The sequence below is a fragment of the Oreochromis aureus genome, linkage group 4 (genome assembly GCF_013358895.1).
Source record: "Oreochromis aureus strain Israel breed Guangdong linkage group 4, ZZ_aureus, whole genome shotgun sequence".
NCBI lineage: Eukaryota > Metazoa > Chordata > Actinopteri > Cichliformes > Cichlidae > Oreochromis > Oreochromis aureus.
In genome coordinates, this window is record NC_052945.1 from 12,914,560 (window position 1) to 13,021,522 (window position 106,963).

Genomic DNA, 106,963 nt, shown 5'->3' on the forward strand with positions numbered 1-106,963 from the left:
TATTTTCTCCCACGACTTGATTATTTTACGAGAAAGTATTTTGAGGTTTAAACAGTATGCATATTCCATCCAGTCAGTGCTGGTAATACGTAGCACTGGTTAATATATTTTTTCATTATCTTCAGTAGCGTCTAATTAGTAAACAGTTAGCATCCCACTGGTTAGCAGGAAAAAGTCGTTTAGCTCTACATGAGGGGGATAACAGTCATGGGGAAAAATATGTACACCCAATGCAATCTGTCAGACGCTTTCCCTACAGATAAACATTTTATACTTGAACACAGGGGAAATTCGCTTCTTCAAATCCATGTATTAATTTAAAAAATGTATAGGTGTAATTTTCTTCTGTGGAGTTCCCCCATATCCCCTCATATGTGTTTTGGATAACTGCCCACCAATATGTGACATAGTCTTTGCGTAAAATGCAAGAACATGTCATTTCAGTCTTGCCTTTGACTTAACTTTCCACTTCATTTCTTCTTTTTGCGTGATTAAGTCATTCCTTGGTGTCTCTTAAAAGTCCACACAGCTTTGGCACAGATGGCCTCATGTTAAGCAGAATGCAGAATGAATTCAAAGCTGAATGGCAATGGCAGAGAGCCTTTATCCCCCAGGAATTCAAGCAACCACAAGAATAAAGTTTGCATCAGTATATTGCAAAGCTGTCTTTGGTTGGTCTGCTGTTAGTGCTGCTGAACAACTCTCTCCAGAGCACAATATTCCTAACGACCTGTAAGGTCATTGCAAACTGCTGCTTTGCTCTAAACAGCTGCAACGGTTTTGCAATGTAGGTCAAATGTGCAATCTCTGGTTGATTCTAGATGCATGCACTCTAACCCTCACACCTGACCTCCAGTTCCTGTAATGGCACTTTAGGGTTCTTGCATCAAACACTTTGTTCTTGGGATAATGTGGTGGACTAGTTTTTGAAAAATTGGCATCACTTTTTAAAGATAATAATAATAATAAATTTATTTATAAAGCACCTTTCAAGACACCCAAGGACAATGTACAATAGGATAAAACACATAATAGAACAATGACACAATGAAGAGCAATAAAACAAAAGCACAAGATAAAATTAACAAACAGTGGGTTCACAGTGAATATGCAGACTTGAACAGATGGGTTTTGAGTTGAGATTTAAACTGGGGGAGGGAACCAATGTTTCTTATATCTGGGGGTAGAGAGTTCCACAGCCTGGGAGCAGAGCAGCTAAAAGCTCTGCTTCCCATGGTGCTGAGGCGGAAGGAAGGCACAGAAAGCTGGACAGAAGAAGATCGAAGTGAGCGGGCAGAAAAGGTAGTGCTTAACAGGTCAGAAAGGTAAGGAGGTGCGAGGTTATGGATGGCCTTGAAGGTGAGCGGAAGAAGTTTGTATATTATCCGGATTTTCACTGGGAGCCAGTGAAGTTCCTGAAGAACAGGGGTGATGTGCTGGTAGGAAGGGGTTCTGGTGATAATGCGAGCAGCAGAGTTCTGAACCAGTTGAAGCTTATGGAGGGATTTATGGGGGAGACCATGCAAAAGAGAATTGCAGTAGTCAATACGGGAGGTAACAAGACTGTGGACAAGAATGGACGTAGACTGGGTGGAAAGAGAAGGACGTAATCTGTTAATGTTGCGTAGATGGAAATAGGCAGAACGGGTGAGATTATTGATGTGAGATTTATAGGAAAGTGAACTGTCTAGGATGACACCAAGGCTCTTAACCTGTGGAGAAGGGAAAACTGGAGTTATCGATAGTGAGTGAGAAATGGTTCGCCTTCAAAAGGTTGGATTTGGTGCCAATAAGGAGGATTTCAGTTTTATCCTCGTTGAGCTTTAGAAAATTAGAGCTACACCAGGATTTTAATTCGGATAGACATTCTGTAAGGGAAGAGTGTGGGAGGGAGGAATCAGGTCTGCAGGATAGATATAACTGGGTGTCTATACTTATTTTACCTAAAATAATTTAGGGATTCTTTACATTCTTGCCAGTCTCATAGGTACAAACAACTATTTTTTCTGAAGGCCACACAAAGCTTTTTTTTTAAAGAAAAAAAAAAGAAAAGATGTGGATTTAATAGTGGGATTTCTTTCAGTTATTTACCTACTTCAATTTTTGTTAAAGGTCATTAGAAGCACCCACTCCACCCTCCCACTCCACCACCCACCCTTAGGGGGTGGAGTGGGTGTAGATGAGTGTCAGGGAGGATTCTTGACAATGGAAGGGAAGGTTTACAAGATGGTAGTGAGACCTGCTATGACAGCGTTAGAGAGGCAGGGCTGAGATGGTTTGGACATGTGGAGAGAAGGGATAGTGGATTTAGTGGATAAAGGGCATTGAAAGTGGAACAGAGGAAGGCCACAGAGAAGCTCCATGGATGGAATGAACTGAGCACATTAAATGTATCAATATGAACCATTTAGAAAATCCAAGAAGGTTAAAACTCAGTTTTAATGAGATGTACTTTGTCACTGAGGCTTCAGTAGGTGAGTGGCTGGCCGATTTCACATTCTGATGAGAAAAAATGTGATGGACATGCGGGGAAAGACATTTTACCAGCTGAGTGCTGAAAAGGATTCCCGACCTTTGACCTTGTAGTGGACTATACTCGTAAATATAACAAAGTATAAGATTACTGTTAAATACTGTCACTAATACAATTCCAGCATGTCCTACAACCCAACAAATACCATCACCATCATAAAATACATCCTCAATTAGATTTAACAACATTTCTTGTAAGAAAATGGCAGATGGAATAAGCATAGAGCCGAGGCGACTGTTTGGAGAAGCCATCAGAGATGACTGATGGAGGCTCCCTGATCAGGCAGATCCCCATAAATTAATGAGAAGCCTGAGAAATGAGAAATGAGAAAGGGGAAGGAAGCGTGGGGTACATACTTTCAATAAAACTTCTGTTTAAGCATGTTCCAGTGATCTACCAGCTACTTGGATTGTATTAGCATATTAGTGTATGAGCTTATCACATCCTTTTAATGTAATGCATGTGAAGTGGTTCTGAAATATGCTAATAATGGACAATATGATGACGTGGTTTCCATTTGATCTTTCTAAACACCTGCTTAGGAATACATGATTAATGATGATTTAATGTGTACATGATGCAATGAAAGTGAGAGACTAACTATGCAAGGTGAGTCATAGGATGAAAATATATATATGATGACAAAAGTATGACAAACAGAAACAAAATATAGCACAGAGCACTATAGAGGAAGAGAACATTAATTTGAACTTCTTTTAGTGCTGTTTGTCTGCTGACTCAAGGGGACCTAAGGCAGTTTAATTAATTCCTAATAGCAGTGGTAAATTTCCTTTATTTGTCATATCTTTTTCACATCTTCACTTTGAGTGTTTCTTGAGAGAGACTGGCAGGGGGAACAAGCACAGATCTAGGCCTGAGACTGTGGTTTAGGGAAGGCCTCGGTGAGGACTGGTGGCAGATCCCCATCTACTAATGAGAGGCATGAGAACTAAGAAAGAAGAGGGAAGGTTGGACAAGAAAATGAGAAAATGAGCCTGTAGTGCGAGAAAGCATATATAGCCATGGAACCGGGAGGGATATCGGTGTGATGTGGTCCCTTTCCTGAAGTTCAGTAATTCAGTAATTACTGATTAATTACTAAAGTATCAACAGGTAGTGATGGCTTATAGGCGAGAAGATTACCCAAGTCGGAAAATAATGAGCATTTCATACTAAGATTTAATTACTCACTCTGAAAATAGAGAAGTTAACGTTCTCACATAAACATGGAACTGTTTTTTAGTCACATTCACAACAGTATTACATAATTTTCCTTTCCTTATCTCTTTATTAAATTGTGAGAAGTGTCTGTTCAGTCTGTAGGCCTCCAGTGATTTGTAAACTGGCACTTGCTCTGTGGTTTTGGGTTTCATTGATTTGTTTTGGGGTTTTCTTCTTCTATATATCAAGAATAAAATACTAAAGTGACAGAGAAATCACATCACATGGTCTCTAGCCTGTAAATAAATGGTCTTCCATTGAAACACCATTCAATGGAAATCACTCAGCAACATTTTCTGTGAACACTGAGCTCAGCAATCATGAACCCAGTCTCCACAAACTCAAGGCTTTATGATACAACGTATATTTATTTATTCATGAAGTGATCATAAATCATGTTTGTTGTGTTTTTTAATATCAAGCCTGGTTTCTATTCTTTTTTTTATCTTATCAACAGCTCCACCTAAAGGAAAATGTCAGGTAGTTCGCCTACAACGTTAGTGATCTTACGCGTGTACAAACCAGAAAATTAAGAGAAAGGGGAAATGAAATATGCGAAACATAGCACTTTTGTCTTCGAAGAAATTTTGTAGAATTTTTTAGTTTTTTTTACCTTTTGATTTTTTTTTACCAATTACTTCATGTCAGCTTTGTCAGCTCTGCTGTTCAGACCGCAAAGCGCCATTGGTCGCAACGGTGGCTCCACTCATTGAGCTTTTAAGGAAACCGGTGCTATCTATTGGCTATTCTCCAACTGTCAGAGTGCGAGTAAGCAATTAGAGATATGCAGAAAACTGTGTAGCAAATGTGTAACAAGTGGCTCTTAGTTGGTGAAAGTAGAATAAATGGACTATGCACTGCCACCAAAGCATGATGACTGCGTCTGCACAGCTCTGTTTGCTGGCATATTTAACTCTGACTTTGGGGTTGACTTTGGGTTTGGGCCCAAACAAAAACATGGGGTTTACGTTCCTCTTACCAGCTGGAAGCACAGAGTGTTTTTACCAAAAGACGGCAATGAACGACAGCATGGAAGTTGAATACCAGGTGAGTGGAAACTTCTCTCTTGTGCGTCTCTTTGGTGTTTGTCTGTACACGTACAGAGTTTATTCTGATGTTTGCTTTAGCCGGAAAAAGTTGGTGTATAATATGTAACTCAAAAACAAGAAAACGTGTTGGACTTTGGCACTGCATAGAGAGAGATAACAAAACCACTGGTGCTGCAGAAGCCATAACACAGAGGGGGGGGGGGGCAAAATAACCCACAAAATGATTCATCTACCTCTATGCATTACCTCCCCACCACACACACACACACACACACACACACACACACACACACAACAATGCATAAATCCAAAGGAACTTTCATTTCAAAAGTTCAACATAACCTTGCTTAACTTCCTATAATCAGACCACAGTTAGTATCGCGGTCACTCTGTTATGGCAATCTCTTCGCAGCTGCGGGGCTGTGGTGGTGTGCTGGTTCTGAGTCATGACTCTTTATGTCTCCGTGTAGCATTGGAAACCTAAGCCACAATTATTAGACATCATAACTACACCTTCAGTATCCTTACGTTCCACTCCTGCTTCAGAAGTAAAAATCTGACAAAATCCTTTTTTTCTTCTTCTTTTTTTCAGTCAGTCACTGATAAAAATTCATCAATTTCCTACCTTGGGTGTTAAACTTGTCTGACCCTGTGCTTTTCATTAACTAGTGGTTTATTTAGGTGTTGAAATAAAGACTTTTAACTGCTGAGAACTGTGTGGCTAGAACTCAGACAGTGGGATTGCACGTGAGCTAGGTTGTCGCTCAGGCTACTATCAGGGTTCTAATTTGAATTTCAGGCAGCTGTTGCAAATGAACCTGTAAAGTAGTAGAGAAGCTTTACATGTAAGCTGCATGTCTGGGATGAAAAGAAAGGAGCTGTGTTAGTGAATTCTGTGTGATTGTGACTTCAAACCTTTGCAATTACTGACTTCAATCCCTGTTTTTGTTACAGGTGATAGCAGGGTCAGGTCTGGATGTTGGGTTTATCCTCCTCTCACCCACCGGACATCGGCTAGTCTCCGACTTCAGGAGGTCTGATGGTATCCACACGTGGGTATCTGTTCAGTCTGAGATCACCTGTCTCTCTTGCTCTTTAGTATTTGCATTAAAAAGTAGTTAAACAGATGTACCTAAAGAATGACTCACCAGCTACTTCATTAGATGCACCTGTTCAAGTTCTTTTTAATGCAAATATTTAATCAACTAATAACAGGGCAGTAAATGAATGTATTTAGGCATGTAGGTATGCTCAAGGTGACCTGCTGAAGTTCAAAGTAAGCATCAAAATGGAGTAGAAAAGCAATTCAAGTGACCTTGAATGCAACACTGTTGTTGTTCCCAGATGGGCTGGTCTGAGTATTTCAAAAACAGCTGATCTGCTGTGATTTTTGCTTCATTTCAATTCAGTTCTGTTTATATAAGCCCTCCACAACCACTGTCATGTCAAGGTGCTTTATATTGTAGGCTACAAACCCTAAAATAATAAACAAACAAAAAAAAAAGCATGAAAAAAACCCCATAAACATAAAACCATCTTTAGGGTTTACAGAACATAATGTAGCCTTCTTCTGATGGCTGCTTCTAGCAGGATAATGTGCCATGTCACAAAGCTCTCGAACTGGTTTCTTGAATATGAAAATCAGGTCATGGTTCTCAAATAGCCTCCATAGTCACTAGATCTCAGTCTAATAGAGCACCTTTGGGATGTGGTGAAACACAAGATTCACATCTTGACAAATGACAAATCTGCTGCAACTGTGTGATGCTATCATTTTAATATGGACCAAAATCTCAGAGGATTGTTTACAGCGTCTTGTTGAGTCTGTGCCTTAAAGGTCAATCATTCTGAAGGCGCCTGTTGTGATTTTTGCTATATAAAACTGAACTGAATTAAAGGGAAGAAGGGGTTATAAAGTCTACCTAATAACGTACATTTTAGTGGACGTTGCGTTTTCAGTAGGAGAAATGTTTCATCACAGTTTTTCCCACTGAAGATGCAACGTCCAGGTAAACTCTTTCTTACCTGGATGATTGAACGTGTATCAAGACATATACAATGTGGGAGATTCATATCAATCGGCCACCTGTATTCATAATGTTCTTTTTCCTGTAGGGTGGATCCCACAGTTGATGGAGACTACAGGTTATGTTTTGACAACAACTTCAGTAAAATGTCAGAGAAGATGGTGTTTTTTGAGGTGGTCATTAATAGTCTGAACAGCAAAAACGGAGGCCAAGATGACTGGTTAGACACTGTAACGTCAGACAGCATGGTGGACTACAAAATGGAAGACATCAGGGTGAGAGCACAAAATAAAATTATACATCTCCTGGATCTAAATTTACTCTCCAACTGGTTATCATATCAGCGCCATTCTTTTAAATCCACTTAATGTCTTTTTTGTCCCCCTCCAGGCGAGAATGGACTCTGTGCACCGGCACCTGGAGAAAAGCCATCAAGTCCAGGCCATGCTGAGGGCATTTGAGGCAAGGGACCGCTACCTTCTGGAGGACAACTTGTGGCGAGTGTCCTTTTGGTCCTGCGTAAACCTGTCGGTCATGCTCACTGTTGCTGTCGTTCAAATTTACACCCTCCGACGCCTCTTTGTCAACACCAAGCAGGTCCGAACATAACAAAACCATCCTTACCTCCATCGACGAAAGACTAGCAGAAAACACTCAACTGACATGGCCTCGGGAGCTGAATTTAAAGGAATAGTTTACATCATTTTAAAAAGCTGGTTTTTGCACTGGATTTTTTCTGTAATTGTCAAAAACTGTTCCCTTTGATGCATTGTGGAAACCACTTCCTGCTTTTGCGTCATCCCTGAAATCACATTTATAGCACAATAGTGGATGCCTGTGGCACCGGTATTTTTTAAAAGTTTCATTAGGGAAGCTACAAAGTCAGCTCTTCTCTCTTGAAAGTTTATTGAATTACAAATGCTACATTTGGCACGGACATTTAAAAACTAAGATTATCAAACCACCAAAAAACTAATTATCAGATACCTCACCTCATGAAAGCGCATGATGAAGCTTTTTCAAAGCTTTAAAAAAAAAAAAAAAACAGATGCAAAATAGTAACTGTAATAAAAAAAAATATTTACAATCACAAAAAGTCCCTGATTAGATTTAGTATACGACAGTTAAATATTACACAAAACAATAACAGTCAGGTGGCTGGGAAAAAGGCATCAGAGTCACTTGTTTCATTCAATTGCACTTTGTGGTACTAAAGGTAGAGAAGTCAGTAAAGCCAGGTGTATATTTCTATAACTGTGAGCAGTTAAAGACTCTGCCATGAATTATTTTATTGTGGTAATGCCCCACCACGTGAAAGGCATTTTCTCTTTTTCATCACCGAGCAGATGCATGAAAAATTATAATACAATTCTCCTGCTGCACTTTGCCTTTGTGAGTTGGCACCATGTCTGGTAATCTAGAACTGAAATGATACAAAACAAATGCTCTAAGGTCTTCTGGGGGATTGGGAACAGAGAACTGAAAGTACATCATGAGATTTCAAACCATTTCAGCTTTTTGTGCCCACAATCATTAGCGTAATTTATCCCAAAGAAAGAAAGAAAACCCTGAACCATGCCTCTGTTTGAATTCTTCAGTTAGGCTGACTGTCAGATATCAAATGCAGGACTGTAACAGCTTTATTGGGAGTGCCTCTTTGTTTTGATGAAGTGAAATTAAAATGTGCTCTTCTGTTCCCATCGTCGTCATTGATTGGAGTCATTTCACATCCACTGCGGAGCGGTCAAGGTCACTGCTGGTTTCGACGAGGGGCCGGGCGCCTGTTCAGGAACAACTGACATTAATCTCTTGGTGACACGCAGTAAAGAATTGCCGTTGACATGTTAACCCTTCAGGATCCAGTTATCAGAACAGCGAGGACATTTGTACTGTGGCAGGCGCCAGCTGAGGGATAGACGGACCTTTTGTTTAAGCAAAGGGAAATACTAGGGAAGTGCATTTTACATTTGAATTTTAAATACTGCCCGGAAAAATCTAAATACTAAAAACAACTTTCAATCTTTCATTGGTGTAAAAAATGTATGATTATATTTCAATTTAGTGTTGCAAGAGAAAATCTGAGAAGCTGTTATTGGAAGGTGATTTGGCCCACAGAGAAACAATGATTAAAGGCTAATGTTGCGACGATGTAGTGTGTTCCTGCTCATCACCACAGGATTTGTCAAGATGCATCTCTGCAGGCTGCTAAGTAGAAGGTTGCCATAGGAATATGGGCTTGTTTTAGCCTGAGAGAGAGAGAGCGAAAGCAAAGGGAAAGGAGAGGACCACCAGGAAATGCTCTACATATTATCTGAGAGAAAGAGAGAAGACCACACAAGACACAAAGAGACACCAACCACCAGAGCCAGTCCCTTTATTGTACACAACACCTCTTTATTTACTCGCCTTTCTAAATCAGTTCATATTGTTTATTCAAATCAATTAATTGCTACAGAGGCACTTGACAAGGTTTGAAGAAAAAAAAAAATGTTTGCAGGTTGTTTTCCAACCCCCGTCTTCCAGATCCGAGAGGAGTTGGGTTCGAAGAAAGATGGGTACGTCCGTTAGGGAGAAAGGCAGTTTGCTCACAGCCTACTATGTGACAAGCCATTTACAGGTTAGCCTTTTCAAGGGCAGGTCTAAGTGACAAGCACAGAGATTTATACAAACTCTAGACCAATGAATATCTGTTTTGGTTGTTTAAAATTTGTGTACCATGGGGAGTGTGGAAGATCCATTATTAAAGATCTTCAGTATAAATACCGGATAGGAATATTTTATTCTTCCCGGTGCTGTCACTGAAAGCCAGACCTTGAGAAAGGAAGAAAAGGCACATTTTGTCTCAAGAGCCAGTGGTTTGGGATCTTGCTGCATTTTTTTTTTTTTTTTTTTTAAACAGCTTTTTTGATTTGTCAGTCTGGCTAAATTAATTATCTTTCCTCGATGCAGACTACCATCTTAGGGAGCTTCTCTTGACAGGATGTGCCTTTGTAAACCACAAATCCCAGCACCTGCTCACCACTACTGATCAAACCAAAAAACAGAAAACGAGTGCCCAATGTAACTCCCAATTTCCCCTTAAAGACTTAAAAATATATATATATATTTTATTATGGTCAAATACGTTCAAAGAGCAATCAAAAGATCATCAGCAAATAATCACAGCTGAACCAAGTGCACGTCCAAGTTTAGACAATAATCCCTGTAGCAAAACCCTAAATAACAGTCCAGGCGAAGCTGGGGGGCTCAGTTGAACATACCTGTACAGAGATGATACAATTGCTACCAAAGCAGCAAAAGAAATGGGAAAAAAAAAAAAATGCCCAGATTTTAAATAAAGCACAATGAAATAATCTCCTTTTCCGCCTTTATTGAAGTCTAATCTATGAAATAAGCGTTTTAATTTGATGACTACCGTTGTATTTTGACATTTTGGGCTTGGATTATGATCGATAGCATGCTTTGTCATATACCCTATAATAAAATGAGAGATAAGCTAACTCCCCAGTATAGGCCAGCTATATACAAGATGGTTTTATGCATGGAAGCATAAGTGAGAGAAAATTTCCTTGAAAATTAAGCCCAGACAGAGAGGTGACATCTGATCTATGCTTAATACCACCTTTACACTCTGAATCACAGACCTGTCCACACACCCCTCAGCTTCATCAAGCTTTATCCTCTCTGAGAGAAAACTGTACCATGTGCGCCGTTCTATTTGAATCAGCTAATCCAGGAATTAACTCTCCTCCAAGGCTGTAGGCCTCACTGAGGTATGACTGAGACTAGAAGGATTAAAATTCAAGACGTGATCATCTCCAAATTAGTGGAGAAAGCTTCCCAGAAAGTGCAGACAGCATCCATCCCACCCACCCCCTCCCCCCGCCAGGACTTTTGTGCATAGTGTTATGGTAACAAGCTACAGCATCCCTGCTATGAGTGGCTTAATGTAAGGCTAGGTGGTTAGAAGTGCTTGGATTATAACGGTCAATGAATAACATCATTTCATTGAGGAAAATAATAGTTGACACAGGAACCGAAGCTATTTCTCTCAGTCTCAAACAACCCTGCTCTGTATCTTTTTTTTTTTCTTTTTTTTTACACTCCGTTGAGATTAAGATTTCATTTTAAAGCTACATGTATAACTGTCATTTAAAAAGGACAAATTCACTCAAATAAAACAACACAAGGGAAGGAAAAAAAAAACAACAAAAAACAGTGATAATAAGCCATTGTTTTTCCAATATGAAATCAGGAGACCCGAGAGAACAGCTGGTTATGGGTGTATATTACAAAGTCAAACCTAGACTTGAACGTCCGGGCTTATTTTGAAGGAAAAAAAAAAGTGGGGAGAGGGGAGAGAAAAACCCAGCCTGTACCAGTTAATAACTTAATAAATGTACTTCTGCTGAGAACCTTGCCAGGAAATAAACTGTAGAGGAAATTAACCAGTTATTACATTTAAAAAATATTGAATCTGACACATCATCTCCTAATGACAGAAGCTGAATGCATCTCACAGATGAGCCGTTTTTTTCTTTCCTCTTTTAGAGCAGTCAAATGCAATATTCAAGTGGTTAAGGGCTTGCTTTCTTTCCTGCGCACTTATAAACACATTATTAGCAGCTTATTAACATTGCTTGAACAGACATCAATGCGGCTGGATGATGCATGTTATGCACTACTATCAGTCAGCCCCTCCCCTTGAGCCCCCGCCCCTGCCTATAGTGTGCAGATACACACATCCACACACAAATACACACACACTTAGGTGGACTTGGCCACAGGTCTAGTCTAGCAGGGAGGGCTCAGCAGGGCGAATAATGGTGGGCCGGTGAGAAGGAGCACCAGGGGGTCTTCGGCTGTAACGAGGAGAGAAAAACCAGGACAAGAAGTGAGATGTGCTCTCAAAGAGGCAGTGAAGAAACCAAACTTCCCAAACAGAAGTAGAAGAGAGAGAAGAACGGAAGAAGAGTGACAAAGAGAAAACTGAGACTCAGGAAAGAATGACGCATACAGAAATAATAGGTATGTATACAGACGACAGACAAACCACAAACCATGCCTGGAACTCTCGAAAGAAAGACGATGATGTGACGTCAAAGACAAACTGTTACAGAGTCTGTGAGACAAAAATCACAGTAAACACCTTCAACACATTGCTGGTTACATCATAAAACGTACCTGGGAATATTGGGAGGGACACGAGCGGGCCGGGAGGGGATCTGCGGGGGTGCACTGAAGGGATCCTGACTGCTATTGAAGGCATTGATGGGTGGGCCTGGGCGGGAGGGGATTGGGGGTGCACCAAAGGCTGGAGAGGGATTGAGTGGTGCTCCAAAGGCAGGGGAAGGGTTCAAGGGAGGTCCTGGTGTTGGTCCCCTCACAGCAGGTGGACGGCTGGGGGGTTGGGATGACGTAGGAGGTGGCCTGCGCTGAGCGGTGGGACTGAGAAAAGAAAGTTTAGTGCATGAGAAAAGGAAAGGAAAATGAAAACCAACACAAAGATCACATGAATTCTCCAGTGTGATTAGAGAAAGTGTGTTTCAACTATTACATTCACAGCCCGTTAACCCTCACCTGGCTTCCTGCATCCAGCCGTCATTTACAGGTGGTGGTACTGGGGTGGAGATTGTGTTGGCACTGATATCGCCAATAATGACCAGTGCTTCCTTGAGTGCATGATACATGCGCAGCATTTCGTCTCTACGCTGGGCCTGGTCAGCCGACTCCTCCATGAGGCTGTTCTGATCCCCAGATGAATAGAGGTAGGCCAGAAGCTCTGAGTGGATGAAGTCCTTCGCCTATAAACAAGACATATTAATCAAGATAGATTTTTAGATATGGAGCAGGAAAATGGCGGTAGTATGTGGTTCCAATTAATAAGATATTATGGGGTTAATACTTACTCATAAAAGAAAAATACGCATAGATCTGTGACCAAAAATATTTTAAAGTCTTGGCAAAGGAGCTGTTTACTAGACAGTCGTGTAGGAGTTTGTTATAATTGTGTGTATGTGTAGTTGCTGGACTGCTAGAAAATGCCAAAGTAGGCTCACTAAAATAATAAATCAGAATAAATGGACAGTGGGCAAGTTACTGTGAGGATGCCTCATAAATTCTCTTAATTGCTTCAGGTTTAGGAACTTGTGTCAAAATAAAATGCACGACTAATGCTAATAACAAAAAACAAGAAAACTAAAAACTGTTCTCCATAGTTCTACAGTAAATACACTATCTTGGTACTGTAAGTACAATTAAAAGCTTGTTTTAAGAAAGATAACGATCAACAGAACTAGTAAAAAACATGCTACATCCTCCCACAGTTCACAGAAACACACCTTGCATACGTAGGAGGGATACTGTGTAGAAGTGCAATATTTTAGGACATGCAGAGTGCTGCAATAGTACATGCTCTTATTTAAAGTTTAGGTTGAGATACAGCTACTGTTGGCATTTTTCACAGGACATATCCTCACAATTAGGATCCGCTTTGACCAGCAACTGTGCTTGAATGTATTCTGCACTGTATGAAGTGGCTGTCATAGAGAATCTGCAGAAAAGAAGCCAATTAAGCTCTAAGTGAAATACAGTGCAGTGTTGCAGTAATAGACCCAGAACATGCAGACACTGTCGGGATATATATTCTTCTCATATTGTATTTCTGATGGTTGAATAGTGCTGGAAAACGCCACACCATACGCCATACAGAGTATGGGTGTGAGTAGGGATGGGTATCGAAAACCGGTTCTTGTTGAGAACCGGTTCCCACTGTTTCAATTCCTTGGAATCGTTTGCCATTTTTGCAAACGATTCCCTTATCGATTCCAGTCGCCCGAATGACGCCACCACGTTGCGGAGCGCCGGAGCGTACCTGGCAGGAAACACGGCGCCTAAGCGGCTCAAACGCTCAAAAGTTTGGTTATACTTTACCACAACGGATGACAACAGGGCAACTTGCAATACTTGCAAAGTAGATATTTCATTTAAGGGAGGAAACACTACGAATATGCAAAAGCATTTGCTCACAAAACACGCGATAACCTTAAATGAATGTCGTGTCTTTAATTCCGCTCTGGACTCGTGAATCTCAACCCAGCAGCAGCGGTAACGTTTGCACGCCCTCTCCCACGCGGCAGGTAAATAATCAACTAACAGTGCATATTATGTTAGCGCGATCTGCCTTATTACAAAACCTGCATTACTGTGCGCTGCATTTAGGTGACCGTGATGAGAGAGACAGACAGTCTGGCTGGCGCCGCTGGCAGTTGTCGCTGCAGTCCACCGGTAGCGTCTCTTTTCAGGCCCGAATGTCACCGAGCAGTGACTAGTTTGTGGTAAAAACCTTGCAGCCATTTGCCACAGCAGATGGTAAGTGAATGTGTTTAATTGTAGGCAGGGACATTACTGGATATTCTTGTGTAATTGCTACAGAATAATTTATGTTATACTTTGTTATTGCTACAGAACAATATTTATTTTATTATTTTACATTTACAATTTTCCCCGGGGACCCTGTGACACCCCATTGAAGAGCCATAGGCTGGATCTCTTAAGATCTCACTGTTGGGTTTATAAGGCCATGTTACTCCTAAATTTCTATCTTGTTCAAAGAGAAGATATAAAACAAAATTCTAAGCTAATCGACCTTAGTGTTCTCCTTTTTAAAAATATGAATCGATAAGAGAATCGATAAAGAATCGAATCGTTAAACAGAATCGAAAATGGAATCGGAATCGTTAAAATCTTATCAATACCCATCCCTAGGTGTGAGCATCAACTGTTTTCTGCAACTATCAATTGATTGAACCCATTTCATGGTGCAACTGCATAACTTTGTAACTTAAATATGCATGTCACTTCACACAGTATGGCCCACCGCAACATGATCACTGCTCCGTCAGAGAAATTGCACACTGCTATGCCCAACTTATAAACACAAGCCCCTCCCCCCAAAAGAAATTTTCCAATGTGATTGGATAACTATACTCTACTTCTAGCATATTTCGAGTCTAGTCAATTACTTTGGTCTGGTGATGAGAACTGCTGAACTTACGCTGTTGATCATGAGATGCATGATGGTCTTGGGCACAAGATCTCTAATAGATTTGTTTATGATGCCGATGTACGAGTCCACCAGGTTGCGGATGGTTTCCACCTGCCGTTCCAACTGAGGATCCATGGAGAATGTGTCTGCAGGGCAAGGCTCTTCATTCTCCTCCTTAACCACAACATCAAAACACAAAACAGCAAAGATGAAGAATTATAGCCTACACGCATCTACACATTTGCTTCCTGTAATAGGAGCAAATATGAAAATTCTCCTAAAAATGTAAAGAGAGAAAAAGCCCTATAGAGTGTTTATAGTTGCACAGTAAGTCCAAACTCTGAGCTTGATTATGAATGCTTTCTGGTTCTCTAATGGAAAACAGATCCCAGTGAAAATACCAGCTTACGTCATGTTTATAATAATGTAATATTTCCAAATTTAGGGTTTTTAGTCAAACAGAAAGACCCTGTTACATACCTGGTCCTTTTCTGGATAAACTCCAGCCCTGAGGAAAGACGCTTTCCAGCTGTCCACATCGTCCTGAGAATCACATGCCAGTTCTATTTGGCGAAGATCCTTGTACACGTTCCTGTAGAGATAAACAAGTGGCTGTGTGTAGCTTCACTCCAATACACAAATTCATGCATGCACACAAAGTGACAAGGAAAAGATAGGCCTGCAGGAATACCGGTCAACAAGTGTGGGTTTTATTATTAACACGACTGACCTCTGTTCAGTGTTGAAGATTGCAAAGATGTGCTTTGTGGACATAAAGCCTTTCTCAACATCTCTGAGCTTCAGGTTATCCAAGGGAAGCATATACTTCTTTTCTTTTTCCTAGCATGAGAAAAAAAATGTTTTTACACACGACAGAAAGTAACAATAACAGGCAAACCTTGAACATATAACAGAGAACAAGTAAGGACTTCTACACAGTGCTGCAGTGAAATTTTGAAACCTCCCAATAGTCAAGATATTTCTCACGATGTAAATAACATTTACTGAAATTTACAAAAGCATTGAAAAACAAATAAAATTCAAAAATAAATTTCAGAGTCACGTTTTTAGAAAATGACCGATGGTACTAAAACATATGAAGCTTTCCTCCAACAGACTAGTAGAAAAATTATTCAGCAAGTCGGGATTTTATAGAGAGCCTCCTTTGTCCTTAATGGCATCAAATTTTTCTGGTATTCCCCCCCAAAAATTTGGAGGCCTTTTCAAATTCTAATTTCTCTGTGGGGAAAAAAAACCCTTACTCTTTTTCAGTTCATTTGCTTTCTTTAAATACCACAGAAAGATGTTCTCTGTTTGAATATTTCACTTAAGTCACAAATGTTACTTATAGAACTTCTAAATGATTTGATGTGTAAACTCCTCCATACTATGTAGGGTTGAAGAGCTCCGATTTCAACTGTAGGCTGTAGATGAAAATCACAGGGCATTGCTCTGATACTTCGTCACCAATGAGCAGACATGATGGAATGCATTTCCTCTGGGTGGACGACCACCAGGCTGGTGGGATGAAGAAATTTATGATGAGTGTGAGGAGGAGGAGCATGAGGGAGCTCTAGGGGGATGGGGTGCCAGCTTTCGCTGTTGAGCAAAGACATCTGGAAGCATTTATGTCTGCACAACCACAGAGAGCGGGGTGCAGGCCCAAGAGTTACATCACTCGGTTCCTCATGATCCCCCGCCCTCACGACACATACACACTCGCAAAAAAAAAAAAAAAAAAAAAAAAAAAAAAAACAGGGGCTAAGTCTTTAACTGCACGTGCAAAGACAAACAAACAGACAAGCCTGACTAAAGCGAACAAATACATAAAACTGAACTTTGGGCGTGTGCATAACGACGCACTTGCACAGATACACCCAATTCCTAAAACATTTAGGCTGACTCATGTAAACAAGTGCCTACACACATGCACACTTGTACACACAATCACCCCCCTCCCTCTGCTCTGGCCCCCGTAACCCAGTACGATTTCCTGCAAATTCCAAAGTCAGATCCCGGCTGGAACATTTCAGCCCGCCTGCCACGTCAGTTTGCCTCCACCATCGTACCGCTCCTTTCTCTTCGACTTTTCACAAAAGGCTACCAACGTGAGGACGCCCTTTCAGTTAACGTTTGTGTGTGTGTGTGTGTGTGTGTATACATATTTTAAATGATGACTTCTTGCGGCAGTCTTTAGGTGGGCTTTTCCCCCGCTTTTTAAAACAAAATCTTGGTGGAAGAATGGATACAACTGAGGACTAAGGGCGATCAAGTGGGTGAGCAATGTGATGATTTTTTTATGAATTTCATGTTATTAAAAATATTCAGAGACAAACTTTCATTTTAGTTAAATCAGTTAAGTGTGATCATTTTAAGTTTATCCATCAGGGCACTCATGCTTCTTGGAGTGAACGTTTGTCTCATTTCCTTGAATTCGAGACTCAGTAAACATCTTTTCTACAAAACATATTTAGACACTGCTGTTTAGCCAAGAGGGACTGGCACGAGTCACTTGCCTGAGTCACTTTAAACATTGTTGTAATGGTTAAAATGTTTCATTTAATGCTGCATTTTCACACAAAAAACTTAAAATTTAAGTTTTCTGTTGTTTTAGTAATAAGCAGTTCCCATATGCGTGGCTTTTTCTTCATATGTATGATTACTGAGATAATATTTACTCTTTGTGTCCTCTGTCCTACAGTTGGAGCCTGCAGACGTAATGACCTCTGGGTCCTTCCTCCCATCGGAGTCCTTCTCACCCCTCAACCCCCACCTCGCCTGCCCAGTGTTCAGACTACCTGTTCATCAGGCTGCAGCTGAACAGTAGTCTGCACATTGGTTAGGCTAGGCTGGGAAATGACACCAAATCCTCATTTGGGATAGTTTATATTAGCAGCAGTTTCTTAACTGCTGCAACTCTTCTCACCTCCTCATTTTTGTACCAGGACAGGGACTCAGCAGTCAGGACAAACCAGTATTCCTTGGAGCCTCCTTTCATGATGCTGATGTTGATGGTTAGCCAGCCTTTCCTGATCACCTATATAGTCAGGAGAATATGACGGAGAAGGGTTGTAGGGAGAGAGGGGTACCAGGAGGATGGAGGGAAAGCTTTAACAATGAGGTTCATGCACTGGTGAAATGTGGACCCCATAAAGTGCCATTAATTATGGGATTTAACAACAATAAAACCTTACCCACTTACCTGTTGGGCCTTGGTATGTTTGTGTTTTTTCTTTTTATGTACATATTAAACATTTTACCTAAACAAATCTAATTTACTTAACTAGGCATCACAAGAGAATCTGAAAATGCTAAACTATGACAAAATGGAGTGACTAAAGAACAGAAAAACATGCACATTTATCTAGTATATACACATGTAATATGATGACTATATACAAAAGCATTACAAGGTTGAAAAGAGGGATGTAGGCCTCATTGTTTATAGTCCACAGTAAGGAAATCATTAAACCAAATGGGTCCAGATGGTACCCAGAGCATGGCTCTGGTCAAAAAACCAAAGGTCGGCGGTGGTATGTTAATGTCAGCGGGTCAGTAAAGCCTAGCCTATGCACTGGAAGTTATAGAGAAGCATTGTTAATGGTTTTAGCTGGACTTTGAGAAAAGAGAATTAATTACTTGATTTTAAAAGAAAGAGGTAAAGAAGGAAAAGTGATTTGTAGCAAAGGAGATTAAACACAGAGCCAAGCAGATGGACGGAGTTAGCAGAGATCACAAGCGGGACAAAAATTTAAAAGCAAAGAAAAATCTGAAGTGGAGAGCTGGAGAGGGAATCAATTTAGGAAAAGAGTCCATGCATTATGGAGAAACCAGTGTAACCACGGTCTCTCCATTTTCTCACACAGAGTTTCATGCATTTCAAGTGCAGTATGTGAAACTATCTTTGAAAAGTGTGCTTTTTTGCAGACTGCATCTAAGTGGAAATGTCCATTTCAAAACCTGCTTTAGACCTCTCTCCTGCACTCCTTTTCCACCCAGGAGAGGACTGGAGTGAGCGATGGGAAATAAAGGTTAATTGGTTCAAAAGTGCCAACATAAACATGGGAGAGGAGGCAAGAATGCAGAAGCTAGAAGTGGTAGTTTGCCTTGGCATGAACATAACGTAACTTTTCAGAGCAATAAAATGACTTAAATCCAGAGGATTAAAGTCAGGTAGAAATACTGCTTCCTGTTTTAATGTAAGCTTGCATAAGCGATGTGAGGATTTCACAGGTGAGATGTTCTTGTTTCTGTAGTTAGTTAAATCAAATTTTTTGTGATACAATGGTTAATTAAAGGTATTAGATTACATCAGAGTCAAAGGAAAGAAATTCATAGGATTGGTGTTAAAAAAAAATAAAAAACAAAAAAGATATTTTGAGGTTGTCTTGTCAAATAGTAAAAAAAGAAAATAAAAATGACCAAAAACCCCAAAACATTTCATTCAATTAAAGAAATCCCAAAGCCATAATCATAGTACAAATACAGCTTTGATTAGTAAGAAAGTATCTTTTAGAATGGAATGAATTTAATCTAACAACCAATCCATAAAGGAAATGAGTAATTATTATTATTATTATTTGTTCCACTCTCAATACCCGTTTTGTCCCCAGTGACACTTAGGATGATTTCCACAAGGCAAACTTTTGAGTCACCATGCGTGAGGCAGCAGCAGAGGTAAAAACCCAAAGACAGGAGAACTGACGCCTCCACGGTCACTGGTGGAAGAGTTCCTTGTTATCTTTCTCTGGTCCTTAACAGAGAGAATAAAGCACTGCGAAGTGCCAAAACCCTATATGGGCACAAAATAATTCATATCTTTTTCATATCATTCAATAGAGAAAATGTTAGTAGCAACCACAATGTAGAATTAATGACAATTACTGTCATATTAAAGTGACGAATTACGGAAGTCAATATGCCGAGTGTTACTCTAAAGACAGTCCAAATTACTGGACTGCGTGCTGATGTCAGAATTGTTATTGATATCACTTTAAGTCAGTCCGGAGACTCTACCTTTTCCTCGTAGACCTCTCCTAGTGCGTCAAGCTGAAGAGAGGTACAACAATTCATTACAATGAAAGTATAAAGTGCTATTTGCTAGAGCTAGCTGTTTAAACAGTTATTTCCTAGCAGCCTGTTTTTGAACCCTAACTATACCAGCTGACCTGTCTGTGATGGCCTCAGTTCTTCTGCATGAGTTACCCCTACTGCCCCGGGCAGGGTGTGGGTTTGAGGGGTACTTACCAGAATCTCACCCTGCAGTAACAGAGGGGGGGAGGGGGGAGATTAAAGCAAAAAAGGGGGGAGTAGTATAAAATCAAAGCCAAAATAAATAAGGTAAGGAAGCAAAGAAATAAAGATGATGGACAAGATGTAGGAGGAAAGAGGAGAAGAAGAGGAGTGAAGCAGTAATGAAGAGTAGAAAATTAAAGTTTAACAAAAGGTTGAAAAGAAGATGGTAAAATGGTAAGAATGACAGTTTGAAGGAAGCGCACACACACAGGAGGAAAACAGAGGAAATCCATTTGGCAACCAGAGAAAGGAAGATGAAGAGAGAGGAGAAAGAGGTATAGAGAGAAAGAGAGAGCAAGAGAATTACATGCAATTAGAATTACTTCAAGTATACCACAATTTGGTTATGTCATATTTGTTGCTCAGTTGATAGGTGCAGGATCCATGCACATTCTGTATTCTGTAGCAAAGGATGCTTGTGAGTTAATGGGAAGGCAAAACAATCAATATAATTTGGGGATCAATGGCTACTTTGCTTCACACCATCATGCCTAGGTCACATGCAAACAGCAATTAATAACAGCCAGAGACAAATGCTCGTTAAAAAAAAAAATAAAGCAGTGAAGCAGGGTCTTCTGTAAGTTCACTAAGGCAACTCTCCCCTTACTGAAAATGCCATTGAGGCTAATTAGCAGGAATACAATCATATTAAAAATTGCCTTAAATATACTTTACAATTCAACAAACTTTTCAACAAAACACTGAATAAAATTGAAAAGGAGAGGTACCAGCTTTGTAACAATGTTGGCAAAGACCAGCCAGTTGAACATGAGGATTAGAAAAGATTGGGACTGGATACAGTCAGTGTCATTAACAGTTAGGTAGGTCGAGACAGATTAATGGCCATGGGTCTTTATCACTGCTAAGTTATGTCAGGTATGCTCACTAGGTTGATTAACAGGTTGATAATGGGAGGCGTCAGTAAAGGAAGATTAAATCTGGGATTGGTGAAAAGCTGACTGATCAAACATACCTGGTTCGGTATGGCCCTCTTCTTGTTTGCAGCCGTGCTCCTCTGCTGAGCACTGTCATCACATAAAGAGATCACAACACACCTTATACCACATCTCTAAAATACACAAGTATTCACAAGTCACTTGTGTGGGTTTAGCTAAGATGTTCATGGCGTCATTATTATTGAACCAATACATACACACATGGATGTGGAAGTGGGCTGTGGAAGAATTTGCACTACATGGGGACGATAATGGTCTTATAAATGCTATAAGACAAAACCCTCAATCTTTTCTGTTTGCCCACCTGTTGTTGCCGTACACTGGGGAGCTACCATCATCCAGCCTTCTGTAGTCAAGACTGAAAGTGATGTCATGAGAACCGTTAAACAGCCCTTGCTTACCGCCGACAAGTTTCATCAATCCACTTGCCATGCAGAGGATAAACCTTCACACACGCACACACTCTGGGGCTTGCTTTGTTATTGGTCAATGAAACAACCCACACAGAGCAGGGAAGCGTCACTCAACTACATGCTACTGTAACTACTATGCTAAAAAGAACACGAATTCAACCACAAACTGCTTAGGGATATACCACAAACGCAGTGAACGCTTTGCAATGTGCAAATTAGTTTCTAGTGCACAAAAGCGTCTAAAATGAATGCAGTAAAACGTCAGCACTTTCTCTGTTCATTGCCAACATAAGTAGTGTTTACAGCAGCGAACAGTTTCCAGGAAAGAGGATAATGTACCTGTCAAGCAACCAAGCATGCTTGACTTTGTTTGGAGGCTCAGTAAGTAATGCTGCATGCAGCGGGGAGAAGGCGGCATCTAAAGTGACCTTGATCAATGCGACATCCACTTCACTGAGAGGGAGACATATGTGCTAAATGACTAATTGGCATGCTGCACACTGAGGCACAGTAGTTTACAACATGTATGTAATTATAAGCTGGAGCTCTGCACTCAATAGTCCAAATCATCCTACTGCAACCCTGTAAGCTTGCTAACATCTAATACCATCAGCGGAAGGTAACACGGATGTTCAGTTTGGCTTAAGTCGCCTACTTTGATTTGACAGAAACTAACACTTCTTGCGAAGCCTTTACCCACTCATCGACTTGCTGTTGACTCCAGTAATCTTTACCCCATCTATCGCTCCTCTGCTTTTCATTGGGACTTCTCCACAACCATGTGACTAGAAACTAGAGAGCAGAAACTAGCTTCTCTAAAAATGCATAATTACCTCACTCTCCAATTTCCAACCAAACCAACGGGTGGAAATATTCTCCCTTTGCTCTCTCATATGACACATGCACATTCTACTGAAAGTGTGCAGCGCTGTGAGCCAGACTGCTGTGTGCGTGTCGCTTATATGACAGATGCGAACGGGTAACTATGGAAGGGAAAACAAGCTACATAGTGCCTTGGCTACCATTTTCAGACAATCATCTATGGGCGCAAACTTATTATAGGAAACACCTGGAATCAGGAGCAGTGAAGTGATTGTGAAAGGTCTAAAGTGAGAGCTGGGTTGCATGCGTATTGATTGCTGAAAGTTATCGTATTACATGTCTTTTCTTTAAAAAAAAAAAAAAAAAAAAAAAAAAAAAAAAAATCAATGGAACCACACGTTCGGACAAAAGGCAATTTAAAGTTCATCAAACTTGCCCTCGGTGAGACACTTGTCACAGACAGCAGGCTGTAAATTGGGCTGGAGAAGGTGGAGGTGGGAGGGGTACTTACTTAGCAAAGCCTATGAAATCCTCATGGTTGGTGTTGATGTAGGACAGCTCAATGTCAATCAGCAGCAGAACCTTAGAGGCAGAAAATTATGATTAAGAGGGAGAGGTCGCAATTAAACACCAATTACAGCGAGCACAAAATAGCAAGTGTCTCTTGTGATATTACACACTGAACAAAAGGAAACCCTGAAATTTAGAACTAAATTCACACAGTCATTGTGATACAGCCCATCAGTGCTGCATTAATGATGCAGTGGAGTTTAGAATCTGAATTTCAGCTCAACTTGTTTTGATTTCTGGTTAAAAGTGTTGCTACCAGGACTGAAACTCTAGCGTGGACAATTTAAACCTGAAACTAAATAAATACATTTTTCCTTCTCTCTCACAATCCAGATTTCTGTGAAAATTTAGCAGAAATGAGTCAAATTAACACGAAATTGGAATATATTTAAAGCATATGTGGCCAATTAAACTTTTCCCCTGAAGATTAAGGAGATTAGAATCTATGTTGACTAATTTGGTCAAACTATCAGTTACAAAACACTTGCAGCACTAAATACCAATGATGACTAGGACTTGTCACACACACACACACACACACACACACACACACACACACTTAAAGGCTTATTCACAGTTGCAAACCTTATGGAAAAAAAAAAAAAAACTCTGATAATGCATTCAGTGTTCTAATATACAGGATATAACAGGCAGCAGCTCTGATAACCACAAATATGAATAGACTTGAGACAAAACATTTTATAGTGCGTCACTGGTAAGAATGCATGCAGACACCTATACGGCAACTAGCATAGCATGACCTTAAATTACTGATAAAGAATTGCAGGGAGATTAAGGGTGTTTTTAAAAGGAAAAATGTGCTTTTTCGTGTTTCAGATGGAAGATTATCAGATGTAGAAACTGAAAATGCTTGATGAGTCATTGACACGGTTAATGCTAGGTGTTAAAATGTTAACTATGAACTTCTTCACATTACAAACTATAACATTTATTAATTATATTTATATCATAACTTCATGTGTCACTCCCCCCCCCCTCACCTCCTCGTGCGCTTGGTGGCTCTGGGGTGTGTGACTGGGCATTTTGGTGTGGTTGCTGGCCTGCCCCCTTGGGGGGTCTCTCTCTCTCTCCCTGTCTGTCTCTCTCCCTCTCTCTCTGTCAGCAAAATGGTATATCCGTTTGTGTACCTCCCTCTGTTTTGTCTTTTTGGTGCCATGTATCATCCGTGTGTGCTTTGTTACAGAAACAGCAGTTGGAGACCCAGTGTGTCTGTTTACTTCACTCTCAACCCCCCTCCCGATCCCATTCTTTTCTATTTTTTCCCCCTCTCCCTTTCCTTTTTCTAGTTCTCTGCTTTCATGTCTCATCTTTCACCAATCTGGCCTTTACCCCCTGTCTGCTCCAGCGTAACAACCACAGGACATTAACATGAATAATAAAGTAAATAAATAATACAAAAACATTAGCAAGAGGAGCCTACACAGTCTACTGTGCTCTACTTGGGAAAGCAAAAATATGTTTGGCACAACAAAAAAAAAAAAAAAAAAAAAAAAAAGTTGGACAGGACAGGTTTAAAAAACAAAAAAACAAAAACCCCAAAACATACAACTATTGGATAGGGGTGGGTTTTAATAATCGATTCATCGATTAAAATCGATTCTGGCTTGGATAACGTGAAATCGATTCATTAAAATCCTGAATCGATTTTTTAATATAAATTTATTTTGCCCGAAACGCAAGAATCTCAGGTGAAACCTCACAAAATTTCAACAACCACCAAACAGCTAAGACAGTAAATGAGAGCAGGTACACGGATTCTGCACAAGAACGTAAACACACAGCGCGGACCCGCGGATCAGAATCAGTGAGATGTCGCCTTTCTCACCCGACGGGCGCTGCAGCTTTAAGCGGCTGCGCGCGCTCCCGCGGACGGCAATCACTTTCTGGCAGACAATCACTTTTTGGCACAACAACTGCACGGACACGGTCGGGGCTGAAAGCCGACAGCTCGCTGATTCTGAGCTGTCGGCGGGTCTGCGCTTTGTGTTCACGCCCTTTTTGCGCTGATTCTAAAGCTGTTAGTTTGATCTCTCTCCAAACAATATTGACTGAACCAGCAGCAAAAGAAGATCCAAACTACGCTTCACATAAACATCGTCATGAAATCACTGACTTTTACTGTTTTGCTTCCACCACGATAAAATCACACTTCATGCACAGCTCTCTCTCTCTCTGTGTACTTCAAGAACAGTTTCCCGTCTAAAAATCTGTTTTCTGCATTATTCGCTTGCTTGTTCCGCACAAGTCTACTGTTGTTGACAGCGCTGTCGGACGCAGTTTTTTTTTTTTTTTTCGTTTTACATACTTCCGAAAAGAAAACCTAATTTCTGCCGTTCAATACTGAACAAATTTAAACTTTTTAAAATTATGCAAAATGCAAAACGCTTAGCCGTGTCTCTAATAAAACCGCTGTAATGTCAGAGGTAACGTTCATATGTTGATTAATGGTTTTCTTTCGTTTTTGATGTACTGCAGAATATTTTTATAAAATCCCAGGCCAGGAAAACCACCTTCATGTTTTTCTGTGTTTTATCTTCAGCTACTTTGACACAAAGGCATCTGCTGTGACGCTCACACCTTTGATAAAGTCTTGCGTGTGTCAGCTTCCTTTTTATAGATACAAAAATATGTAAATGTACTGATCTGAATTATAATATTTCTGACTGTCAAAATTTCCCAGATTCAAATCAAATTTAATTGAATCGAATCGATTCGGGACCTTGTCAATCGGAAACGAATCGATTCTAGAAATCAGTGACGATACCCAGCCCTACTATTGGACTGAGGTTACACAGGAACTGTAGATGCATTTTTTGCACATGAAAAATGATAACTCATGTTTAATCAGCATGCCAGCATCTCACCTGGTCCTTGGTCTTCCCTTCTCTTTCTCTGACATGAGTTGTGACAATTCTCTCAGTCTCCTCTCTCAGTCTGGGGTAGGAGTTGAGCTGAAAGGCAACAAAAACACATAACTGCGGCCTTGAACTGAGACACATGCACACTTACATGTGAGCTTGAGCTTAATAAGACTTACCAATAAGTATCAGAGAGAAACAGGAGTGAGAAGTGAAAATAAGTAGGAAACAAAGAAAAGGGAAAGAGATAGTCAAGTGACATTGCAGTGTCACACATATCCAGGCAATCACAATCCAGCACACACACATAAACAGACTTTAAAGCCACAATGACCGTCTGTTATATAAAGGTGGCAGAATCAGCCAGAGATGACTTAACAAAAGATCCAATTTTGTCGCACTCAATATTTGTTGTTGGCATAATGTATTTTTGTGTGTGTGTGTGTAAAACAGTCGTCTCTAGCTGACTGTAGTAGTTATATTAATGAAGACTGGATGAGAAATAGCAGGGTGGGTGAGGCAGAGAAAAAGACAGGGACTATGGATGCCTGGGTAACAGAGCAGATTTTTTTAAAATCAGGTCTTTAGATGCAGAGCCTTCGTCTGTCCACAAGATGGTAGTGTAGAGTTGTTGCTATGGAAACGCTTCATTCAAGCTGTCACAGCACCCACAGAGCCCTTAGGGCTCTGAATATCATCTCAGCCCCCCCATCCTGACTCACATTGTTCCCTTTCCATCCGGTTCAGCAGATAACAGAATGTCAGTCTGTCATGTGGGTCAGAAAGGGAGCAGCGGTGGGCTCGCCTCTGCTTAGACAGACCAGAAGCAATGTGGAGGTGGGGGAAAAAATGCTCTAATGAGCTGATGCTTAGGTCCAGCAACACGTGAGAGACAGCTGGTGGAAATTTTAAGTTGTGTTTAATATTTCAAATGTGAGCAAATCTGACACGCCAAGAAGTTGCCAAATGGCATGGGAACTTCTAAAAATATGAAGACGGCAGGAATGGGAGGATGCACACATTCAATGCAGTGGACACAGATGGTGTAGTGGCAAAGAGTCGTTTGGAGCGGATTTCATTGGGGTGGAAACTCGATGACGGTGATACACATTTACAAAGAAAAGGAATCCTTTTTTTTATTTTTAATGCCATCTTCCTGGCTGGTGTGTCCCTGGTTACCTTAACGGCACACTTCATGACGAGTGCGGTGAGCTCAGAAACCACCAGGTCCACACATTTGAGGCTGGGCTCTTTGAGTTTGAGGATCTGCTTTTTGACAATCGCCTCGAAAGCCAGGTCAGGGGTGAAGAGCCCCGTTCTGAGAGGTCATTGGATTGATTGAATTTGGTTAAGGAGGTAGAGAGACGGCAGGAATTGAAGAAAGAAAAATTGAAAAGAGAGGAAAGGGAAAAAAAGAGGAAATAAAAAGAGAAGAAGTTGTTGTTCAGTTAGTCACTTCTAGGCACAGACAGACAAAACCAAGCAGTGGTGAAAGACAAGCTGCAGGTACTTCACATCTCTTCCTTCACTAGCTAGCCCCTCTTAAATGAGGTGAATATGGTGATGACTAATGCCAAAGTTGCACCTTACAGACCACCCTATATTTCACTGGCATTCTGCATCAAGTTGTGAGACGTGCAGCTTGTCCAGGAGAGACTTGAGATGTTCAGTCCAGAAAACATCTCTTATCCACAACAACACGTTACCCGTCACAACACTCCAAAACATGACAGCGCTGCCTGCACACAGAGCTCATGGGGCTGGGTGAAGCCGGGGCAAACTGCACAGAACTTTTCTCCTTATAAACACTGGTAGCTTAGCCGAGGCTTCTCTACATCTTCTAAGAAGATGCTAATGTCATGTGTCAGTTCACCCTCTGGCACACCCATGCTTTCCCCCCGCCCTATGTCTCTGGGTCGGGAGATGCTGGACCACCTGCAGTACCTTGTTGGTGCACTGCCTGACTGTGTTGATGAGCTCCTGAATGACCAGATCGATACATTTGAGACAGGGCGTTTTCAGCTTAACGATCTGCTTTTTCACGATGGCCTCAAACGCCAGGTCTGGAGTGAACAGTCCCGTTCTGAGGATGCACAGAGAGACATAGGCACAGCGGCAGACAGATGGGACAGTTAACAGAGATGTTGGTAAAAAATAAATAAAATAAAATATATATATCTACAGACAGGTGATGAGACCACAAAAAAAAAAACAACAAATAAACAAACAAACAAACCCCCCCACAAAAAAAAAAGTAAATACTAAGTAAACACTGACAAACATGACAGGAGAAGTGGAGATGAAGTGCCAAAGATGGCCGAATGTGCGTATAATTAAAAACACACAAGGACAAATGAGATAAGACAGAAGATTTTCATTAAGGAATACACAACAACACAAATGCAGCTAATACAGATACATGTAACACAAAATCGCATTATAACCGAATACTTTGGCAGGCAGAAACAAAAAAAAGGAGTGGGTGGCTTTGCAGTGAGGAGATAAAGGGATTGAAAGAACACTGAGGAAAAGTAGAAAATTTTAAAATCTCATACAACACTTTCTGAATACACCAATTTTAATTGGTACTTTTAGTCTATGATTCCAAGGCTTGATTATGGAAATTTGAATTGCAGTAAAATAAAAGCTCTGATGAAGGGAGAAAATCATGTGTGTGGCTACAGCAGTATTTAAGGTTGAAGCAGAAAAGAGGCTATTATTGAGGAGTTTCTTTTTCGGAGGGAGGGGGGTGTTTTTTGTCCCATTCCACTTGCCTGACACCGTGGACATTCTTGATTGCATGGCTGATTTCTCGCCGTAGCTCCTTCTCATCAAAAACAATCTGGATAAAAGAAAAGATATAAAGTTGTTTGGTTTTTTTTGTATGTAAATCAAACCTAGGAGCCAAACTTTCCAAGTACATCTTGCTCTAAATATGATTGATTCCCTGTGTCCGACTGCTTGTTTTATGCATGTTATGCCACAGTACTAACCTTGACTAGTTCAAAGGGGAAGCGCTCGTGGAAGAGGCGGTTGATCTTGGCACCACCTGAAAGCTCATTGGTGTCCACCTGGTCCCCGGAGCCTTCAATGCACTTCTCAAAGTCCACACCAAACTGCTGCACCATCCTGATGAAGGACATGTGGTTTTGTGAATACCCTGCTTGCTGTTCATTAAAACAAATTTATCTGTAATAATGGCACTTAACATCAATGGTCCAAAAAAAAAAGTGGTATTTATTTTAAGTCAGTGGTTCTTAACCTTTTTGGAGGTACCGAACCCCACCAGTTTCATATGCGCATTTACTGAACGCCTCTTTAGTGAAAAATAAAATACGATTTTTTTTCAAATTCAAGACACACATGTTTTTTACTGGTGCACAAAATGAGCCGTGCATGTCACGGCAGAGGCTATGCCGAACCCCTGAGACCGACTCACCGAACCCCTAGGGTTCGATCGAACCCAGGTTAAGAACCACTGTTTTAAGTAGAACAGGCCTTTTACCAAAGCCTTTCTACTTTTCTTTCAGCACAAGATAATTAATGATGCCGTTTGTGTTTCTCTCAGGAGAAATATTAATTTGCACGTACTGCAACAAAGCCTTGGTCTTCCGTGTCGGGTCATCTGGACGGAAGTTCTTGTACTCCTCAACCTCCTTCTCCAGGGAGAGAAGCTGACTCTGCAACTTACTGCGCAGACCAGGCAGGGTATCCCTGATGTGATTGGTCAATTGCTATAGAAAAAAAGTAGCCTTTTATTTTTAGGATATCAGTGGCATGGCAGGGATAACATTTTTTTTTTTTTAAACAAAATTTAAAAAGACTACAAACCTGGTTAAGTGCTTTCTGTAGATGTGGTGTACCCATGCGTTCTGCCATGTGTCTATAGGCTGGGTGAGACAGGAAGAACTTTCTCTCAGCAGCCAGAGCAGCACGAATGTCTTTCCTCCCATCAATGTCTTTCTGACTGCGGTTCACCACACCTATGTAACCTAAAAACACACACACACACACACACACACACACACACACACACACACAGAGTCATTCCAGGTGTAAAATTAAAGCCAAGTAAATGCATATTCCTGTAAGTATGTGCATGATCCTCACCCCTTCGCAGTGGCAGAAGTTTATTTTCAAGAATATCCTTGGCATCTGTCCCTTCGTCCATCAGGTCCAGTTTTGTTATAACACCAATGGTACGCAGACCTGCACATAATTAAGTGTAGTTATACAAACGTTCAGAAATGTAATATTTGTAACTAACATTGAAATAAATTAAACGATTTACAAATCTCAGAGTGATATTTTATTCAGATTAGACTATAAAAACATGTTATGTGTCTAACTGGGAAAAGGTACCAATTTAAGGAAAATAAATAAATAAAATGAATTTGATGGCAGCAAATGTCCCAAAAAAAACAAAACAAAACCAAAACCTGAGACCGGGCCATGTTTACCACAGTGTAGGATCCCATCTACTTGTAACTTTTAGGAATTCAGCTGCTCATAAGTCCTGGGTCCTCTTTTTTATTTAATGATACAGCAAATGTTTTTAATTGATTTGCCTGATCTCAGAACAGTTTTTCATTTTCCCTCAGTCCATTTTAAATGATCTTTGTTTTGTGTTCAATTGTAAATAAAATATAGGTTTATGAGATTTAAAAATCATCTCATTTTTTTAGTTACATTTTACACAGTGTCCCAACACTTTTTGGAATTGGGTTTGTAACCATAGTTCACTTTACATTTCAAACAATTAGTCAATGTGTTCTCTAATTACGTGAAAATTAAGGGGATTTTTGTGTTATTAGTTTAGTCAGGTGATGTTTGTGTATAACTATGTAATGATGCTCAAATCACATGTTATGTGTAATTAAATCACAAATCCTGGTAACTCCAAACAGTTGACAACAATAGATATTACATCAATGTCTTTCATCACTGGCAGAGGCCTTTGGCGAAAAAATAAGATGTGGAGAGTTGCTCCACACTAAACTGCAGATGAAACGGGAGTAGCAGATTAAAGGTAAGGTAATAGGCATCATAACATGCAATGTTAAAGTGTATTTTTTTAATTAAAACTTTGGGTTTGGAGGCCTGCTCTTTGAATGTTAGACTACTACAAAGATGCACGCTTACCCTGCGGGTCCACCTCCTTTGCAATCTTCAAAGCATCCGAGTTGGCCAGATCAGTGTTGGCAGGAGTGACTGCCAGGATCAGACAGCTTTCCTTGGTAATGAATTGCAACAGCATATCCCTGATCTGGTGCTCTATGTCTGGTGGCTGATCTCCTACAGCAACCTTAGTCATTCCCGGGAGGTCAATCAGCGTCAGGTTCAGCACTGAGTCATACAAGGACAGAAGTTAAAATAAATCATAAATACATATTTTTTTTTTCAGATGGATTAAAGTAGATAATCAGGTTTCTTGAATGGAAAATAGGAAACACCCATGCATATCATTGTTTGCTCAAGTAAGGTGTTATTTTCATTAGGACTGAGCACTGAGACTGGGGACGCCCTATTGGGTCAGTTCTATTTATTAATACTAGCTAGGCCTGTGACACTTTTTAAAAATTCTTAATTCTGTATTATTTTAAGGGTTTGGTACACACATGTCACACCTTAAGAAGTACAGATAAAACTGTAGGCAAGTCCTAAACCAAAAAGGAAATCCACCATTTTGAAGTCAAGAGTAAATTTTAGTGCCATTTAGTAACCAACTCAAATGCACACTGTCCAGTCTGCTCCACACTTGGCATTCTTGATAAGACTCCACGCATAAATACATCTAAATGCCAATGCCGAGCCACAGTCGGCGCATCATGTACTGGTAACAGGAACAGACATTATGCGCAAAAGACCATTCAACGTACATGATATTTTCATTGTGGGTTCTACACATGATAAAGGGCAACATGACATAATTGGTGTGTTGTCCGTTACCAACTAGAGGCACAAGAAGTGATCTGTAACTTGACAGCCCTCAAAACATCTACATGCATGCAGGAAATTGCTGCAGCATTCCCTGATTATAGCACACCATCTCAGCATGCAAAGCTGAAACGGTCCTGCAGCTTTACTTTACATTTTGTTATTTACATTAATATGGCTCATCATTCACATGGATGCAACAGTGAATTTTATTTCTTTCTACAGCTGACCCAAAGGGTTTTATTATAAGAACCATCCAGCAATAAGAGAATGACCTTTGGCTTTGTAAAGAACAGATTTTTATTTTCTGAAATATTTTCCAAGGATCTCTGGAAAGCTAATTTGTAAAGTTCAAAAATGCTGACTATATGGCAGATTTATAAAACTTGCAGAATGGACGGAAACATTCTATAAGCCTCACAGGGGTTCTAATATGTTATAAATGTATTCGTATAAAATTAAAAGAATATTAAATGACAATATCAATATCTTACATATAGTAATTATTTTTATTGATAGCATGCCAAAACGTGCCTGTCCAATTTCCTGATTTAGTGTGCTGTATGAATAAATTAACCTATCAGACAGTACTGTCCTAAAACAATGATCAGTTTTAAAGAGAAACAGAGGATGAACATTCACATTCACACCCATTGCTGCTAGTATGAGCAAAATGCACCCTAAAATAGAATTTATAGTCGTATCTGCAATGGCTTAAAAAAAAAGAAAAAAAAAAAAAAGGGTGTGTTGGGTAATGGTCTTAATATGTACATGAGAGCAAAGAGTTTTAAAAAAATGATTTTCTGGACTTTGTGATTAAAGTCTCAAAAAGACTTGTGTCCATTACCATGTGGGGAGTACACCCTCAGGTTAATTGGGATAGGAGAGATGCCTTTGTTGGAGCCTGTTATCCTGTCGGTCTCTGCCTCAATTTCTGCCCGTACTTCATCAAAATCCACAAACTTCTTTCCTTTGCAGTGCAGGAATTCAGCATATTCTACACACAGTGACAGGGTGATGTTCACAAGGGGAGATCGGGAGAGAAGGGGAGACAGAGGACAAAGGGAACAAAAAGGAAAGGGAGAGCGAGAGAGAAAATATTAAATTAAATGGATGAATGCAGCAAATAGAAGACAGTGTGCCTAGCTTGAGGCATTGTGACTGAGAGGCCATATGCAGGGCAGCTACAAAAGGAGATTGGGATGTGGCTGTGTACAGGGCTGACATACTCACCTGCTTTATTGTTGATCAGCTGCAAAATGAGAGGTCTGCGGGTCACAATACCTGATCCACGTGGAAGGAAGTCCCTGAGTGAAAGAGACGGAGAGAAAAAATAAAAAAAATAAACACCAGATATGTTGTAAAGGTGACACAAAAGACATAATACAAGTAATCAAGATGAAAAGAAAGAGACAGGAAGAAAGAAAAAGTTACATCAATTCTTTACTGCACTCAGTGTCCATTTCCCCACCGTTTGGCCTCTGGTAAATTGATGTGCACAGGAGAATTTCACGCCTCCAACTTCACTCACAACAAATTAAATGTGACAAAGTCATTTTCTCTCATCATTACAGCAAGACAGACCAATACAGGCACACCCACTGCTGCTAGTATGAGCAAAATGCACCCTAAAATAGAATTTATGGTCATATCTGCAATGGCTTACACCAACTTCATTTTTAATTTACGGATCTCCTTTCATAATGAACCAAACAGGGTGTAATTATAATGCCATCTAAGAACAGATCCTCCGGGAGGTCCACAGACAGTGATCCTTAGAACACAATGACAACTCTTAGAACACAATGAAGGCACCTGTGCTAATCTTATCGCTTTAAATGCATTTGCAATTCACAGTTCAATGGTTTGCAAACAGTTCAACTAATATTTGATGCAATATCTTAAAAAACAAAAACAGAAAAAAAAAAAAACTAGACAAAGAAGAAGCACACATTTCAAAAGCTTTGAGTCACTATGTAGCAATTAGGCTAAGAACACAACTTTAAGTCCCCAACTTTCTTTGTAATAATTTTAAATGCCAGTATCGACCAATAACCAGCTAAGCTTTTATTGTAACATAGGAAACAATGTTTTACCACTGCAGCACAACAGCTTTGGAGAAATTACTAATTAGATTGTAGAGTTCATGGGCTACAATTTAAAATTTGTTGTCTGACAAGAGAAAAATACGACTACAGTTTCAGTCAGAATTATTCAACCTCTATAACCTGGAAAAACACTCTAGTGATGCGATTCATATTTTATGAAAAGATTAACTAAAACCTTGATGTTGCACTTTAGAAACAGCACCGATTCGGAAGATAAAACTTGAATAGAGCATGGCAGTGTACAAAACGGACAAACAGACTGGATTAAGAGAAGATACCATTACTTGACTTGTCAAAAACAAATTACCCTGAAGTAAGTGCATTAAAAGCTTCACGACGAGCATTAATCTGTTTAAAACCAAAGGTGGACAAGCGCCACTCTAAATGTCTGAAAGTGTGATGGCAGGGAAGCCAGTCTTGACAAGAGCACCAGCAGGTCTCCTGCTGAGATATCACACAAGGCTGAAGAACAAGCACAGATGGACAGGCTTTATAGCAAAATCTTTAATTTTCATGGAGTTGGTAACTGTGGAACCTTGATCCCTCTCAAAGCAGACAAGTAGGCTGAAAGACTGAGTTTAAAAATAAATAATAAATGAATAAATAATAAAAATAAATATGAATCGACTAGCTCAGCCCTATGACACCGACCATGCCAGATACCTACAGAGAGTTGTGTGGTTTACTGAATGCAGCTGTAGGTTCAATAAAATTATGCAACTTATAATCTGTATCGATAGTTCAGCAATTTTGGACTACATTTTTTCCTTCTCCTCACCAAATAGTTTAGCCTTTTCTTCAACATCGAGAAAAGTTTCCCCCTGTAACATTTAAACTTGCGTATAATGCTTCCAGCCGTGTGTCTTGAAACTTTTTGGTGTAACAAGAAAATCTTTTCACTTCTGTTGTATGTTTCTTTTATGTTTGCAGCTCAGCTTGAAGACGTGCATAGGCGGTGCATTTATCTGTATTACAGCTAAAGCAAATTCAGTGTTGTTATGATTATCCAAAAGCTTACTTCAATTCCAGGGGAGAAGGTGTGGCAGCAAAGCTGAGGAGGCAACTTTCACAGTTTTGACTTTTTTCCTCTGTAATGATGTCTTCTATTATTCTGTCTTGTGTTTTTCTCTTTTGGTGTGCTACATAGCTTTGTAAGCTTTAGACATGTAAAATGTCTGGAGTTTGGGTTTTGTAACATAGCAAAACACCTAGTCTGGAGTCAATCCCTTTCTTCTGCTGGTTTATCTACAAGAATATAACACATTTACATAAGGCTGCCTTTAAGTCCACCATTACCTCTTTCTACAACCGCTTGGATAACTCCACAAAGTGTCAGTGATGTTCAAAGCAGGCCAAATGGCTTGTCTTTTGGTTGTCTTTATGCACTTTGGGGCTTTCTTTGAAAGTGGGCCTTAAAGAGATGAGAGCCATTTTATTTTTGTTTTGTTTTTAACATTAAATCATGTAAATCTGTTATGGTAGATGCCAAACACAAAACTATCAACAAATAATTCATCTTTGCATGGGTTTCCTAAACATGAACACAGCAAGGGACCACAACTGCAGACGTTAAACTTCATTGTATTGATTTTAACTGAACATCACCACAAGTTGCAACCATGAAATAATTTTTGTTTGTTAGGGTCTTACAAATGCTGGCTTTGGATGTGCAGTTTTTTTGACAAATGAAGAAAAGCACATCTCACACTATGGAACAGAACATCCTGTTCAAAATTTAGACTGAGTAACATAAATGTAGTTTCACTATCTATAAACCACTTGAAAAACAAGCCATTATCAGATTCAGATCTCCGGCCTACAGTTTCAGCTAGCAGCTGTTAGCTTTTGTGTCAATGCCAGCAACATGTAATGCTTTTCCCACACTAGGCCCCAGGTCGGAGAATAGGTTGAATAGGTGCACCTACAACTGGCTTTCATCATGCCAACTGCAAAATGTAATGCAGTGCATAAGCTTTAAATGACAGCAAACAAACAACGGGTGCAACAGTGCACAACTGAGACACCAAGCTTATAGGAAACAATGAGAAGTTACTCACAGTTACCTTGTTTGTTCCTCTTAAAGTGACAGAGTACCTATGGAATTTTTAACCACATGGATAAGCCTGCTTAGTCAGCCTTCAGATAAACGCCTCCACCCAGTTTTCTGCAGACCCGTATAAATTTTGAATGTCAAGTCTGCTGCCCTACAAAAATACTACATCTGGTGGTAATCAGTACTCCTAGGCCAGGAATACTGCTAGAAGTGATGAGTGCGTCACTAACCCACATCCTCTTTTTCTTCTCATTACCAGACCTACATGTCTAAGGGCACTGTGGCACTGCTCAGCCTGCCGGCTGACTTCAGATGAAAGCAATGTGTCACCCACAGGATAAAAGTGGGGAGCTTCCATACTACACACTGCTTGTTAGGCCTAGACTGTGATCAAACAGAGGGGAATATCCCGAACCTTCTCACCAGTTGACCAGGGGTCAGCAAAAATCCACAGGTCAGTGGTTCAGCACTGGTGCTGTGTAAGGCAGAAAGCTGTGGATCAGATTTAGAAAGAAAAAAAAAAAGGAGGAGAGAGAAAAAGAAGAAAGCCACTTTGTGTGTGTCAGGTGTGACAAGATTAGATCAGATGTGGAAAATGGTACGAAGAAGCTGTCTAGGGAAGCCAGCAAGCATTGGTGGTAAAGGATACTCTCCACTTACAAGTAACTCTCACTGACTTCTCAGTAGTGAAATCCCATCTTACAAGTGGTCACTGGTGAAAGATCCACAGCAATAAAATAAAGTGCCCATAATGTTTGGTTCAAAGTGCTCTTTTGAGGAGACATACAGCAAGGACAGAATTCAGCCAGTCAGTCTGCGCAGACAGAATTGGATAAACTGCGGTGACATATTGAAAAGAAGCAAGAGGCCAGGGTTCCATTATTGATGCGCTGTAAATGATAGAAGAGGCTGAGCAGCTTGTGTATCATTTGATGCATTATGCATTGCCAAGCAAAGAGCATCAATCCATGCGCTGCCCTCCCTTCATTTGAACACAAGAGAAAGCAAAATCAAGAGAGACTAGGGAAGGGAGAGAATGAGAGCCAACTCCCCTCCCCCTGCCTGCCAGCCCCTATAGCCTCTGCCTCTTACAAACAGGCAGAGCAACCCTGTCCTCCTTCTCCTCATGCCTATACAGGGCTACAAAGTCTCCTTTTCAAGCATACAAACCAAAATGAAAAATGCTAAAGTCACAGCAGGTCCTCCCAGGAGGGCATAGCGCGCGCACACACACACACACACACACACACACACACACACACACACACACACACACACACACACACACACACACACACACACACACACACACACACACACACACACACACACACACACACACACACACACACACACACACACACACACACACACACACACACACACACACACACACACAAAAGTGTTTGTGGTTTGGTGGGACTTCAGGAGGTCTCTGGAGTGGCTATGAACATATAATTATGGCAATCTGCATTCCCGCTCCACAGTTTGTCAATGAGAGCACGAAGAGCCATTGCTAGGCAGCTAAGTCTCCTGAAGCACTACCAAAATCCAACTGCTTAGTGGAAAATCCCTTCACTCTCTGCCACTCAACTGAGTGTGCTCCTTCTTCTCTGACGGCACTACACAAAAGCATCCACACTTCTGCTTGAATTCCTCCATATATTCCCACCATCATGCCAGGGTACTTGCAGAAAGGACAGCAAAGCTTGACCATCAACCTTGAGTGAATAGGTTTTATGTCAACATGGTCATATTTTGATAAATGTGCCATGAAATCAAAGCAGAGCAATGTTTAAAATATTTTAGCAGATCAAGACAAGGTTCTAAGCTTCAGAGAGTTTCTGACCGTTTCACCTATTCTTGGGTGTTTGTGACGTGTACTGGATATCCTTAATATAGTTGCTTGGTGCCCAAATTTGCTATTTGTGAAGGGTAGCTAATCAGAAGAAAGTCAGTTCAAAGGAAGGAAGTCCTTGAAGATAGAGCTAAAATAGCTTGTTTCAGACAGCGGCTGAATTGAAGAGCTGCACAAAAGGAGATAACAACAAAGCCACTCTATTCCAGTGAGCATAATAGGTCCCCTTTAAACTTAACTGATCAAACACTTCAAAAAAAATGTCTGCTTTTGCAGTGTAGTTGCCACAGATCTGATAATAACCTCCACCCAGGCCAGCTTGCACTACAAGATATGACGTCTTTGCTCCCAACTGACACAATGAAATTACAACACACCAAAGCCAAAACAGAGACATGGGTGTGATCAGCATCTCTGAACTGAAAATACTTGCACTGGTCCATAAATATTTCAGTAGAGTAACACACACAGAAAGAAAATTTGCTTATTATTCAAGATAGTTCTTAACTACAGATATTACTTTTTTCTTTGTAATATCTTAGTATATCTTCTGGTAAGGACCAGTAAGTTAACTCAAAGCAATACAGACTATTATAAATATTTATTTAGTCGATCAAGTCAGTGTTCAGTGTTGCAGTAAAACCTGAGGTCACTCATTAAGTTGGCTGGGTGGATAATGTAATAAGATTAGATGCGTACCAACAGACTGAAACACAAACTAATTTATTAAACTAACTTCTGCCCAGCAAGAATGTGGATCAACCACGCAAAACATATTTGTCTTCCACACTAACGCTGTTGAAAGCAGAGGCCAAAAGAATAGCAAGTTAGGTCACATGATCCCAAAACCACCCCAACTTTTCCCCTCTCCAATGAAACCAGGAAATCTGAAGCAGAAACCAAGCCGCATCCGACATGCTTTTTGTGGCAGTCAAACATTTGCCAAATTAACAGTGAGGCGGTGAGGTCACTTGGCACCTGTGGATCATGACATCAGCATGAAGTCCAGGTGAGAGAGAGAAAGCGAGCAGCTTTTACTGTCTGTGGCAGAATCATCACTCCATTGTCCCAGTTGTTTTCCCAGCAATAAGTGACACTGTTTCTATTGTTGCTGGTACGTCAAAAGGGGAAAAAAAAGAAAACAGAGGGATTATTTTCATCCCATAGGACACAGAGATGAAGCCAGCCTTTTACACACAACATGCACCTCACCAAAGAAAAGACCTCAGTCACTGGGGAAATTACAGAGCAGCCATTACCGAGTGTAACAGAAGCTCAGTACTCATGGTGAAAAGAAAAAAGAACAACAACAAAAAATGGCGTAACCACAGAGAATTGCAAATGAAGTTTTCCACAACATCATAACACGCACCATTTTCATCTGCTTTGAATAAAAAAATAAAAAAAAATTGAGCAGAACACATGGTACAAAGTTTAGGTATCGGTTCAAACAAACCTTTTAGTCAACAATGACTCATGAGTTTGCCTATCGCTTTAGCAGTGTACAGCAACTCCTAAAGTGTGCCTAGCCTGACTTATTTTACTACTCTAAATGATCTGCACAGCAGAAGGAAATTAAATTTTTCCCCAAATCAATCACTGGAGACCACTGATCTGTCTGAATCTCAGGACACCTATACGTAGCTTTGCCAACATACAGGTTTAGCAAGGGTTTTACAAGTGAAGTTAAAAAACAATTCAACATGTTCCTCCATTTGTTTCCAGTAGCCATGCCTCACAGGTGCCAAAAACAACCCAGCGTTAGCATCCCAATTGTGGTGTGTGGCTCACAGTGGCACTAATCCTGTACATAGCACTAATTGGATAATCATTAGTCCTCACATGGTTGTGTTTTTAGGTGTCATTTTAAAAATCAAGAAACAGCTGTTACATGTCAAAATGCCCAATGGAGGGAACAAATTCCAAGATCCATGCTTCAAGGTTGAAGTAAGACTGTTTCACCTTGTCAGCCCTCATTAAATTCACCCGCACAGCATCAACATGCAAACAGAGTAAATGCTGTTCTTTTCTATATTAAACACACCTTATGAAAGGTACATGAAAGTGAACAGCCTACAATGCTAAAATAATTTGTCAGCACGTGGATTTATGTTTGCCCTGTAAACACGCATAAAGTGGAAAACCAGCACGATAGCAAATCAAGGTCACCATGAAATGTCTCAAGTTAATTGCTGCCGATTTGTGTCGAGTGCTCTCCCAGCACAAAGTCCCACTCATCCGAATTACTGCACACTGAGTGGAAGTCTAATCTGCATGCATGTTCTTGCCCGAGAGTAGTTACAACATGCTCTTGTTTCCGTCTTTATAACCAAAAGCCTATGTGCATGTCATCTTGATAGCCAATGTGCCTTCTCCAGTCTGCCGACCAGCCTGCATATGTGTGTGGGTTGGGCTACACACTGATTGTCTCTCAAAGGAGGTGGAATCCTGTTAAACAAGCTACTACAGAGCAAACTTGTTATGTTTCTTTTTACTTCAGGGTGATCTCACTCATTGCTGTTGCAGGAGACAACAACAAGACCAGCCTGATGACAATGATAGAGCCAGTCTGGTAAGGAGGACGGTAGATTATAAGCAATGCATCTCAAAAAACAGTGATGTCAAGTCTGTTTCCGTAATTTCTAAACGTTGGCCAAAAACAGAAACAAAAGAGGAAGATGGTAAAGGAAGTTATGTCTGCTACAGAAACATGTTGAGGAAATGTCAGTACTGTAAAGAGAGACAGTCTGCTTTGAGGTCAAAGTTTTGTGTCAAAATGCAATAAGCAGCTGTAAAAATACAAGTAGGTGACTTTCTGTCTACACTGCGATACCCCCTTACCCCATACACCTTGCCAGTTACCACCCAATAAAACTCCCTCCCTTGTAAAACAAACAGTCATCCCTCCAGCTTTTAAAATTGTTGGTAATGTAAATTCTGTAGGACTCTCAGGGTGTGGCCTGTAGTTATCAATATGAGAACAAAAGGGGGGAAAGCCCATTAAGCTAGATTGTAGGAAAGATTACGTGCACTAAGGTCTATTGAAAAAACGGCAACCCAGAACAAGCCTTTAATCATATTAAAAAAAATACTAGGCAGGACAAACGAACTTATCAGCAAATGTAAGACAAGAGTTGGTGATCCAATCGAGTTGAAAAAAAAATTGTAAGAAGTAAAGAAAAGAGAGAAAAAGCCCAAGTAAGCTTCTTTTTAAGCTCGTAACACAAATATCACACTACATAAATACACAAGAACACTGTATCTTAAATTGCTGAAGCTACAGCGCAAGTGCGTAAATCAATATTGACGTTACGTACTGGGAAAGTGACGTTAGCTTAGCTTTATGCGACTGGCATTTCCAAAAGTACCGTACCTCCCAGACCAAAAAAAGGGCTGTTTGACAACGTACGACCAAGCATGGCCTATTAGAAGGGCGTAACACTTCACTAGCTCATTTAACTATTATCACTTACCTGCCAACGAAATTCTCCAAGACCGAGCTTTTTCCAGCGCTCTGTCCACCGACCACCGCGATTTGAGGAAGGTCTAAATTACAACTCTGGCCAATGGAGCTGAATGCGTCTTGAAGCTTGTTGATGAGGGGAATCAGGTCTTCCATGCCCCGGTTCCCCATGGCTTCGTGAGCTTGAAGAGCCCCTTCAATTCAACACAGACCGGAGGCTAATGCTAGCCGCGCTAGCGAGCTCAGTAACGTTAGCTTAGCAGCAAGGTGCTCTCGGGTTACTCTGAAGTGCTAAAACCCCGCCTCTTCAGCTCGGGCTTTTATTCACTTTTTGAATACTTGTGCGCTTCCCAGTAATGCAGTTCACACCAATATCATATCATATAATAACAAAACCCCTCAACTAAATACCCAGACAGTCGAAACGGACGGAAAACTCGCAAGCAAAACTTCCTCTACACAAACACCATCCGGTCACAGAAGATGACATCCTATCGGTGCCGGTTACTATAGCCCCGCCTCTTTTGCACAAATAAAAGCGGTTTGTTGGCTAATGTTGCTGCCGCTTCACCAAAATTCGTTTTTGATTGGACGTCTTAAGGCTCAAATCACATAATTAATTTTTAATTGGTCGTCACGATTGTCAGTTGGAGGTCCGTTCATGTCACGTGATCAGTAAAACATGGCTGCCCCCATAGAGTGTGGAGCTAATACAGAAACTATAGAGAACAACATGTCCCTAAAGAAAGCTTTGTCTCCTCTCTCTCTGCGAATTGTTGCTGAATGCCCAGTAACTAAAGCGAGAGCCTGTGATTTAATACTGCCTCATAGCACCGTCAGCACCCCGGTTTTCATGCCCGTCGGGACTCAGGGGACCCTGAAGGGAATCACTGTGGATCAGCTGGAAGATCTGGGATGTCAGATTTGCCTTGGAAACACATACCACCTTGGAATGAGACCGGTATGCAGGTTTGCTATAACGCAAATTTAATTTTTATCTCGTGTTTTACTGGGCATAAACCATTTGTTGACGATTTCATGTCAGTTTTCCTGTGTAAATGTCTTTTCTGCTGCCTAAAGGGTCCTGATTTGATTGAGAAAGCCAATGGTTTGCATGGCTTCATGAACTGGAAGAGAAATCTTTTAACTGTGAGTTTAACTTCACATTTTATTTGTCATACGTGGGTGACAAATAAAAGTACAACACGTGGCTGGAAATCTTTGTCTTAAAAACCACTCGTTTCTTTTTCTTTGCTCACAGGACAGTGGGGGGTTTCAGATGGTGTCTCTCGTCGAGCTCTCCGAAGTTACGGAGGAAGGAGTCAAGTTCAGGTCCCCCTACGACGGCAAAGAAATCTTACTAAGTCCTGAGAAGTCTATCAGCATACAGAACAGTCTGGGTCAGCAAGGAGTAAAATAACTGACTCAGCGTTAACCATCGGATACTCTGAGCTTTTGTCAGTATTTCTGTGGCTGACGGACAGCACCTTCATGTTTCTTTGTGTTCTTCCAGGGTCAGACATCATGATGCAGCTGGATGACGTGGTCAGCAGTACTGTGACAGGACCACGGGTAGAAGAGGCCATGCATAGATCCGTTCGCTGGCTGGACCGCTGCATAGCAGCCAATAAAAATCGAGACAAACAAAACCTCTTTGCCATCATTCAGGGAGGATTGAATGCAGAGCTGCGCAAGGCCTGTCTAGATGGTAAAAAACAAACGGAGGCTGATGCTGACACTGAGATTCCTTTAATGATAAATATATTTTGGCTGATGTGCTTTACAAACACACATTGATAATAAAGGCTGAAATTTGACTGTTAAGTCCTTAAAGATCCCCCATTTGGGATCAGATTGATCTAAAATTGGCAGGCATGCTGGAAGAAAAGCACACAGGGAAATGTTCTTGCTTTTTGATGGTACTATCTTATATATTCAGACAGTATGTTAGTTAGGTTAAAGTGGGGGAATTATTAGTTTTGTTTATCACAAACTATCAGTGAAATGTGAAGATGCTGATGTATCCTCACCACTGTCTGCTCAGCTGATGTGCCCTCTGCTACATGTGCTGCAGAGGATATGTGCTGAGTAACAGCTTCTCGAATAAAAAAAAAAAAAGCCATATTAGACATATGTGGGGTGAGCTAAAATTTGGCACTTTTTGTGGCACTATTCACTGTATTTTTCCAGCATTTTAGAGCTGAAATAACTTAAATGCAGAATATAGTCACATTAAATTCTCCGGGCTGAAAAAACACACTTGGGCTGTGTTTTAAAAAAATCAATTTTACACCCATTCAAATGTCAGAAGTCAAAATCAAATCTCGTCTTTTTTCAGCTTGTTTTTTTGTTTTTTTATAACCTGCTTTTGAGCATCAATATCAGAGAGACATAACAGTTTCAACACCACAGTGTCCCCAGTTTACAAGTTAATCTTGGTACCCTGGGTTTTTTATGTGTTTTCTAATAATTCACTGGAGAAAACATCAAAAAGCACATTTTTGTAAACTGCACAGGGTTATATTATTACATGAGATGGGTGTCTGGTCAAAACAAGTTACAGTAAATACATTTACCTACATTTTGATACCATTTTATAGCCGTGATTTATTCTTTGTCAAATTTTCTAACGTCTTAAAAAATCTGTGTATCCACCAATATTTACTTTAAGAGCCTAAAAACTGGGAAAACATTTTTTTTGGAATAGCTTCATAACACATACCAAGTTTTTTTTTTTTTTTTTTACAAGGAAATTTGTTGCTTCTAAGGAGCTCAGGTGGGAGGCACTTACTGGATTTTCTTTCTTTTTTTTCCATGGACTTACATGACTGTATGCTGATGACCACTAGATCTATTATGTGCTGATACTGGTCAAAATTAACAGGCAATTAACATGAGTGGGTCTCCAGTAACTAATCTTGCTTTTTCTTTTTCTTCATGTACCGATATTGAAAATCAAGCTGAATAATTTCATCATTTTTCCATCTTATTTATGGAGGCTGAAAACATGCTAAAATGCCTTGATCCCTTTTTCCTTTTACACTTATTTCAGTAAGTGGAAAAGTGGCAGCATTAACTAGAAAGTTTACATGGTTCAGTCTATTGAGGAAGCATATGTGAATCAAAGATATCAGGGCGTGGTGAGGAACTAATCCGAGTTATTTAAAGGGCCATGCAGTTTGGAAAGGACATCAGAATTCAAGATAAAGGATCAGACTTTCACTTAAGATATTGTTTTGTCTTCCTGTAGAAATGACTAAGCGTGACGTTCCTGGTTTTGCCATTGGTGGACTGAGTGGAGGAGAAGAGAAGGATGACTTCTGGCGGATGGTGACACTAAGCACTGATCACCTGCCTCGGGAAAAGCCCCGCTATCTCATGGGTGTAGGGTATGTTTACTGGTTTCACTGAAATCCATCATGGTAACCTGGTTGTTTACCTCCTGAGCCTGGTTCTGCTGGAGGTTTCTTCCTGTTAAAAGGGAGTTTTTCCTTCCCACTGTCTCCAAAGTGCTTACTCATAGGGGGTCATATGATTGTTAGGTTTTTCTCTGTATGTAATATTGTAGGGTCTACCTTACAATATAAAGCGCCTTGAGGCAACAGTTGTTGTGATATGGCGCTGTATAAATAAAATTGAATTGAATATTGGCTGTGGTACATTTAACCATGTAATAAATTCACATGGTCATGTGTTGTAGGTATGCTGTGGATCTGGTGGTATGCGTCGCCCTGGGATGTGATATGTTTGACTGCGTTTTCCCAACACGCACTGCGGTAATCCGTCTTTACCTTCTGAGAAATCGCATTACGATCCACGACTGACTTCAGATGTATTTCATTCTGTTCTGACAGTCATGGTTCTTTTCTCTCAGAGGTTTGGCTCAGCCTTGGTGCCCTGGGGAACTCTCCAAGTGAAACATAAGCAGTATGCCAAAGACTTCAAGCCCATAGACCCAGACTGCCAGTGTCCTACCTGCAAGAAGTAAGTCAGTTTGCCAAAGCATTTGCTTTACTGTGACAGAAATTGAAGCCTAGGAAGTTCTTTTTAGTGCCTTAGAACATCCCATTTAGCCAGCTGGCTCTTATTCTACCTATCTGTTTCATTTTATATTTATTTGTTTTGAGAAAATTAAATCTAGATAATAACATATCTTTGAAGACTATCAAAAATAAGTCCTTTGGCATCACTTGGTCTAAAATGTTCTGCAGACAAAAGCAGAGTGTTGTGTGAAAGGAGGAAGCTCAAAATCTGGGTAGGTGGGGGGTTTATTCAGCACTTCGGTGTAAATAATATTTGCATTTCCTCTTTCAGGCACAGTCGAGCTTACCTGCATGCTCTGTTTAAGAGTGACACTGCAGCCATGCATCACATCACCATCCACAACATTGCCTACCAGGTCAGTTTAAGCAAAATCTTCTATGACTGACAAAGTACAGGTTTCTTTATTTTATTCTGACCGTTTTCTCATGATTCAAAGCAGGCAACATACTAAAAAGGCACATGCATGGAATAAATCTGACAATGAATCAGTTTACTATTCTCCTGTATCTGCCATCGTCACTCAATAAGCCTGAGGTGCGACATATTTTTCACAGTATATTTCAAAGTTGAAATTCTCTGGGAGAAATATGAGGAAAAACGTCTATCTTTTCAAATTTATGTGACATGACGATACCCTCTCTCAGTGATGGCTATTAAATCCTTCAGTATGGTTTGTATGGCAGGGGCACAACTCGTTTTGTTGCTTTGACATAATCAGAAGCACAAAAAGCCGCATATTCTGACAGATGTGTCGCCAAAGTGGGTGTTAGGAAATTGTAACCAGTATAATCCAATCGATTATGCATCCTATTTGTTTGCTGGTTCTTCTTTTCCTTTTAAGCCAGTTGTATGGTGGTTCTGGAGTGTCCAGGAGTGATGGTTGACCATCGGACGGTCACTCTATGTTTGATCCAGAGTTTAATGCCTCATTAACTTTTTAATGGATTGCTGCAAAACATTAACATACTACCTCAGAGGACACTGACCTGTAGCTGACCTTGTGCACAGCAAAAGATCATTTCCCACTGCAGATCAATAATAATCGCATTATTTTTCCTCAGTTCATCAATCATTTGTCTTTGCAGCTCACGCTGATGCGCTCTGTGAGAGAGAGCATTGTGGAAGGCCGCTTCCCTGAGTTCATACGGACGTTCATGAAGCGACTGTTTCCTTCTGGTGACCAGTACCCCAGCTGGGCTGTGGATGCTTTAGCTTCTGTTAACGTGACTTTGGACTAGAAGCTGGGAGATGACTGTTTGCTATTCATCTCAACTGACAGATTTTATATTGTTTTAAATGACTTTTTTTATGGCTGATTGTTTTCTACTCTTTGTCTGTATTTGTATATGAATTGCTTGTTTTGTTGGCGGTGAGGAGAATGACTTTTGATCTACAGGAATAAAGCCCGATTGTCTCTTGCAACAGGCTGCTTTACGCAGCCTCTGCAGATTGTCCTCAGAGTACACATTATGGTAATGTTAGACTGAATGCAGTTTAAATGAGGTTTGAAACACATGAACTATTTCCTCTGATATCCGCAGACAGTTTTGTGTTGTTACCATGGCTACACAGCCAGGCTCACCCACTTGAAATTAAATATTTTGCCTTCCTGTCAACCTCTTTAATGTTTTAATGGCTAAGTGTATTACAGAGGTACCTTCTTTTTTCCTTTTTACCAAAGGCAGAGTAATAGTCGATGTGTATATATTCTCAGCTTTTAACTTTAATCTTAACAGACAAATTGTTGTCAGCTGTTTGCAAAGATGAAGATTGCTTCCTGATTGGCCACCAGAGGGCGAAATGGATGCAACTACAGCAGGCTTACGACAAACCTGAATATGTTTGTGCAAGTTTCCTAATTGGGGATAAAGTTAATCTGTGTGGATACGCAAAATAACAAACATTTACATTTAGATGACTCATTTGAATGGACAAACGCACTGACGCCAACATGCTTACGATCCAAGCCCAACATCGATCAAATCAACCTCAGCTGGCAGTAAACCTTTTGACGTTTTGGTTTTGTGTGGAGCCCACGGAGGGGCTGCTTTATCAATATTAATCCACGAAAGTTAATTTGAATAACACCTGTTGTCTGCGGCTTTGGGTCAACAGGCCTCTTAAGGACCGCATTTGAATTTCATCACCTCTTCTGTTGTGACCAAGAGCTTCTACAAGATTAAACCCCTGAGAGGTGAAGTGTGAAAGTAAAATATAGCACAGATGTTTGAGTACTGATTGAAACTGTAAAACGGTCATTTGCAAGTTTTTATTCCCTTAATTGCACATGTGTATTGATTATGTACATTAAGGGAGGATGCAGAATTCAAATTGTGGCCTGGATTTTCATTTTTATTTATTTATTTTTTTTAAAGTCTGTGATTAATTGTGTGGGGGTTTTTTTCGTTTTGTATCTTCTGCTTTGATTGGGTATTTTGAATACACTTAGCATATGTATACATAGTAAGAGAGCAGCAGCACTCAGAGCTCATTTGGCAAGCCGTGCAGAATCGTGTTAAGTGTCTGGAAATGAATATGCACGACCAAAGCCTTGCGCTAAATAAATTGGACGCGCTCTCATGTATTTTTAAAGCAAAGCAATTCCTAACATGACAAACACGTCTCCTGATTGAAAACCACCAACAGCTGATATTTATGAAAAGAATAATACTGAAGAAAAATGTGGAAAACTATAGCGCCGAAATAGACTCACGACTGAGATCCGCGCTGGTCTCCACAGTGCAGTAGATATTTCTAGGCATCACGTGTGCGTATGTGTAACAGTTTTCTTATTATTATCGTGGGTTACAGAGATCATTATCGTTCACAGTGTAGAGCAGATGTGGACGGAGAGAGAGCTTATTGCTAATTGAAAATCATATTAAGATCACAGTTTTTGTCGATGTTTATTTTTGGTTAGACTGAGGGGAGGGGAAAAAAGTGGCAACAGCGCACTTCTCCCCGACGTTTCTTTACACATTTGCAGTCAGTGCGTCCATGTGGAGCTCAGGCAGGGAGGATGCTGGTGTTAAAGAGAGACAACCAGTTGCTCTCCAGCTGTCACAGAAAAGTGGAGCCACCCCTACCCACTGACGGATGAACATCTTCGACCTGTTGCCTCAGTGTGAAGAAAAGTAGAGCTGCATTGTGACGGGTGGCAGAAAAGAGATTTTTATTTATTTTTTTTTCTGAAGAAGGACGAATACGGTACCATGAGGTGTATCAATGTGTTCGTTGCTGATTTATGTTCTGAATAGCAGAAGGAAGAGGAACGGAGTTGGCTTTGGAGGAGACCACCTCCTCGCTGTGGAGGTGCGGTTTGCGGTGGTATTTGTCTCTGTCTCTGGGTTTTGAGGAGGGGGACCATGGTCGAACTGGAGAAGGAGGTGCTCCCGCTGCCCCCTCGGTACCGGTTCCGAGACCTGTTGCTCGGGGACTGGCAGAGCGACGACAGGTATGAATGCAGCTGCTTGTAGCGTTTACGCACGGCGCACCGAATCCGTTGCGCATCAGTACAACATCAGAACATTATATCACTGCGTCTAGAAAGTACTCATTTCTTTTGCACCGCCATCAAATCACTCTGATCTCAACGGATCAGGCGCATGAATGTGTCGGAGAATTTTATGGTCAGCTTTGCAGTTCTGTTTAAAGGGCGCTGCTGCAACAGGTTTTCTCGTCTCCCTGTGTGCGCAGAGGCGACCGTTGATAATACTGTTAAGACAATACAGGCAATATGAAAGCATAAAAGAAAACATATTTTAAAAGACACCGTAATCTTAAGTTGTTTTTTTCTTTTCATACAAGAGGCGCGTTTGTGCAAATCTACACATATAAATTGTTACAAAAAAATCATTTGATGGAATTCAAATGAGAAGAAATAAAGAAATAAAGAACAGTTGCAGCAAGGGATGCCTACATTGGGCTATTCCCTTTTTATGCATCTCCTAAAGCCCTCGTTTCTGAGATTTACAGTGAAACATCTTCCACCTGGGTAAGCAGTTTCAAATGGTCTCCCTCAGTAACTAGCAATTAACCTTTGCTTACTCTCCAGTAGATTTGATGTGCTATATATGATATGCATTGCTTAATTCTACAATTTCATTACGCTGGCTAATGGAAAAGCTTAACCTCAATCGTGCCTGTATTTCTTGTTGCTATGTGGAATTGAGGCCCAAAAACCCTTACGTGTGGGCTTGTGTGGGTGTTTCGAATCACATTATTGGGGAAAGTTGTTATTAAAATCACGGAAGACACGATCAGTCCATACTTAAGCATTGCCTGGATTTATAACTTATGTTTGGTCTTCTGTGGCCCTGACCTCTTAGGGGCTCTTATTCTGAACAGCTGGAGTCTAAATAGGCCTGTTCTCTCTGGTCCCAGCCTTCTGTAATTTGTCAGCCATTGCCCTAGGACAAATGTTTCAGTGCAGTGTGACCTCAGTCACCAGATTAGAGAGGTTATGATGCTTGTTTCTTAGAAGTCCATGAGACATGAGAGGACCCTTTTATAGGTCAGATACCTCACCTTCTATAGGAGAAGGGGGGAAAAACAAAACAGCCAATGACAATGCAGTAGATAATTTAACCAAAATGAATCTTTCAAAAGCCAAATTAGTATACAGCTGAAGTGTGGATGTGAATAATTTGGTTGGAAGGGCTGCTGAGACAGTTGGAGAGGACTGTGTGTATGCTGGTGCCACAGATGTGCTGTAATAACTCGCGAACACATGATGTTGATTAGTGTTTCAGGGATATCCTTTAAGTGCCTTGGAAGACACACAGGTACTGATTAATGGTGTGTGTACTGTGCATGTTATTTTGTCATTTGTCAGAGCTCTAGTGTCTGGCACACACACAAGCACTAGCTGTTTACCCACTGCCTAGATAATGAGCTTTTGTAAACAAAAAATACCTCCAATGTCTGTTTTTGCCACGCTTCATAGATTTCTCTTAGCATCCGCACAGATGAGGCCGTCTTACACAGACGTTCAGAAACAAAAGAGCAGTCGAGTGGAGGGTCAGCATGCTGATCTCAGTTCCTCGTTGGGAGCAAAGCGAGTCATATGATTGATAGTGACATCAAGTTTAATTACAGCTACATCACACAGAGTTTTCCTGCTGTAGGCCATAAATCTATAGAAGTAGCCTTAGTCTGCACAAATACCCCAAATAAATAAACAGACACTTCCCTTGGGCTCAGGTGCACAGATGGGGGATGTGGTCATACTGTACAGAGCTAACTCCAACATATTTTCTCACATCAAAATGTCAGTGTGTGTATGCATAACTTATCTCCTTGACACATATGGTACAGTGTGCTCTGGAAAAACGTGCATTACTGAGCCCTTTATTCCCTCTTCTGTCACCCTCCACTGGCCTTTCCCCGTCCTCCTCTCTTCTGTTTGCATCGCTCTAAGTGTGTGTTTGCATGTGTGCATTTGTGTGTGTCCATACATCTCCCTCATTTCACATTTCTCCCATCCCTCTCAGTTCTGATTGAAGTGCCTTCAATACCATGTAGCCCCCGCCCCCCTCCCCAGACTGCTCCTGTAACTCAGTCGAATAGATTTTGCCGTAGCCACCGAAAGGTCCTTAAGTTAAGAATTTCTAGCAGGCTTTTAAAGATGGGAATCGATTTAATAATTTATTTCACGCACAGGGATCTGATCTTTCGACTATACATTTATCGGTGTGGTGCACGACTCCTTTTTTGTCTACCCCTGCTGGTCCTTCAGTTCGCTTCATGTTCGGCTTAAACTGCAAACATACCAGATTTTGTCTTGACAATTCAGCAGTGGCTGCATTTTCTTTTTCTCAAATTGGAACAAGCAGTTATTAAAACTGGCTCAGAATTAAGTCCAAGACAGAATTTGAATAGGGGGTCGGCTGTTGAAATTTTAGTCGCAGCAGCCAATTATTGTTAGCTCTGTCGCTCCCATAACTCCAAACTTAAATCAAGATTGTTTCTGGTGACTGATCAATACTTACATGTGGGTCATTTTGTCGTTTGTGTCAGGAGCGAAGACGTAAAACCATTTTATTGCCACTCTTCTGTTTATATGGTTACCATTTATATTTTTTGGCAGTGAGTCAGAGGCTTCTGTTTAGAGGAAATGCCAGATGACTAAACAATTAAATACAGATCTTTTGCAGGCTGGTAAGGATTTTGCCAGAGTAAGGAGCTGTCTGGTTTTTGCTTGAAATTAATTTGATATCGAGTCCTGTAACTGATTAATTCATGACATGGTTATTAGCACTAATCAAAGATTTACAAAAGGCTATGATTCTTTCACCCAAAATAATATGCATTATTATTCTAACATTTATTATACATTTTGAAAATACATTTTGCTGCATTGCAGAGCAATACTTTTTTTCCTCAAAGTTGCTAAAATGGCCAGCATAGAAGCACACATAACTATTACACTTCTCCACTTCTATAATTAATTTGTTAAAGGTGAATTAAATACAACAGTCTCCTCTCTCCCCACAATAGAATTCCTCAGTGGGAGCTTATGTCTGAGTCCAGGATTACCATACAAATGACAGGCTTTTGTCCTTAAAACAATTTCTTATTGGCTGTCGCCTCCACATCTTCTCTTGCTTAATCTCCGTCTCAGTCTGCTCTCCTTTCTCCCCGTGTCCCTATTCCCTTTTCTTCTCTCTTAATTCTTCCTGTCAAGTCTTAATCTAGTAAGGCCAACGTGGCGCATGATCCATCAATACTGTCAATATTCATGTTCCAGTTAATTTTACTGTCCTTTGATTTGGCACTAAGGTGGATTCCAGAGTCCTTTAGTGTGTCTTTCAGAACCCCTGTAAGATTCATTCATATCTTTCATAACTCAGATTATAAAGCTGATGACTATCTCTGTCCAGAACTGTGGAATCACAGATGTATTGTGCATCATGGGTATCTCGCAGAGCCAGAACTGACATAAAGCAGGTTCTTGGCAATAGATGGCTTTTATGATAAACAGTCACTTGAAAAAGTGATATCTATCAAATTTATGCCTGGATGAGAGAAAAGAGGTGAAGAGGGAGCAGGCACAACTCATCACCTCATTTAGGAATCCTGTACGTGTCTGCACATTTATTTCTGGAAAATATGTAAAGTGAACTTAGAAACACTTTGTTAATGGAAAGTAATTGGCGGGGGGAGTGGGGAGGGGGGGGTCTGAATTGTTAATGGAAAGCTTGGAACATAAAGTGAAGTGAGCTAATAAAACTAAAGCATCGGGGCTCATGAATGCCTCTTCCTATTAATTAAAAAGGTGTTCCGTAAATGACACTCTAATTAATATAGGAGAACAGGATGGGTTGCATGTGGTACGAACACAGAACTATTTCAGAACAAATGACGGGGTATGGTTGGGGAAACGCAGGGTGTATATGCAGTCTGAGCATAATTCTGCTGGAAACAATATTTTGAACATGAGCCACTGCTCTCTTTGTGACAAGGCTGTCTACACAACAGGGAAGATGTTACCTAAGGCAGAGTGAGAGACATGAGAGACATTTCATTTTGGTTGCAGTGTCATAGTTTATCACAGTCACATTTTAGTTTCTTTTTCTTTTTTGTTACTGTAGCAACCCCACATATATATGTGTGTGCATATATGTATGTATATATACAGAACCTGTCAGCATGGATTCTGGTACAGTGGTCAGTTAGTGTCAGCTTCAAGCCGGTGTTCCTCAACACCAAGTTGCAACTTTACTGATAAAACACTGAGTGGGATTTATTAGAAACTACCTCTAGAATTTGGAGTGGAGAGGATGGAATGGCCTCCCTGCAGGTCTGACCTCAACCCCTCTGAACACTTGTGGGATCAGCTTGGGCATGCTGTTCATGCCAGAATGACCAACACACCCACACTGGCTGACTTGGAACAATGCACTTTAAAGAATGGGATGCCATCCCACATCAGTGTGTGACCAAGCTGGTGAGCAGCATGAGAAGGCGGTGCCAGGCTGTTGTGGCAGTGTATGGTTCGTCCACATGCTACTGAGGCCCCTGTTTCTTAAATGAAGAAACTGTTAAATTACCAATATGCCGTGTTTCTCCAGACTTCAAACATCCAATCCAATAAATGACACAAAACAAGAGATAATAGTATAATAAGCTGTTTGCCATTGGCAGAGAAGATTTGGCAAGTTTTTTGCAAAATTTGGAAACAGACTTTCCAATGATATGATGGGTATATACATATATATACATAATATGCATCGCGTAGCAGCAAAGTCAAAGCACTTGTGAATGTAAATATGGTCAAGATGACCTGCTGATGTTCAAAGTGAACCTAAAAATGGGTAAGAAAGGTGATTTGGTCACTTTGTCACTTTGAATGTGGTATTATTGTTGGTGCCTATTGGCCTGGTCTGAGTATTTCAAAAACAGCTGAACTTCTGGGAATCTTCAGCAGAAGAGCATCTCTGGATTAAACCTTAAATGGGCTAAAGCAGCAGAAGACCACACTGGATGGCACTTATGACAGCTGAGAACAAGAAATGAATGACCCAATTCCAACTGGCTCACCAAAGTTGTCAACAGAAAATGGAAAATACGTTACCTGTTCTGATGAGTCTTGGTGCAAAGAACATTAAAAAAAATGGATGTATGTTGCCTTCTATCAACAGTTTCAGGCTGTTGGTTCCCTTTTCTGATTACAGTCTGTCCTTCATCTAATGGCTGCTTCAAGCAGGGTAAGGTGTCATGTCGCTAAACCATCAAACTGGTTTCTTGAACGTGACATTGAGGTCACTGTACTTAAATGGCTTCCACAGTCACCAGAGCTCAGTCTAACAGAGCACCTCTGGGATGTGGTGAAACACGACATTCACATCATGGATGTGCAGCCAACAAATCTGCAGCAGCTGTGTGAGGCTATTGAGCCAATATAGACCAAAATCTCAGAGCAACATTTCCAGCACCTTGTTGAATGTGTGCCATGAAGAATTAAGGCAGCTCTGAAGGCGAAAGGAGGTTCAAGATCTGCCTATTAGTGGTTAATTTCAAATTAATTTCTAATCCTTATTCTCCTTTAAAAATCCCCTCTCACACCTTCAAATATTACACTGTCATAATAAAATGAAAGCAGTTTTGGATCTATAGATGCTTATAAACAGAGCTAGACCTCAAAACCACTTTTTTGATTTCTTCCTAGATGTAAAAGGAATATAGTAACATAGTAATCATATAGTAATTAAAGAGGCAGTTTCTGCTCTGGCTTATTGTATTTGATATGCATTTTTTAACACTATAGAAATAAAGTGATGGCAGTTTCTCTTATGGTCATCTAGATTCATGGTTATTTGTTTTTATTTGATTTTATTTTTTCCCCACCGCTGGGGCTTAATAACCACGAGATTGAATTCCCTAACCAGCCTTTCAGTTTTAGATGAGCGCTGTCAACACTTAAGTGCCTTCCTGCTGTGGATGCTAACACAGCCATAGAGCTGACTAGCATGTGCCTGACCGCTTCTGGGCTCTTGCCGTGTTTGGATGTTGCTGGAAGGTCCCATGGCATCAGAGTGGGGGCATCGAGCTGCTGTGCTACACTGTTGTGGGAGATCACAAACGCAGTTGTCCACTGATTGAAGCTCCCCTATTCCCAAACTGTGTTAGCTTAATACACCTCAGGAGTTATCTTTCAAATCCAAGAAGCCCCAGGGACACCAGGGACAGTAAAGAGAGATGATTCCTCTCATGTTTCACTCTTCTTTGCATCTCACGTCATCTTCAAAGTGGTTATTTGGCAATAAAAAAGATGAATATCTTATGTTGACATAATCAAATGCTAAATGTCTGAGCATATCTGAAACTAAAGTAATCTTAAGAGACTTGGGAGATCGGATGGCATTGCGTGATTTTTAATGACTTGCATCAATTCAGCCTATATTTTGTTTCATGATAAGAGAAATTAATGTCTCTCTTTTTTTTTTTTCTTTTTTTTAGTGAGGAAATAGTGCCAAGGCAGAGGAGGTGCATTTCTCTAAATTCAACCTTTAAAATGAACCATCATGTTCTGTTCTTCCTTCAGGTGAACAAAACAGACTGCATCTATGTGTCAGCAGATCCTTCTTTAAGCAATAAGCAGCAGATGATAATTTCAGGAAAGGGTGAGGTAAGATGAGAACACTAGGAAGCAGCGGTGGACGATGGCTGAATCATGCATACAGATAAAATGTGGCAAATTTTAATCAGTGGGAAACCAGAGTTTGCTCAGGGAATGATTAAGACCAAAGACTCCAGTACCCATTTTCTTATTGTCAGTATGCTTTAAAATACCTTGCACATTTCTTGTAAACGATGGCCCCTTTGCTCCTGCTGTTCTTTGTCCAGGCAAATGTCTACTGGCAGAATCAGCCATGGCACTGAAATGTGTGGATTCTTTTTCCCTCAGTTCCAGAGTGAAAAACAAACAATAAAAAAGGCAACACTTTTAAACCTCGGTCATAATTGAGTGATAATTAAAGCGTAGCTTTTTGTTCATTGGAGTGGTAAAATCAATTTCACAACAGCTATGATTGGTATTTAAAAAGGGGGGCAAAAAGGAAACGGCTGCATCTTTCATGTCACTCCTAAGTCGGTGCCATCTCTTGCATTGAGGTCTTAGAGGAAAAAATATACCTTTAACCACAAGAAATGGATTTTCATTTAGCAAGGATATGGACACATATTCTCATTCCGCTCTCTTCTGTATTCTTTTTCACCTCACTTCAAAATTGTCAAACACATGTAATGGCTGCGTATCTGGGTCAGGGACAGGCTGTCCCGCCAGCCATTGGTTGGAGCAGAAGCAGAGTACACCTCGCCTCTTTTAAAATGTTACAGCAAACGAAAGACGATGTGCAATCTATTTGTTTCTTGTTGTCTTCTCATTCATCGTCTGTGTGCTTTATGATTACAAAATCGCCCCTGTTTAGCCATTAACCCATTCAAGAAACCAAATAATAAACATCAAATATGTTTAAGCATGTTTCTTTCAATCAATGAGAACACCTTCCTTAAAAACATTTACGCTGTATGTGTGCGCTGCTCTCCTCCTTTTAGAGATTAAAAGCATTTTATTGATTGTAGCACGACTTCTGCACGTCTTAGAGGTTTCGGGAATGAATGCCATGACAGTTTTAAACCTCTTCAATTATATGAAATTTCTTTTTTTGTCAAATCAGAAATGCTCTGTTCTTTTGATAGACAGTGCAGGGTTATTTTCCAGCATGTTCTGGATTAGTGATACATAAGAAAGACTTAGTGAGCTTGTGTAAACACAGTCCTCTAGTTTTACTGCTGTTGCTGATAGCAAGAGACAAACAAGGCTTCTGAATAAAAGTGTATGGGATAATAAATGTGAAATGATGGCTGTTATGGCCCGCACTTGCCCCCAAAAAGCTGCATAACAGCCAAGCCTGTAAATATCAAGCCAATTGTGTTGCTGCGCTATGAAACACAAGCACAGTCTGGAGGATCTGCTGCCAGCGTTTCGGTGCCAGACACCACGGGACACCCCCAGAGGTTCCTCATCTATTGCCCAACAGGTCAGAGCTTTTTTGGAGGCTTTGATGTTTTGGCTGATCTGTGTAAATGTCACCTGCGTTTGGAAGTGCTTCAGGACTATTAATTGTCTGCCAGGACGATCATTTGCTCTTTGCTTAGCAGTGTAGTTTTATCTGATGGACTCAATTTGGACTGATCAAAGTAAATCAACTGTATTTATTAAATACCTCATGGGGAAAAAAAGTGTAATTAAAGGATGCATTTGTGGCCTGAATGGATGCACAAGCTATAACCTTTGTAAAGCTAAGTGTTTTTAGTAAGAGTCGTTCAGGTAAAATAATCAGCAGGTGGCACCTGTAGTTTAGCAGCTTACTTGGTTTTTTAGCCATAATGTGTCTGAATTATGCTTATGCCAGTAAAGCTAAATTGAATTGGACTGGATTGAAAAACCCAGTTCCAAAAAAGAAGGGGGAAAAAAAACCCATCGCTGACCTTTTACCCAGCAGACATCTTGGCTTATCACTGTAGGGAAAGCACAGGTGGAATTAACAATGGCTCAGTTCACTTTAGCGTCCCACTAACTACGGCAGCACGCATAAAAGCAGCACCTCCACTAAGTAGAATGGAGCCATCAATAACACACCCGAGCATCCCTGCTGTGACACGAGGACGGAGCAGCCGAAGCTGCCAAATAAGAAATCCTGCTTCCACAGAGTCGATCTTAAGCAACGTCAGGTGCTTGTAATGTGCCGCAAAGCTGGATTAACTCAAGCTGACTGGCACAAATGTCCATGGGCTCTGTCCTCATACAGGCCTGTAAAATACAAAAGGTTTTTATTCATTCGTGTACATAAAAAGTATTAACTTAGCAGGAGTATTATCACTGCCATTGAAAGTGATCATTATTTACTCGTTTAATTCATGCAGAGATCGGAGTCTGCTGTGAAAAGGTGTGACTCACAGTCTCTCGTGTGTGCTGGTGGCCATAGTCCTGGGAGAAAAAATGTGGTATAATAAGAATGATTATAATCACTGGAACATTAACTTAACAATTTGAGGAAAAATTTGACTGTGGGGAAAAAAAAAAGTCTGTGAACTACGAATATCTAGTTTCCACCCTTCCACCCATTGCTTTAATGACAGCTTGTTCTCAGTCTGGTGGGACTCCACGACATGAGATAACCCATGTTATCCCAGCATGAGCTCTCATTGTTCTGGAAAGCTCTTTCCTTTTTATACTTATTTAACCTTTTTTCAAGCAGGAAAATGGGACTCTTGAGGTTTCAAATCTCTTCTGCAAAACTCAGCAGCTCAGCTCAGCTTGTTGAGATGCTGGGATGTTTGGCTTTTTAAATATTTAGGTGCAGCTTTAGCCCTCATCCTACCGACATATCTAAGATTCACGGGCTACTGGCTGGAGCCTCTCTGGGGATTTCTTAAAGCTTTATTATTACAAAACTGAAATCTATACTTTCTTTTTTAATCCAAAGCACAATCCACTGTATTACTTATCATCCTGGTGTCACTTAGCTTTCAGTCATTTTAAGTAAACATTATTTGCTTACTTATTTGAAATTCTGTCAATAAAGGTTATGAGCACAATCTCTGACAAAGGGCAGTCCTGGATGAAACTAGCAATTAGTCTGACTGTTTTTCATTGTGCAGAGACTGAACAAACAACTGAAATTAGCCAAAGCTGAACATACACTACAGGCAGCTCTAGCACACAGTTGCCTCATGCAATGCTCAGGGCATGTTGGCATGTGACAAGAGGAGCAAATAGTTGCAGTCGTCCTGTCTGAGTTTTCAAACAGATTTTCCAGTCGAGCGTTGGTCGGTCACTTTAGCAGGTGGATGTTTCCTCACTGCTGCTCGGTTTGGGGCTTGCAATGTAGCAGCATCAGCTCGTCTATTCTCTGACTGTTTCAGGTAGCCTTGGTGATGTCTCCAATATTCTAATAACTTCCAGTCTGGGAGATTCCCCATCCAGATAATAAATGCAGCAATGGAGTTTTTCTTCTTTAAAATGACTGGCAGAGTACTCCAATCCTTGATACTGTCCAATGTTTTACTTTAAGATTAACTTTATATAAGGTAGATGTGCATTCTATACACACTATATAATTAGCCAATCACATGACAACATCTTAATCTACTGAGGCCTATAGACATGCTCAAGACAGCCTGCTAATATTCAAACAAAGTCAATTTAAGTAACTTTGAATGCAGCACGTTTTTTGGTGCCAGGTGAACTGTTATAAAGATTTCAGAAACTGCTGATTTATGGGGAAGTTCCTACACAACCATCTCTAGGATTTACAGAGAATGAGTCTAAAATAGAGATAATATAAAGTATATATAATAAAGTATACAGAACAGCATCTCTGAATGCACAACACACTGAAACATATGGGCTACAACAGCATAAGACCACACCCAGTGCCAGTCTTTCAGCTAAGAACAGGAAACTGAAGCTCCAATTCACAAAAGTGGTCATCAAAATTGGAAAAACGTTGTCAGGTCTGAATGAATTATGACCACATCATGACATGTTATTCCAACAGAATAACATGAAATCATCTCTAATTGGTGATGGCCTTTACAGTCACCAGAGCTCAATCCAGCAGACCACCTTTGGGATGTGTTGCAATGGGTAAATGCACAATGTATGGTAGTAGAACGGGAGATTCTAATCATGGATGTGCAGCAGTTGTGTGGTGCTACATGTCAATATGGGGAAAAAATATCTGATGAATGTTTCCAGCATCTTGCTGAATCTGTGCTAAGAGAAAAGGAGGTTCAAACGGTTACTATCATGGTGTACCTAATAAAGTGTCGGGCGAGTGTATAAATGTCATTATATGTTATTGACTTTCATTGCAGGCAGCTAGTGTAATTTTTTTATGTGTATTCCAATGAAGAACTCCCCCTCTCGTGTATTAAAGCACATTTTAATATTTTCTTTGGATTTAATTTTCCAAAGTCATCCTCTTTTCATTCATTAAACATAACAAGCTTTGATTTCCCTGATAGAATCTTTGCCTTGATTACTTTATTTTCCTGCCTCTTCTCTGTCACTGGTATGACTATTATTTCAGAGTTTTAGTGTGGAGGTCGTAATGAGCCGATGTTGTGCTGCTTTGTGCGCATAGATTTGGGTTTCTTTAGTCACTTCCACTGTGTCATTAGACGGCCAATGCTGTGTCATTATGGAGCTCAGGCATGGGTGGAAGCAGCAGGAGAACGAGGTTCAGCTCTCTTTCTCTCTCTCTCTCTCTGTTTCTCAGAGATCCTCCTCCGCATGTCCCCTTCTGTCTGTCTGTCCATCTGTCTGCGTCTGTTTAACTACATTTATCTGTCTGTATTTTAGTCCTCCCTCTCTCCCTCTGCCTCCCTGTCACACACGTCCATGCAAATGTGAAATCTCTCCAGGCTCGTTTTTGTTATGCATATTTATTCACGTGCTCTTGTTTCCAGCTGTTAAAGCTGTTAGTTTTACTTTGCTAAACTCCAAAAGATAATCTTCGCTGGTTGTAAATAATTAGCTTGATCAATCAACGTTACTGAATGAGCGTCAGAGCAGAGAGTGAGAGGAGAGGACCTCTATGGGAGTTTCTCCCTCGTGGTGAATCTCGCTGTTCCCCAGTTCAGTGACATATGTTATTTTCTGTACAACATGAGCCAAACCAGTTTTTCCTCCACAATTATCTAATCGTTTATTTTCATTTCACTTTTTTAGAAGGCCTTGGGGCGGGAAGGAGGCTATTGCCCAGGGGTATCATCGTGATGTGATTGCTTGTCTTTTGTTTTGAAATAATGCTCTTTATGAGTTTTTAATGTGTTTTTCTCCTCCACCTTCCCCTTAGATTAAAGTTCCCGACTTTCAATCTATCCTACGGCTCAAGTCTTTATTGGGCTATATTTCCACTTTACTTTTCATCCTCTATTGTACACTCAAGTGGAAAAGCTTCTGCTTAGAGAAATACATCAAGGCTAGAATGACCTCTGAAATTATCCTCTTCTCGTCTCACAAAATATGAAGAGGCTTTGAGGACTTTCTGGAATGAATAAATACTCAGATGGCAGGATTTAAGAACGTATGTCACCTAAATTGTCCTAAGACAAGAACAAACAGGCGATAAAAATGTTTTGGCGCAGGAGAGCAAAACACTGTCACCATCAGATCTTAAAGTGCAGCCTGAGATGTATGTGGTTGTAAAAGGCCAGATAAGTTCAAGGGAAAGTAAACATTTAAGTGTTTACCTTTTTTGTTATGAGGATGATAACCAGGAACTTGGCACAGTGGAGCTTTTCAGAAGAAGCCCCACTCAAGAGTGTAAGAGGAGCCGATGTTTACTAGAATATAGTACATCTTTAGCTGTAGTCAGAAAGGCTACTTTTGAAACATGAAAGTAATTCAAAAAGTATCTTAGATGCTGTTTGACCAAATAAAACTCTTTCAATGACTTCACACACACACATTGACACTACACGTGTGGTTTTCGGGACTATACCGATTCCGTGTACCTTTGTCCACATTCAGTCCTCCTTCTACATGGCCTGTTGTATGTCTGCAGAAACCATCTGTAGCTTGTCACGCTTTGTCCCAGCTGCATATGGTGGTGGGACAATAAATAAATAGCTTTGCCTGAGTTGTTACTTATCCTTCAGTATTTATCATTTATTCATTGTTGGGACTGATGTGTAATATGGCATGAACTTGATTCACTTCTAATTAATTTCAAAGAAATAAACTTCAGTAGTGTTGAGAACCCTTCCTTTAATTATACTTGCTCAAGAACGGATTTTTTTCCTACCTGTCAGGATGGTTAGGTTAGGATTATTTTTTCATTTTCTAATACATTTTATAAAAAAAAAAAAAAAAAAAAGAAAAGAAAAAAAGAACAGCACTTTTATTCATAAATGTTATCTAACTGAGGCAAATTGCAAATATTAACCACTAATAAAATAAACATCTGTTAGGTTTTTTTGTTTTGTTTTTTTTGTTAACATAAATTGTTGTTAATGGGTGTATTGATTTAATAACACGATAATGCAGTGGGTCCACCAGACCTGCCAACACTAGCTGAGTAACAGTAACATGAACGCCACACAGTTGAAGAAAAAACTGTTGGGGAAATACTAAAAGTGACCCTTAAAAAACGGCAAAGTGCCGATATAAAACTTTAACCACAAATAATGTTATAATAGAATAGAATGCCTTTTATTGTCACTAAACACATGTACAGCTGAATTATCCAGTCCAACACTTTATAGTAGCCATTGTTAATAATGTGGAATGTGTTATGTTAATTACACTTTAATTACACTTTATAATAGATTTGTAAATATAAATTTGCATTTCTTAACTAATTATTAGTTACTTGCTGACCTTTGGATTGTTTTTCCAGTCACTGCCAGTCAGGGGAAAAAAAATAATATACTCTGAAAACTGGTTACATATTTTTATCCAGATTGGTTCTTTCATTTTTGTCGTAAATATGGAGTTAGGGTACTTTTTTCATGATGACACGCGCCTCCCAGAGTTTTAAAGAGAGTGTAAGTTGGCTGATGGTTGTAGCGGCGGTGTACATCATAAAATTCTAGATAGCAGTTAATGTACTTTTTTTTACATACTAATTAGTTTCATTTTCACTCACCATTTAGATTTACAAACTAAAACAACTTGTCTGGGGTTTAGGAAAAAGACTGTGATGCTCAAGTGGACCCAGTAGATTGAAATATGATGCCAACAGTGTCGTGCCCAAGTGTCCACCTTTGAGGAGTTGGACAGGATACTTTTATAATATAGTAAAACCTTTACTAGAAAACTACAAGAGCATTGTAATCATTAACAAATACACAGTGTTGAACTCTCACTACATAATATTGTAAATTGTAACATTACTAATGAAGAGTAAACATGTTATAATTTGTAAAACTAACTGTTAATTAACTAACTACACTGAGTTTGACTCTACTGGGGGGAGACAGTATCCATATTGCAAACAATAAGGTGCCGTTGCACATCTCTGGGCTTTCGCGAGCCCGTGCTCATCTGGATTTTTATTATTTTCGTGTGTTTTTCATCATGTGTGTGAAAGCATTATTGTCAGCAATCTGCTCAGAGCGCAGGGAGCCGTCGACAAGTTGCAGCGGGGCCATCAGCTCCGGTGGCTGAACACTTTCCACAAGTGTGTGTTTGCTCACATGTGCTCATAAGAGAGGCAAGGAAAAAGACACTGAATTCTGCGTTGCCATAGTAACAGAGACGACAATTACTAACCCCCCCCAACCCCAACAAGCCTCCTCTCCCCCTCCTTGCTTGGAAGGTGTGTAGTTTCATCTTGATTTGTGTGCACCTCATGGTGGTATAACGTCACTCTGGAACCCCGGGAAGGCTCCCCCACCACCTCTTCAACCACCGCCACCAATGCCGTCACCTCTTCCTGCAGACAGGAGAATAGACTGCAGTTGTTCTGCCTCTCTTTCATCTGCCTGTGTTGTGTGAGACCACCGGCGTGCCGGGCCTGGTGTTTTTTTTTATCTTCGACCTGAGTCATCCACTCTTCCCTCCATAGGATGAAAGGGGAGCTACTGAGAATTCTCCCCCGAGGTGGTCAGACAGGAAATACAGTCTATGTGTGACGGTGCCTGATTATGTGTCTGTACACATGTAAGAGCTGTCTGAAGAGTGGCTCTTCATCATATCTCTCCACAAGAATCCATGTCAGATGGCCACATGAATGGTCTAATAATACTAATGACCGAGTTGCAGGTGTGTGTTTCAGGTCCATGTGTGTACAGTAATGTGTGTGCGTGCGGGCCCCTCTAACAGGAGGGTGCCAGAATGAAAAGGGAGAAAGAGCAGTAATTATGGCCTCCCATGTTCAGCAGAAACATCAGAGGGAAGTAATTTGTTGCTCTATATTTAATCAGTGGAGATAACGAGAGTGACTGCAGCTGTCTGGGCCTATGGGCAGGCAGACAAGCACGAACACCATTTCCTCCAAAACCCATTAGTCTTTAATGCAGCAGTCCACAGCATCTTATTTACATACTTTTCCGTGGTCACATAATCATTATCACCCTTTCAATGTCGAATTTGTTCAATTGTGTCGTTTTTCTTCATCACCTTTACCCTCTTTTATCTCGCAGCACTTCACTCACTTCCTCTCTTCTGTCTCATGGCTTGACTCCAGCTATTTTATTTCCTCAGTCACCTGAAGCAGTTTCCTAGTACTTTTCCTCTGGGTTCTCTTGAACCATCATTATCTCCATTTGCCTATTACTGACTCTGCCCATCTCTCCATCACCTCTCTTAGGGTGCAGGTGGAGTTTTATGTGAACGAGAACACTTTTAAGGAGCGCCTCAAGCTGTTCTTCATCAAAAACCAAAGATCCAGTAAGTTGCCCGTGTTCGGGATCGCGCTTTCCCTGGTTGAGTGAATTTCTTGTCTACTGTCTTCATTTCTGAACCAGTTGTTCAGCTGAATACGTGTTTCGTTTTAATGTGTAGTGTGCTGCCATTCTTGCTCTGCATTTCATCACCAGTTATTCAACTTGTCCACTCTCTGTGCCTGCTTAAATGTCTGTGTAGCGGGTTTGATTATCAATGTGTTCATTTGCAAGGATGGTGTACAGTAATATTAATATTTCTACTGAATGCACAAGTTGCTTTTTGGGGGGGAGGTAATTGGCTTATTGTGAATTATCAATGGGTTATATACTAGTTAGACACGCATGCACTTCAGCTACATTAGGCCAAGCACTGTTAGTTAGCCATGGCCAGAAATGGACATTGAAAAGATGAGATGAATCAACTTTCAGAAGGGCTTGCAAGCTTTCTGGTAGTGATAATTAGTGGTATATGAAATACTCCTAGTTGCCCAGAGGATTTATTCCTTAAGAATTTGTGTCATGTCTTCATTGAAGCTTTAATCATAACAGATTCAAAGAGCACTGCACTGCTTAAAAGAATCCCGCAGAGCTTTATTCGGTGTCACATTTTTAAATCATGCATTAAGGTTATGGATAGCATTGAATAAATTCTATCTCCATAAATTCTGCCATATTGGTGCTGTCTTTGACTCGCTGGCTATTTCTTTTTCGAACTGCAGGTCTGCGAGTGCGAATGTTCAACTTTTCTCTAAAAGTGCTGAGCTGCCTCCTCTACATCGTCCGAGTCCTGCTGGACAACCCGCAAGAGCAAAGACAGGACTGGTGAGCAAAATGGCGTCAACGATGGCTCAATTGGGTAAAACAAGGCTCTCTGATAGCAGGAGCAAAAGCAACAAGTCAATAGAGGGGACAGCAGTGTGTGTGTGTGTGTGTGTGTGTAAAGTATCCCGTAACTTTATGGAGGGAGAGAAAAACAAGTCTGGAAACTGAACCTTTTAGTGGCTCAGTCCAGTTTTGATGAAAGCTGCTGGGATGAAGATGTCTTATTCATTGCTGTTCATGTGGTTTTACCCCCTGCAGTGTGAGCGGAGTTAACTGCACCAAACAAAACACGTCATCCCGTCCATGGAGTGAGTTTGACTGGTAAGCATGCAAGGCTTTAATTAGGAGTGATGGCTTTAGCCTGCAGACAAGAACCATGAAACCATCCTGGGATACTGTGATCCACGACACCAGCTCTCCGGCCGGAAATGTTGTATAATGCAATCAATGCGACTTCACTTAACTGATGCAATCCACAATGTTGATATTAAACATTACTGATCCACCTTCGTTTATCACCATTCAGCTGTATGGATTACCTGCCAACATAATATGCATGCAGTGCCTGTGCAGCCTAATCAACAGTGATCTAGTGAAGACAGAGTATCTAATATACAGCAGCAAAGAGAGAGAGAAACCAGGAGGTGTGTTTGGACCTGGGGCCTTGCCCTGTCTCCTGCTCAGGGACCTATTGATCTAATTGGTGGCTGATGACATTGGCTAAGCTCTGGCTCCAAATGAATAAGGAGCCTGACTCAGTGAGCTCAGGAAAGGGATGGGCCACCTCCTGTTCCAGGCAGTAGACTTGTAGCATCGTGCCAAGCAGCCTTAAGCTCCAGGTTCTTTTTTTTTCCTCCGAGGGGAGTGGGGGGTTACTTTCCTTTAACCTCTTACAATATGATAATTATCCAGTTATGATGATTATACAGTATTATCAGCACAGTTAGATTAGTCTAGTTTAATTTTAACAAGGTCTGCCTGTTTTTTTCCCCTTTCTTTGTGGCATCTGTCTCCTCCACTTTGCATTCTTCCCTTTTTTTTTCCACCTCTGCAGGAAGCTAATCATCTGGGTTGACAGACCTCTACCGCTGTGGGCATTGCAGGTTAGATACATCCGTAACATTCCCATGTAAACAAGGCCTCCATTTTTATGTCTGATCACTTCTGCATGCACGAATGCACAGAAGTCAAAATATCTGCGTTCGCTTTATCGGTTTATTGCCAATTAAATTTAGGTCACATTATTTCAGCTCATTCTTACTTGACATATATTTACAGTTACAATGCGGTTACCCACACATACATATAAATGTACATCAGACACCAGGCTGTCTCTTGCTTCACTTAAACCTGTTCCTTCTGAAGCTCAAACATCAGCACACCCACTGATTCCACCCACGCTCCCCATCTCTGCGACTCCTAATTTCTGTGTCTGCTCTCCCTCTGTCTGTTTCTCCACATTACTCTCTCTCTCTCTCGCTCTCTGTTTTTGCAGGTGCTTGTGGCTTTCATCAGCTTTTCGGAAACTATGTTACTCGTGTATCTCAGCTACAAGGTGAGCCACTCACATGACCCCATTGGCCAGCCTGTTTGTGGTGGTGTATGTGGGGGATTTGCATGGATTTATGATGCTTGATGGTGGTGACTGTCCACCAGGCACTTCTGCTGTGCTATTAAAGTTGAAGTGATGGCATTCTGTCTTTCAGCCATAGATCATTTTTACATTAATGCTCCTCATGACCTCATTTAGTAAAAACAACAATATTATGTGCTGTGAGCTTTGACACCATGTGATGTGTAATCGATCAGGTTAGAGTTTTCTTACCACGCTGCTGCATTTAATTTTTTAAAAATGAAGCTGAAGCTTACAAACTGTGACCTTCGGTGGCATCTAAAATCTCTTTAGTGGATTAAACAAGATTATCTCAATTGATAAAATGTTCTCAAAAGAAGATTATTTACACCTGCAGTCATTTATATTTGGGTGCCACAGCTCTGCTTTGGGAGCATTCCTGCTGCCCCTGAAAGCTAAGGTGGGGGCAAAAAACTCCATGTAGTCAATGTCCATTTGCTAAAAGTCACAGTCACTCAGTCACAGTCAGAACCAACATGAAAGGAGGATCTGTGATTGGAGGTGGGTTGCAAAGTGGCTTTCAGATGAACAGCAACTATGGCGTAGCACCCTATATGAGATATTCCCCGGATGTAGAAAATAATATGGTAAATGAACTGTTTTCTGTGCTGCTACTACTACTACTACTTGAACACTCAAAACACTTTATACAACGTGTCTCACTGACCCATTTATACAAACGTTTATGCAAAGACTCTTGCACATTTAAGTTAGATAGCCAGCCTCTCTACTTTGAAGACTTGGCTTAAAACTTTTCTTTTGCATAAAGGTTATAGTTAGGGCTGGATCATGACTCTCAACCCTCCCTTAGTTATGCTTCAACAGCCCTAGGCTGCTGAGGACTTCCCATGATGCACTGAGTGTTTCTTCTTCACTCATCTCCTTTAAGTAAGTTTGTGCACCACTCTGCATTTAATCGTTAGTTATTATTAACCTCTGGCTGTCCTCCACAGTGTTTCTCCCTCCCCTCAACCCCAATCATTTGCTGCCCCTCCCTGAGCCTGGCTCTGCTGGAGGTTTCTTCCTGTTTAATGGGAGTTTTTCTTTCCCACTGTTGCCAAGTGCTTCCTCATAGTGGGCCTTCTGATTGTTGGGGTTTTCTTTCTGGTATTTTAGAGTCTTTACCTTACAGTATAAAGTGCCTTGAGGTAACTGTTGTTGTGATTTGGCACTATATAAATAAAACTAATTTGAATTCTATTGAAGTAAATTCACACTCTTATGAATGCATTGTGAGCAGATCAAACCACCAACCTTCCAATTAGTAGACTACCTGATCTACCTCCTCAGTCACTGCCACCCTAATATAGCTACCTGGTATCAGCTGAGCCATAAGCTTATGTGGCCTGGGGCTTGACTTCATACCCTGCTTGAACTAATGCTATACCTGTTTTGCTGGTAGATTGTGTAGTTTCCATTTCTGGTATAATTGAGCAATGAGTAATTAATTAAATTACTGCTGTTGTGCAACATGCATTAATTGGCACAACTCTCACCTTGGAAACGTGCACGGATGTACCCTGCTGCTGTGTGACATCTGCAGGTATAAAACAAACCAAGAATTACCAGCTGGAAGCAGCAAACCTCATCTCCTGCTCCTGCTTTTTTCTTTTCTTTTTCAAATTCTGGGTTGTAGTCATTTCTGGTGAGTTAATGTGACCTATCGAAGGAAAGTCTTTTTCACCACCACTCTAGTTTTTTTTATTTAGTTTTTTTATGTCATTGCTGTTTAGGGCACTCCCTGAAACAGGAATCTCTTTTAGAGAACCAAAAGCAGATTTTCTAGGTACACTCTAATAAATTGACATTTTTTGTTCTCCTTTGATGCTGCTCCTTTGCTCTTGCATTTGGAAAGAACATCAGAGCTCCTTGAGGCTTCCTCAGCATTGTCCTGTTATGGACACATTTGAAACACTTTTGGGGAGGACCGCCCTTCTCCAGGCAGAGGGAAGGCAATTCATCACTGTGTGTCTGGATCTGAAACTATAAGCTTATAAGGCGCTCTCTCTGCAGATTGCTCTGGAGGCTAGAGACCTTAGCATTTAGAGCTGACTGATTCCTGTGGACATAGCCTGTGCCTGTCCACCTACACTAGTCAGATTCAGGTCAGCCATATGCAGGCGGGAGAGACATAAAAACAGCTATGGCTGACATCTTAATTGAGCAGAAAGGCTTAGTGGAAACTGAGTAATGCTGCTTCCTTCCTCAAAAGACACAAGGGAGTCAGACAACCCTAACACACACCCCGATTTATTGTATGGTGCAAAAGCTCATCAATTTGTTCCCCTGCACTTTGTGGTAACTGGGCCTGTTATGTGTTAATCTCCTAAGGTCGCCAAGACAATGGAGTTTCCTGACCCCTGTGTGTGGTTTGTGTTTCCAGGGCAACGTTTGGGAGCAGGTACTACGTGTCCCTTTCATTCTGGAGATGATCAGCGCTGTTCCCTTCATGATCACTGTAAGTGGAAGGATACGCATTACTGAGCACTGACGACACGGGGAGTCTCTGCAGGCAGCCATTTGTTTTGGGCTTCAACCACTGTAGTCCCACCCACCTATGAAAAACAAAATCACACATCACTATCCAATACCTGAAACTGTGAGGATATCACAAGATGCACAGAACCCCCTTTACTGCCAGAGACCATGACTGTGCAACATATGAAAACAGAGCGATAAAAGCTAAGTAGGCCTAAGCATTTCTTTTTCTCTCGACAGGTGATTTTGCCATCCTTCAGAAATCTCTTCATCCCTGTCTTTTTAAATTGCTGGCTGGCCAAGCATGCTTTGGAGAACATGATAGTAAGTGGAGCACAATGTCCCTGTCCATTTTTTTTCATCTCAGCATCTCTGTTATGCTATTTTGTTGGCATGCAATTGCCCCTCTCGGTTTCCCATTTCAGCTCACCAGTTTTATCTTAAACACTCTCCCACAAAGGTAAATCAGTCAGAAAACCTTTATAATAATAACATGGATTTTATTTCTTGGGGCACTTAACATTCCCTCCCTCAGTCAGTCCAATGACATCCAGCTAAGGCTGCTTCACATTATTTGGTAACCTCCCTCTCCTGCTGCTTTTTATATTCCAGTAATTGGCAATGCTTATCTCATTTTAGTGCATTTCAATATTCCTGCATGGTTTTTTTTTTTCATTTAAGGTTGTCCTGCTGTCCATCAGCTACATTTTATCCTCATTTTACACTTGCACAATGCAGCACTTAGCTTGTTGTCATTTACATACATTGACTCCTATCTGCCTCACCATCTCTCTGCAGAACGATCTCCACAGGGCGATCCAGCGGACGCACTCAGCCATGTTTAACCAGGTGGTGATACTTATCAGCACACTGGTCTGTCTCATGTTTACGTGGTGCGTACCCTTACTGCTGACATTACACTGAGAGCCGGGGGCAAAAAAGCGCAGGCAAAAAAAGGACATTAGATAGAGGTTGAGTGGGAAGTGAAAGGTGTCGCGGCCATGGATGGAGTGAGAAAGGAAAAGAGGGCGAGATGGACGACCATTAGTGTGATACATGCAAAGGCAAAAAAAGAGAGAGAGAGAGGAGAATGAAAAATGCAGCCACTGGAGCTAAGAGAGCGAAAGGCAGAGAGCAGAAAGGTAATTGGTAACTGTAAGAGTGAGATAGAGTGTTGAGATGACAACTGGCAATTTCTTCAGTGCAGTGGAGGATGTGGCAGCTTGCTGGTGTGAAAGCCTGAGCTAATCCAGAAGTTCATTCACACAGTATCTCCGACCATTTCAGGGTTTGACATTTGCCTGTTGACTCATCTGTCCCTTAAAAATTATGATATTATGCACAGCCTGCAGTCGCACACCTATTCATTTTAAAGTATACCATGTTCGACAAAGGCACTCGGGCGTGCATTCACTCCCATTTCCACACATTCAAAGTCACACATATAGGCACAGGCGTGAAAAACAGTTCTCCGTGGATATTGCCCCCCCACGAGCACCCATACCTCGCCGAGCGAAGTAGGTGCCTATGGCCTAGGTGTGAAGTCTCTATCTCAACGATGCCTGCTCCTTTTTCTTATTCTCTCATCAGCATTTGCGGCATTCAACACCTCGAGCGAGCGGGCAACAACCTGACCCTGTTCGACTCTCTCTATTTCTGCGTGGTCACCTTCTCCACAGTGGGGTTCGGCGATGTCACCCCACAGATCTGGCCCTCGCAGCTCCTGGTGGTCATCATGATCTTTGTGGCACTCATTGTGCTCCCCATCCAGGTGAGAAGTGAAAGCGATGAAGTTTGAATGCAGTGCAAGTTTAAACAGCACTCAGATGAATTTAAATAAAAGCAGTGGCAGCAAAAATCATTTCGTCCATCCCCATCAATTTTTTTTCAAGCGACCAACAGGTTCGAGCTCTCCTTCAGTTTGTAGTGAGGGAAAAAATAAGAGATAAACTAGCCACAGATGTGTCTAAAACTCATCAGAAATAAGTTAACATTTTTCTTGGTACACAACACATAAAGTCTTCCTACTTAACACTAATAATTTTTGTGTTTCCCCCCATCACACAATAATGTGATGACTCACTGCAGCCTACATAGATTTGCAAGACTATTTTTATTCTGAGAGCAACAAGAGTGTCTTCCATACTCACTCAATTCCCCAAATCCCTCTCCTGTCATTTAACTGCTCCACTGAGGGAACCTCATGACAGAGAATTGGAGCGACCGTTTACCCACACACACTCACACAAACACACTATTTGTACAGCGACTGATAAAAACACCCTGACAAATGCACTAGTCCCTCTGTATCCTAACAGTTGTCTCTCATATTTGTGTAAAGCTTTTATCCCTGAGGTAGCTGCACTAGCTGTTTGTCTCCCGAAAGACTCGAAAGTGAAAATAGGATACATTTCCACTGTGTATATACTGTACCTGCAGTTAGGAGGTTTTTGTGGGCAGGAATTCTCACGCTCTCACTACTGCTACACAAGTGATGACGCTACAAATTGTTGCTAACTTTTTTCTCTGTTTTTGGTGGCATCAAATACACAGACACACACTGTACTGTAGGTGTAGGACTGCATCCTACACAAGCATGATCTCACTATTTTTATTATTTATCTGTTTTGTTTTGTTTCCACGAGTGAGGGCTCCATGGTTGCAAATAACTTCACAAATCATGACCATAAAGACAACTTTTCTTAAATTTGCACTTGCATGCTGTTGATTACTGACGTGGTTATCATGTCATCCTCTTCGGCCCCTCACTCTATCTTTCATCCATAAATACCTTTGACATTTAGAAACTGGCCCACCCCTTTGCCCTCTCTCCACAAACGCAACTCCACCCCCACTCACTCTGCGAGTGTGAGTGTGTCCTTCTGTCTGACTCTGATCCTGCCATGACCAGACTCCAGGTTGCACAGGAGAGCCGCAGAGCACATCAGGATTCAGCCATTGCTCTGGTTCTTATTGCTTCCTCTGCTGATTTTTCCTGTAACTGTCCCCAACACACTGCAGGAAATCCACCTCTCTTGCCAAGACATTTTGTGCAATTTTGAGCCTCAAAAGGATCATTATTGTAAATACCATTTAAAAAAAAAAAAGAAGAAGTCAGAAATTTAAGCCAATTCTCTTGTTTAAGATTCAAATTGCCCAGTGTGGGGAAAAATCTCTATACTTTTATAATAGAGTCTTGATTGTTGTTTCATCAAAAGAGGACAGAATAAAACACCCTTTTACCCTTTAATAAGCCGACATTATCTCAACATAAAGGTGATCACATTTATCTGAGCCAAAATGATTAGTTCATAGAGAAAAACTGCACACGAATGAAATGTGCCCATTGAATTCTGATAGATGTAGGTGTATGGCCAGAAACATCGGCTAATAAACTTAAAAATCATGAAAATATATGTGTTCAGACCAACAACAGCATCAACCATGATTCTGTGGAGAACTGCTTACACGGAGTGAGACAAAATTGCATCATGATAGTTCTTTCTGGACCTGCTGGGATCACCGGGGGAACAAACAGGATAATAAATGCTCCTTTTTTCCCCTCAGACTGAATGAAGTGACAGGTGTAAAATAGCTTGTTATTTTGCTGTGGAAATCTGCAAGAAATTAGATTACTCTTACATCTGTTAAAACCTCAAACTACCCATTTATTCGCACAACTTTCCAGAGCTCAGACAAAAGAAAATCTCTCTGTGGAGCTCTCTTTAAGCCTACTGTTCCATGCCCTGCCTTCCCATGCTAATATCCGCTATCATGTTCCATTCATTCGCTATGCTGAACTAACTTCCACTTATCTTAATTCCTCTCAAACACTCTCCCTGATCAAATGGAAACACTATATAGTACAGGGCGTTGTTTTCTTTTCATATACCACCTGGCTCCACCTTGTATCCAGGCTAACTTAATCCAGTTTCCATCTGTTGAATGTGATGGATGTTTTTCTCAATGCAGTTTGAGCAGCTGGCCTTTCTGTGGATGGAACGACAGAAGTCTGGAGGAAACTACAGCCGCTACAGGGCACAGACGGAGAAACACGTGGTTCTGTGTGTCAGCTGTCTCAAGATCGACCTCCTCATGGACTTCCTCAATGAGTTCTTCGCTCACCCCCGGCTACAGGTGTCTCCAAATGGTTTTAAGTAGGACAAGAGGGAGGTTGGGGGCCCTTGTGTGTGCACATTTGTTGTCTGTAATGATCCTCTCCAGGTGCCAGGTCGACTGAGTTTAAGGCAGAGAATGAACTTTGCAGTAGGAAGAATTAAACCGCTATCTTATTCATTTGAATGAATGTGTGCATATTTATTTGTTTCTTTGGGGGTTATTTTGATTGGTCTGCTCCACAGGTGGGGTTTAAAGGGAATAAAATATCTATCTAACTATCATTTATAGTTTTGGGGCTAAATCTAGGACTCTACCAGGGTGGCTTTGCGTTATTCGCACTTCCATTGTTTGAGATAAGCAGTTTTAGCACCTGTCCACTTTATTCTTAATGGCTTTTTCTGCCCTGGAAGCAGTGCTTCTAGCTCACCTCACCTCCTCATGCCATGCTGAGGTACCAAAAAGTATTCACAGGCCCGCTAGTTCGGCAGTTTCTCTCGATCTTCTTTGCTAAACCTCTCAAGATCCACCAGGTTGGTTAGGGTATAAAATAGGGAGCAAGTGAAGCTCTGTGAATACTCTCTAGATGCACTATATAAGGAAATCTGAGCAGCTCAGCACAAAAGTAGGAAAAACAGTTCCATATCCCTAAAAGCTGATTCTGTTCATCTGGACATAGTGTTTTCAGTTGGAGAAACAACCTCACAGCCCATTGTTCCTTCAGTGGTGCTAGTTTCAGTCATTTTCAATCATTATGCAAATGTACCGTTTATAAGGTTGGTGAAACCTGCAGCCAGCTGAGACTGAAGAAGTCACTTGAATGAGTGACGAAACGTTTCTCCCACTGAAAACGCTACGTCCAGATGAACAGAATCAACTTTTAGGGATTTAGTTACCTGGATGATTGAGCATGCATCAAGATGCTTATTCCATAGTTTTAAATAGGCTAACTTCATTAATTTGCCTCCTTTGATAAGAGGATCCAATAATGTAACACTATACATATTATGCAGTGGTTAGTGTAGCTATGATCTAATTAATTTGATGTATTTTCATTTTTTTGTGTACTTGGAAATTTGGATTTCATTCATTAAAACATTTATAACTAATTAAATTCCAATTCAATGGCAAGCTTGACAGCATTTCCTCAGTGTTACCTAAATATAGGTTATAATGTAGGTTAACACCCGTTCCCGTGTGTTTGTGTGTGTAGGACTACTATGTGGTGATCCTTTGCCCCGCGGAGATGGATGTCCAAGTTAGGAGGGTCCTTCATGTCCCCCTGTGGGCCCAGAGAGTCATCTACCTGCAAGGATCTGCCCTCAAAGATCAAGACCTGATGAGGGCCAAGTGAGTCGCTGAGTCAGAAGTAACCTATTATTACCATCACATCAATCCAGCCTCGAAAAACAAAAATCCACAACAGACCCGAATTTAGACACCTCGAAATGAAAGGCTGTCGCGTCTGCAAGCTCGAACTCGCAATTAATACCTGTAGCACCTTCAGGCCTGTAAGTAACAGCTGTGATTGCGGTTTGAGTCATATTGCATATTGTTTGGCCCCTGGCTTTTGATAATACAGACGCGGCACCCTAGGCTAGCTTCACAGAGAAAGAAAAGGAAAAGGAGCACAAGCCTGTTTGTTTAATCTCCCCGTCTCCTCGCCTCCTGCTATCTCATCTTTAAATGGCGTGGGCTTGAAAGACACATTGGTACATTTGTTGTTCTATTGTCCCACTTTTTTCCTCTTTTATCCTCTCGCTCAATAACATGACAACACCCTCCTTCCTGTGTTTCATGGCTTCCCCAATTCTCTCTCTCCCCCTCTCTCCCTCTCTCTCTCTCTCTCTGGCACTCCCAATGCTACATGCTGTACTAACTCCCTCCAGGATGGACGATGCTGAGGCCTGCTTTATCCTCAGTAACCGGTTTGAAGTGGACCGCATTGCTGCTGTACGTGCCTCCCCGCTTTCCTGTATTGCCACAACTCCTCACACTGCAAAACATCAGTATATTCAGACTTAGCAAAATAGCAGTTTTCTTTGGTATAACTTGGCATTCATTTCTAGCTCGATTATTTCCCCTAACATATTAATTGCAGAGCAAAACAACTAAAACTGGGAGTAAGAGAAAAACGTGCTTGACATTACTGAGCAACTCTTTAATATTCATATCTTGTAAGCTGGTGTATTACTAGAATAATATCACTATCTCATTTTTAAAATATCAACGTTCAGGCAATCTCTCTCATTTGGACTTTTCAAGGTCCGCTAATTGTTAGCACACCTTTTCATTCATCACGAGGCTGACATTTTTAAATTTCAGTGAAAAACATCAACAAGTTTTTACTGGAGAGCCACGAGATTTGACACGGAAGTTATTCTTCCATTAACATGTAGCGACGATGCCCTTATTTTTCACCCAACTGATCCGTGAAGTTGAAATGTCAATTTAGCCATTTCTTTGGTTTGTTGTTAGTACCCACAAACTACTTTGTTTTTTTCCTTGTTAGTAAATGCTAGCAAGATAACCTTTTAGGTCAGAGCGCCGCTGTGTCAGAGTGCAGCCTTGCGCAGCTTTAAACTCCTGTTTTTCCTTTGACTGACTTTTCAAAATTTCTCTCAGGGCTAGTCTTCCTGAGCTCACTCTCTCCATGCTCTTGCCACAGCCTGTCATAAAATGTCAGAATTTTATTACTCTGAGATGTTGCACGGACCATTCAGTTGCTGCATGCAATCAGTGCTTTAAGGGGATTATTATAGCCGAGCTAATGATGGGTTTCTTTCTGTTTTTCTCCCTCTGCTGCACTCTCACGCTCTCTCTCTGCCACTCCATTTATCTCACTACTCTCTGTTTCTAATTTTCTCAGGATCACCAGACCATCCTCCGAGCATGGGCGGTGAAAGACTTCGCTCCAAACTGCCCCCTTTACGTCCAGATTCTCAAGCCTGAGAACAAGTTCCATGTCAAATTCGCAGGTGGGCAGTGAGTGTGAAATCAAATTATTGGGGATGCCATTGAATGAGGCATTTGAATGCAGCTACTATTATTTGATCACACCAGGATGCAGGAAATAATGAAATGGTGCCTGATGGCATTGACTCTACAAGTCTCTAGAGCTCTAGTGGATGAAAGAGCATTCTTCCAAAACGGTATTCCCTCATTTAGTGGACGTCTGAAACCTCTCCCACAGGTTGAGGTCTGGTAAAGGCAAATGGACTGCTTCTGATAAAGAGCTTTTCTTACTCTAATTGAGTACTCAAAGCACTTTATACAACATGTCTCAGTCACACAACCACTGTTTTTTATAGCTAAGTGCTTTCTATCTCACATCCACACTCCAACAAACACATCAAGATCATCTCAGGTTTCAAGGATACTTTGGCTTGCAGACTGGAGCAGTTAGGCGTTAAACCACCGGCCTTCCAATTAGCAGACGACCTGCTTTACTTCCTGAGCCACCGTCACCCCGAGGTCATAGCATATGGTAGCTATTCAGAGACCCCTCACGCTCTGTGGATGGTGCCACTGTCATTCCGCTCACCACTTCACACCCTCTCGCTGTGGGGTTCAAGTATTCAGGGGTTTTTTTATTCATCGTCTGTCTGTGTGTTCTCCTGCTCCAATTTGACAGTTGATTTTGCCCAATAATGTGACTGGAATTGCGTTGTCACCGGTGATGATGCATAGCTGTCTAAAAAGACAGGCGATTAGGTAAGCATTTTTACTTTGCTTCCGCAGAGAACATTATGCTCATTTTGGAAATTTCACCACAATTTTCGAGTGTGCGTCAACAACTGTCGTGCTAAACCTGGATCCTTTTTCCATCAGCGGGCTGCTGCAGCAGCAGAGCTCTCTGTCCTTTCCTGCTCTAAAGAAGTGCCGGACAGATTGGCACAGCTTGGCTGTAAGCCTTCTGAGGGTTTCTGTGAGTTTTTACATTGCCTTTTGGAGAGCTTCCCTTCTTCTCCGGCTCAACAGAAGACGCCAGTCAATCATCTGTGAGTGAAAGAAGAGGACCCAAACTCTCTCTCTCTCTCTCTCTCATTCTCTCTCTCTTACTGTCTCTATCTCACTCGGTCGCTATCTCACCCTTTCCTCTCTCACACATCTCTCTGCCTACAGCCCTGGAGAAAGTCAGACTCAATTCTAGCTTACCGCCCTCATCCCAGCTGTCTCTATCAATGATTAATGTTTTACTTTGCTACCTTGGCAAAGAAAATCCCCTTCATTTGATGAGGTCTGCTGTTACGCTAACCTGGCAGAAGAGCTCTTAACACAGGCAATCCTCCTGCAGCGCAGGTTCAACTCCACACTGGCACAGTCAGACCTTTGTTGGCCTTTGTTATAAGCAAAAAAGATAAATTCATGAGCTAACCAGTTGGATGAATCTCCCGTTCCCGTGCTGAGAGTTTAGCTGCTGTAAAATCTATGACTTGCTTTGAAGTGTTATCTCACATAAATCTAGTTTAAAAATCCTCCTTAATCATTTCAAAGTATTGATTTAGCACTGAGTGACGTGAGTATTGTTTCTTATCAAATATTTACTGCTGAATACAAAATATGTGAGTTCTGAGTAGGACTTTAGCAGTATACAAGGTACGGCTCTTCATAATAAACCGAGTTTAATGTCCCCGAATCCTCAAGGCCTGGTAGGTAGACTCAGAGAGCAAATAGCATGCAGTCACATGTGCACTACTGTAAGTACAGATGCTCTGTTTTGACACTACTTAGAATAGACTCACTAAGCAATAGTGTGGGAGGCATTAATGAGCAAGAGATACAAGATTTAATTTGATTTGCAAAAGTGGCTTAAAAACAGCTCAAGGTTCATTATAGATCTGTGGGTATGATGCTGGAGCAGGCCAGGAAACCCCTGAGGTGTCTGAATAATAATAAAAAAATTTGGATCCAGACTGTCCAGGTTTTTGTTTTTAATGACAATAACCAGTTTCCCTGATGAGCACAACTTATTGTAGCCGCATGGTGTTGATAGCAGCTGACTTGTACAAGCAATAAAGGCCCACTGATTTAATTAGCTTCGCCGGCCGACCTGTGGTCAGGTTGTAATTGCACTCTTGCACAAAGAGCCAATAGCCACATTTACATACAGATATGCACATTTGCACAAACAGGATTACGCCTTTAATGCCTCACCGTAAGAGAAAACCAAGACCTTCAAAGTCAGCATGACAGGAAGCAAAAAGCGTGTGTGTGTGTGTGTGTGTGTGTGTGTGCGCGCGCGTGCGTGTGCGTGTGCGTGCGTGCGTGCGTGCGTGTGTGTGTGTGCATGCGGTGTTCTGGTGTTAGTAATTGGTTTCACTTCTGGTCTGGGTCTAGGCACCTGAAGGAAAGAGGGCAGGAAGGAGGGCTGTGCTTGAGGGTAGAAAACTGGAAGCGAAGGGGCGGTGTTGAGGAAAGGTGCTAGAAGGACACTGGAAATTAAATATTGGAAAAATAAGATTCAGTTTGATGCATGGCTTCCACGTCCGTGCACTGGGAGCTGGGGAAATGTGTGTGTATGTGTGTGTGAGAGACTGAGAGAGAGAAAGAGGGAGGAATGCGTGTCTAACAATAATGAATACTGTTCCTCTGTAGAAACAACATCAGTGTTTTTGTCTTTTCCTCGGCAGGCTTCAGATGCCCGTTGCTCTATAAAAGCTTCTGCTTTGAAAGGACTTCACAGGCAGAATAGCAAGATGCTACAGCGTGTTTGTTTGTGAGCTGCATCATGATGTGTTGAGCCGAAAGAACATTACTTCTCTAGCAGAATATTCACAGTCAGCAGTTTTAATTGTCCTGTCTCTCACCTGCTCAGCCTCTGACACACACACACACAAAGCCTGCTACTTTATCACAAGCTGCATTTACATCATAGCTGGCCTCCTGTTTCTCACCGTAGCGGCTGAGTTGAGTCGGGATCTGACATTTCTCACCGGTTATTCAATGATACAGTGCACAAATTGTACTTTCAGACCTTAATATGCCCGTGTGCTCGTCACTGTCGATAATGCAATCAAGAATTACACAGCAGGAGAAATGGATGCTCTGATTGGCTTACAAAAAACATTAATCGCTCTATTGGTTTTTCTTTCAAAGAGGATGCTGAGCAGCAACAGGTAAACGAGGCACCGTCATCTGCGTTTGCTCAGTTTGGCTCGCTTGGCACGCGGGCAGCGCTACGTTAAGTGCTCAATGATGTGAGTGGAAGGTGGCTCAGTGGGGTTGACACTGAATTGCCAGGTCTCACCCCCACCCAAAAAAAAAAAACCCGAGCAGCGACATAAAATTGATCCCATCTGAGTCAACGGGGACGGTGACAAACGTCAGGCGACATTTAGACATATTCCAATGTGAGATAGTGACATTTGATTGTGCGTTTGTGTCCTTTAATGTTAAGGATAGAGCCACAATAACAGTCTAATATGTACGCACGCTACATTTTGTGTGTTTAAAAGAGAGGTAAAGTAAATTAGACCAACAGTTTTCTTTGGGAATATTTATTTAGCACAAAGTCTCAGTGAAACTCCTGAGTAGCTTGCATATTTATTACAGAGGCTTTTTTTAAAAAATGTTGTTTTTTAGTGTTTTGAGCAGATAATTAAATGAACATCAAACTAAACTATTTCTGGTTAGCAGAAAATGAATAATAATTTGAATGAATGTGTTGCATGCAAAGAAAAAATGCCACAAAGTTGCTGCTTGCAGCTTCTTAAATTACTAAATGTGTTGTTTGTTTTTCATGTAATTGTCTATTGAGTATCATTGAGTTTTGAAGCATTAGTTGGATAAACAAAATGTATTTTCCCAGCTCTGGGTTTGGACTGTGAGCACATGTGGTGGGAAAAAGGCTAATTTTTAAAAAAAAAAAAAAAAAAAGCATAATTCAAATGAAAATATTGCTATTTAATACATTGGTCTGATTATTAATCTTTGACCCGGATTCATCGATTTATAGACATTTGACCAATTAAAGGAAAAAGTTAAACCTTTGACTCCTGAGGTGAGAGTTTGTGCTGTTGTGGCCCACATTTGGAGGTAAGGGTCACTGCAAATCAATAAAAGAAGCTGTTGTGAGCGATCACTTTTATCTTCCAGGCAGATAATACCCTTGTCCACCGGGCATGACGGGTCACCGAGTGTTTTGCTGCTATGTTACATGAAGGAAATCAAGTGTTGTAACCTAAATCCAAATGAGAATCAACACCTGAAACCTGTTTTCTTTCATTCATTTCCCACCCATCAGTAGGTAACACCTGTACATAATGATGTGACATCACAACTTTTAAAAAGAACCCAGCCATAAAGAAAGAGGCAAAACTCAGTGTATTCCAAGCGCCGGTCACGAGCACAGATAAATGGGGAGGGCTGCATCAGGAAGGGCATCCGACATAAAACATTAGCCAAATCAAATATGCGGATCGACAAGAATGAGATTTCCATACTGGATTGGTCCAGCCTTGGATTAACGACCACCACCACAGGTGCTATTGACCAGCAGGGTGCCGGTAGAAGATAGAGGAGAAGATGGTTTGAGCCTGTGCAGAGGAGGATAGATGACACACTGAACAGATGACGATGAATGTGAAGCTGCCAAGCTGGAGGAAAAGAGGAAGACCACAAAGGAGATGACAGAAGACAGGGATGGGGTCAGATGGAGCAGGCAAAAGACGAAGATCAACTTTTAAAAATAACAATGCAATTTGCAGATGCATCCTTTGTCCCTGTTCTCTTTTTTGTGTTTGCAGACCATGTGGTATGTGAAGAAGAGTTTAAGTATGCCATGCTGGCTTTAAACTGTGTGTGCCCTGGTACCTCAACTCTCATCACTCTATTGATCCACTCCTCTAGAGGACAGTGAGTTCACTTGTTTTCTCTCTGCCTATCGTTCTTTCGATTTAACTGTCCACACAACGCCGTTGCAGTCTCGAAATTCAAAAATGCAGTAAGCAGTAAAACTCAGCTGCGTCGTGTCTCTTCACTGTCACTCATCTTTATTTTTTAAGAACGGCGCACCAAGAGGCCTTCAAGCAACGTGTAGGAGCCTTTCAAGCCCTCAACAGGTAGATTTTTCTTTTCCCATGTTTGCGCTCAAGGTTATCCTAAATTCTCTGTCAACTTCCACAGTTTGCATGCTGTGCTGCACATAGCGCTAACTTTCATTGTTTGCAAGGGAAATGTGAGGCATGAAACGGTGTTTGTTTACATGGTTATGCATGAAGTGGAATGTTTTTGCTCTTAGGTTTTGTAGTTTTGCCTCCGTACAAGCTGTCAGCTTTAATTCAAGACATTTTACAAACATTTGGATTATTTTTTTAGGAATTTTCCATTTTCCACGCCTCAAAATTAATTGGACAAAATGACATAATTTTATATATAAGGCTTCTTTAATGTTTGGATGAAAATCCTTTGCAGTCAATGACTGCTGGGAGTCTAAAACCCCTGGACATCACTAAATGCTGTGTTTCATCCTTTACTGCAGCCACCTTCAGTTGCTGCTTGTTTGTGGGTCTTTTTGCCTTCAGTTTTAATGCAAAATACCTGAAAAGCATGCAGTTGTCCTATTAATTTTGAGCATCTGAAATTGTATGAAGGTCTATAAAAATGGCTGTAAACACTGAACAGTAAATGCATTTTTTTTTTTTTTTGCAAAAGCCCTTTGAATTAAAGCTGAAAATCTGGACTTTAATCACATCTTGATTGTTTCATTATAAATCCATCATGGTGGTGTGCAGAGGCAAAATTACAACAATTATATCGGTCATCTCAAGGGGAAACACTACACTTGAGTGGGGTACAAATATGTTTTGAATTGCGAGTTTTCACAAATTTTGTCTTCAAATATCCCAATTAGGTGTTACACCATTAAATATGTGCAGATTTATGGCTAGGCTATATATTTTTAGCATTTCTTTCAAAACCAAAACACAAACTAATGAATTAAATGTAAAATGTCAGATAAATAAAGACTGCAAGCCAACACATTACACCAGCAGCTTCTTATTTAAAGCTTATTCAGATGTTGGGCCCTGTAATATCTGCACACAAGTGAGTGCAATAAGCATATTTTTCAATTGCAAAAAGGCAGAAAACATTTAACAGTTCAGCAAAACGGTTCAACATTCGAAAGCAGGGTGTTTCATAAGTTTGCTTCTATATCTGGATGTGATGCCATTTGGTTTATTGGCTGCGACAACGCGACATGACGAGGATTTGTCCTCCTCCTCCCCTGCCTTGCACTTAGTTCCTGTAAACTGTAAATTTGCTATAACACTTTTTTATGTAATACGGTCTTTGTTGCAGGCCTCCCACATTCACACTGCCCCCACACCCCTGCTTCCTGTTATCACCTCTTTAGCCTCCGCGTCTTAAGCCGTATCCCCCTGTGTAAACTGCTGTCCTCCTAACTGTGCGAATGTGTTCATCTGGGACCTATTGTTCAGACAGCCTGGGTGTCCATGCGTGCATCGCTGTGCTGAAGTCTTGATCAGCGGCTCTGACAGAGATATAAGATGTTACCTCCTCAGCCTTGATGGAAGAGCTGGATGTTTTGTGTAACATGTTTTAAAGGTCAGTCTTTCCCCACATGGCCAAATTTTCCTCGCAGGGAGGGCGGTGCATGCTCGGCGGACCAATGGCACCGCACCTACCGCCGGTGCTCGGCCAATGAGGTGCATCACATCCGTCTGGAAGAAAGCAAATTCTTTGGGGAATACCAGGGGAAGAGTTTCACTTTCGCCTCCTTTCATGCTCACAAAAAGTAAGCAATGATCTGCAAAAGCTTTTAAAGCACATGACGTTGCACAATTCAGAGCTGATCTTGTCTGTGTGGCTGCAGGTATGGGGTGTGCTTAATCGGAGTACGCAGGCTGGACACAACCAACATCCTGTTAAACCCTGGTCCGTGCCACATCATGGGAGCCTCTGACACTTGCTTTTACATCAATATCTCCAAAGAGGAGAACTCAGCATTTGTCAGGGGCCAAAGGGAGCCATCGTGGGGTGGCACAGGAGGAAATGCCAGGGGAGTGCACCAAAGCATCTACCATGGACTCACCCGCCTGCCAGTCCACAGTATCATCGCCAGCATGGGTCAGTCAGATGGGCGCCGCACAAAGACTGTGTAACATTTACACAGTGACCTTCTGCTTGCAGTTTCTGTGTTGGTCAAAAATGCAAACCTGTTATTAAACTGTCTTAGAGAGCAGCTCAGTCACAGCTGCCAGAATTATGCACTCTCAAATTTGAAATCTATCCAGGAGATTAAAAGAAACATTCACAGCATTTGGAGGGGAATTACCATCTATTTTATTATGGAGTAAATCACACTTGACAAGAGCAACTACCAAAAAAAATAATAATGATGCCAGAAAACTGGTTTTACAAACACACCACCTAGTGGACAATGAGGAAAACTGCTCCGATCTAAACCTGAATCCATGCTTAATCCTCTGTGTGTGTGTTTTAGGCACAGTTGCCATCGACCTGCAGGACTCCAGTGACAGCAGTCCAGAAGGCCAGGACGCAGGAAGCGCAGGACCTGGCAGTGGGAGAGGAAGCAGAAGCAGCTCCAGGACAGAGACCGGGGGTGCCAACACCTTGGCTCTTCCCGCCATGGGAGACTCCGCAGAGGAGAGGCGACACAGCATCGCCCCTGTCCTGGAGCTAGTCGACGGGGTCAACAACCCCACCTTTGACCTTCTGGGAGACCAGTCCGAGGACGAAGGAGGAGAGGAAGGCAAGGAGGACAGTGACAAAGATGAGAGCGCCCACTGGTGGGGTCGACACTGCGAGTGAGTAGAGTGATTTAATGTGGGAACATGTGGAAGTGGGTAAGTTCAGAGGTAAATGTGGGCTTGTGCTGCAGGTGGGTGAAGGGATACCCGCTTAACTCGCCATACATCGGCAGCTCGCCTGCACTGTGCCACCTCCTGCAAGAAAAGATGCCTTTCTGCTGCCTGCGCTTGGACAAGGTATGAAATTTAAACTGCTTGCTCTCTCTATTTTCTACGCTGACATAGCCATCATCCTCCATCACTGCTCTTTTCTAGGCTTGTCACCACATCCCTTTCGAGGATGCCCGCTCCTACGGCTTCAAAAACAAGCTGATTATTGTCTCCGCGGAGAGTGCAGGGAATGGTCTGTACAACTTCATTGTGCCTCTGCGGGCCTACTACCGACCGAGGAAGGAGCTCAACCCTATTGTGCTCCTGCTGGAGAGCATGTGAGCGCAACATCTCTATTATTTCTTGTGATGCGTTGGCTGTTATTGTAAACTCAGGCTTCAAAGTCAGCACGGTGGTGAGCTGCGTCTCATATACAGGTTGCAGAGGATGGCAGAATGAGTCCCTCTGTAAATAGCAAGTGGAGGAGAAAAACTGGTCACGGCGAACATGATTTGTGGAACGCTGAATGCTTTCAGGACAATGCTCTCCACAATCCTGTGTCGTGTTTTGTGGCTGGTACACAAGCGCAGTTGGCCAAATGAGAGTGGAATCCAATAAAAAGGCAATAAAAAGCTGAGTCACTCCAGTGTAGTGCTGTTATTTTCAGCTTTATCTGCAGGCTGTTTGGTTGTGCCTTACTTTTCAAGACTTAGTGAGGAGGGGTCTGTCACTGTGGGAACGTTAGCTCTTTATCATTGTGTGTATAAATCTCTACCGGTGGGACTCTCAAGTCTATTTGTGTTTTGATTGGTTTAGACCCGAAGCAGACTTCCTGGAGGCAATCTGCTGGTTCCCCATGGTGTTCTACACAGTGGGCTCTATCGACAAGTAAGACAACCCAAATCTCCTTGTTTCTTTATTTCTTTATTCTTATTTTTAGCTTTTTAATCGTTGTTCCTTCTCTTTCCACAGTCTGGACAGTCTGCTGCGATGTGGGATCACTTTCGCCGACACCATGGTGGTGGTTGACAAGGAGAGCTCCATGATTGCTGAGGAGGACTATATGGCTGATGCAAAGACCATCGTCAACGTCCAAACACTGTTCAGGTCTGCTCTGCCCAAACTTGTTCTTCAATCTCACACACTAGCTTCAAATTTTAATATCTTTCTCTGCGTGTCCTTCTCCCCCCATCCCATCCCATCCCATCCCATCCCATCAGGCTGTTCCCAGGTTTGAGTATCATCACAGAGCTCACGCACCCGGCCAACATGCGCTTCATGCAGTTTAAAGTCAAAGACCACTACTCTTTAGCTCTGTCCAAACTGGAAAAGGTAAAACTCTATATTTTCTTTTACTATCATTTCCTTCAATACAGACCTTATAATGGGGAAAAAAACAGCATAAGGGAAAAAAATGGCAGTGTGAAAGCCAATCTTCAGTGTGCCATAAGTGCCTTTCAAAATAAATTGATTTGTAGAGCTCTTTTGCCACAGCTCCTCTAATGATCCCAGAGTAAAACGTGTGATTGATCGTAAGCTTGTGGTTTTTGTTCCTTTCACCCATTACATCTTGCCTTTTTTAATATCTGTTGTTGTTGATAATGTTGTTCTCTGCGTGAAAGCTAATGAATCCCCCTTGGGCATCAATAACATTAATCAACAGAGCAGTAAATTAGTCACTGCTTGAAATCTTAAAATGAATTTCAATACAGAAACAACAGCGTGATGAGATAAATTTAAATTTCTCATGAACGGCATCGCCTCACAGTTGGAAAAAGGCCTTTAGTGGATTTCCAACCTCTTTTTTGGGGGGTTTGTTTTGATTTTGCTATGCATGGTGGGAGTTTAATCCAACATTACATGCTAATCAGATGCAGAGGAAACTCTAATGTGGCCATGAGAGTGAATGTCACTTTGTCAGCGCTAACGTCAAGTCAAGGAAGCTTGATTTCATAACAGCTTAAAGACGTTAGGTTTTAAAAAGATTGTGGTGCTTACAGTCTCGTGTTTTTATCGCCTTTGGGACTTGTGTAATCCAAAAAATGCTGTGTGTCTTTGTGTCTGTTCTCCAGAAGGAAAGGGAGAAGGGGTCTAACTTGGTCTTTATGTTCCGCCTGCCCTTCGCTGCTGGGAAGGTGTTTAGCGTTAGCATGCTGGACACTCTCCTCTACCAGGTTTCTCAGACAAACTCTTACTGAATAACAAAGATCCTTCTCCTGAGTGTGCCGAGTGTGATCTATATCTACTGACTTTTTGTTTGAATGTCCTGCCAGTCATTTGTGAAGGACTACATGATCTCCATCACCAGGCTGCTGCTTGGTTTAGACTCCATGCCGGGATCAGGTTTCCTCTGTGCCGTAAGTAGCGACACGAGCAGGTCGAACTGTGTTTGGACTGTAAGTCCATGTGATGCTGATTATTGTGTTGTTTGTCATCTAGATGAAAATCACAGAAGATGACCTGTGGATCCGCAACTATGGCAGGCTCTACCAGAAGCTATGCTCGTCCACTGGAGACATTCCCATAGGCATCTACCGAACGGAGGCCCACAAGCTTCCAGTCTCTGAGGTCAGCGGCTCCTCTTGTTTTGTGGTTTTATGGCTAAGAAATTATTGTCACTCCAGTTACTTTAATCTAAAGGTTATTAAATTGCAAGGAATAAATACACTTTCTGCTTTTAAAGAGTTTCCTCACTATAAAAAAAAATCAGTCAGGGAATTTTCCCTTTGGATTAGTTTAAATAGAAGAATCTGTCTTGATGCTAATCCAGTTTGTTCATGTTATGAAGACACAGATAGATGTGAAGACAGAGCTTAGTTTTGATGTGTTTCCATGACGTGAAACAGACATAGTTGAATGAAATCTGCATATTAAACATGGCGCTTTGGGAACTGAGAGTTTTGCCAAAAAAACACTTGTGATTATATTCAAAGAATCTATCTTTTATTCATCATTTGTTTCTAATAAGATAAGAAAGTGTTAATCCCGCTTTGCTTTGAGAAATCAGAAAACAGAACTGCCGCAGAACTGATTTAATGAAACCAGCGTGATAACAGGTTTACTTCACATATGAGGAAGTGTAAGCTTTTGCTTGTGTGTGGGTCTCAGTCCCAGGTGTCTATCACAGTTGAAGACTACGAGGACACCAGGGAACCCAGGGAGCCCCTGTTATCGCGGACCAGCGCCCACCGGAACTCGACATCCTCGGAGCCCATTTCCACCTCTTCGCACTCTTCAGACCACCCGCTGCTGAGGAGGAAGAGCATGCAGTGGGCACGGCGGTTGAGCAGGAAGGGGGGTCGGAGTTCCAGCGGGTCCAAAGGGGGACCCGGCAGTGCGGCAGAGAGGATCAGCCAACAGAGACTGACTCTTTTCAGGCGCTCGGAGAGGCAGGAACTCAACGCGCTGGTGCGGACAAGGATGAAACATTTGGGCCTTTCTCCAAGTGGATTCAGTAAGTCTGCAGCAATTTGTGTAGGAATCTAACTGTTCCTGCTTTTGAGTGGTGAATGTAGCACACACAGACGGGAGACAAGTAGGTGTCGGGTCACCGTGTGCTACTAAAACAGCTTTAATGCATCTTGGCATCGATTCCCCAAGTCTATAACTATACTGAAAGGACCAGAGGCTGTATGTAAAAGGTGGACACAGCTTCTGTGACAAGCCTCAGTCTGAGAGATTTTTCCATCACTGTCTTCGTGGTGTGACAAGTGAGGGACACTGCACACCTGTAAGCTTTCATAGTGGAGCAACATGGCCACTGGATCTCCTTCACAAAGGGATCAAACATTCAGGGTTTTTTTAATTCAGTATTTTTGGATTATCTAAGTGTTTGCCTTACTTTAAACTGCACTCGGTGCTTCGTTTTTTTTTACGTGCACCTGTTCAACTGTTTGCTTACACAAATATCCAATCAGCCAATCACATGGCAGCAAGTCAGTGCTTTTAGAAATGTAGACATGGCCAAGGAAGTGCTGAAATTCAAAATGAGCATCGGAGTGGGAAAGAAAGGCGATTGAAGGGAAGTGGAATGTTTGTTGGTGCCAGGCCGTGTTTTGAGTTTCAGAAACTGCTGATCTGATGGGATTTTCTTCCACAAACATCTCTTGGGTTTACAGAAAATCACCAGAAAAATAGATAATATCCAGTGAACAGCAGATCTCTGGCAGCTGTCCACACCAGGTCCCACACCTGTCAGCTAAGAACAGGAAACACAGGCCACGGACTATCCAAATTAATTTCTACTGCCACATTTTGATGGTTGAGTCAGAATTTGGTTTAAACAACATGAAAGCATGGATCTGTCCTGTCTTATACCAGGCGTCAGTCAGGTTGGGCCCCTAAGTACCAACTGAGAATCATTTAAACACGACAGCCTATCTGAGTATTATTGCTGACCACGTGTATCAGAAAAGTGCTGCTTCTAGCAGGATAACACTTAATGTTACAAAACTCAGGTTCATCTCAAACTGACAATGAGTTCACTGTAATCAAATAGCTTCCAGAGTCACCAGATCTCAATCCAACAGAGGATGTTTGGGATGTCGTGGAACAGATTGTTGAACTTGGCGTACGTAATAAAGTGGCAGGTTACCTTATTTGACATTTATAATAAGTAGTTTCTAATGTTTTTCTTATTTTCTTAATTATTTACAAATAATTAGGTTAAACTAATATTTTCAAACCTTTTTACAAATAATGTGAAAATACTCCGATCGCATTTGCACATTTCAAATTGTTACAAAATTACTTCACCTAGACCGTCTGCATGAATAAAAAAACACATTAATACACTGTAATCATACCAGCCTTTTTATTTTTTCAAATTTCTGCTACTACTTAAGCAAAGTGTCTGTGTCGTTCACCCTAATGTTGTGATAGTGTTTGGACTTGTGTCCATTTTTATCCAAATTCCTGTCATGTGACTCAGTGTAACATAAAGCCTATTCTGCATGTCCGGATGTAGCACGGCCTGCTGTGTATCCTGTGCCTACTTCATTTCCTGCTTTACTAACCTCTTTTCTTCCTGTGTCAGACGGGATGACAGACCAAGGGAACAGACTGTCATACATCCTCATCAACCCTCCTCCAGACACCAGACTGGAGCTCCATGATGTCGTGTGAGTATACGCAGCACACTTTTAGTGCTATAAGTGAAACCAGCACTAAAAATTACAAATACTACTGTGGTCTATCTGTCCTGTGTCCCGTCTCCAGGTACCTGATCAGGCCAGACCCCCTCTCCTTGGTACCTAATCAAGGGAGCAGCAGGAAGTGCAGCACCGGGCTCTCAGAGAGCCACAGGTTCGATACGCAGGACAGCACCCATCTGTGAAGGACAGTAAATAAATAAATAAAGAGAGAGAGGGAGAGAGAGATCCAGAGAGACTAATGTACTGTCCAAACACTGCCAGAGAGTCAAACGACACAATCACAAAGAAGAAGCATAATTTATGAAGTGGTGAGATATGAGGGGATACAGCCAGATGGCACACAGCCCTCATATTTCCTCCACATTCAGTCTCGGCAAACCCAGAGGTGCCAGGCATGCATGGACCTTTTCTATAACAATAGGAATGTTTTATTTATGCACCTTCCTATTTTCAAAGCGGAGAGCTGCGGACACAGAAGTGCATTTAAAGAAAACCTTTACGTATTTATATCTGTGTACGTGCATGTTATGTACTGCATCATGTACTGTATGTATGTTTGTAAGTATGTATGGCTGCACCATGTGAGTGAGTACGCGTGCGTATGCTTATGGATCGAAAGCAAGACACTGCCAATTTAAAATCCGGACAGCCAAAGGAAGCTGCTGCCAAATGAAAGTCAAGGGATGTGTTGTTGTGTCCTTTCCCGTGTTGTCACACTTTTGTCGTTCGACGTATTTCAAAAAGACACCAGAGTCTGCACCCCTCCCTCGTGAGGTTTTCTGGGAGGGGGTTGTTTTGGGGGTTTTGTTTTTGTTAACCACTCGCTCACACACTCAGTTTACGCTCACCAGCAGCGGAGGAATCCAAAGAGCACCAGTCTCAATAATGGACAGCAAGCTTATATCGTCAGTGCAGGGCATTCGGTCACACTGTTGTCTGAGTTTCTCATAGTTTTTTAAATATACATATACGAGTCCTCTCTGAACAAATCTGACCCACATTTGTTGTTTTTCTTCCCGAATCCTAAAAGTCCCGCTCCCTCTGCTTGTGTCAGTGTGAGCCGTCCTGCTGCCAGCTTGCTTTTACTGACGTGCATGTTAGAGAGGCAGGGGATGGACAAAATAAAAGGTACAGAGACTCCAGTGTCACGCCATCCAGTTTACGACGATCCCTGCAATAAATACGACCTTTGTGAAGCTTATAAACATCAATTTGAGAGATTGTCACTTTTGAAGCTAAATTATAAGCCTCACAATATTTGGTTTTTTGCTATATTTATTACGCGCTTCAATAAATATCCACATTAACAAGACATTTCTTTAGGTTTTAAACCTATTGTGCAATTTGGTTTCCGAAGAAGATTATTCCTCTCAAAACAAGTGACCAGGGCGCTGTTCTGATCACTCCCCACACCCGAGGTTAATTTTTTTCCTCTTTTGAAGAGTAAATCATTTGTTACTGTGGACATTTATGCCGTTTCTTTATCAAAGATTTGCAAGCCTCTGTAAATCTTTTGCCAGACATTCAGAGTGTGCCGTTTCACACAGAAACGGTGCAATCACGTGCCGGGAATACAAATCCCTGCCAACACCACTGCTGTAGCTTCAGTGCCATTATAACAGGTGGAAATATGTATATATTAAAGGCATTCCATACAGCTTGTCGTTGCTTTGTTGCTGTTTTTTTATTCGTTTGTAATGCTGGACACGGAATCTAAGGGCTTAACACAGTTGATGAAAACTACTTGACATCAGTGCTTTCACATTATTTTCTTATCTAAATGAATCATTTAATTGTCTGACAGTCTTTTGTGTGGTTTACTGAGCTCACATTCAGAAGCTATTTTTGCTGTGCTACATCAACACTGTGCATGACTCACACTAAATGGCTCTAAATCATCTACTGTAATGTCACCGAGCTCACGGACAACTGCATAATACTGCTGCATGTGTTTTAGCACTTGGTCTGTGCGCCCATATGGCTTACATAAGTCTACCACGGCCCCTCGTGTCTGTGCTGTTAGTTAAGTTAATGTGGACAGTGTGTTTTTAACCAACGGTCATCTCACTGGGTGAGTTCCTCTCTTCTCATAACCACGAAGCCCTTTGTTTTCATTGCTTTGCACATGTTGTTCTTGTTGGGCTTTGGAAAAAAGACTAACACGAATCACACTCCTCCTCATCCTCCTCCTCATCCAGCATGTTTTACACGTTATCACCATCATCATGTCTGGGTTCTTTTATTTGCCATTATATGTGTCTTTTCTTGCTCTTAAGCTTATTTTATCTTGGAAAAGCCTCAAAATAGAGCCCCTGTGCACATGCTTTACGTGTCATATCGAATGGATAATATGCAGGCAAAGCGACTGAACAAACATGGGTGTGGCCAGGCTAAAGACTAAACAGTCAGCTGAGGCTGAATGAGAAAGCTCAAACTGTGCAAACTGAGGCAGAGGAAATGGAGCTTCAGCCAGGCAGCATGCTTAACACTGGAGACAACAGAGGACCCCCACCCGGTGAGAAAACTGTTGCAGGAAGTCAGATGAATCCACAGCTGAGGTAACAGCCCTAAACCTTTGTGCCACTTTATAGGAAACTGCTCCCTAACTGTAATAGAAAATGTGTTTAAAATGATGTCACAGGAGATGGACAAGAAGACAAAAAAAATAGTATAACTGATGGATTGCATCTTTTGATTGTTTAAATTTCTTTCTATGTATTTACAGACACAGGAAACGGTGACAAAAGAAGCATCCTGTTGTCCATATAAGCGAGAACGCTACAGCATCTTTGGTCAGAAGTTTGCATACATTCATTTTTGGCATGAATATCATGCCAAAAATGATATTAAAAAATTAAAACATTAAAAAATTTTTGGTTTTTTAATGGTTTCTTTGAACTGTTCTTTTTCCAGAAGCCTCCAAAACCAGTTTTGATGTGAATAGGATCAATGTTCTTCTGGGACACCCAAATGTGTTTACGTTTCAACAATCTAGCTGTTGGTTTGAGGTGACATGAAGAATTTTGAGGTTGTCCTCCTCTTTCATTATTCCATCCACCTTGAATGTACCAGTGCCACCGGCAGCAAATGGCCCTCCATGGATCAGACTTGTTTACACAGTACATCCCACAGATGCTCACTTGGATTTAGATCTGGGGAATTTAGACGCCAAGTCAACTTCTCAAAGTCATTATTGTGCTCCTTTTTATGATCCAGTTGTGCCCATTGTTGGGACAGGGGTCAGCATGGGCTACATAGACACTGGTCTGTGGCTATGTAGCCCTATACACGACAAACTACGATACACTATGTATTCTGACATCATCAGAACCAGCTTTAACTTTTACAGAAATTTGCTACGTTAGCTTGTCTCTAGAATTAGACCAAATGGGTCAGCCTTCACTCTTCGTGTGCATCAGTGAACTCTGGCTCCCCGTGATGCTGGTTCACCATTGTTCCTTCCTTGGACCACTTTTGATAGATACTGACCTCTGCGGACTGGGAACACCCCGCAAGAGCTTCAGGTTTGAAGATGCTCTGACAAACGGCTCATTTTCCCTGCTTCTGATACATCAATGTTGAGGACTAATTTCACTTGCCCCCCAATAAATCCCGCCATGATGCACAAATACTGAGTGTTATTTACGCTACCTTTTAGTGGTCATAATGTTATGCCTGATCATCGGATGTTCTTCTGTTATACTCTGCACATACCAGGGAACAAACGGGCCCCGCCTCCACCACTAGCCCACTGTTCTGATATTTATCTGACTGTTCACTATTGACCGCCCCTGATGCTCCACTTTCTTTCTTTCTCTGTCAGACGCCACTGACCTTTGTTGCATAAAACAGTACACCCAGCAGGAGGTCTCCCTGGTGAATACAGTAGGTCTCAACCTGCTGATTAACAAAGCAGGGGTTCTGGCCAAAGGCCCCCTGCAGGGTGGCAGGCCAGAGAACATGCAGACTAAAGTCCACAATAATGTTGAGCATTAAAGTAAGGACTGAGGAGGATAAAATACTATATCTAAAGCGGTCTTGTATTTGTTAAATTAGAAAAAGCAGACTTTGACTCTTGCTCCTTCTGGTCCTCATCATTAGGTTGCACTTCCCCTTTAGAAGAAGATCTAAAATCGCATGCATCATCATCCCTACCATTTCTTTTTGCAGCATAAAGGTAAGTGATCTGCCACCCAAAAGCTTGATCTTACTCACATGTAACCTGTGCACTGACATTTTTGTACCACTCTTCTCCTCTCCGGCAGGAGATGACAAAAGAGCCTTTTCAGTGTTGCAACCTGGCTGGCTTCAACAGTTCCATGTGTGGAGAAGAGGAGATCAAATTTCCAGTTACATCTTGTATAAAGGATACAGTGAAACAATATAGAGGGACAAGTCTGGTCTCAGAATATGATTACTTTATTAATTAAGGACAATTACCAAGCAATTATGACGAATGATTCAGCATTTATACAAACAATGGTTCCATGTTTGCGTCATCATTGCATGGAAAATAAGTTGTTGCAGGAGTCACTGTACAATACTTAAAGACTGCACACATAGTCAGGACAGGTCTTGTGAAAGTTTCCTCTTTCCTCCCAATATAACCTATTACACATGCTTTTTACTCATGCAATTAAAAAAAGTATTTTTACATTTAGCCGCTATTCTGTATTTTTCAAAGATAGACTAAAACTGTATAATTTCTTATAAAACAAGTTCAGAACGGTCATGTATGAGAAAGTCCAGAAAGTGTGTGTTCTAATGATTATACCGGCAGTGAGTGACAGATCTGTGTCACATTTGAACCGGATGGGGAAAAAAGCAGAACTCGAATCATCTGTGACACTCGCATGAGGTCGTTGGTGTTTTTCTGAACTAGAAGTGAAAATAATTGTGTTCCAGTGTGAGACGTTTATTAACTGTGTTTGCAACCACCAGGGGGAGATTGATGTTCAGGACAGTATGCAGGGGATGCTTAGTGTGACAGCCTGCCGGGCTGAGAAGTATAATGGAGCCTTGCTGTATAATTATTGCAACTGCGTCCCCTTGTTCACTCTAAAGAGCCTCTTTTGGCTTCGTAACCTGCAGTCAATCACTAAATGAACCCAAGTGAAATAAACCAATTATTGCTGTTATCACTCAGCTTGTGTCGTGCTCATTTTACCAACAATCATGCACTGATAGGATTTGATTAATCATTTGATTCACACTTGGTTCATATAATGAATTTCAATTCCACTGATGTCCTTTCTAAGGTCCTCACTAATCACCAGGTTGTGCTGTTCCACACAGCCACCTTGGCGGGGCAGATTTTAAGAGGTTTGGGGTTGTTTCCGTTGATGTTAGCACCAGGGCAGAAGAAGGGGTACATCTTCTGAGTGAAGAAGTCATTGAAAGTGTAGATGGGTGTCATATTGACAGGGTTGGAGAAGATGACCTCTCCAGAGTCGTAGTCCAGCTGCACTCTAACTCGAGTTAGCTCCCCCTCCAGATGCAGCGGGGTGCTGGGCCTCGTCATGGCTGAGTACTCCCCCTCAAAGTATGAGATCATCCAAAAGCCACCCTCGGGACAGCCCGACATGTGTCCCTTCCTGTCGATTGACTCTTTGACCACCCCGAGCATCCACTCCACTTTGTCGCCCACCTCTACCTCCCAGGCGTGACGGCCTGACGTAAAACCCTCTGAGCCCAGAACGAACACAAAATGACCGAACCGTTCAGGATTGTCCGGGAGTTGCTGCAGGGATCCGCTGTTGGCCACACTGGTCAGATCCGAGGTGAGGGACAGCCAGGAGTAGGCAGTGTTAGGATCCAAGGTGATGGGTGCTAAAAGATTACATATAGTTGGTGATTAAGAAGAAGAAAGAAATTCGAGATACATTGAATAGTTTAAATGCGAAGATCTCTAAAAAAAAAAAAAAAATCTTCCTTCTTGATGTATACAAGAATATGTCACAGAGAGTCATGTGAGTTCTTACTGTACTGAACAAGATGCACCATTTTCTCCCACACGTGATACTTGAGGGAACTGACATGCTTGGCCACATTTATAAGAGCACCTGAGACTTTTTCTGGATTCTTGGGTGGGATCTGTGCTCTGTGAGAGGTAGAAGAAAGACAGAAAGAAAGTAGTGCTGAATCACGAGTGTTGAAGCTGGCATGACGCTGCCAAATACGTTTTTAAACATCCTACCTTTTCTTTGTGTTTGTATAATTCTGAAATAAGGAAAGAAAGAGTTATAAGCAGTGTGTTTCGTGGGGTGGATGTGATGCAGAAAACCGTTAAAATCCGCTCACCTGAAGGAAATTAACATCATTGGATGCAATCTCGTTCTCAATGGCAATGACAGCGTGAGAGAAGGTGAGGATATCTCTGGCGATGCTGTCAGACTTCTTCTTCACTAGCTCTTTCTTCTCCTTATCCTCTTTCTGCAGAGTGGCCAGCCGTTCTTCCTCCTCCCTCCGGAGGAACTCCCGCAGCTCCTCAAACTCCTCTTTTATCTGCTTTTCTGTGGCCTGAGTCTGGCTCTACACATGGGAATATGGATCAGTGTAAAAAATCATTTCTAGTCTACTTTTCCTTCTTTATTCATTCTTCCTCAAAAGGGACTTAAGGTGCAACCCACCAGCTTATACCAAAACATAATGTCCCAGAAGTGTTATATTGGATTTATGTTAGGCAAGAGTGAGGGTCAGTCAGTGGTATCAGTTCCTTCATGGTGCTACTCCCTAGCCTCTAGAGGTCTGTGTACTCATGGATATGTCTCCCCAAACCATCACTGACCTACCACCAAACCTGTCATGCTGAACGATGTTACAGGCAGCATAACATTCTTCACAGCTTCTCCAGACCCTTTCAAATCTGTCACATGTGCTCACTGTGAACCTGCTCTCATCTGTGAAAACTACAGGGCGAAAGTGGTGGAACTGTCAATTCCACTATTCAATTGGAAATACAGTTGTGTTGTGCTGCTCAGTGAGCACAGGGCCTATTAGAGAGCAATGGGCCTCAGGTCACCCTCATGAAGATTTTTTTCCTTATTTTTTCATCATGACATTCACACCCGTGGCCTGCTGGAGGTTATTTCGTAGGACTCTGGCAGTGCTCATCCTGTTCCTCTTTGCTCAAACGAGCAAATAGCGGTCCTGCTGACAGGTTAAGGACTTTCTACAGCCCTATCCACCTCTTGAAGAATAACGGCCTCTCTCCTGGAATCTCCTCCACGCTACTGAGACTGCACCGGGAGAGACAGCAAACCTGAAAATGGCACATGTTGATGTACCATCCTGGAGGATCTGGACTACCTGTGCAATCTGTACAATCCGGGTATTGCCTCAAGCTACAAGAAGTGACACTGACCCTAGACAAATGCAAAACTATTGAAAACCAGAAAAGAATGGAAAAAATGTCAGTGACCTCCACCTGTAAAACCATTATTGTTTGGAGGGTTGCCTCACTGTTGCCCATCTAGTGTACCTGTTGTTAATCTAATTAACACCAAGGCAACTGAAACTGACCATCAACCCTCTCTGCTACTTAACTGACCTGATCAGTATCCTGGAAGTTTAACTGATTTGATGTTAGACATTAACTTTTTTGAGAAGTATATTTCACCTGCTCTGAGACATTAGCTGACATATTTACACACTTAACATTGCACTGCTCAACTTCAGTCACTGTTACGTCAGCGTCCATGCAGGTCCTCTAGTGTTTCGTGGTATCTGAGTGTTTATTGATACCTTGATGTGCACAGTTGTGTCGTCACACTCCTGCTTGGCTTCATAGAGGCAACGCAGGTTTTTCTTCAGAGGAGTCAGCTCATTTTTCAGCTCTGCCTGAAGGGCGAGGATAAAGAGTCATATTTATCTTATTGTACCTTGAACAATGTTAACAGTTTCCTTAGTTTGCAAAAGTATCACCTTCTTCAATTTGAAAGCAGTAAAGTGACTTTTTCAAAGGAGGACTAAAAGGTCAAAGGTAGTTTGCTTAAATGGCACATAAAACAAATGGCAAATTGTTCAATTGTATTTATGTAACTCCAATTAAGAATAGCAGGTGCTTGTTTCATAAGGTGAAAATCACACACTATACGAGAGAGAGCTCCAATTATTATGTGAACCTCTATAAGCAAGCACTTGGTGATAGCAGGAAGGAAGAACTCCCTTTTAACTCCTTCCAGCATACCAAGGATCTGTGCGGGGTAGACATCTGCTAAAGCTGGATGTGGGTAACAGGAAAGGGAACAAAACTGCAATACCTTAAGATCCTGAGCACCTTCTTCTATGGGACACACTCGATGTCCAAGGTGCTTCTTGGAGGTTTGACACACACAGCACAGGACTTCAAAGTCATCCAGACAGAAGAGTTTGAGAACTTCCTCATGTGTACTGCATTTAAAATCCACTGCCACTGCTTTTTTCCCTGTACCACCGGCCCCAGTTCCCGCTGTGGCTCCCCTGCGCCCGTGCTCCTTCAGGAAGGTGTCGGCCACATTCTTCAGAGCCAAGCTGACTGTGGGCTCAGTCAGCGAGCACTTCCTCCTGCAGACGGGACATTCACGCCTGGCCTTCTTCTTGTTCCAGAACTGCTGAAGACAGGCCCGGCAGAAACTGTGGCTGCACTTGAGCACTACCGGCTCCTTGAAGATTTCACAGCATATAGGACAGGAGAGCTCATCTTCCAGCATGGAGCCTGACTGTGACGAAACAGCTCGAGGTCGCAGGGACGAATTTAGCTTAGAACTCTGAAAGAAGGTAAGCTTTAAAGGCTGGGAGGAAGCGCGTGGGCGCAACGCCATGGTTCCTGATGCAGGGTGTGTGGGAGGGGGAGCTGCTGTCTGTAAGGAAGAAGCACCCTGCTGGGAGTCCAGAGAGCAGTCTGGACACAGTTTATGAGGAACCAAGGTTATAGAGCAACAGGACTTGAAGAACTTGTTTACCTCGCTTGTAGTAAATACAGGACTTGTCACCACCCCTCATTTGTTAGCCTCAGGGAAGCTTTAGGAAACTGGACACAGTCCAGCCTATTGAAAATTCTTCTATGTAGAAAAAAGGTCGTAATAGTGAACCAAAGTTAAACTTTAACCTTTTACCAGGTAAGGAAAAACACTTACCTGGTAAAAGGTCTGTTTCTCAAACTAGAACAAAGACATTGTGTACTCGCAAACCTCGAATAAAAATAAACTTGAAATATAATAATAGCAAAACAAGTAATTTTGCTATTATTGTCATTCTTGGGACTCTGGAGCCGGTGATGTGGCAAGGAACACCAAATCCAAGCCAATTACAGATATAGTTTTTACTCAGTTATTATGTATAACCCTATTTCTCTGTTCCTTTTATTTATGTGTTTACCTGTATTTACTATTAGTCCTTATTATCATTGTCTTTGTTATTATTAGTCATTCTTATTTAGTTATTTATGACGTCTCTCCATCTATCTATATCTCCTCTCAGTAATATCATTTTCTAGACTGAATGGAGCCTGAGTCTGACATTCATAGTTACATAGTACATCCTTGCATGTGCAGCGCGCACACACACACACACACACACACACACAAACACCCTTACTGTTACTCATTTCATTAAATACGTTTTTTTTTCCTTATTTGTATTGTCATTGTCTCGTCTTCATGCTTCAAATTTAGTGTCATGTCTAAAAAACATTAATTGCAATTATATTTGACGTTTGGTCTCATAGACTTTCTTTGCACTTTTTAGTGAGACTTGGCCTCTGTGCGATGTTTGAACTGCAGCAACTCATCTGAAAATCCTAGTAAAGAAATGCTGAAAAAGCCCGTATATAAATTGGCATGAACATCGGCAGCTCTTCAGTTTGTCACCTCCCTCCATTGAGGCCTGTAAGTGACCTCGCTGAGCTTGACCAGCACTATCAAGTTGACCCAGAGAGATCTTATTACCTGCTGACACCTAGTTCACCGTCTAGTTAAATGTCATTTATATTTCAAGAAGACACAGGAGTGAGAAGAAACACAAACACAGAAAGTGCTCTTGGGCACAGTTTCTCAGAATCTTGGAAAAGATTACGGGCCTGTCGCAGTTTTGTCTCTTTGTTTCACAATAGTGGCTCAAAGTGTTGAATAAACTCATCCAAATCAAGATTTTTCAGACCAGACGCCACGGGGCAGTGTCTTGTGCTAAGTTGATGAAAGAAGAAACAGAAGGACGGCTGCTGTGTGGATGTTATTGCATTATATTTGGACACTGACACCGGTGTAATACAAAGCCATCAAAATAATGTATTCTCCTTAGTTTTACAGTATTCTAGCATCATAACCCATTTAGATATCCATGAACTCTGAAAGAAAGAATCAAACAAAACTACAAAATAGCTTCATACATTTGGATATACTGAAAAGGTTAAACACCCAGAGTTCTTTAAGACGTGTGTTTACCTAAACCGAGTAGTTGGTGCAACATTGCCGCCGTATTTTTTTCCTTTCAGTGAACACAAACGACTGCAGATGAAAGTCATTTGGTCCCATTCTGCTTCAAATGTTCTCATTTTTCAATCGCACGCACCAGAACGCAGACTTCTAACAAAGTATATAAAATGTAAGAAATAAGAAGAAATGAAGGCAGATCTGTTCTTTTCTTTTCCTTTTTTTAAACACAACTACTCCATCGCATCACTTCTTTCTTCTTCTGTAATACTGCTCTCCATAATAAACTGCAACACAAGTTTTCATTATTCGTCAGTTATACAAACCTTGTTTTAAAATAGACATCACATCACCTCATATAAAAAACACACCGGCTATAAAAAAAATTACAAATCAAAACGATCCACAAGCTGGAGACCGGCGTTCTTCTCTTTCTCCCAGCACATACTTCAACCAAAGTAAATGAACACTGATTTTCTCAAACACTGTCAAATGTGTGAAAGAGTCTGCACGGTTAACTTCATTACATCATGGAGTGTGTTAACAGTAACAAACACCTCTGGTCTTTTTAGTCAGGAGCTACAATTTACTATGACCTCTCTCCGAGAACACTTCTTTTACCTTTACTTACAAAGAAAAGAAAGAAAACAAAAGAAAACCAGCAGAATTCATTATGAGGAGAGAAATGTAACAGCACATGCTTGTAAAACTGATCCATCACAGTAACATTTAGTGTTTCAGGACGACACTGTACTTCAGGGAGACCCATGCTTGTGCAATAACAGAGTCGCTCACCAGGTACAGTGCAATCTATGCTCACTTCTGTAGTTGGTTTGCAGCGCGTGCAACACAGTGCAACAATTTAAAAAAAAAAAAAAAAAATTAAAAATAATACATATCAATCTCCTCTGTGTCAGCCACTGTTTCGCCATTTCTCCCATTTTAGAAACCTGCCCTGTGTTTGGTCCACTGCCAGCAACTACAACAATGGCATGCAGGTTCATGTGACGCAGTCGAAGGAAATGCTCGTTGGCGTGCTCGTATTTTCTGGGAATAACTGGAAGACAAATAAAAGCACTTTGGAAGTCATCATAGTCACCTTCCTCTCCCGTTAACTGGATTATCCTCATTTTTAAGGATGAGTCTCCCAAAAAAAAACAAAACAAAAAAAAAAAAAACAGTACAAACTCAGAAAAATAGAAAGAGTGTGCAGTGGAATAAAAACAAACTCATGACGGTAGTGTTGTGGTTTTCTAGTAGTGCTCAATGTTGTGGGTGTAACAAGCACACACGCAAAGCAGGTCGTTCTGCTCCGGTTCTGTCGTTAAACCCGCCCGACCTTAGCGTCTCCGATGGCACCCCACACATCGAAAACAAACTCATCGGGGAAGGCAAAGTCTCCCAGGGTTTCATCTAAAGCCTCTGCAAACTCATCCGGGTTCTTTTTGTCTTTTCCCAGCTCCACCATGGTAGCCGCTGAGGGGAAGACAAAAAACATTACATCTTTTTTATCTCACATCACACTAAGTGAGACACTCACAGAGCCATCAGGGACTCAAACTCACCCAGCTCGCTGTCTCTGATGCCCATATAACTCTCGAGCAGGTCATCCACCTTCTCGATGGCCTTTTCCTCAAATGCAGAGGGCTAGAAGAACAGCAACGGGACATTTAATTTAAACAGTACAAACACCAGTTATTAGTTCACAGGTCTTGCAGGCATGCTCACCAGCTCCTCCACAGTGGCAGGGCCTTTAGAGCGAAGACGAAGGGTGCCTCTGCCGGTCCCCAGCTGAACCCCTGAAGCCGACCTAGACCCACCAGATCTCTGGCTAATCATGTCTACAAAACAGAATTAAACCTGTTCAGAAATAATTGAAGATTTTTCCCTCTGCTGCGGCACTCTTCATCCTCTTTATTACTCTCTACTTATTACTCCCTGAGCTGGAAAACTGAAAACGCAGTTCGTTTAGCACTCTAGGTTTCTGTTTAGGACGTCTGATGTACTAATAAGGATGCTATTAGCACGATGAAATATATATTTGTAAGAGAGCACAGGAAAAGACAGGTCAAAGACGGAGACCTAGAATCCTGGCACAAAAACAAAAACCCTGTGGGTTTGCTCTACATTAGGAGTGTCAAGTCACTGTTCAAAATTTACCTCATATTAGGCCTTGCCACAGCCAAAAACTTCAATCATTTGTCTAGAACTAGCTGTTTGACCTGCCCTCCCCCTCCCTTTAAGCCAGCTTTCTTCTGATTGGCTCCCCCTCGTATGTCCTTAACATACGAGGGGGAGCTATCCTACAGATCTAAGAGTACAAAAAAACCCTAAATGTGTTAAGAGCAGGCCAAAACCAAATTGTTTTTTTTTTTTTTAAATATGCTAATGTAATTTTTTAAAATTTTTATCCAAATTCCCACCATTGTAAAACTATATATCTATAAATGATAGGAAAAAAGGAAAGCTATAACAGGTCCCTTCAAACTAGGTTTTCAAGCATCTTCTTCCAGCACCTACCAAAGGCTTTGAGAGGCTCCACCAGCTTGATGGTGAACTCCTTTCCTTTGGGAAGCTCCTTCAGCATCTTGGCCACTTCGTAGTGTCGACAGCCAATAAGGCGATGGCCATTAATCGACTCTATCATATCCCCCACGTTGATGACCTGGATCTGGTGGATGATGCTGCCCTCGCGGATCCTCTGAAAAACCATAAAAAAAAAAAAAAAAAAATCCAATTCACTATTAAGCTCATCGCTTTCTCCCTACAGCAAGTAATTGATTCACTTTCATTCCAGGGTCACGCCTTTACCCAGGGGTGCTTGAGTCAATAGAAAAACACTTTCTCCATCATTTAAACATTCCTCACCTTGATGAAAGCGTAGCCGGCTCCATTATCAGTGATCGTCAACCCCAGCGCGTCCTCCCCTTTGAACACCTCTATCTCCTTTCTCTGGCCTTTAATGTGGGCAAAAATAAAGTCCTCTAGCCCGATCTGACCTCCCAATAGTTTATCCATGTCCACCTTGTGAGTGTTCAGAGTGCAAAACATAACCTGTGAAGGAAGACAAACATCAGGTAAAATCTGCCACGAGCATATCTGGAGCAAATCTATAAATCCTCAAATCCATTAATGTCTGCAGAAAGTTTCACCTCTGACGGTGGTATCCCGAAAGCCTCGCCAATCTTGGCGTAAAGCTCCCGCACGTTACTGAAGCCCTCGATGCGGCCTGTGGGGCTGCCGTGAGCGAGCTGGGTGTGGAAGATGAGGCGAGGCCGCATGCTGTTAGGTGGCGGCGGAAGGCCTTCGGAGGTGGCGCCTTCTCCCAGCCCGACGACCCCACCATCGATGCCTTCCATACCTGGCACATTGAGACCTGCGCGGATAGGCTCCGCTTCCTCATTCTCGACCAGCGGGGACGCCTTCTTCCTTCTTCCCAATCCCAGTGGCATAGTAGTCCTATGAGGGGTTGCAGAGGGAGAGGAAGGGAGGATGGAGGCAGCTCTGGGGAGTTATGCTACAATCTTGACCAACATACACCTGCTCAGCTAGATCAGCTGCAGGTCTGCTGGATATGTATGTCACAGTAATAGTGTTGTCCTCTAGACCAGCTTGAGAGCCGTCTCAACCTGCACTGTATGGATTCAGGAATCCACACATCAGAGCAGCTCACATAGCTGGATCTGTCAAGTCCATCAGCCCGCAGTGGAAGATTTTCAGCTGTAAAACAAGAGACAGAAACTCATCTTTATACATGTACCATGGATTGTACATATGCAGGTGCATGCAAAAGTCTAGAGTCACAACTTATTTCTTTATTTTTTGTATCCAAGGAGCCAAAATTTATTGCAACTTTGCACATTGCCCGTTTCTTTTTTCTGTAATTTACAGTCAAGTCCTTGGATCTGAATATTTTCAGGGGGTTTTGTTTTGTTTGTTTATTATTTTTAATTAACACTAACTTGTGAATCATTTCAAGGATAAAAAAAAGGCACAGAACTTTAGCAAAGAATCTGTTTAAAACTGTCTTGAGGCACTTTGTTAAACACTGCAGCAGCCTGTCACAAAAAAACACAGTTTGTTCTTTAGATACATCTATGAAGAAGATAACACAGTCTGACAGTTATAAAATAGTATCCTTGCACCAACAAGGTGATTCTCAAAGAGCTACACGGCAAATACTTGTCATGTCCTTACAAAATAGGAAACAATAAAAAATCCAGCAAATACCTGAAACAGGACCTAAACACATGCTGAAGCTTCAATTGAGCCATCTACTGCTCAATGAAGACTCATCAGAAATGGTCTTAGTGGAACAGTGGCTGTCAAGAAGCCATTCTTAATGAATGGAAACAGGGAGAAAAGTATGGACTGAAATTCAATGGCAAATTTGACATTTTTCGTTCAAATCATCATCGATAAGTATGGAGGCGGCCAGGAGAGAGGTACAACAGTGAATGTCTACGGGAGTTTGGGGCTGCAAACTGCTGATCTTGGCAAAGCGGATGGAATTCTAAATCCAGAAAATGACAATCAGAAAATTGCAATATAGTCTGGAAAGTGTCTAACTGGTTTCATATTTCAGCATGACAGTGATCCCAAAAACACAGCCAAAGCAGAGGAACACTATCAGTCATGGCCTGGCCTCCCCAGACCTCAAACTTTAAGATTATTGAAGCAGGGATCATCTTGACAGCCAACATCCAAAGAGCCTGGAGAACTATTCCCACAGACTACTTAATGAAAATTACATGAAAGCCACACTTGTCTAAGAAAGTTTAGGCAGTGTTGAAGAATAAACGTAGTCATACAAAATACTGACATTCAAGCTAATTGTACAAATTCTGTTTTGCCTTACATACTGTATTTCAATGGGTGTTTGCACATGTTTCAATAAATCACTGCACCCCTTCTCAATTTCCCAAACAAAATATAAAGAAACGAGGGTTGGCTCGAGACCTTTGCACAGTACTGTATAGACTGTATAAATTGCTTCTTCTGAACACTGTCTACACATTATAGCTTGAACATTCATTACATTAGAAAACGCTAACGTTAGCTGCTAGCTCTAAGACGCAGTCAAACATCTTCCACTTGTAGCAACACAAATAACGAATAACAATTAATACTCCAGTGGCCACTTAGTCAGTTATCAGACAGTCTTCAGACAACTCATGAAACCTGCAGCTGAATCTTTGACTGGCAATCCCCCATGTTAGTGAGTTACACCGTTACTCTTTCTCAAGATTGATTAGCTATCTAGCTAGCTGAATCAAGATCGCAGTAAACATGGAAGGCGAGTCATTCTTACCGGAGCACGAGTTTCAGCCAACTATCGTTAGCCTGCTAACGGTGCACTCACAAATGACGTTACAGCTGCACAGACAGTGTTTAATATTTCTTACTTCTGCGTCACGAACAGGCTAACTTGGCCTACTAAGGTTTAAGGGTACAGTGTATCTGTATGTATGTGTGTCGGTATGCTGCTGTAGAGTTAGCTAAGTGCCAGCCCAACAGGGGTGGAACAATGACGCATTCAAGGTTTCTCGTAAACACCAGCTTTCCCCAGAGCGACTGCTTCAAAGTCAAATTTTAAAGTTTAATCAAGAAGAATAAGAACGACATGAGTGTAAAGCAATGTTTGGTTAAAATGTAGTAAAGATCACATGGATATGTCTATTAGAGGTCTGCTATTTTGACATTTTTACAGGATCTTTGAGTCGAAGTTACATCATTACTATCATTAAATTATATATAAATGTGTACTGTGAATGTATGAATATTATGAAGGGTTTCTTTAGTTTTTACGAAACGTTAGGACGCCGTTGTCTACTTAAACGTTTGATATCGTTGCTATTTCTCTTAAGAGCGCTGATAGCTGTGAGCATACACCTCCCCCTGGAGGCCAAAATCTATTACGACAGCTGTCGATTATAAAACTTTAATTTTGAAGGTTCTTGCCGGAAGTATTTAGTGTTTCTGACGCTGACGTTTGTACGTCTAGTTCCTCGATTCTTTACAGGCGAACAAAACAAGCCCTGTATTAACATTTTCTTTAACAGCTTGAATGCATTACCTGGCTGCTTATCGGTGTCCTTGAAAGTGACACAGTTTATTTATTTTTTTATTCATACATATGATATTTCCGACTATCAAGCCAAACAGACGTGCAAGAGTGTTTCCGCTTGTGGTCTTCAAAATAAAGCCAACACTACACAGTTTTAACCACGAAAATGTTATTTTTATCTGAATAGAAGATATCTAATCTAGAATTCTGTTCATTTTTACACAGTAAATAAAAAAGAGATAGGGACACTTTAATACAATGGGAATAATTACATGGTTTCTTTGAATAGTTCAAATAAGACTAATACAAAAACCTAGTAAAAATCCCCAAAAGTTAATTCTGTTCTTCCACTGAAAACGCTACGTCCAGATGAATAGAATCAACCTTTTGGGATTTACTTACCTGGATGATTGAGCATGCATCAAGACCTTTTAAAAAATGTAAAACAGTCCATTTGAAGAGTTCATCATAGCACAAAAGTAAGTGTGGGTTACTAATGATCTTGTAGTTTCTGACAGTGTATCTGTCTCTGTATTTGTCCTGCTAGACCTCAGTGCAGCATTCAATACCGATTACCACACTTTGTTCATGTAAACAGGAGTCTTCTTTGCATGGAGTTCCACAGGGCACTGTGCTGTGACCAATACGTTTTACCTCATACATGTTTTCCCTAGGTAACATCTTTAGAAAACACTGCATGCATTTGCATTGCTATGCAAATAGTACCTTGCTGTATTTATTTATGAAACCAGACTACACAAATTGGTTCGTTATACTATAGGCATTCCTGACTTCCAATTTTCTACTTCTTAATGTTGACAAAACCTCAGAAACATGGTGTCTACCCAGCTATGTACTCTGGATGACGTTATGTTAGCCTCCAGCAACACTTTGAGGAACCTGGTAGTCATTTTTGAAGTATGTCTTTTAACTGCATTCTTCCCTCTCCTGTTTTGGAGTGATGCTGACAAACTAGTTCATGCATGTGTTATGCTTAGATTGGACCATTGTAAATCCTTATTGTCAGGTTGCTCTGAAAGATCTCTGGAAAGCCAGTTTATCCAAAACACTGAAGTGGGAGTATCGACAGGGACTAGAACACAGACCGTCTTTCTCCCGTATTGGCTTCTCTTTACTGAAACTTTGTTAGTTCTAGAATTTAAACTAAAATATTTTTTCTTGCACACGCAAGTCTTGAATAACTAGACCCCATCATAACCA

At 41.3% G+C, this 106,963-nt stretch overlaps 6 protein-coding genes and 1 long non-coding RNA gene across 12 annotated transcripts; 4 read left to right on the top strand and 3 right to left on the bottom strand.

Moving 5' to 3' along the window:
* Window positions 1-4,465: 4,465 nt before the first annotated feature.
* Window positions 4,466-8,524, top strand: LOC116317633 (transmembrane emp24 domain-containing protein 1-like). The gene is made up of 4 exons (XM_031736459.2): window positions 4,466-4,801; window positions 5,758-5,855; window positions 6,919-7,105; window positions 7,221-8,524. Exons 1-4 carry the CDS (start codon window positions 4,607-4,609, stop codon window positions 7,437-7,439), a joined length of 699 nt encoding a protein of 232 aa, XP_031592319.1. The 5' UTR covers window positions 4,466-4,606; the 3' UTR covers window positions 7,440-8,524.
* On the bottom strand, window positions 7,720-41,721 carry dnm2a (dynamin 2a). 5 transcript variants are annotated; one of them, XM_031736457.2, is made up of 21 exons: window positions 41,242-41,721; window positions 32,983-33,056; window positions 32,597-32,746; window positions 30,955-31,158; window positions 29,923-30,021; window positions 29,644-29,804; window positions 29,404-29,546; window positions 28,806-28,941; window positions 28,587-28,654; window positions 27,757-27,895; window positions 25,819-25,905; window positions 22,875-22,945; window positions 21,146-21,197; window positions 20,125-20,136; window positions 17,804-17,914; window positions 15,608-15,717; window positions 15,358-15,469; window positions 14,887-15,051; window positions 12,411-12,634; window positions 12,015-12,278; window positions 7,720-8,611 (listed from the first exon to the last, which is right to left on the bottom strand). In XM_031736457.2, the coding sequence occupies exons 1-21, from the start codon at window positions 41,400-41,402 to the stop codon at window positions 8,581-8,583; spliced, it is 2,574 nt and encodes an 857-aa protein (XP_031592317.1). In that variant the 5' UTR covers window positions 41,403-41,721; the 3' UTR covers window positions 7,720-8,580. The 5 variants fall into 5 exon arrangements, with proteins under 5 accessions (XP_031592317.1, XP_039467384.1, XP_031592315.1 ...); XM_039611450.1 differs by lacking the exons at window positions 7,720-8,611; window positions 27,757-27,895 and adding exons at window positions 9,188-11,692; window positions 26,992-27,130; XM_031736455.2 differs by lacking the exon at window positions 7,720-8,611 and adding an exon at window positions 9,188-11,692.
* A 131-nt stretch (window positions 41,722-41,852) lies between these two features.
* Window positions 41,853-46,891, top strand: qtrt1 (queuine tRNA-ribosyltransferase 1). Its single transcript, XM_031736444.2, has 9 exons — window positions 41,853-42,192; window positions 42,312-42,380; window positions 42,493-42,631; window positions 42,745-42,939; window positions 44,482-44,620; window positions 44,932-45,007; window positions 45,106-45,215; window positions 45,546-45,630; window positions 46,361-46,891. Exons 1-9 carry the CDS (start codon window positions 41,914-41,916, stop codon window positions 46,511-46,513), a joined length of 1,245 nt encoding a protein of 414 aa, XP_031592304.1. The 5' UTR covers window positions 41,853-41,913; the 3' UTR covers window positions 46,514-46,891.
* A 1,381-nt stretch (window positions 46,892-48,272) lies between these two features.
* On the top strand, window positions 48,273-90,910 carry LOC116317705 (potassium channel subfamily T member 2). Of its 2 annotated transcripts, none has more exons than XM_031736558.2 (30): window positions 48,273-48,729; window positions 64,103-64,182; window positions 64,898-65,000; window positions 65,259-65,321; window positions 66,055-66,103; window positions 66,496-66,555; window positions 69,017-69,091; window positions 69,352-69,435; window positions 69,910-70,004; window positions 70,702-70,882; window positions 73,084-73,248; window positions 74,441-74,577; window positions 75,117-75,180; window positions 76,097-76,205; window positions 80,976-81,084; window positions 81,234-81,290; window positions 82,835-82,987; window positions 83,066-83,319; window positions 83,696-84,020; window positions 84,095-84,200; window positions 84,279-84,451; window positions 84,930-85,001; window positions 85,086-85,220; window positions 85,334-85,445; window positions 86,186-86,287; window positions 86,387-86,470; window positions 86,553-86,681; window positions 87,222-87,567; window positions 89,149-89,233; window positions 89,331-90,910. In XM_031736558.2, exons 1-30 carry the CDS (start codon window positions 48,641-48,643, stop codon window positions 89,446-89,448), a joined length of 3,714 nt encoding a protein of 1,237 aa, XP_031592418.1. In that variant the 5' UTR covers window positions 48,273-48,640; the 3' UTR covers window positions 89,449-90,910. The 2 variants fall into 2 exon arrangements, with proteins under 2 accessions (XP_031592418.1, XP_039466544.1); XM_039610610.1 differs by having other exon boundaries at window positions 86,189-86,287.
* A 794-nt stretch (window positions 90,911-91,704) lies between these two features.
* Window positions 91,705-93,654, top strand: LOC120439724. Its single transcript, XR_005612701.1, has 5 exons — window positions 91,705-91,824; window positions 91,992-92,058; window positions 92,180-93,263; window positions 93,368-93,443; window positions 93,532-93,654. It is a non-coding gene; the product is annotated as an uncharacterized LOC120439724 (long non-coding RNA).
* A 13-nt stretch (window positions 93,655-93,667) lies between these two features.
* On the bottom strand, window positions 93,668-98,195 carry trim35-12 (tripartite motif containing 35-12). Its single transcript, XM_031736517.2, has 6 exons — window positions 97,528-98,195; window positions 97,010-97,105; window positions 95,567-95,797; window positions 95,463-95,485; window positions 95,248-95,366; window positions 93,668-95,095 (listed from the first exon to the last, which is right to left on the bottom strand). The coding sequence occupies exons 1-6, from the start codon at window positions 98,065-98,067 to the stop codon at window positions 94,536-94,538; spliced, it is 1,569 nt and encodes a 522-aa protein (XP_031592377.1). The 5' UTR covers window positions 98,068-98,195; the 3' UTR covers window positions 93,668-94,535.
* Window positions 98,196-99,467: 1,272 nt separating this feature from the next.
* On the bottom strand, window positions 99,468-105,182 carry gipc1 (GIPC PDZ domain containing family, member 1). Its single transcript, XM_031736546.2, has 7 exons — window positions 104,987-105,182; window positions 102,828-103,395; window positions 102,544-102,729; window positions 102,196-102,376; window positions 101,404-101,516; window positions 101,241-101,322; window positions 99,468-101,151 (listed from the first exon to the last, which is right to left on the bottom strand). Exons 2-7 carry the CDS (start codon window positions 103,125-103,127, stop codon window positions 101,000-101,002), a joined length of 1,014 nt encoding a protein of 337 aa, XP_031592406.1. The 5' UTR covers window positions 103,128-103,395; window positions 104,987-105,182; the 3' UTR covers window positions 99,468-100,999.
* Between the last annotated feature and the right edge of the window lie 1,781 nt (window positions 105,183-106,963).

Coding starts and splice junctions, on each gene's coding strand:
- LOC116317705 (XM_031736558.2), top strand. CDS start 48,641: ATGGTCGAACTGGAGAAGGAGGTGCTCCCGCTGCCCCCTCGGTACCGG. Junction 64,183..64,897: donor CATCAAAAACCAAAGATCCA/GTAAGTTGCCCG, acceptor TTCGAACTGCAG/GTCTGCGAGTGCGAATGTTC. Junction 84,201..84,278: donor GCTGCCTGCGCTTGGACAAG/GTATGAAATTTA, acceptor GCTCTTTTCTAG/GCTTGTCACCACATCCCTTT.
- LOC116317633 (XM_031736459.2), top strand. CDS start 4,607: ATGCACTGCCACCAAAGCATGATGACTGCGTCTGCACAGCTCTGTTTG. Junction 5,856..6,918: donor AGGTCTGATGGTATCCACAC/GTGGGTATCTGT, acceptor TTTTTCCTGTAG/GGTGGATCCCACAGTTGATG. Junction 7,106..7,220: donor ACAAAATGGAAGACATCAGG/GTGAGAGCACAA, acceptor GTCCCCCTCCAG/GCGAGAATGGACTCTGTGCA.
- dnm2a (XM_039611450.1), bottom strand. CDS start 41,402: ATGGGGAACCGGGGCATGGAAGACCTGATTCCCCTCATCAACAAGCTT. Junction 31,159..32,596: donor GAGGGTGTACTCCCCACATG/GTAATGGACACA, acceptor TGTATGACTCAG/TGCTGAACCTGACGCTGATT. Junction 22,946..25,818: donor AAGGGAAGACCAAGGACCAG/GTGAGATGCTGG, acceptor TCTGCCTCTAAG/GTTCTGCTGCTGATTGACAT.
- gipc1 (XM_031736546.2), bottom strand. CDS start 103,127: ATGCCACTGGGATTGGGAAGAAGGAAGAAGGCGTCCCCGCTGGTCGAG. Junction 102,730..102,827: donor TCGGGATACCACCGTCAGAG/GTGAAACTTTCT, acceptor CTTCCTTCACAG/GTTATGTTTTGCACTCTGAA. Junction 101,517..102,195: donor GGAGCCTCTCAAAGCCTTTG/GTAGGTGCTGGA, acceptor TCTGTTTTGTAG/ACATGATTAGCCAGAGATCT.
- qtrt1 (XM_031736444.2), top strand. CDS start 41,914: ATGGCTGCCCCCATAGAGTGTGGAGCTAATACAGAAACTATAGAGAAC. Junction 44,621..44,931: donor CGCTATCTCATGGGTGTAGG/GTATGTTTACTG, acceptor CATGTGTTGTAG/GTATGCTGTGGATCTGGTGG. Junction 45,008..45,105: donor TTTTCCCAACACGCACTGCG/GTAATCCGTCTT, acceptor CTTTTCTCTCAG/AGGTTTGGCTCAGCCTTGGT.
- trim35-12 (XM_031736517.2), bottom strand. CDS start 98,067: ATGGCGTTGCGCCCACGCGCTTCCTCCCAGCCTTTAAAGCTTACCTTC. Junction 97,106..97,527: donor AAGGTGCTCAGGATCTTAAG/GTATTGCAGTTT, acceptor CTCGCCCTTCAG/GCAGAGCTGAAAAATGAGCT. Junction 95,096..95,247: donor GGTGCATCTTGTTCAGTACA/GTAAGAACTCAC, acceptor GTAATCTTTTAG/CACCCATCACCTTGGATCCT.